The sequence below is a fragment of the Lissotriton vulgaris genome, chromosome 8 (genome assembly GCF_964263255.1).
Source record: "Lissotriton vulgaris chromosome 8, aLisVul1.2, whole genome shotgun sequence".
Taxonomy (NCBI): domain Eukaryota; kingdom Metazoa; phylum Chordata; class Amphibia; order Caudata; family Salamandridae; genus Lissotriton; species Lissotriton vulgaris.
In genome coordinates, this window is record NC_141696.1 from 1,038,517,931 (window position 1) to 1,038,662,109 (window position 144,179).

The following is a 144,179-nucleotide window of genomic DNA, read 5'->3' on the forward strand; positions in this document are numbered from 1 at the left end:
GGCTTCGATTGAGGCTCATCTTGCCGTGTCGGTCTATTGTTTCAGCCTTGCATACGTTAGGCTCGAATCCTTTGATCCTGTGATCACGCTTCCGATATTGCCCCACACTCTTTTCAATCTGTGGTCTGTCTTTGTTTTCCCTGCACCTGTTTCTGTCCCTTCTCTTAGGTCATTTACGACTAGAATGGAATGTGCCTAATGGTGGGATAGTGTGCTTTTACAGTTGGGAACCGACATGTTTCTGTAATTATGTTCCGGGCTTCTGAAAACATGAATGCAATCCTTTTGAAGTTTACTGTGGGAACTGAGTTGTAACCTTTTGTTCGTTATGTTGTGCAATGGCGAAAATGTGTATAAAAGGAGCGATCCACTTTTGCAATTTGAAGCAGACTCTCTGAACATACACTATGTTGTACTTCTAGCGATTTCTGTGTCCCTGCAGTAAATAAACGCTGATCTTTGACGCCGAAGGAAGTGTCCCGTGTCTCTATAATTTGTACACCAGAACAGGTATCCCACGAAGGTTTCAGGTGTTGTCCCCTGGCACCGCTGGGCTTCAAATCAGCCCAGCCCATCAGCATTGAAAGGAAATTATTTCCCCAACTTAAAACGCGCCACAGCGCATGTTTGCACATGTCACCTCAGGCCCCGTCCCCTCCCTTAACCACTGTGTAAACGTGCCCTGAGCCCGTTCTAGGTTCAGAGATTATGTCCCCTTGAATCCTAAGGGTTCCTAGGGTCAAATTAGCCCACTAGGTACCTCCAGTAACTGCCACCGAGCTGCGTTCCAGAGAAGTGTAAAAAGGGGCGTGGCTTCTGAACACCTGTCTGGAACGTAGCTCCCTGGCGATACCTGTTGGGCTAGTTGGCCCTCAGGGAGCCTTAGGATTGAGCAGGAATTAATTCCCCAACTCAAATCGCGCCACAGAGCTGCGTTGCAAAGTGTGTAAAAAAGGGCGTGACCTCTGAACACCTCTCTGCAACTAATGTCTATACTAGTTTAAAACATATGTAGTTACTCATAAAGATACTATTGAGACAGTCATTCACTCAGTAACACACCCATACACACACTCATCCGCCCATACAGTCCTGCACACATGCTGTCTTCAAAACACATACAAACAGTGAGTCAATCATTCATGCATCTATGCGCTAAGTAATATTCCCGACCGAACCATACAGACACTCATACTGATACTCAAAAAAACAACTAATAAACTATGTAGACACTAAAGTAGCTACTCAGCAACCCATGCAGCAAATAATACACAAAGTGAGACACTGAAAGAGATATTTACATTTTTAAACATTACTCGTTAATACACTTAATAAGTCAGTTTTACAATCAATTTTACAAAAAAAACATCCATTTAGACACTTATTTACCCATTTATTCTTCCATTGACCTTTAGATATACAGATATAAAAAATATTTATTTTTTCAGAAAGACACACATTCACTGAATGATGTCATCAATGATCTCATAAGTGATGTCATTTGAGATGTCATCAGTGATGTCATGAGTGATGTCACTGACCATGTCGTGAATGATGAAATATGTGACGTCATCAGCACGAGTTATAGTTAGCTGAACTAACTATAACGGGGGAATTTCAATGGTTTTGTATGAGTGAAATGTCCAGCTAACTCTAACATGTGTGAAACCTATGGTTTTTTCAGTGAATATATATACATATATATATATATATATATATATTCACTGAAAAAACCATAGGTTTCACACCAGTTATAGTTAGGAATTAGCATTTAAAAAACCTATTAAATTCACTGACAAAACCATAGATTTCACACCATTTATAGTTAGCTGGAAATTTTACTGACATAAAACCATTGAAATTCCCACGTTATAGTTAGTTGGACTCACTATAACTTGCGCGCCTGTAATGCACTGCTGATGACGTCACATATTACATCACTCATGACATGGTCAGTGACATCACTCATGACATCACTGATGACACCATCCAGTGAATGTGTGTCTTTCTGAAAAATAAATTTGTTTTATATATGTATTTGTAAAGGTCGATGGAAGAATAAATGTTTAAATAAGTGTGTAAATGGATGTTTTTTAAAAAAAAAATTGGTTGGGTAACTGGCTTATTACGTGTATCTTAGTGAATACATATATTAGCGAGTATTGTTTAAATATTTAAATGTTTGTATCAGTGTTTCTCTTTGTGTATAAGTGGCTGCAGGGGTTGGTGACTGACTCACTGTTTGTATGTGTTTTGAAGACAGCATATGTGCAGGACTGTATGGGTGGATGAGTCTGTATATGTGTGTGTTAGTGAGTGAATGACTGTCTCACTAGTGTCTTCATTAGTAACGACATATGTTTTAATCTAGCATATGTGAGTATTGATGTATATAAGTGAGTATAGTATATATAGTGAGAGATTGTAGGAGTTCCTGTTTAAATAAGTATGTGTTTCTATAAGTGATTGTTTAAGAGAGTAAGTATGGGTAAGTTTCCTTAGAAGTAAGGTGGTAGTGTGTGTATAAATGTATATGCAAATAAATGGATGTTCAATAGTTTATTTGCATGTGTGAGTATGTGTGTGAGTAACTTTTGGATGACTGCTGATGTGTAACAGGATGTATAGGTGTATCACTACATATGATGAGTGAGTATATATATGAGTGACTATATAGAACTGTTGGTGAATGAGTGGATGTGTATATAGATGGTGGAATTACTGAATTGGTTGTTGTTACTGGTTTGGGTATCTCCATTTTTTTGAAAATGTTTGTTTCTATTTTTGAATATGTGTTTCAAGCGTTACATTACACTGAAATTAGGTCTGTCACTCTGTCACAAGGATGGTGTCATCAGTGATGTCATGAGTGATGTCACTGACCATGTCATGAGTGATGTAATATGTGACGTCATCAGCAGTGCATTACAGGCGCGCAAGTTATAGTGAGTCCAACTAACTATAACGTGGGAATTTCAATGGTTTTATGTCAGTAAAATTTCCAGCTAACTATAAATGGTGTGAAATCTATGGTTTTGTCAGTGAATTTAATAGGTTTTTTAAATGCTAATTCCTAACTATAACTGGTGTGAAACCTATGGTTTTTTCAGTGAATTTCAAAGGTTTTTTAAATGCTAATTCCTAACTATAACTGGTGTGAAACCTATGGTTTTTTCAGTGAATTTCAAAGGTTTTTTTAATGCTAATTCCTAACTATATAAGACCTGAAAGCCCACCAGGAATCTCCAGTATGCGCCAGGGGACTGCATTGCAGAGAGGTGTAATGAAGCCACAACCCTTTTTACACCTCTCTGCAACGCAGCCCCCGTGCATGTTTGAAGAGGGGGAACTAATTCCCCTTGCATACTGGGGGCCCCTGGGGGCCAATTAGCCCACCTGGAACCTCCAGTATGCGCCAGGGGCTGCATTGCAGAGGTGTAATGAGACTATGCCCCTTGTTACACCTCTCTGCAACGCAGCCCACTGCCGCGTTTGCAGAGGGGGAACTAATTCCCCTTGCATACTGGGGGTCCCTGGGGTCAACTGGTCCACCAGGAGCCTCCAGTATGCGCGAGGGAGCTGCATTGCAGAGAAGTGTAATGAGGCCACACCCTTGTTACACCTCTCTGCAATGCAGGCCACTGGCGCGTTTGTAGAGGGGGAACTAATTCCCCTTGCATACTGGGGGTCCCTGGATCATATCTGCCCAAACACCGATATTCCGAACGATTGTAAATTACTTTTTTTGAGAAACATTTGGATTTGGATTATCATGTCCTATACTTTGGAATTTTTGAAAGACTGACTTTGAGGATGCTATAAATTACTCAAGTCTGCCCGAATTGTGTGGGTAAAATTGATACCTAGTCACTTTGAATAAGAATATACTTATGTCTCGTCTAACATTTGGAAGAAATATCTAGTTATATGACAACTGGATACCGACATAACTTGAAGGAAATAAGAACGCCCTGAAGAAGTTCTGTTGTACAGAACGAAACCTTTCGGCTGGCTGTGGTACATAAACTTAAGGAAAATAAAAGCATTTGAATATACACCAAGATTCAGCGCTTCAATAAGGACTCTAAGTGATATGATTTGATTGGACTCATTGTGAAAGTGGTGCTGTGCCAAACTTTGGAATATTCTCCACTACTCTCTACTACTTACTCTCTCCTACTCCACTACTCTCAAATACTCACTGTCTACTACTCATTCTCTACTACTCTACTACTCTCTCTCTACTACTCACTCCCTACTACTCGCTACTCACTACTCCCTACTACTCACTATCTACTACTCTCTACTACTCACTCTCTACTACTCTCTCTACTACTCACTCTTTACTACTCACTACTACTCTCTACTACTCACTCTCTACTTCTCACTCTCTACTACTGTCTACTACTCACTCTCTACTACTCTCTCTCTACTAGTCTCTACTACTCACTCTACTACTCACTCTCTACTACTCACTACTATTCTCTCTGCTACTCATTCTCTACTACTCTCTACTACTCACTCTCTACTACTCACTCTCTACTACTCACTCTTTACTACTCTCTACTACTCACTTTCTACTGCTCTCTACTACTCACTCTACTACTTACTCTCTACTACTGTCTACTACTCACTCTCTACTACTCACTCTCTACTACTCTCTACTACTCACTCTACTATTCACTCTACTACTCTCTACTACTCACTCTCTGCTACTCTCTCTACTGCTCTCTACTACTCTCTACTACTCACTCTCTACTCTCTATTACTCACTCTCTACTCTCTACCTCTCTACCTCTCTCTTCTTCTCTCTCTACTAATCTCTACCTCTCTACCGCTACCTCTCTACCTCTCTACCTCTACACCTCTACCTCTCTACCTCTCTCTACACGCACACATATACACATATATGCATATATATATATGCATATGCATTTATATATATATGTATGTGTATGTATAAAAAAAACAACAAAACATTTTTTTTTTAAACAGCTACTTTTAAAACTGTCATTCTTTTTCCCCATGGTACACTCCCCGGTACGCTTACCGGTGCGCGTACCGGTGCGCGTACCGGGCGCTCACCCCGCGAAAATCAAAATTTTTTTTTATTTTTTTTTTGCTCCGCGGGGCCCTTTTATGGCCCCCACATCAAACCTAGGGGGTCAAGGGGGGTCTACTCTGCCCCCTTATGGTCATTTCCCTCTTTGTTTTGGCCACCTCTCGTGTCTCGATCCTACCGAGACACAAGATGGCGGCCGCTCCGGACTGTTTAGAATGTTTACAGACATCCCAGAGCCAATCAGCTTTCTGCGCGCAAGTCGCGGTAAGCGCCCGGTGAGCGTACCGGTGCGCGTACCGGAGCGCGGCTATAGATATATATATTTTTTTGAACCTTAATTACTCAAAATCCACTGGAGCACATATCTTGAGACATAGCAAAGGCACATCGGGCTACCAGTCCCTACAATTTTGCCAAGTTTGGTGGAAATCCATTCAGCCGTTCGGGCTAAAAGTGAAATCGACCGCCCTATGGAAATTAACATGGGGAAAACGCGTTTTGGGACCCCCCTTTTATCTCGGCCCCCGCTTGACGAATCCCCCCCAAACTTTTAGGGAAGGACCGGAACGCCGCGAGGCCATTTTGAGGAAATTTTCAGGCAGATTCGTCAACCGGCGCCAAAGTTATTCCAAATAGAATTTTCAGATTTAACATTGAAAAAAATCCTAACTATAACTACCTACTGGCGACCGCCAGTAGGTAATATATATATATATATATATATATATATATATATATATATATATATATATATATATATATATATTCACTGAAAAAACCATAGGTTTCACACCAGTTATAGTTAGCTGGAAATTTTACTGACATGAAACCATTGAAATTCCCACGTTATAGTTAGTTGGACTCACTATAACTTGTGCGTGTAATGCACTGCTGATGAAATCAAATATTACATCACTCATGACATGGTCAGTGACATCACTCATGACATCACTGATGACACCATCCAGTGAATGTGTGTCTTTCTGAAAAATAAACATGTTTTATGTATGTATATGTAAAGGCCGATGGAAGAATAAATATTTCAATAAATGTCTTAATGGATGTTTTTTATTTTAAAAAAATGATTGGTTAACTGGCTTATTAAGTGTATCATAGTGAATACATATATTAGCAAGTTTTGTTTAAATATTTAAATGTTTGTATCAGTGTTTCACTTTGTGTATAAGTGGCTGCATGGGTTGGTGAGTAGCTACATGTGTGTGTATATGGGTTATTAGATTTTTTTTTTGTATCAGTATGAGTGTCTGTATGATTTGGTGGGGGTGTTACTTAGCACATAGATGCATCAATGACTGACTCACTGTTTGTATGTGTTTTGAAGACAGCATATGTGCCGGACTGTATGGGTGGATGAGTGTGTATATCTGTGTGTTAGTGAGTGAATGACTGTCTCACTAGTGTCATTATGAGTAACTACATATGTTTTAATCTAGTATATGTGAGTATTGATGTATATAAGTGAGTATATGCGAGAGTGAGAGATTGAAAGAGTTCTTGTTTTAATAAGTATGTGTTTCTATAAGTGATTGTTTAAGAGAATAAGTATGTGTAAGTTTCCTTGGAAGTAAGGTGGTAGTGTGTGTATAGCTGTATATGCAAATAAATGGATGTTCAGTAGTTTTTTTGCATGTGTGAGTATGTGTGTGAGCAACTTTTGGAAGACTGTCGGTGTGTTAACGGATGTATAGGTGTATCACTACATATGATGAGTGAGTATATATATGAGTAACTATATAGAACTGTTGGTGAATGAGTGGATGTGTACATACATGGTGGAATTACTGAATTTGTTGTTGTAACTGGTATAGGTATCTCCACTTTTTTGAAAATGTTAGTTTCTATTTTTGAATATGTGTTTCAAGGGTTACTTTACAGTGAAAGGAGGTCTGTCACTCTGTCACAAGGATGGTGTCATCAGTGATGTCATGAGTGATGTCACTGACCATGTCATGAGTGATGTAATATGCGATCTCATCAGCAGTGCATTACATGTGCAAGTTATAGTGAGTCCAACTAACTATAAAGTGGGAATTTCAATGGTTTTATGACAGTAAAATTTCCAGCTAACTATAACTGGTGTGAAACCTATGGTTTTTTCAGTGAATTTAATAGGTTTTTTAAATGCTAATTCCTAACTATAACTGGTGTGAAACCTATGTTTTTTTCAGTGAATTTCATAGGTTTTTTAAATGCTAATTCCTTACTATAACTGGTGTGTAACCTATGGTTTTTTCAGTAAATTTCATAGATTTTTTAACTGCTAATTCCTAACTTTATATAGGGTCTCATACCTATGTATTTTTTAGTGAATTTCTAAGGTTATTTATTAGCAAATGTCTATACCTAAGAAAGGTATTTTATTCTAAAAATGAATCCTATATTGTATATTAATATAATATATTTTTTAAAGTATATTCATTTTTTTTATGTTTCACCCTGGAGCGCTCCCGGTGCGCGTACCGGTGAGCGAACCGGTGAGCGCAGTACATCGGCACGCCCAGATGCGCGTACCGGGGCGCGTCCCGTTAGCGCACCCAAAAAGAAAATAATGAAGGAGTGAGCTTGAGCAAAGGGGACAGACACAGCGGTGTAAAGAGAAAGAGAGCTAGAGGGAAGAACACAGCGGGACTGTGTAATCGATAGTAAAACAGAGAAATGGTATAAGAGGAAGTAACTGAGAAAAGGAAAATGAATACGGGAGCAAAAGAAGAGAAGAAAGAGGAAGAAAACTAAAGCAGAGGTTCTGGGAGAATGTGAATGGGTGATGAAAGTAAAAGGAAGGAGAGTAAAGGATGGGGAATGACGGGTAGTAACGGAAACAGAGAAAAGGAACAGCGGTGACGGAGGGAAAGAAAATACTAGTGAGTGTAAGTAAAGAGGAGTGAAAGAGGGTGGATAAAAGTGGATAAGGGTAAGACATGGGGAGTGACAGAAAGAAAAAACAGAGAGAGTAAAGGAAGGAGTGTCAGAAAGGGACTAATTGAACCAGAAAAAAAAGGAAAGTGAGGGAGTGTGGGTGAGCAGGGGCACCAAAAGAAGTTGAATGTGGTAGGAAAGTAAGGAAGAGAGAAGTAAACATGGAGGATAAGATTAAGTGAGGGAAGCAGAGTAAGGAAACAGGGGTGAGGTAGGGTGAGAGAAAAGTAGTGAGGTTAAAGCAAAGGGTGATGACAAACTACATTTTGTAGTCACACTTACCATACAATTAATGAAAACTCACTTGCATGTTTAAACTACACTTTGTATCTGTGAAAAAAAGTTATAATTAGTAAAATATATATTTTAAAATAGAAGAAACAGGTCAAGATGTAAAAAAATCAAAAAAAGTGTACTAAGAAATGAAGCAAGAGTGAAGGATACAGAAACAGAAATAAAGTAATGTAGAAAGACAAAAAAGAGGGAAAAAGAAATAGAAGAAGAACAAATTACTGAAAAAAAGTAAGATACTAAAAGAATGTGAGATACCAAAACGAAATCAGGAAAGAGAAGAAAGTAAAAGGAAAATGAGTGAAAGGGAAAAGAGTCTAAATGAGGATCCATTAATAAGAAAGAGGAATGGAAGATGACTGAGAGTGAGTGAAGGGGAGTCACAGAGTGAAGGGATGAAAGGAATGAGGTTAATATAGAACGATAGAGGAAAAAGGAGTGAGGAAGTAACTCCACAGAAAGACAAAGGGAAGGACTGAGTGAACTGCAGTACAATGAGTGAAGAAAGGAAAAAGAGTAAAGGAGCAAAAGAAGGAAAGAGAGGGGAAGAGAACTAAAGCAGTGGTACTGAGAGAATGTGATAAAGCTGAAAAGTGGTGCAAGGGAGAGAGGAAATGCAGACAGTTTAAATTGGATTGAGGAGTTGTGAAAGAAGTGGAGTAAAGGAACAGCGATGAAACAAAGTGAAAGAAAGGCAGTGTAAGTGAGTAAAGAGAGCTGAATAAGGGTGGAGAAAGGAAAATGAGTGTGAGACAATGGGAATACAATATAAATTACACAATGCAAACTATAGAATGACTTATACAATATGTTACATTGATTATTTTTGCTGTTCTCAGAATATATTGAATTTCACTTAAAACAGTGAGTTCAAACTCTTCATCCTATAACAGCGGGAAAAAAAACACAATATAAAAGAGTGTGTTTAAAAAAAACATATAAACTTACAAATCATATATGTACACTAATCTTTGATTCACTTACTTTTCCTTGAGGCCAAATAGTAGATAGTGAAGGTCCTTTTGGTAGAAACAAGTCTGCTGTTCTCTAAAACTTCCATTTCATCAATATCCTATGAAAAAAGATCTAAGAACATCTGAAATAATTCTCAACGTTTTCATTTTCCTCCTTGTGTTAAGTTATGACTTTTTACTCATACCTTGAATTTTCCTTACGGCCAAATAGTGTCAGATATATGAGTATATTTTGAATTTTGTCTAATTAAACTCTGAAATTACCGTTTACCCGAAGTTTTCAAAGAAAAGCTCGTATGACATTTTCACAATGTTTTAAAATTCATATTCTCTTTTTTGATCACTCATGTTCAACATTTCCTATAAAACTGATATCACTTACTATGAGATCCACTTACAGTACCTATATGAGATAAATAATTTTAAACATTAGACTAACTAACTTTTATTAACTACTCCAGTCTTCAAAGGCCAATTACCTTTACTAAAACGTTGGTTTTAAAAACACTAGGTAAGAATTTTTAAAGTCATAAGGCAAACGTTGTTTATAAGTCAAATGAGAATCATTGCAGTAACGTCAACCTTTTTGACATTTTAAGTAGCATGTATAATGTCCTGATGTTGTCGAAGGACCGTCATGATAAATAATAGCTACAGTTGTAAAGGTTCTTCCTGAAATTATTAACTGAGAAGCCACAAAATTTTTGATACAAGTTGTCAATTTAGTTCCATCAGGTCTACATCGTTGGAAAACTAAAATGAGATATTGACCATAACTTTGTATAAATAATGTGGACATCATTGGACACTTACATTGGGTACACACCATATTATGATCTGCTGCTTTAACTAGATTATTGAATGACACTGATTTACAGTCTGGTAAAGTCAAATATATAAATCTTTCAGTGCCTATTCTAGTAGTACTTGATGAACCACAGTTGTGGCAGTCATGCTGCCATTGATAAGAAAGGCTAAAAAGATTTTCTACATCTACACCTTCATCTTCCAAAACACCAAACATATACATTAAAAATTCCTGACAATCCTGCTGAATGTTCTGTGAAAATGTATCTTGACTAGAACACATGACTAAAATATTTCGAATTTCTGTTACACTTTCTATTTTTGCTCTATCACTGCTACATTTCTCAAACACAGAATTCAATAAACCACACAATCTTTGATCCCGATTTTCAACAATCTGTTCTTGTAAAGTTTGAAGAAAAAAAACATTAACCACTACATTAGCATAGCAGTTGACACCAGAACTGTTTTCAAACTGAAATCCAACAACATTTTCATCAGAATCCTTTTTCTTTCTGTTTTGAATTACATTTTCATCTACTTTTTGTCTTTTTGCTACTACCTCACTGCAATTATTCTAATTTCTTCTTTTTCGGCCTACCACACGTTTTTCAAACAGAGGATATTGAGGCAAATGTGGAGCATACTCTCTTCTTAACCTATTGTATTATTTAACACAATCTAGATCTGCACAAATCTTTGTTTCATCACACTCAATCAAGAACAATCCTGATAAAATTCTGACTTGTGATAATGCCACATATGCCATACCCTCTTTAAACACCGATCTTCCAATGTTCACCTAAGCACTATCTACACTTAAACCTTGAGATTTATGAATTGTCACCGCATATGCCAAACAAACAGGAAACTGTTTTCGGCGAACATATAAGTCTTTTACAAGCAAAAATCTAGCAGAACAACGACTAATTTGTTGTACTTGTTCAATGCCATCAAATTTTATTTTTAAAAATTCAATTCCATCTCTATTTCTATAATTTACAAAATCAACAACATAACCCATTACTCCATTTACCAGACCTCTTTCAACATTTAAATTCCTTCTCAAAATGATACGACAATTTAAACACACATTCAGAGTCTTTTCAAAACCAGCTGTTTTAGAAATACTTTTCTCTAATGAATCCAATTTTGTTTTCACATTTTCTGACAAAACAATTGTTGCACCCATATGCGCTATTTTATCTATTGCTTCCAGTTTCACAATTTCTTCATTTCATAACTTTAACATTTTGTTGTTGAAGATGGAACATTCTTGCAGAGTTGGCATCAAACATATCCCAGATTTCTTCTCAGTCATTTTTTTAAAAATATTCTCTGGAAGAATGTTTTCATTTGGATACAAATTTGAAATTAATCGAGCATGTAAAGCTTCTTTCCCAAGCTCACTTACTTTTCCGATTCTTACATCTTGTAGAATATTTTTATAATCTTCATCTTTTGCCTGTCGCATATTTTGAAGCAGTTCAGCATATTTAAAATATTAACGTTTCCAATGCTTCCAAGGGACTTCCTGGTATCTTCATGCGTAAGCATTTTAAACACTGGTTGTCCTTTTACTGGAGTCAACTGCAGTAGATCTCCAAAAACAAAAATTTGTTTTCCTCCAAATAACACATCATACTCTGTTCTAAGAATTTCTTGCATTCTCAAATGCACAAAATCAAGCATTAGATTTGAGACCATGCTTACTTCATCAATGATAAGAAGTTTCATTTTCTTCAAGACTCTGGAAACTTCATAACACGCATCTCCAGATAGCTTGTTGTAATGCAATTTAGTATCATGCTCAACTGGCAGCATCAGTAAACGATGTAGAGTAATCCCTTTAATGTTATGTGCTGCCGTCCAGTTGGAGCGGTTACAACACAAAACAGCGGTGATTCAGTCCTTTTCTGCAAATAAGTTGCAATGGCTTTAATCAGAAAACTTTTTCCTGTTCCAGCTTCTCCACTTACGTACAGTCGAACAGGCTTAAATGATGTACATGAGCACACTTTTTTCTCATTTCTGAATCCATGTTCAATCTGTTCTGTGACTTCTTCATATATCTTTTTCTGCTCAACGTTTAGTTGCTTTACCAAATCTTTTAAGTTAACTACATCCTCTTAAACTTGTTCCATAGCTTTTTCCACCTCATCCATGGCAGTTGCAGCTTCATTTTGAGTAATTGGTCCTCCTAGTGGATCCTGACTCAATGAAGTAGAACTCTGACTGTCTTGAGAACTGTCTCTAGCACTCTCTTCAGCAACTGTGGTTTCTTGATCTATTTCTTCATTCAACATTTGCAGATAATTTGGAAAAACAGGACATTCTATGGTATCCTTGGTTGAATTAAAAGAGTCTTCATAACAGAGAAAATCTCCAAGTAGTTCCTCTTCTGTACGCCATGGCTTAAAGAGTTGCAAAAGAGCTAAATAGTAAAATTCTCTTTTGTCTGGAGCTTCGCAACTCAATTTTCGATGATTAATCAAATGGCCTTTTCTCTGCTTCACTAGACATCCTTCATACCCAATGACAGCATATTTTCCATTATTGATATCTTCTGTGATGTTCCTCTTATAACTGTAGTTTTTCAGAACTTCATACAAACAAGTGTTCTCAAGGTGAGTACTTCTATTTGGATAGTATGTATCGAACATGTTTGTCTTCAAAATATCTGTACTGTTTGGTTCTTTCTCCGCCAAATATTCAATTTCTTGTACAGATTTCAAAACTCGGTTTCGTGTTGCAGCAAGACCTAGACTCACCCAAATGATTGTTCTTGATTTGGCATAGAGACTTGCTGATGATAACCGATCAGAACATTCATATGCTCCAATTTCTCGATGCGACAACATCTTCAGACTGAAACTGTATAATTTTCTACTTATACTCTTTTCTTGTGAAATGTCTTCCCACATTTCCTTCAGTTCAGTCTTTTCTTTTTTTGTGATGTAAGATGTCACATATCGAGCCACAGCAATAGAGTTGTCAGCAACGAACTGAATATCCATGTTAGCATTCCACATGGATAAAATCACTGGGTTGTAGTCATTGATATACTTGGACTCTTCATTTCTTTTTAAATTGCATGTATTTTTGGGTGATTTCCTTGTCACAGTATGTCGCAGAGAAGACATCAAATTATTTACTCTTCCTTTAGAAATCACTGGTCGTGGAAACGCGAAACGACATTTCGTGAAGAATTTCTCCTTGTTTTTAAATTTTCGACGACAGTACTTTCCACAACGATGAGATTGAAAACGTAAAACTCGTTGCCTTAAATTGTTTTCTTCAGTAGTTTTCGGAACAGCACATGTTGAATATTCTTCAATTATACTCATCACTGTGTCATCCGAATCAGTTTCAAATTTGGGTGCATCTTTAATCCATAACAACATATGTATATGAGGAGCACCTCTCGCTTGATATTCCTTCCTCCAAAAGAAATCCAAAACCTCTCCAAGGGGAGGATTTTTTTTGTTGGTAACAAAAGACATCATAGCTTCAAATCTATGATTAAAATATCTGCAAACATTCACTGGATCCAAAGAACACAGTTCTCCAGGTGTTTTCAATTCTATATTTTGTATGTTTCCATTTGCCTCTCGTAGAAATTGAAGTAAGTCGTCCCATGCATACTCAGCACAGCTAAGAGTGAGGAACCATGTAGGAGTTCCTAAGTTTCTTAGCATACATTTCAATTCCCCATGACGATGGAACCAATACTTGTTTGTTCCACGCTGAGATGCCATGAGATTGATTAGCTGAGATTACAAAATACTGTCTTGCAGATTGACTTTCTCCATAAAGTCCCTCGCCGAAACATTTTGCAGATGAGCTCCACTTTTCAGTATATGATTAAATGCATAAGAAATCCCAGACAAATCACTTTCATACAGTAGATGAAACAAATACAGAATGCATTGACGAAACCTTGGATCTTCAGCATATAATCTTAAAGTACGGTATTCAGCTGCAGGAATTTGAACTGATCGATCGTCATATCGTCCATCTCGACCTGTTGGAAATAACTGTGGAAAACAACGAGCTTCCAAACTTTCTTCCCATACACTAATAGGACTTCCTTTTGCTGCTTTCATTTGAAACAAGTCAATTGCATTCCCCATTACTTCTTTGGAATGCAAAGGATGAACAGTATAATGTTCATATATTTCTTCACTTCTAGACACATCAACTTTTTCAATTTGGCCAACTGAACAATCACTGTATTCTTCTGTAGCTGTTTCCTCTGCTCCAACACTTACATTTTTATAGTACTCATTGTTTTTGACCAAATACAACGTTGCCTTTTTGCCTTTCCTAACATCGACTAAATCTTGCCAGATTTTCTTACTCTTTGTCGGAACCCCATTAACTAGAATACCCAGAGGATCCTCTTCTACTCTTTCTACACCAATTGTATCAATATTTTTCTTGACATCTAGAGGCAAATAAACAACTCTTCCCTTTAATCCTCTTTGTAAATCTGTAGGAGGTAATTTCCCTTTCTTAGGCTCCATGCGAACAATAGCTTGAAAAGGATGGACAAATTGAATCAAAATTGATTCATAAGTATTTAAACCCATCAATTCAGTAGGAATATCTATCAACTGACGATTATTATGAACAGCTCTAGCAGGCATTCTATTTTCATTTAATTTTTTCAAACAATATTTACAAATACATTGATCAAAACTCAAATCGAAAGAATTCTCCACCAACAAATAACTTACAAAGTCCTTGCATTCACTATTATTTTCCAATTCACATTTTGCATATAAATCAACTAACCTAGTCTGAATCTTATAATGAGTCCGTCGACAACACACACAAGTTAAATTAGGCCTTTCACTTGATTTCACCTTAAACTTGGTAATTTCGTCTTCAAACTTTTCTATACTTGAAATCTGTACATTGTCTTCCACATTACCATCCATTACTATATCCATTAGTACACTGTCCTCTTTGTTCCCAAAATAACAAAACTCAATTACTTCACAAATAGTCTTCACATCTACTTCAGATCCATGCAAAAGAGCACTGTTTAACTGTTTAAGCTTAAGTGCTGGACTTTTTGCATAATACAACCTTCTCACTAATTTCCTCACCTTATTATGATGCACTGCTAACATCCTAAAATGGTGAAAAACACTCTTACATACTTTTCTAGAAAGACAAGACAGTAAATGCCCATGCAAACCTGTGTTTTCTCTCACTCTGGAAGGATCTAACTCTTGCAAGATCTTCATTTTTTGTTTTAGACTTTTCTTACTATATGTACGTAAGAAATTTCGAAGCAAATCGATTGAATCCTGTCGCACACTACAAATACTACTGCACTTCCATGTGTACACTGGACCCTTAGTACGTCTTCCTAAAACTTCATCAGCTAACACTTCTTCTGCATCTCTAGACACAAGTTTCTCTTTTTCCATCACACAACCATCTTTCACCTCATATGCTCGACCACTGGTGTCAACTGCATGCACCAAATCATTTTCCTGAAAGTAACTCTCCTCAATAAAAAATGGCTCAGAACTTGAACTATGCATCCATTCTCCAGAAAATACTTCACAAAAATTAGTCCGATTAATTATTCTTTTCCATCTACTGTTCGATTTGAAAACATCAATTGCTTTATTGAGTATCCTAATTCTATTGATTACTAAAATAAATAATTTTTTCTTAACATCAAAAGCCTCATCAACAATCTTCTCTACACTTTTCTTTTTCTTGTAAAAAGCAGCTCTCTGTTTACCTTTCTTTTCATTTTTTAGCACATTTAAAACTACCATATTGCAAAACATTCGTCTACGAATGTCCCTAAATTGATTTAACCTTCTATTGCTATCCATATTCTTCTCTCCTGCTCCAATAGAGACATTTTTAAGGGCCTTTCCTTCCTTTTCAAATTTGCTCTCTCCTTCTGAATCTTCACATTAACGTTAACATTTGTTTTTGTTTTACATATGTTGCGAAAAAAAGACTTAGTTGTCTTACCAGGACCTTTTTGGGTCTTTTTAGAAGTACTTGTTGTAGAGGATTCCTTTACTTCCGTTGCTAATTTTGTTTTTGCCGTATGGTATTTTTTCTTCTCCTTTGCCTTGACAGCATTTTTGCTTACTTTTTAAATGTTGATTTCAATCTGTGGTAAAGAAAAAAATAGCACATCATAGACCACTATTAGCAAACAACAAAGCAATCACAATAAGCAAACGATATAAACACTAATTTGCAACATATCTAAGTTTATACCACTGCAACTATATAACTAGGAGTAAGACAAAGAAAAACAGCTAGAGGGAGTAACACAAAAACACAGAGAGACTCAGACAAAGAAACAGGTAGAGGGAGTAAAACATACAAAAGGACTAAGACAAAGAGAGTGAATAATATGTTGAAAGACAAAAAAAGGATGTAATAGTTAAAGGGAGTCAGTCAAAAAAAGGGAGCAAATCAGAAAAAGGATGTAACAGAGTATAAAACAGAGAAAGGGTGTAACAGGAACTAACACAGAGAGAGGGTGTTAGAAGAGAAAAGGTTGTAAAAGAGACTAATACAGAGAGAGCCTGTAAAGGAAGAGACAGAGAGTAAGTTTCAGAGAGGGTGTAAGAGGAAGTAAATCAGAGACAGGATGTTATAAGAAATAGGACAGACAGAGGGTGTAACAGGAAGAGAGAAAAAAAGTCAGAAAGAGAAAGAGAGACGGTATAAAACAGACAAAAGGTGTAATAGAGAGTAACTCAAGGCTAGAATATTACAAAGAAAAAGGTTGATTAGATAGTATCTGCATGATTCAAGAAATATATTAACACATTTCACAATCATGTCATCTATGTTTCCTCAGACTACTCATATTTTTGGATAATGCTTGGTTAAAACATTTTGCTGCACAGAGAAATTATCTTTTTAGAAACACAGCACAGGACCTATGTACAAGCATTCAATTTCACTACTGAAACCTCACTGTTTCACAAAATACAAATCCCCTATATTGCAAATGTTCATAGCAAGCATTATCAAAAAGCAAGACACAAACCAACAGCAAAGAAACTCAGGGCCTTATTTATGAAGGCCTTGCGCCACCGGTGCGTCACTTTTTTCCCATGTTAAAAGTGACGCACCGGCGCCACAAGGCAATCATAAATAAGGTCCAAATGTAAATACCATTGATTTGCCACCAAAATCGTTTTTGGAATAACATTTAAGAAACACACCACAGGACCTATGTACAAGCATTCAATTTCACTACTGAAACCTCACTGTTTCACAAAATACAAATCCCCTATCTTGCAAATGTTCATAGCAAGCATTATCGAAAAGCAAGACACAAACCAACAGCAAAGAAAATCAGGGCCTTATTTATGAAGGACTTGCGCCACCGGTGCGTCACTTTTTTCCCAGGTTAAAAGTGATGCACCGGCGCCACAAGGCAATCATAAATAAGGCCCAAATATAAATACCATTGATTTGCCACCAAAATCTTTTTTTGAATAACATTTTAGAACCACAGTGCAGGACCTATGTACAAGCACTCAATTTCACTACTGAAACCTCACTGTTTCACAAAATATAAATCCCCTATCTTGCAAATGTTCATAACAAGCATTATCAAAAAGCAAGACAGAAACCAACAACAAAGAAACTCAGGGCCTTATTTATGAAGGCCTTGCGCCACCCGTGCATCACTTCTTTCCCATGTTAAAAGTGACGCACCTGCGCCACAAGGCAATCATAAATAAGGCCCAAATGTAAATACTATTGATTTGCCCCCAAAATGGTTTTCGGAATAACATTTAAGAAACACAGCGCAGGACCTATGTACAAGCATTCAATTTCACTACTGAAACCTCACTGTTTCACAAAATAAAAATCCCCTATCTTGCAAATGTTCATAGCAAGCATTATCAAAAAGCAAGACACAAACCAACAGCAAAGAAGCTCAGGGCCTTATTTATGAAGGCCTTGCGCCACCAGTGCGTCACTTTTTTCCCATGTTAAAAGTGACGCACCGGCGCCACAAGGCAATCATAAATAAGACCCAAATGTAAATACCATTGATTTGCCCCCAAAATCGTTTTTGGAATAACATTTTAGAAACACAGCGCAGGACCTATGTAAAAGCATTCAATTTCTCTACTGAAACCTCACTGTTTCACAAAATACAAATCCCCTATCTTGCAAATGTTCATAGCAAGCATTATCAAAAAGCAAGACACAAACCAACAGCAACGAAACTCAGGGCCTTATTTATGAAGGCCTTGCGCCACCGGTCGTCACTTTTTCCCTATGTTAAAAGTGACGCAACGACGCCACAAGGCAATCATAAATAAGGTCCAAATGTAAATACCATTGATTTGCCGCCAAAATCGTTTTTGGAATAACATTTGAGAAACACAGCACAGGACCTATGTACAAGCATTCAATTTCACTACTGAAACCTCACTGTTTCACAAAATACAAATCCCCTATCTTGCAAATGTTCATAGCAAGCATTATCGAAAAGCAGGACACAAACCAACAGCAAAGAAAATCAGGGCCTTATTTATGAAGGCCTTGCGCCACCGGTGCGTCACTTTTTTCCCAGGTTAAAAGTGACGCACCAGCGCCACAAGGCAATCATAAATAAGGCCCAAATGTAAATACCATTGATTTGCCACCAAAATCGTTTTTTGAATAACATTTTAGAAACACAGTGCAGGACCTATGTACAAGCACTCAATTTCACTACTGAAACCTTACTGTTTCACAAAATATAAATCCCCTATCTTGCAAATGTTCATAACAAGCATTATCAAAAAGCAAGACAGAAACCAACTTCTTTCCCATGTTAAAAGTGACGCACCGGTGCCACAAGGCAATCATAAATAAGGCCCAAATGAAATTACCATTGATTTGCCCCCAAAATCGTTTTTTGAATAACATTTTAGAAATACAGCCCAGGACCTATGTACAAGCATTCAATTTCACTACTGAAACCTCCCTGTTTCACAATATACAAATCCCCTATCTTGCAAATGTTCATAGCAAGCATTATCAAAAAGCAAGACACAAACCAACAGCAAAGAAACTCAGGGCCTTATTTATGAAGGCCTTGTGCCACCGGTGCGTCACTTTTTCCCAGGTTAAAAGTGACGCACCGGCGCCACAAGGCAATCATAAATAAGGCCCAAATGTAAATACCATTGATTTGCCCCCAAAATCGTTTTTTGAATAACATTTTAGAAACACAGCCCAGGACCTATGTACAAGCATTCAATTTCACTACTGAAACCTCACTGTTTCACAAAATACAAATCCCCTATCTTGCAAATGTTCATAGCAAGCATTATCGAAAAGCAAGACACAAACCAACAGCAAAGAAAATCAGGGCCTTATTTATGAAGGACTTGCGCCACCGTGCGTCACTTTTTTCCCAGGTTAAAAGTGATGCACCGGCGCCACAAGGCAATCATAAATAAGGCCCAAATATAAATACCATTGATTTGCCACCAAAATCTTTTTTTGAATAACATTTTAGAACCACAGTGCAGGACCTATGTACAAGCACTCAATTTCACTACTGAAACCTCACTGTTTCACAAAATATAAATCCCCTATCTTGCAAATGTTCATAACAAGCATTATCAAAAAGCAAGACAGAAACCAACAACAAAGAAACTCAGGGCCTTATTTATGAAGGCCTTGCGCCACCCGTGCATCACTTCTTTCCCATGTTAAAAGTGACGCACCTGCGCCACAAGGCAATCATAAATAAGGCCCAAATGTAAATACTATTGATTTGCCCCCAAAATGGTTTTCGGAATAACATTTAAGAAACACAGCGCAGGACCTATGTACAAGCATTCAATTTCACTACTGAAACCTCACTGTTTCACAAAATAAAAATCCCCTATCTTGCAAATGTTCATAGCAAGCATTATCAAAAAGCAAGACACAAACCAACAGCAAAGAAGATCAGGGCCTTATTTATGAAGGCCTTGCGCCACCAGTGCGTCACTTTTTTCCCATGTTAAAAGTGACGCACCGCCGCCACAAGGCAATCATAAATAAGACCCAAATGTAAATACCATTGATTTGCCCCCAAAATCGTTTTTGGAATAACATTTTAGTAGCACAGCAAAGGACCTATGTACAAGCATTCAATGTCACTACTGAAACCTCACTGCTTCACAAAATACAAATCCCCTATCTTGCAAATGTTCATAGCCAGCATTATCAAAAAGCAAGACACAAACCAACAGCAAAGAAACTCAGGGCCTTATTTATGAAGGCCTTGTACCACTGGTGCATCACTTTTGTCCCATGTTAAAATTTACGTACCGGTGCCACAAGGCAATCATAAATAAGACCCAAATGTAAATACCATTGATTTGCCCCCAAAATCGTTTTTTGAATAACATTTTAGAAACACAGCGCAGGACCTATGTACAAGCATTCAATTTCTCAACTGAAACCTCACTGTTCCACAAAATACAAATCCCCAATCTTGCAAATGTTCATAGCAAGCATTTCCAAAAAACATGCCACAAACCAATAAGAAAGAATCTCAATCTGCTTCCAAATCTGAGGTAATGCAAGGGACATCATTCTAAAAGGTTCAAATATATTTATTTAATGAGGCAAACACTATTAATTTCTTCTCAAAAATATAAGCCATCCATTTACCCCAAAATCGTTTTTTAAATAACTTTTTACAAACACAGCACAAGTCCTATGTACAAGCATTCAATTTTACTACTGAAACTTCACTATCTGCTTCCAAATCTTCTCCATAGAGCAAACAAGTCTCTATCTAAATTAAATGAATCATCAATGACTTTTTCTTAACCATTCAAATTGCTTCTTTCACACAACACAACCATGCACCCTAACTTTCAATTTTCAACTATCTGAATCCACCAATCACAACTTGTGATTCAAGAGCAGAGAAACTCCACAATTATTTTTTTGTAAACTCCTACTGTTCCAACTGCCATTTCATTCCCACACTTCATCTGACTGCACCAGAACCTTCTCTCATCATGTATTCTGTGTGGATTATTGGACATAGCTACATCCACTGGGCTCAAAGGTATGCAGCTAGCAGACATTTTCACAACCTTGATTTATCAAATGTGGAAATCAAGTGGATTGGCCAGAGAGGATTGAGATGTCACCAATTGATACCATTGGTGAAAACCTTTTTGCATCTGCCAAACCCTGACCTCTTAATAGTACACTGTGGTGGAAATGACTTGGGCACTATGACTGGAGTTGGCCAGGAAAATGCTTTTAAAGGACACCTTTGATCAATTTATGACACTTTTTCCACAAACTGCCTTGGTATATTCCAATATATGCCAAAGACAGAAATGGAACTGGTCCAACCAATTTTGTCCACAATTTGAGAAAGCACAGAAACATGTGAATAAATCTGTTTCTGCTTACATGAGAGACTATGGAATGGGTTCAATATACAACAATAACTTGCGTTACAACATGCAAGACATCTACAGAGGAGATGGTGTGCACTTCTCAGATGAGGGGAATAGAATATTCCTCCTGAATTTAAGACTGTGCATTGGAACCTACTTGTAGGTACTTAAATCAGCCACAGAACCCAAAAGCTCTTTTCTGGGCTACCCTACCTCTGATCACTCATAATGATTTTCTTTTTCTAACTTTTTTCACTATTTTTCACCAGAGTACGCTCCCCGGTACGCTTCCCGGTGCGCGTACCGGACGCTCACCCCGTGAAAAATTTTAAAATGTTTTTGGAAAGGGGCGACCACTCGGTCCCCCCGAATGTATGGTTGGGTGCCTCGATCCCCCCGGGAAACCATTTTGGGCGGGAGGCGTGGCTCGGCTGGTATGCCCGAAGTGGCGTAGCCAGGGCTTGCCCTTTCCCACCCAGGAAGGGTTGTCCTAGACACCCGCACGGAAGACCATGCCCAGTAGGCGTACCGGAGGAGGGTCCCCGCCCTCCCGCAGACGGATAAATAGAGCGGGAATCCCAAGAAGCGTCCTCTTGTTCCTGTGCTCTGAAGGCTGCACCAACTCGTTGCTCGTGAGCCCTCGACGGCACAAGCGGCAATTTTGAGAACTTGTAATCTTGTTGTTTCTCTTTCAGTTATTTGGAGTACGAAGGATCCAGGACCTCGTTGATCAACTAGAGCGGAGTACACGAAGCTATGGCCGGCAAGAAAGCAGGAAAGAGCTCCGAGTTGGAGAAGGTACTGCGCACCTTGTCGAACCGAATGGCGATCATGGACCGAAAACTCGGTAAAGTTGACTCGATCGGTCGGGGTTTGACCAAAGTTAAAAAACAGTTAGCGGCCCAGAACAGCTCAGGCCGTCCTAAGAAGGTAATAGGCCCGGCCTTGCCGGGAGTCGTCCCAGAGGGTAGGGGGAAGCGGGTTAAGTGGACGGCGGTTTCTGGGGATGATCTGGTTCCTGAGGTACCCCAGTCGCCCCCATCACACCGGCGGACAGCCCAGATATAGGTTTACCAATTCTGGTTGTGATTAACCCTGTTAATGATGAGGAGATGCCCCCCGGAGCTGGCCATCCAGTTGGCGGCAGTGTTGCCCTGGCTCAAGAAGAAAGCGGGGGGGCAGTGGCCGCAGCGGACCCGGCCGAGAAGGCTAGACTAATAATCGAGCAGTTACGGCAGTCGAGAGAGGCCGGGACGGCGAATGTTCCTCTTGTTTCCCTACAGGTGGCGCCGGGAGTGCCTGCGGTTAGCCAGGAAAAGGCGGCAGACACGACGGTCGAACCTGGTAAGCACACGTTGCCAAAGGCAGGGGAGGGTTCATTACCTTCAATGCGCGAAAGGGTGGCCCAGCACATCCCTGCGGCCACGAAGGAACTGATATGGGGGGAGAAATATGTGAATATGTTTTCATTGTTGACTGACCATCGCGAGATGGAATATGCAAAATCCCAGAAGGATTTATTGCACCCCAGTGTATGGCGGGCCAAGATGGCGGAATTTAGGGTCGATGAGACCGTAGCAAATTAGGTAAAGGCTTTTTCGATATTTACGGCATTCATGGGGGAACGAAAGCCTGAAATCATGATCGAATTGACCTATTATCAGAATAGGATTATGGATTTTTATACCATGTATGAGGGGGACGAGTGGAAAGGATACGATTTGAAATTTCGGAAAGCGAAAGAGTGTGATGCAACTTTGACCTGGGATTGCCTCAACTCGGTGTCATGGCACAAGCAGCTCTTGCCTGGGGCGGCAGGTACGTCCTCGCCGGGCGGGAGCGGGTCGGGGTCAGTTCACCAAAAGCCTGCGGTGCCCTTTCGGGCGGGCGCCGGTGGGGAATATCAGCCCAAGACCGGCGGGAATGGCGGCAAGCGGGGTGTTTGTTGGGGCTTCAATAGAGGCAACTGTAGCAGGCCCCAGGGGTCATGTAGGTTCAGGCATGCGTGTGCGGGCTGTGGGAACTCCTCACACCCAGAGAGTAGCTGTAGATCTAAAAACAGCGGAACTGGAGGAAATGGGGGGTCTAAGCAAGAGTGAGATGATGGTTTGTAACCGATTACCTACACCTGTCGATATCATGGCTCTGACTCCTTGGTTGAACAAATACCCTGATCATGTATCCACCGGGCTGTTGAGGAATGGATTCCTGTATGGCTTCAACATCCCGGCGGGGGATTTTCGGGGGGACTCCTTGTGTAAAAATCAGCTGTCTGTCCAGCATAACCCAAGCGTAGCTGCAAGAAAAATTTCCAAAGAAGTTAGCTTGGGGCGGGTAGCGGGGCCTTTTCATTGCCCGCCGGTGGCGGATTTCGTGTGTTCCCCGCTAGGGGTGGTCCCAAAGAAAGACCCAGGGGAGTTTAGACTTATTCATTCACAACGTGTCTGCCCCAAGGGGTTCTTCGGTGAATGAAGCCATTGACCCAGATATTTGTTCGGTGCGGTACGCATCGTTCGACGATGCCGTTGCCATGTTAAATCACCTGGGCCCCGGAGTGCTGATGGCAAAATCGGACATCGAATCGGCATTCCGGTTGCTCCCAGTTCACCCGCGAGATCAGCGCTTGCTAGGTTTTGCATTTCAGGGGAATTATTACATGGATAAATGCATGCCTATGGGTTGCTCCATTTCTTGTGCTTATTTTGAAATGTTTAGCTGTTTTTTAGAGTGGGCATTCACCGAGGCCACAGGGCATAGGCACGTTATGCACTATCTGGATGACTTCCTGTTCTTGGGAGCAGCCGGCGATACGAAATGTGCACAGGCGCTACAGGACTTCTGCATCCTCATGCGGGAGTTCGGAGTCCCATTGACACCAGGTAAGACGGTTGGACCATCTACTTCACTGGAGTTTCTGGGAATTGAGCTTGATTCTGTGGAAAGATGTTTCCGTTTACCGTTGGAAAAAGTGGCCAAGTTTAGGGCTTCCTTGATGCAATGCCTGGGCAAGGAGAAAGTGACCCTGCACCAGTTACAGCAGACAGTAGGGCAGCTTAACTTTGCCCTAAGGGTGATCCCAATGGCCCGCCCTTTCTCACGCTCTATTGCACAATCTATGGTTGGTCTCAAGGAGGGACACCACCGTACGAGACTGTCGACAGAGGTTTGCCAGGAAATGCGCATTTGGTTGGCATTTCTGGCAGACTTCAACGGTCGAGTTGTGTGGAACAAGCCACCAGCATCTTCGGATGAACTAGGTTTGTGGACTGACTCAGCTGGGAGCGTGGGATTTGGCGCCATCTTTGGTAACCGATGGTCGGCGCAAGTATGGCCGACGTGGTGGCACTCCAGTGGTCTGACAGGTAACATTGGATTCTTGGAGCTATTCCCCATCTGGGTTGCTCTGATGGCATGGCCAAACGACTTCAGGGACCGCTCGGTGGTGTTTTGGTCAGACAATATGACTGTGGTAGAGTGCATTAACCAGCAGGCGGCCCGCTGCAAGTGGATCTTGAGATTGTTGAAAGAAATTGCCCCCTTCTACCCATTCTCAACATTGTTTGTCCTCCATCTTGTGTCTCAATTCTACAGAAACACAAAATGGCGGACTTCTGTAGCGCTTCTGGTGCACGTACCGGGGCGCGCACCGTTAAGCGCTCCCAAAAAAAATGTGGGAAAGTAATTTACATAAAAACCACTGGAGACACTTACACCAAATATAGAATAGGCCCTACTACATAGCAGTCCCTACCATTTACCCAAATTTGGGGGTATTCCATTGAGCCATTTGGGCTGTAGCCCTGTCTAAATATCCTGAGGTAAATTACGTGACAAATAAACATATGAAACTGTTTGAATTTTCAACCAATTAAAATGTTACTTTCATTTTGTACTTTTATGTGCTGACATTTGATTGGTTAAGTACATGAATATATATGAAAAATGAGAGGGAAACACAGCCATTTTGACTAAACTACCTAAGGTACATTTGGAAAGAATTTTGAAAGAAAACTTCAACTACTTTAAAATAGGTAAGTTGTTAATTTGAAAGGAGAACTATGTTATGCACTTTAAATTAATTTAGGAAAACGTTTTCAGATAGTTATATACTGTCCCTCTGTAAGAGTTAGAGATTGAGATAGGCTTCTCTGTTATAATTATGGATTGAGTTAGGCTTCTCTGGTATAATTATGAATTTACTTAGGCTTCATCACAGGCACTTTTTAATAGTTCTATTTCCTGCCTGAAACCATACACTTCCCAAAGATAACTTCACTGTTAAAAACTCACAAGTACCTGTCTGAACTTAAACCCAACAGTGCCCTATCTCTACTGATATATTTACTTTTTATGCAATTTACAGCAACAAAATGGAAGGAGAACAGAATATTTCTTTCGAAATTGTTTTGGACAACAACCCTGAAGAAAAAATTGCTGAGAATGATAACTTTGATTTTATGGATGAGCCTCTGGACCTTCAATTAGTTCAGTGTGTGGAATCAATAGAATCACAGAATGAAAATGAGGACATTCCAGACAATATATTGTTAGAAGTTTTATTAAATTTTGAAAAAGAATCAGAAAAATAAATTTATATTTAATAATCAAAAATTGTTTGAGACATTATTCATTTTTATATGTAATTCATCAAGTAGTTCCAAAATGTTTATAATATTAAATGAGACTTATAGTATGCTGTGCAACTTTTTTGTGTTACATAGTAAGTTTGCTCATAGTTACTTCCTTTCTCCCACTATATTATCTCCAATGTGTATTTAACATCTCTTTATCATCTCCTGCCTCCATGTTGTTTCTGCTTTCCTGACAGACTATGGTATGAAATCCATATACCACAATAACTTCTGTAACAACATGCAAGATATCTACAAAGGAGACGGTGTCTATTAAATTGTAGACTCTGCATTGGTACCTACATGTTGGTGCTTAATAAAAATAAAAAAATAACAACAAGAACAATTAATAAACATACCATTTTTAAAAAGTCTGTCATTCTTTTTTCCCCATGGTACGCTCCCTGGTGCGCTCCCCGGTGCACGTACCGGGCGCTCCCCCCGCGCAAAACGATTTTTTTTATAGCCCCCACATCAAACCTAGGGGGTCAGGGGGGTCTACCCTGCCCCCTTAAGGTCATTTCCCCCTTTGTTTTGGCCACCTCTTGTGTCTCGATCCTACTGAGACACAAGATGGCGGCCGCTCCGGACTGTTTCGAATGTTTACAGACACCCGAGAGCCAATCAGCTTTCCGTGCGCAAGTCGCGTGGCGCGCCCGGTGCGCTCCCCGGTGCGCGTACCGGGGCGCTGCCATAGATATATATATTTTTTTGAACCTAAATTACTCAAAATCCACTGGAGCACATATCTTGAGACATAGCAAAGACACATCGGGCTACAGGTCCCTACAATTTTGCCAAGTTTGGTGGAAATCGATTCAGCCGTTCGGGCTAAAAGTGAGGTCGAATGCCCCATGTAAATTAACATGGAGAAAACACGTTTTGGGACCCCCCTTTTATCTCGGCCCCCACTTGACGAATTTTAGGGAAGGACCGGAGCTCGACGAGGCACATTTGAGGAAATTTTCAGGCAGATTCAGCAACCAACACCAAAGTTATTCACAATAGAATTTTGAGATTTTGCATTGAAAAAAATCCTAATTATAACTACCTACTGGCGACCGCCAGTAGGTGATATATATATATATATATATATATATATATATATATATATATATATATATATATATATATATATATATATATATATATATATACAGTTTCGCCCAGCATAGAAGAATTATGCCAATGCACTCCATCCAAGCATAATTACCACTCCAATGCGCTTCTTGCAGTTCAAGGTTTATTTATTTCCTTCTTTTCCAGCATCATAAATCATGGCAATGGAAAAACAACCCAACGCGTTTCAGTGATTCACTCGCCTTGCTCACGGGTGGTTTGTGCATGGAGTTTGAAACAATAAATAAAGTTTTACAAACACATGATTCGTGAAGTTCCCAGTGTCGACATAAACATAGGACTAAATAAAAATACACCTTCTTGGCGGATATAGTTTGAAAGGGGTACGCGCTGCGAGTCTGGTAACTTTAAGCTATTCCAAATGAGTCATAACTCTGAATTTATAATTTAAAAAATGGAAAAACACATTTCATCACTTGGAAACAGTAAATATCAACGATTATATGCTCAGCATAACATGGCAGCATAATAGATCGGTCAATTTACTAGTAGCCGATCCGAGTCTACGCATATCAGTACATCAATTACTGTGCATAGTCACCCCAACATCATATATATACCAATGTAATCATCCAAGTTGTATTTCAGTGTGTACAAAAAGTACAAACCTTGATTTTAATGCTTCATGCTACATGCTTCAACACCCTCCACATACTCAGCAAGACCTTCAAATAGACCCACCACCCGAATCAAGGAAGGCCATTACACAATCACTCATCACCAGCAGTCTGGTCTACAGGAACGCCCTCAATGCCGGAATCAACAAATCTCTTCTCCACAAACTGCAGACTGTCCAGAACACTGCTGCCAGACTCATCCTCAGCATCCCATGACAAGACCACATTATCCAGCATAAACGAGCACTCAACTTGCTCCCTGTCGAAAAAAGAGTGACCTTCAAGCTGCTCACACACCTATAAAGCCCTCCACAACACCGGACTCCAAGACCTTAATCTCATTCTACACCCCCAAAAGAAACCTCCACTCCGCTGACCAGGCCTTGTCCAAAATCCTCTGTATCCACAGAACCAGACAGGACACACCCTTCACCTACATCAGGGCCAAGACCTGGAATGAACTCCCCCTCAGCATCAGATGAACCCCCACACTGAAAGCATTCAGCAAGACTCATAAGTAAGCATGGGCGAACTTTGCAAATTCGTATTTTGCGAATTTGCGTATTCACGAATTTGCAATCCGCAAAATCTGCGAACTCTCGCGAATTTGCGGATTTTTTTCTTTTTTTGTGTTCGCAAGGGTTTCTGCCAGTTTGCAAGAGTTTCAAACGCGAACTTACTTGTCGGCTCGCAACGGTCGTGACTATGTTGTTTCTAAGTCTGGTTCATCACAGCACCCTCTGTTTCACCACTGCCACCCTCTGGTTCACCCATGCCACCCTCTGGTACATCACTGCCACCCTCTGGTTCATCACTGTAGATTATGGGGGGGAAAAGCACACCTGCCCTGCTTCAACTGACATGAATTAATTTGGGGTTGATTAATGTGTTACTGAATTTGAACTTCCAGTCTGGCACCTGCTTCCTTATCTGTAATTTGCTTTCTGTTGCAGTGCAATTTTTTTCACAGGACCTTTATGTCCTACTTGTAGCTATTCTATGAGCCTGCTGTGAGGGTCAGAGCAGGGTCATAGAATAGTTGCAAGTAGGCAACTGAACTCTGGAGGGGGCCCTCAAGAAGCACTACAGGGAATGGTTACTAATGATGAGTTTGAACTTTTGCACCTGCTGAGTGCTTTCAGTTTTGCAAAAATCGTTTTTCTGCAATTTCGCGGGATTCGTGGGGCGCGAATTCGCGCGAGATCGAATTTGGAAGCCGCAAATTCGTGCGAATATGCGATTTGTTTTTTTGCGGCGTGTTAGTTCGCAAGGTTTTGCGAGCCGCTTGTAGCGCAACGGCGCGAAGTTACCCTCACGGTCGTTCATGGGCGCGGCCATCTTGTTTGCATGACGTATTTCCGTTTCCGGGCGCTATGTGTTATCTCGCAAAGTGTGCGGCTCGCTAGTACAAGTTTGCGTGTGATAGCGAGGGAAATCTCACGCCAACTTACCCACGCGGTCGTGAACGGGTGCGGCCATCTTGTTTCTCATTCATTGCTATGGTTCTGGGCATGCTTTCTGTATCCTCTGTCAATCTCTGCCATCCTTTGCTTGTTTGAAGTTTTTTTTAATCTATTTTACTTATTATCTATCCCTCTTTTTTTCTAGCTCTATATTTTTGTGTTTTTTGCTACTTTTGGTTAATTTTAAACTACTTTTGTAAACTCTTTTCTTTTCTTCTTCCCTATTCTATTTCTTATTTATTATTTACCTTCCTTTCTGCCCAGACCATGGTAAAGGGAGCCGGGAAGCAGCCTGAGAAGGGGAAGGGTCCCGCACCCCGTGCCCGGCTCGCGTGCGGGAGTTTGAGGGGGGAGACAGTCACAGCCCGGGAGATCTTTAGCACGGAGGAGGTGGCCGCACTAGTTTTTTATGTCCAGCGCCGCCTCCCCAGGACCATCATGGCAGGCGGCAAGGTTGCTAGCGGCTACGGGATCCGGGAGCGCCGGAAGTGGTAGGAGAAGGTGTGCCGGGCCATGTACCAACACTCTCGGGTCCGGCGCACCTACAACCAGGCCACCCACCGTTGGACGGATCTCCTGGACCGGAACGCGACTTGGTCGACCTGCTCGGCCTCGAGATCCCCGGGCTTGGTGAGTATTAGTAGCTATTTCATCACTACTCTGTTTTCGCCTGCTCTGTGTGTTATTATATTGCAAATTTTTGTTTTTTATAAAGAGCAATAATGCTGCAGATTACAATGTAGGTAAATTTAATTATATTTCAAAATCTTCTGGCCATTTCAGGTGCACTGCTCTCCTTCTCAGTAGCGTTGCTACTATGCTTATTTGTTTTCCATTTTGTGTTCATTTCATTGGCCTGAGAAATTATGTATGAGTGTAGTTTAAAGAACTGCGTAATGCTAGACACTAAGGGTCAGATTTTCAATTACCAGCACATTCCTGCAAAGTAGCAGGGATGCTCCAGCAATTGTGCGCCACGCCACCACCACCCATAGTGCGCCGTATTTACAATGCGGTGCACCATGGGCCCAAAACGTCACCGAAGCATTACGCATCTGTGCCGTAAAGGCGGCACATTGCTGGAGTTGCGTCGCAACTATGGCGCAGCTCCAGCAATGCTCTGGGGTGCCTTATCTCCCCAATGCTGCGTCAAGCCGTGCATCTGTTTCAAGCAGGCGCAGGGTTTGAGTCACGTATCATTGTCCTAAAAGTGACTGATTGAAATCTTGTAGATTTCCCTCAGCCACTTTTAGGATGCGTTCCTGCACAGGAACGCCCTCCCTTGCGCCGGAACGCCCCCTGATGGCGCAGGGCTTTACAACGGGATGCATCTCCCATATGCGTCACGTTGTTAATATACGCCGCACCATGGCCCTCTTTTGTTCTGCTGCTGCGTCACAAAAGTCACGCAACAATGGAGCAAAAGAGCTGCAAGGGGCTTGTAAATCTGCCCCTACAGACTCAAGTCCAGTACTTCCTTTGTTCACCTGGCAATAAGAAGAAATAGTGGTGGTGGATTGATAGTTTGAGTATGTTAATGACTGGTTAATGTAGTAGGAAACTTTTTAGTGTTGTCGCTGATCTGCAATCACAATGGAGTTTGTCTGTCACTTCGCGTGCTGCGGACTGCTGCCTGCCAGTCCTATGCGAACCTTTTTAGTAGTTTGTTTAGTGAGTTACATAACTTTCCAAGTCGGCGGTCCGCAAATCAAGCAATTCTAATATCGTTGTAGACCACATGAGATAGGTCAATATATCCCGTGGAATAGTTGTCTATTTGCTATTTCGCCAAAATATTTTGTTATTGTTCTTTTGAAATGTTTTATTTGGTTGACAACAATATTCCATGTTTTCAGGTCTTTCTTTCTTTCATGTTGTACATCAGCTCCCCCCAGGGGCAAGATGACAGAGGAGGAGGCTGCTGTGGAACTGGATGCAGGCCAGGATCGGTCAGGCGAGGGCTCCTCTGCTGGCCCCAGTAAGTTTTCATTTTAATATAGAGTACCTATTTTTTCCTAGCGTTCCTCATTCAATTTTTTCTAAATCGTCCTTGATCTTCTTGTAGACTGTATCTAAATTCTTATCCTGCCTCTACTATGACTCCCAGTGGTATTACTAGATTATTCTTATTAGTCTGTCTGTGTAGCTAACTAAGATTGCACAGTTGGCAAAAGGTGTTAAACGAAACTCCCATTCTAGTCAGCAATAGCTCTATGCACTGAGTGCAGTCCTCTGGGATTGTCCATAATGTCTTTTCAAATCTTCTAAATGTTTCTGCTTTGACAATTCCCCACAATAAAATGTGAATGACCACCAAGAAAGAATAAGATACTACTTTACTTTTGGTTTGGATAGGAGGACAATCCATACTACTACTGTTGCAGGGACAAATCTGCACAAACAGAACTATGGACACTAAATAGTGCATTGTTTCTCAATTATAATAGGCCCAGGTAGACTTTCCACATACCTCAGTGATATCAGACTTTGAAGAACCCCCAATCTTCTTACTGACTAGATAGTGTGGCAGAGTCATTTAGCTCCCGAATTCATAGATGATTGATCCCTAATGATGATTATCCAACGCAGGACACGGAGTACGGAGTGTGTCAGAGGCACGGACTCATGCTTGCAAATTACAAAGCCTTTTGCTCATTCACTCTTGACCAAAAACCACAGAGTCTATTTAAGTTTTAAAGCTTTATTAAAAGTAAAAATATTTATTAAAATCAAGCTTGTCATAAAATATAAACGGTTGATTAAAAATGGAAAAGTGCTTAGTGATGATTTCTTTCACACATTTATTGTGGCTGAGCCGAGCCCTCACCTGGTTTGAACTGTAATTTTTCTTTTTGGTGCTGAATCGTTGGTCACTCCGTCCTAGTGGTGATGATTTGTTCTTAGAAGTGAAGCTTCTGTCTGTTTTGAGAAAAATGGTGCGTGTGAAAAAGAAAGCATTCATCAGTTGTTCCAAAAAGTGCAGCAAGACAACACCCTTCCCTGGAAAAAGGGGCATTTTTACTTTAGAGTAGACAGTCAAAAATTATTAGATTGGTTTCTGTATTCACATTTCTTCATTCCTAGACAAAATACTAGTGAGTGGTGTATGTCTATGACATCTAACTAACATTCTTAAATGTACTTTGTAGGTGGAACATCTGTTGCTGGGCCCAGCGCGGAGGTGGAGGAGGAGGCTTCAGGGGAGGAGGCGGTGAAAGTGCCGGACGAAACTGCTGTGCGGGTTGCCACGGTAGTGGCGGGCAGTGGTAAGCTCTTATATTCCTTACTTATTGAGATTGCAGACTGCATTGTGTGCTCCCCGTGAGAAAATGTAAGGTTTGTCCAGATGAGAGACATGAAGAAGAATGATTGACATATAGTTTAATTGAATGGATGCCTGGATCGTGGTACTATGTGACTCTTAGATAGCATATGTGTATCTAGAGAGAGTAGACGGTCACTGGATGAACTAAGTGTTAATTTAAAGAGCATGTAACACTACACCCGCACGCCCGTCCCAGTGTAGGAAAGGCAAGGAAAAAAGGTTGTAATTTTGTCCGAATACTACCATGAATAGTAGCAGTAGTTTGTATTGCAAGCACAGCAGATATCTGGCTATTACGATGGCCACTCACTACCACTGTTAATAAGTTTAGTAGAACTCGTTCATTCATGTGTGGATGTATCACTGTTCACTCAATAAAAAGCAAAGCACCTAAAGTCATCCCATATGTAAGCAAATACATACCATGTGCAGTGATGGATAATCAGATTATTTATCTTCTTCATTTTCCTTTTCTAGTATTCATTGGCACTGTAGGGTGAAAGTTAAATTAATTAAGCATTAGGCCTTGTAACATATTATTCTCAGTGCCACCCATAATAGAAAAGTAGGAGCATCCCCACCTGCATGTACTGGACTGGTACAGTAACGCAAGTCTGTCTAACTCATCATGGCGGGCATCTATTTTTCTCAGGTGCAAGTTGACTGCGCTGGCATTATGCAGGCTTGCAGAAGTTAACGTATCAATCTTGCTAAACAAGAGAGAAGAAGAAGAATAAGACTGGTGTACTGTCATAGTCGACTCTAATGGAGTGAGTCCATAGTGCTCGTAGAATTGATTCCTTAAACTCCCACTAATGTTAGAGCAAGGATGAAGAAGTGGGAGGTTAGATGGATACTGGCCAAAATAGTTATGTACTGTGCTTGCAAGTTGCTGGTTCTACTGTGACACAACTTTCTGCTGAATCATTTTGTGTTAATCTTAAAGAGCATTGGTTACAGACTATGTCTTTCTTTCTTCATATAGATGCTCCTTCCAAACCAACACAGAAGGAGCTGGCTAAAAGGGCCCGGCAACGGAGGCTGGAGGCCACTGTCGCCGAATAACGGCGGCTGGTGGCCCAGGAGGAGGAGGACACGCAGAGTGTGTCAACAACATCCACGGTGACACCTGCATCCTCCTCCGCGCTCCCTGGGTCAGCCAATCAGCGCAGCAGGTCTCCAGCGGTACGGAGCCGGGGTACCGCAGCCACCCACCACCACCGAGCAGCAAAGAAATCAGCTGCCCCCCACAGCAGTTTCAAAAAAAGGATGCACCACCTTTCCCTGAGGATTTCCTACCTCGAGCAGGAGCTCCTCAACACCAAAACCCTGCTTGAGACCCTCCGCAAGGAGCATGCCGACCTGGCCGGAAAAGTCATCAGCAGCCAGCAGTGGGAGGAGACTGTCCCTTGCCCCTTTTTTAAAGACTTCTGGGGGGTGGGAATTGGGAGTTGGGTTTTCTACTTTTTTGGACTTAGTTTTCAGGGACATTCGTTGGGGTTCGGGAGGGGGGGTGTTTTGGGTTTCTTGTGGGAGAATATTTATGTTAGGGATATATACATATACTTTAAACATTATCTTAGCATACATGTTTTTACTGCTTGTGAGGCTGGTGGGTGGGGCTTTAACAGTCCTGAAACTTAAGTGGCATCTTGATTCAAGTTGTGTAAGTACTAATGGCCCAAATGTTTTCAAAACTAAGTGCCTCTCACAGAGTCAGTGAATTCAATCAGTCTCTCATCTCTCCTAATACTCCATTATACTACCTCCCCCACAAATGCTTATTTTACCTGTAATTTGTGTTTGGAAATAGGGCTAGGCACAGGGCTGGCTGCACGCGAAATGGCGATTAAGGTTGGCAATCCTGGGCGGATGAAATGTCCTCATTGTGGTGGTACTTGTGGTGTTACACAGTGGCAGTTGCAGCATCTGAAAAAAAAGAAAATGAAACCTTGTTTGTCCTTACCGTAGCATTAGAACGGTACAATAGAGAATATAGCAGGTGACAGTACACTAGAACAGTGCCACAATGTAGCCTAACAAATGGTAAAGTATTGAAAGAATAACTAGTACTTGTGTTGAATTTATTTGACATTGGCTACTACTACAAGAAATAGTACTGAAGGTGAAGGACACAACAGCGTAATAATTTGCCAAGTCTAGGAGGAGGATGTTCTTGATGACCAATCAAGTTGATGGTGCACATGAAAATCTGCTTTCATTTGCCAATAGTGACTGAGTGTCAAGCTGAGTAAGAATAGAATATATCCTCGGATTCCTTCACCAGCCTGTTGCTATGACCTTATCCTCCCCAGCAAGTGTGTGGGATTATTGCTGTCATTTAGTCACACATCAATCAAAACCACACAGCCCGGGGGAAGAGGGTTAGGGTTTGGAAAATTGATGGGAATGGGGTTTTTTGGGAAAGTTTTGTTGAGAGAAGAAGAAAAAAGCAGAGCATGGACAAACAATAATTGAAGATAAAGAAATCTTTGGGTACAAAGCTAACCATAAATCTTTTAAGTGACATAAAGGAAGTGCATGCACTACTGCATGCATGGTTACTGAAAAGAATGCGACAGCACAGGGCTGCAGTAATAATTATGCGTTTTCACTTGCCTATCTCTGCACTCAGAGAAACACTTTGTACATTAAATTAGGTTTGAAAAATAGCAGAAATAAAACCTATACAATGGCTGTAGGGATGAATTTAGAAGCAGAGATCAAAGAAAGGCAGAGTCACACTCATAGAAGTTCACAGCAATAACATTACTTAAAAGATAATTAGAAAAGAACGGATACTGTATCTGTATGTTGTTGTAGTTGTCCTGTTGAATTTATTATTATTATTATTTAGCGATTTGTAGAGCGCCTGGTGACCCGGAGGTATCCCCGCGCTATAGGAAGTTGTAGGATGCATCCAACCATTCCTCTTATTAACGTGACTCCTCCATTCCATCTGACGCTCCGTCCATCAATGTTGGTGACCAGAAGACACCCTATCCACTGCCTGCCTGGCAGATGCTTAATTGCGGCTCGCTAATGTGAAGCCTGACTTTATCCTTTTCCCATTGCACAGGCTGAAACCCGGCCTGTAATTATTGATGGTAAAACAGGAAGTGATATAAGAACACCACTGACAAATAAATATAAGGTATGTATGCTGTGTAGTGCAAAAAGCACACCTTGAGTTTCCTAATAGACAGTACAATATTTTTGAAAGTGCGTACTCTGTCTGAGTCTCCTTTTGAAGATAAATAATTTTGGCGAATTAATTTAGCGGAACTTTCCCCTCAAGCTAGGTGTACTGTAAACTGTGAAAATGGTGACAAAACGTACTTTGAAAGTAAAGTAGGCCCAAATCCCCCCTTACCCACCGTGGATTGTATTCAAACCACTTGCAAGCAAGCAAAAGTATCCATACCCAGCATCGCTCCAAGACTCGCAAATCTACCCATAAACAGCCCCCCACCCAAACACATGTAATACAACACTGCTAACCCTAACGAGCCCTAAGTTAAGAATAGTGGCAAACGATTTCTTTAACTAGGCCAAATCCCCCCTTTCCCACCATGGATTTTCTTCAAACCACTTGCAACCAAAATTACACATTCCCTTGAGTGCTCTAAGACCCCAGAACTCAGTTGCAAAAATCTAGAACACCCCAAAACACATGCAATCCTGCTGCTAGTGCTAAACCTAACGAGCCCTAAGTTAATGTGCCAAAACGCTTTTCAGCATGGATTTTCTCCAAACCACTTTTATCCGGTATTAGACCTTCCCAGCAATGCCCCAAGACCTGCCAACCCACCCACAAAAAAGCAGAACACCCCATACAGGCAAAAAGCAAAAATGGAAAATCTCATACTTAGAACATTTTCGGCCTTCTTTCAATTCTGTCCAAACGCGTTGTGCAGCTAGGCCCTAACTCCCCTTTTCCACCATGGATTTCCTGAAAAACAAATACAATCCACATTAGGCTGTGCCAGCAGTGCTCCCAGACCCCAAAACCCACCCACAAAAACCTAAAAGCCCGCCAAACAGCACCCCAAAGACAGGCAAGTGATCACAAGGGCAAAATCTTTTTCTGCTCCCATTTTGTCCAAACCACTTTTATCCGGTATTAGACCTTCCCAGCAATGGCCCCAGAGCCGCCAACCCAGGCGAAAACAAGTAGAAGACCCCCAAACAGCCAAAAAGCAAAACTACAAAAATGGGAACTTTTAAATTTTCATGCAAATTTCCAAAATCACTCCGCACGCGCTCTGCAGCTAGGCCCTAACTCCCCTTTGCCAGCATTGATTTGCTTAAAACCTCTTGCAATCAAAAGTATCCATACCCAGCAGTGCTCCCAGACCCCAAAACCCACCCTCAAACACCAGGAACCCCCCCAAACAGGCCGCCAAAAACATGATAGTGAGCAAAAAGGCAAAACTTTTTCAACTCTGATTTTCTCCAAACTACTTTTATCCGGTATTAGACCTTCGCAGCAATGGCCCCAGAGCCGTCAACCCAGGCAGAAACAGGTAGAAGACCCCCAATCAGCCAAAAAGCAAAACTAAAAAAATGGGGACTTAGTAATTTTCAGGCAAATTTCCAACATCACTCCACACGCGCTCTGCAGCTAGGCCCTAACTCCCCTTTGCCACCATGTATTTTCTTCAAACCACTTGCAATCAAAAGTATCCATACCCAGCAATGCTCCAAGACCCCAAAACCCACCCACAAAAAAGCACAACACCCCCAAACAGGCAAAAAGCAAAAATGGAAAATCTCATACTTACAATATTTTTCGGCCTTCTTTCAATTCTGTCCAAACGCGCTGTGCAGCTGGGTCATAACTTCACTTTTCCACCATGGATGTCCTGGAAAACAAATGCAATCAACATTAGACTGTGCCAGCAGTGCTCCCAGACCCCAAAACCCACCCCCAAACACCAGGAACTCCCCCAAACAGGCCCCAGAAAACATGATAGTGAGCAAAAAGGCAAACACTTTTTCAACTCTGATTTTCTCCAAAACACTTTTATCCTGTATTAGACCTTCCCAGCAATGGCCCCAGAGCCGTCAACCCAGGCGGAAACAGGTAGAAGACCCCCAAGCAGCCAAAAAGCAAAAGTACAAAAATGGGGACTTAGTAATTTTCAGGCAAATTTCCAGCATCACTCCACGTGCGCTCTGCAGCTAGGCCCTAACTCCCCTTTGCCACCATGGATTTTCTTCAAACCACTTGCAATCAAAAGTATCCATACCCAGCGTTGCTCCAAGACCCAAAAACCCACCCACAAACACCAGGAAGCCCCCCAAACAGGCCCACAAAAATGCTAAAGTGAGCAAAATGTCAGGAAATGCGAAAACTTTTTCCTCATGGATTTTCTCCAAACCACTTTTATTCGGTATTAGACCTTCCCAGCAATGACCCCAGAGCCGTCAACCCAGGCGGAAACAGGTAGAAGACCCCCAAGCAGCCAAAAAGCAAAAGTACAAAAATGGGGACTTAGTAATTTTCAGGCAAATTTCCAAAATCACTCCGCAAGCGCTCTGCAACTAGGCCCTAACTCCTCTTTGCCAGCATTGATTTGCTTCAAACCTCTTGCAATCAGAAGTATCTACACCCAGCAGTGCTCCCAGACCCCAAAACCCACCCCAAAGACCAGGAACCCCCCCTAACAAGCCCCCAAAATCATGATAGTGAGCAAAAAGGCAAAAACTTTTTCAACATTGATTTTCTCCAAAACACTTTTATCCGGTATTAGACCTTCCCAGCAATGGCCCCAGAGCCGTCAACCCAGGCAAAAACAAGTAGAAGACCCCCAAACAGCCAAAAGAGCAAAATTACAAAAATGGGGACTTAGTAATTTTCAGGCAAATTTCCAACATCACACGGGTGCTCTTCAGCTAGGCCCTAACTACCCTTTGCCACCATGGATTTTCTTCAAACCACTTGAAATCAAAAGTATCCATACCCAGCGTTGCTCCAAGACCCCAAATCCCACCCACAAACACCAGGAAGCCCCCCAAACAGCACCTCAAAGACAAGCAAGTCACCAAAAACGCGAAAAAATGTTCACCTCCGATTTTGTCCAAACCACTTTGATCCGGTATTAGACATTCCCCGCAATGGCCCCAGACCCCTTCAGCCACCCGCAAAAAAGCAGAACACCCCCAAACTGGCAAAAAGCAAAAATGGGCCTACTACCTGGAATTCAGTCCAAACGCGCTGTGCAGCTAGGCCCTAACTCCCCTTTTCCACCATGGATTTCCTGAAAAACAAATGCAATCCACATTAGACCATGCCAGCAGTGCTCCCAGACCCCAAAACCCACCCACAACAACCTAAAAGCCTGCCAAACAGCACCCCAAAGGCAGGCAAGTGATCAAAAGCGCAAAATCTTTTTCTGCTCCGATTTTCTCCAAACCACTTTTATCCGGTATTAGACCTTCCCAGCAATGGCCCCAGACCTGTCAACTCACCTGCAAAGAAGTAGAACACCCCAACAAGTACAGAAACATTCTTCATTGGGCGTAATCCAGCCATCTGCTTTGAGGGAAATAAGAGTCTGGAGGAGGAGGATAGAGGAGCATGTTCTTGTGAACTTGTGAACCTAAGGAATGCAGACTGCGGCACCTTCAAATCAATAAGCAAATAAGTGAAGCCAGTTCTGCTGATGGGCTTGTTTTTGTGATTAGGTGATTAAAGTTTTTTATATAGATTTTGCAAAACAAAGAAAGACAGACACACAGGAATAAAAGTGAATGAGGACGATAAAGAAAGTTATTGATTCATTGGCTTATTTTCAGGACTTGGTGTCAGGGAAGAAGAGTTTGTCCTCATACTCTGCGAATTCAGGCGGGAGTAGGTCACCTAACAGAGAAGAACTTCCCTCATCTAAGTTGGTGTCCTCCTCGTCTTCGTCCTGCGTGTATTCTCGTATTTTGTAATCTGGTGGTATGAGGTGCTGATTCTTCTTGATCATTGTTAACCTCTCCACATTTTTGGGCGAGAGGCGGGTCCTTTTGCAAGTTACTATGCCACCAGCAGCACTAAAAACACGTTCAGAAGACACGCTTCCGAGTGGGCAAGACAAGTAATTTATAGCCAGGTTGGAGATCTCTGGCCACAATTCTTTTTTCCCATGCCAATACGCCAATGGGTCATCATTAGCATAGACCTCTGTTGAGTCATTCAGATAGTCCTGCACCATCGACTCAAGGTTCTCCACGGTTCCTCCACTTTGCTTACTTTTTGCTGGGACCTTTTGAGAAGCAAACCCAAGCTGAGTTAGCCAATCTCTATTTCACACAATGTTACTGTTGTGTCTGGTACAGATGATCCGGTTGCTGGTGTCTTTAACGGCTGAGAGGGAAAATCACTCACTTCTGCCACAGCCACAGATGCAGAAGTGGATTCTTTTGACTCTGGATGGCCTGCTGATGCTGATGTACTGCCTTTTCCTTCAATTTCCTGCCGTTCTCTTTCAAACCGAGTGGCTGACACAGCTAGCCAACGTTTGTAGTTTGTAACTTCTGCGTCATCAAAAGGAAAGAATACTCTGCCTGCCAGTGCCTTTTTGTACTGTGAATCCAGAATAGTAGCACAAATGTAATGCTGTTCTGTATGGATCTTTTGAAGACGTTCATCGCAAAGTAGGCGCTCTAATAATTTCTCAGCCAAATGAAAAGCTTCTTGCTTTTTTTCATCTTTTTGAAACGTAGAAGACACCACCTTCAGTTGGTGCTCTAGCATGCGCAACAATTGGATACTTTTCCCAAATTACAGTCCTCCCTGCTGACTGCAACCGTGAAGACCTCAAAAGGATGAAGCATGTCTGTCAGGCTTTGAACTAGCTTCCATAGCTGCACCCTGTGTAAAGAAATACTGATCGACTAAAGCACACTGCTCAAACAGAAGCTCAAGCATGTAGAAGGTTGAGTTCCAACGTGTTGCCACCTCCTGGATGAGTGCTTTCACTGGCAGTTTACGTTGATGTAGCAGGCCCCTCAGATGCTTCCGGGCCTTAAAAGAATGGTTGAAATGTGTGCACATTCTTCGGCAGGTGGTCAGTAACTCGTACACTGGACATTCTTCACTCAAGAATATTTTAACAACCAGGTTTATATAGTGCGCCAAACACAGCACTCTGAAATAGTTACCCATATCCATGGCCTTAACTACATTGGCACCATTATCCGTGGAAACATAACCAATCTTGAGTTTTTTTGGGGACAGCCATTGAAAGACCTTTGTGTTAAACTTCTGCAAAATGTTTTCTCCTGTATGACTTTTCTCCATGCCAAAAATGGCTAGTGTTGCATGTTTCCGAGCAGCTTTAAAAACGTTGTCCGGGTCAACACCTGCCCTTAGCTTTGCTGTAACCCCTGAAAAAGAGACCCAGTGTGCAGTGATGCACATGTAATCAGTGGCTGCTCAACTGGTCCAAATGTCTGTTGTCAGATGTATAGTGTGAACAGCACTCTTCTGAAAAGCTGCCCCAATCACCTCCAGCACATCTTCATGTAGTGCTGGAACCGCAACTCTGGCAAAATAGAACCGGCTAGGAACCTTCCATTTAGGGCAGAGCGTTGACACTAATTCAAGAAAACCAACCCCTTCCACAAAAGAAAAAGGGAGAAGGTCCAGAGCTAGCATTTTAGCCAGCTTAGCGTTATACAGATGCGTCATTGGGTGGTTGCGTTTAAATGGCACATCTGAAAACAACAACATGCTTCTAATGGTGGGCTGGTCCATTTTACAAGATGATGATGACTTCTTCGACCCAGTTATGCTCGGTGATGATGAAATTTTTCGCATTGGTGTCTCACTCTCTCCCACACTCTTAGTGTGGCTCATATATCTTTCAGGGGGTGTGCTGCTGACAGGGGTACTGGGTGTAAGTGAAGAAATGTTTGACGCTTCTTCCTCCTCGTCATCATCAGATGAAACATCAACGGATACAGTTTCTTGACTTGCAATTCGGGCTTTCTTGATCTCTTTTAGGTGCGTATGCCATTTGACAGTGTGCTGTCTCTGTGCTGTCTCTCAAGATGACCTCTCTGGCCTCTGGTACCATAGTTGGTACCAAGCTTACCACGACTAACTCCAAGCTTACAAATGGTACAAATGGCCATGTTTTCCCTTGTTGTGCTAACACTAAAGAAGTCCTAAATTGCGGACTTCAAATGTCTGTGGGAGGCGGAGGAGGCGATACTGGTCATGCCAATGCCAGATGAAATGGAAGATGTGTGTTGCCGAACTTTACTACGATGTGCACTTGCAGCACCACTAATTGAGGAAAGGGAGGTCGAGTTGGATGGACGTCCCTTCTGGCGAGAAAATATGGAAGCGGTAGGTGGTGGTGTACTAGTTAACTGCAATGGTGGTGGTCCCATTGCCTCATCGACAACATCACGCTCAGCAGCTTTTCGGGCTAGGGTCAAAATGTCTGGTTTACTGCATGCCTGCTGGGGCTGCAGTGACGTTTATGATGACTGTGTCGTCGTCATGAGAGTCTTCATCAGCAGTAGTATACGCCACTTCTTGTTCAGCGTCATCATCACACTCCATAAGTTCGAGAGTTTCGGGGACCTTCCTTTTACGCTTAGCTACCTTTGTCAGATCATGGTGTGCCTCACTCTCAGACGGCAGTGGTGGTTCCCAATTTGGATCCATATCATCAGAAGGAAGGGGGCTTGAAGACTATGTAGACACCATCCTTGATCTTTTCCTTGCTAGGGATCTGGAAGACAATGAATGATCAGGAGGAGTGGCTTCCTCAAATGATACCTCGGCTTGAATGTCGATTTCCTGATGTGCCCCTAATTCGGGAGGAGCAACTATTATGGGCACTTGTGCCACTCCATGCACCTCTGCTTGTGCATCTCCTTGCCCTGCCTCTCCTTTCACATGTACTTGGGATTGTACTTGCACATGTGGATGTTGTTGCGGCTGTGGTTGTTGAACACTCGTCAGATGAGTTACAACAAACTGTCTTGATTGAGGGATGCTGCTACTTTCTTCTGATGAGCCAACATCACTGGTCAATGGTGATTGAACAACTATACTGGCTGCCTCGAAAGCACTCATGGGCTTGGACTCAAGTTGGCATGGTGGTGGTGGCACTGAGCCCAATGGAGCGGGGATGCTGCTCCCAGCTTGGTCCCCAGCAGATCCTGCTGCTGCTGCAGATGTACTTTTTTTCCCAAAAAATGTGGCGGGCGGCACACCAGTCTCGTTGGTAAATGGCGCCACTTGCTTCTTCTGCTCCTTACTGGCAACTTTCTTGCTAGAGGAGCTACGGGGAACTTTTTTTGGGGCCATCTTCTTCAGATGTCAGAACAGCATGCCGCAGTTGCACGAGTTGCAGAGTTGTCTTGTCTGTGGCCACACGTGACGTTGTGTGATGTTATGCTGCACACACCGCTGCAGGACTTCTTCCTGGCACTGGTGGTTCTCTTGTTCACCTAAAAGCAATGGAAGACACAGGAACATCAGTTATACACCCCAAAAAGTCAAAAAACACACAAGAATCAGCACAATCCCATGCCATCCATGCCCTCAATGATGTTTAAATTCAGACACCCCACAGAAAGACTAGGCCCATGCACCACTCACTAGTCACTACCCCTGGGCATAATGGATGAAAGGGAGGCAAAACGGGTGCAGGCCTGAGAACACTGCCCGCCTTTAAAATGGCCCCTTGTTCCCCAGCACATGGCCAGGTCCTGCCTGTACCAGCACTCAAAATGGCCCCCACCCACATGGCCAGTCCCCATCAACACCCCAAAAAATCTAAAAAACACACAAAAATCACCACAATCCAATGCCATCCATTCCCTCCATGATGTTTACATTAAAGAGACCCCACAGAAAGACTCAGTCCATGCACCACTCACAACCCCTGGGCAAAATGCCCAAACAGCAGCCAAAAAATCGAAAAACACACACAAGTCAGCACAATCCCATGCCATCCATGCCCTCAATGTTGTTTAAATTCAAGACACCCCACAGAAAGACTAGGCATATGCACCACTCACCCCCAGGACATAATGGATGAAAGCTAGGCAAAATGGGTGGAGGCCTGAGAACACTGCCTGCCTTCAAAATAGCCCCTTGCCCCCAGCACATGGCCAGGGCCTGCCTGTACCAGCACTCAAAATGGCCCCCACCCACGTGGCCAGTCCCGATCAACACCCCAAAAAAAAAAACACACAAAAATCACCACAATCCAATGCCATCCATGCCCTCCATGATGTTTACATTAAAGAGACCCCACAGAAAGACTCAGTCCATGCACCACTCACTACCCCTGGGCAAAAGGCCCCAACAGCCGCCAAAAATATCAAAAAACACACAACAATCAGCACAATCCCATTCCATCCATGCCCTCAATGATGTTTAAATTCAAGACACCCCACAGAAAGACTAGGCCCATGCACCACGCACTACCCCTGGGCATAATGGATGAAAGCTAGGCAAAATGGGTGCAGGCCTGAGAACACTGCCTGCCTTCAAAATGGCCCCTTGCCCCCAGCACATGGCCAGGGCCTGCCTGTACCACCACTCAAAATGGCCCCCACCCACATGGCCAGTCCCCATCAACACGCCAAAAAATCGAAAAACACACAAAAATCACCACAATCCAATGCCATCCATGCCCTCCATGATGTTTACATTAAAGAGACCCCACAGAAAGGCTCAGTCCATGCACCACTCACTACCCCTGGGCAAAAGGCCCCAACAGCAGCCAAAACAATCAAAAAACACTCCAAAAAAAGCACAATCCCATGCCATCCATGCCCTCAATGATGTTTAAATTCAAGACACCCCACTGAAAGACTAGGCCCATGCACCACTCACTAGACTACCCCATGGCATAATGGATGAAAGCTAGGCAAAATGGGTGCAGGCCTGAGAACACTGCCTGCCTTCAAAATGGCCCCTTGCCCCCAGCACATGGCCAGGGCCTACCTGTACCTGCACTCAAAATGGCCCCCACCCACATGGCCAGTCCCCATCAACACCCCAAAAAATCGAAAAACACACAAAAATCACCACAATCCAATGCCATCCATGCCCTCCATGATATTTACATTAAAGAGACCCCACAGAAAGACTCAGTCCATGCACCACTCACTACCCCTGGGCAAAAAGCCCCAACAGCAGCCCAAAAAATCGAAAAACACACAAAAATCAGCACAATCCCATGCCATCCATGCCCTCAATGATGTTTAAATTCAAGACACCCCACTGAAAGACTAGGCCTATGCACCACTCACTACCCCTGGGCATAATGGATGAAAGCTAGGCAAAATGCGAGTGTGAGTGCTGCCTGTACCAGCACTCAAAATGGCCCCCACCCACATGGCTAGTCCCCATTAACACCCCAAAAAATAAAAAAACACTCAAAAATCAGCACAATCCCATGCCATCCATGGCCCATGCCCTCCATGATGTTTACATTAAAGAGACCCCACGGAAAGGCCTTGAATCCAAATATCCAGCAGCATCCACAAAAAGTAATCCTTCCAGGTCAAGATCCAAATGAAAGTGACCAGCACATGAAGAAAGCTCTGGGAGGAGCCTGCTGGACAGGAACAGGAAGTTGGAGACTGTGGGGCACTTCCTCCCCCCCCCGCCCCTAAAATGGACTCCTTTAAAAAAAAAGTGCAGGCAAATGTCAACCTGAGGAGTTATTCTGATAAAAATCATCATTTTCGGAACATTTATTCTACTTGCTGGTGGATTTCTTGTGCAGAATTGCAAATTTTGCAATTTCGCGAGTGCGAGATTGTTGCTGCCCGCCGCATCTACATATTCGCAATTGCGAGCTCTCGCGATATGTGCTGTGCAAGGTGGCGAGCCGCGATGACGTAATAGCGGTCGTCAAACCCACGCGGGATTATTATTATTATTATTATTATTATTATTATTATATTCTTATATAGCGCCAGAATCGACCCCCGAAGGGGTATCTCCGCGCTTGCCTTGGGAACCCGTCCTGTTTTTTCCCTGTGAGATAGCCCCTACAGGGCATCCCCAAGGTGAAAGCCAGGCATCCCGCCGCGGGGGGCCGTTGTGGAGATTAAGCAAGCTTAATGCCCAGAGTTGCAGAGTGTGAACCCATGATTTGGTCAGGCACGGAAGCAAGAATTATCGAGTCCATGGACATTTGAGCTCAAGACCCTGCCGCGTCGGGAATTGAACCCTGGTCCCGGGTCTGACCTCTGCTTCAGGGTCTGCCTGCTCTAACCAGTGAGCAACACTTCTCCGCAGCAAGATCCAAAATGGCGCAGCACACGCAAAATATGGAAAAAAACAACTCTGCAAACACTGAATGACGGTAAGTGAACGCCGCGCGCCGCAATATTGTATCCCCAAGCAAAAAAATCCGCTGCGTGCGAATTTTCAGAAAATTTGCGAGAGTTCGCGGATTGCGAATTTGCCAAAAATCCGCAAATTCCACGAGCAGGACGGATTTTACGCCCATGCTTACCCATAAGACCTAGCTTTTCGAATCAACAAAGCTGCGCAGATCCCCCCACATACTCCGCCAGTGCCTGTGAACCCTCACAGGTGAGTACTGCACTCTATACATTCCTAATTGATTAATTGATATGCCACCACAGTGTGTGTTTGAGTGTTATCAACAGGACCTGCCATTCGTTTGGCTGTCTGTAACTCTTAAAGGTCGTGAAATGAGCAGTACTAACTTCTTTAATATACAAAGAATCTCTGAGATTGGCTTGGTTTGGCTTCACCTCTGAGAGCGACTTTCAGAGTGCTGGTGAGCTACCAGTAGCTCCCGATCTACTAGTTGCAGACCCCTGGAATGTATAGAGAGGGGTAATTGTAGTCCTGAAGCACAAATATGAAGGTTATTACACCACTACATGCATAATACATAGCACTTTGAATCACTCCATTGCCTAAAGCCTGGCTCACTGCAAAAGTACATGCTCACTGACTGAATGATTACATCATTATAAGTAAAGACACTGGGTGAATTCTTAATTGGTTGGTTTTTACTTTAGTGGATGAATTACTACATGGTACTGAAAGACTCATTTGGAAATTGCAACAGCAGTCACACTGTGTTTGCTGGAGCATATAGATAGTGACTGGAGAATTGTAGGCCTAAAGCACAAGTGTGAAGGTGGTTACACCACTACATGAATAATGCATGGTAGTTTGAAGCACTGCATACCCTAAAGCCTGGCTTACTGCAAGAGTGTTCGTACATATGTAACTGAAAACACATCAACCAACCAATCATTCTCTCTCAATTTTGCCAAACGGACACTGATTCATAGTGTGATTATAGACAAATAACAGTAACCCTTGCAGTCTATAAAGAAAGAGTACACATTTTAGATAAATAAATTATTAAAATTCGCAGTAATGAAATTAAATAAATGAATACTCAGATATAAATTAGAATACTAAAAGTTTAATAGAGAGTATCTCTGGCACGGCATGCAGGGAAAATAGGGGTTTAGGGTAATGAAGAATAATAAAAAAACTTTTACAAAAAAAGTGAAGTTACTTGAATGATAAATCGAAAAAAAAGGGGATTGAATATTAATACTCGTATTAAAAGAAAAGTAACCTATAGAAATGCTTTAATAAGAAAAACGAATTTAAATAAAGCATTTTAGAAACTATACAAAAGTTAAAACATATAAAACAAGAGGCACATTTGAATAAACAAGTGACGCACTAAACCAGTGGAAATGAGAACACCCGTCAACTGAAAAACGTGACTTAAAGGTGGGAAGAGCAATACATTGATCCCATAGACTGTTAAGTAACCGAAAAGTATATAAAATACACCTGTGGGATGATTAGTTTCGTTTCAGTGAATCAATACAAGCAAAGAAACTACAAGCAAGGTAATGATTCAGGGCTGGGGAAGCATCTTGAGAATATCTTTCAATTCCTCAGAGGGAACGTAGGGGTCCATTAGGATGTCGGGTGGTGGCACCACCGCAGTGGTGGCGGGGCGGAAAAACTGCTTTTTCCGCCCACGAGCAGCGGAACTCACGTCCGCCACATGAGGACAGGTTAAACATAGGTCATTTCCTGTCTGCCACGGAGCGACGTGCACCGCCATCAAAGTGCGCCCGCCAACGCAGCGACGGGAGCCAATCGAGACTCACCTCCATGCCGAATGACGTCCGCTCTGCTCGACAAATTAGGATGGCCCAAACAAGCAGATGCCCCACGGCGGAGACACCGCCCAGCCTGAGCAGGCGAAAACTCGACAGCGGAGCAAGATAGCCGATACCTGGTCCTGACCGCCATGAACCCAGCCCTCCATATACATCCAGTGATGTTCCTCCTACAACACTATAGTCAGATGGTCCGCTGCGGACACCGCCGCAGGTACGCTAATACACATATTCAACACACAGGCCGACACAGGGTTCAATCACCACACAGACACCCTGCTGGGGGACACAACACATCCACAAGGGCAACCACACATCACCCACCTCACAACAGGGCACCCCTCAGCATCCGGTACACACATCGACCGCCATCCAGCAGCAACATCCCGGTCACGTCACCGCTGCAGTCAACACATGCGCACTATGCAGAAGGCAGGGCCATTCCAAGGCATGGGCAGGGCATAAACACCACAGGGACACACAGCCCCCAACCACACAGCAACATACCCCATCAACCTACAGGCCAGGTGCTTATCCCGTGCGCTCCCATGCACACCAACAAGCACTGCAACAACAAGCACAATACACACTCCCTGCACCACACAACACACAACCAGGGAGACAGCCACTGCAGGAGTGGTGGACAAGGAACACACAACACCACTGCCACACACACTCAAGGCTCACAATCCTTTCCAGCACGCACACACACACACAAACAAACACACAACCTGGGTGTAGCCACAAACACAACACACACACAGGGATGCCTCAACCGATGCCTGCCCAAGAACAGCACACAAACAATACAGGAACACATACTGAACTCCAACAGAAACACACATACTCTGTCAGCCAAACTGGGGAAAATCAATGGGAGAACAGACACAACAGTAATAAACAACAACATCACTCAGGAACGAAACACACACACTATAACACAAATCACACAAGAAGTGCATCTGAACCAACACACACAGCCACATCAAACCCATCACAGATGCACATGAAAACTCAATCAACAAACACCACAAGACATCAGGGGATGCACATCAGGCAATTCCAAGGCAACATACACACAGCACTGCATGCACGACAAGAATTGTCTGCATAACAGGCATTATTGACACAACTGCATCACACACCACAAATCAGCACTGCACAAATACAACACCACACCCAGGAACTGAAGCAATGCCACACCCTACATCCACACATCCAACACAACAACTACGCATGCACCACTCTTGGATACAAGAGCCCAGCCTCCTCCACCAGAGCACTGGCCAGCACACACAGCTGAAGTGCACATGACCAATAAAGAATGACCAATAGCACAAGGACAGCACACATAAACCATTGGGGCAATGTCCAGAGTGGAACAACACTTATGGCCCAAGAACTGCACCACAAAGCACAAGTCCACATATGAAGTGATGGGGAGGTACACACATATAGAAACCAAGGGGAAAACTGACATCTAAGTTAAACAGCCTGCATGTCAGTAGCTGACATGTAAGGGGTGTACCACACACAAATAGAGGGACAGAACACCCACAATGGCCAGACACAAGTGGCACACATAGGGAATGGCCTAAAACCACACACACCATGCCATACAGGAGTGCAAAAACCACCATGTGCCTGTAATGCATGACAACACACAAACGTTATGTTATGTTATGTTATCCGCACTTGTATAGCGCACAGCTGCCCCAGCAAAGGGGCGTCCCGGCGCTTTGGACAGGTAAAAGGCACAACACAACAAACATCAGATAACCAGGTGGACAGAAGGCAGAATCCTAAGATGCAGAAGAGAAGAGATGGGTTTTTATAGCTCTCCTGAACTCCAACAGATTATCCAATGCACAAGTTTAAGATGGAAGTGAGTTCCATAACTTAGCAGCTAAAACTCAAAAAGAGAGCGTCCCCCACCACGGCAGAGCTTAAACCGCAGGACCACAACTAGATTTTGACCCAAAGACCTTAGTGACCGAGATGGTACATAAGGAATAAGAAGGCTCTCCAGTATCTGGGGGGAGGACAATTTAAGGATCTTGAAAGACAGGCAAAGAATTTTAAAATCGATCCGTTGTGCCATGGGCAACCAATGTAATGACCGTATAGTTTCCTTCACGGAACAAAACCTCGGTAAACCCACCAAGGCTCTAGCGGCAGAGTTTTGGACATGCTGCAGCCGGGTGATTTCTGCCTGATTGGCCCCCAGCAGGAGCGAACTGGCATAATCGAGCCGTGATAGGATAGTGGCCTGCAGGATCAACTGCCTGGTAGGGGCATCAAAAAATGTCAGAATAGGCCTTAGCCACTTTTTTTGTATGACTACAAAAGCTAAGGGCAGAGTCTAACCAGACACCCAGGTTTTTAACCTCCGACACCAAGGTTGGAGTAACACCTAGCTCTGGAGGCCACCATTCATCGCCCCATAGGCTGCTCTGTTTACCCACGATCAAGACCTCTGTCTTCTTAGCATTGAGCTGAAGACAGTTATCTGTCATCCAGCCCGCTACTGCCAGAAGACCAGCCCAAAACCTAGGGGCCTCAAGGTCAGCCCTCCCACTCAGTGTCACCGCCAGCTGCGTGTCGTCAGCGTAAGAGACCATATTCATGCCCCAACGCTTGGCGCCCGCAGCCAGCGGTTGCACATACAGATTAAACAAAGTGGAGCTCAGTGCCGACCCCTGAGGCACTCCCTGTTCGAGAGCATAGGATTTGGACTCAAAGGGCTGAATCGCTACCCTAAATGAACGATCAGCTAGAAATGACCGGAACCGGTCAAATGCAGCACCAGAGATACCAGCCTGCTCCAGACGTTGCAGCAAAATCGAGTGTGAGACGGTGTCGAACGCGGCACTGAGGTCAAGTATCACCAGTGCCTCAGTCTGACCGAAATCAAGCACTGACCACATATGTTCCGTCATGGAGAGCAGAGCTGTCTCGGTGCTGTGACCGGCATGAAAGCCATTATGGGTAGGATCTAAGATTTTGGCCCTGTGAAGATGTTCCGACAGCAAGCCATCGGCATGGGCCTCTGCCACCTTTACAACCCATGGCAGCAAGGAGATAGGATGATAGTTCTCCAATTTAAGGGGGTCTGACGTAGGTTTCTTTAAGATTGGGGTAACAAAAGCCTGTTTCCATTTAATTGGCACAGTGCCCGAGGAAAAGGACAGGTTGATGAGCTGACGTAGAGGGGGGAGACAAAGAATGGAAGGTTCCCTAAACTGTGCCAGTCTAAGAGGGTCCGCAGGAGAGCCTGATTTTACTTTAGTAGCCAGCCTGTTAAACCCCTCCTCCGATAAGCAGGGAAAAGTCGATAGGACTACATTCGTGGGTAAGATAGCTCTTGATGCCTCGCTCGGAAGAGTAGAGCAAGGGAAAGAACGATAAATAGTCTGAACCTTTTCCAGGAAGAAGGCCGCTAGATCGTCACAGTGAGATTCAGAACAAATTTCTGCTATAGGCGCTCTTTTCACAGTCAAGTCCTTCGAGACTTTAAAGATCAATTTCGACGCATTAGAGCTATTTTTAAACTCCTCAGAGCAATAGGCCGTACGGGCCCTACATATGGCTCTGTGATAGGTTTTAAGTTTGGCGAGGTATATGATCTTTCTCCCAGCTTCATAGGATTTCCGCCAGACCCTCTCAGCTTGTTTACATTCTTTCTTCAGCAGTGTCAAGGCATTATCGTACCATGGACTTTGTTCGGAGGAACGACATTTGCTCCAAGCTGCAGGAATCAAGATGTCTGAGGCTAATCCAGGCACAGAAGGTATCATAACCAGATTCTCCCTCATAAAAGGAACCAAGCGGATTTTCAACAAGAAGACGATGAAAATCATCAAGCTTCAATTTTTTCCAAGGACGTTTGAAAATGACTCTGTCTGAAGGTTTGAAAGGAATATCAGCGATCGTAAGATGCAATTTCACTAAAAAGTGATCAGACCAGGTGACCTGGCTTGGCTGCAGCACCTTGGCCCCCACCAGATTCGAGAATATGGGATCCAATATATGTCCACCCACATGTGTAGGGTGAGTGACCAGCTGGCTTAACTGTATTGCCTCCATATCTGCAGTGAAGCTGTGGATCGAAGAAGTGAGATGACGATCCAGATGGAGATGCTAAAATTAGCGGAGCCCATTGCAAGAGAACTAACCATTTCAGGAAAAGCTTTCCTGAAGGCAGTATCATTGCTAGGCGGGCGGTAGACCAAGACCCCCGAGAACGAAAAATGATGGCTGATCGTGACCTTGAAGTGTGCACTCTCACAGCCAACCAAATTCAGTACCTTCCAGACACAAGGATAGCAAGACTTGACTACCATAGCAATCCACCCTCCCCTCGAAGTACGATTATGGGTATAGATGGAATAACCCTGCGGGAGTGCCAGATTCACTACAGCTGTAGCCTCCTCCGATAGCCATGTTTCAGTCATGAGGAGAACATCAGGGGCCTCCTCCAGAATGAGATCGTGGATCGCAGCATGATTTTTAACCATCAATCTCACATTCAGGTGTAAAACACTGAGTTTTCGGTGGGTCCAAGACCCTGACTGTGGTAGATCAGCATTGATAAGCTCATCAAACGCTGAGATGGGAGTTGGGGACCTAAGGGAAAAGTTGCCACAAGCGCAGCTGAAAGGACCACATAACGGGTCATAAGGGCAAAGGGCACACCATGGCGACAGCTGTCTAACGTTCAACAACTCCTCCTTAGAATACGAACCTCCTGTAATTGGAGGGGCAGAGTCCCAGGCGCCTAGCACCTCCTTAGCACTGACGGGCCTGACTCTTGCTCGACTCCGGCCCGATTACGGCGCACCCGCTGCGCGTTTCCATTGGCAGGTTTAAATAGAGGTCCATGAGTGTGCCTGGAACACTAGAGCGCTGCCCAAAATGGCGCCCATCCATCGCCCAGCCTACCCCCAAAATGGCTGCAGATTCAGCAAGGGAAGCACCTAAGGACCCGCTCAAGCAGCGGTGAAGAAGCCAATTATAGTGCATGTAAGCGCTAGTGAACCGATTTTAAAATCAGGGGCTACACAGAGTAGCTAAAATGCGGCGTTATAGAGCAGTTACCTTGTCCAAGGCCGACTCACCTCAAGTGACCGTCTTAAATAGAGGTCCGTGAGTGTGCCTGGAACACTAGAGCGCTGCCCAAAATGGCGCCCATCCAATGTCCCAGCCTACCCCCAAAATGGCTGCAGATTCAGCAAGGGAAGCACCCAAGGACCCGCTCAAGCGGCGGTGAAGAAGCCAATTATAGTGCAGGTAAGCGCTAGTGAACCGATTTTAAAATCAGGGGATAATAACAAAATGTTCAAATAAAATAGTGGAATAAACGGGCAGTTTTAAAATAAGGCGCTTGCTTCCGCGAGTGAAACTCTAAAGCGCTTATAAACGCAGAGTAGCTAAAATGCGGCGTTAAAGAGCAGTGCACTACAAACAGCTCACCCAAGTGCATACAATCCTCTACCCAGGGCAAGACAAAACAAACAATAGGCATACAACTCCTGGGTGACACATGCGTGTCTCGCATACAACAGGGGCACACATACATCCTCTACAAACAGACACCCTTCACACTGCACACCTCTGCTACACCCAACACCACATATCTCATGTAGGCCATGGCACCAGGACCAAGGCCCAACACAAGATGACCATACACATACAAGGCTGGGCACACAGAAAGCAATCCACACACATACTTCATTACATATCCCAGCCAGCTTCGATACATTTGCACAGCATCACACCCTGTGCTGGCAATGTCCCCCAACCAGACATGTGAACAGTGTAGGCAACAACTGCAAATCACTAACAAGATGACTGCATTCCAGGTAAAATAGCCATCACAGATCACACAATTTGCAGGCTCAGAATTGACTTAAGACCTTGTCACCCCTGCTCAAAATTATGATGGCTGCAAAGAGCCTTGCAATGTTGAAGTGATACATGGAGCATGGTGCACAGGCAATCAAATGCGTACAGAAACAAAACTTAAATCAGCAAGGACACCGGCAAAACACACACCAGAAGTAACTGTATTTATTCACATATTGCACAGATGCAGTGGCACAACAATAGTAGACAACAGCAAGGCTCGAAATGATGCAAAAATACTATATAGCATGCACAGGTGAAACACAAACAGGAAGGCCAGTGTCCATAGCACAGGGGAGAGGTCAACACAGCAGAGCAACAGGCCCAATGTCCAAGGCACAGGTGAGAGCACGACACAGCGGAGCAACAGGCCCAGTGTCCATGGCAGGGGAGAGGCCAGCACAGCAGAGCAACAGGCCCAGTGTCAATGGCAGGTGAGCCAGCAAGTACATGAGAGGCTGCACAGGGGAGAGTACAGCACAGCAGAGCAACAGGTCCAGTGTCCAAGGCACATGTGAGAGCACAACACAGCAGAGCAACAGGCCCAGTGTCCATGGCAGGGGAGAGGCCAGCACAGCAGAGCAACAGGCCCAGTGTCCATGGCAGGTGAGCCAGAAAGTACATGAGAGGCTGCACAGAGGAGAGTACAGCACAGCAGAGCAACAGGGCCAGTGTCCAAGGCACAGGTGAGAGCACAACACAGCAGAGCAACAGGCCCAGTGTCCATGGCAGGGGAGAGGCCAGCACAGCAGAGCAACAGGCCCAGTGTCCATGGCAGGTGAGCCAGCAAGTATATGAGAGGCTGCACAGGGGAGAGTACAGCACAACAGAGCAACATGGCCACTGTCCAAGGCACAGGTGGGAGCACGACACAGCAGAGCAACAGGCCCAGTGTCCATGGCAGGTGAGCCAGGAAGTACATGAGAGGCTGCACAGGGGAGAGGCCAGCACAGCAGAGCAACAGGGTCAGTGTCCATGGCAGGTGAGCCAGCAAGTACATGAGAGGCTGCACATGGGAGAGTACAGTACAGCAGAGCCACAGGGCCAGTGTCCAAGGCACAGGTGAGAGCACGACACAGCAGAGCAACAGGCACAGTGTCCATGCTAGTAAACAATGGTCAGGACTAGCACACCTGTATGAGGCACAGGCACATGAGGGGGATGTCAACTCACTCATGGAAGTCATACAGACTTGGACCTGGCAGTGTGTCGGTGACAGCAGGCTCACTTAACTGGGGTGACAGAGCCCCAGGTGATGTGGGGCTAAAAGTGGTTTGGCAAGCTGGAGGGCTGTTTGGACCAAGTGACATAGTGGCACGTGGAGGTGAAGTCATGCTGACTTCTGACACAGTGTGGGTGGGAGAGGTTGGAGGGGTGCCCTTCTAATTTCTGGGAATATGAATTAGCATCCCTGTCTTGGGGTTGATGGGAAGTGTTGATGACCCAACAGGCACACACACCAATTGTCCCACATCAGGTGCAGACACTGGCACTACCTCTGGTGATGTGCTGGATCCTGCAGAATGCTTGGTCTGGCTACGCCTCAGGACCTCCTTTTCCTCTCTGCCTGGTGTACCCCCTACAGTGCCCTGCTTTGCCTTTGTGCCAGGGGTGGTGTCTACAGTGCCCTGCTTTGCCTTTGTGCCAGGGGTGGTGTCGACAGTGCCCTGCTTTGCCTTTGCGCCAGGGGTGATGTCTACAGTGCCCTGCTGTGCCTTTGCGCCAGGGGTGGTGTGTACAGTGCCCTGCTTTACCTTTGTGCCAGGGGTGGTGTCTACAGTGCCCTGCTTTGCCTTTTTGCCAGGGGTGGTGTCTACAGTGCGCTGCTTTGCCTTTGTGCCAGGGGTGGTGTCTACAGTGCCCTCCTTTGCCTTTTTGCCAGGGGTGGTGTCTACAGTACCCTGCTTTGACTTTGTGCCAGGGGTGGTCTCTACAGTGCCCTCCTCCACCTGCTTCAATGTACTCGGAATTGGGGTAGATGTGGTTGGTGGATGTGTCCCTGTGCTCTTCCTAGGTGAACCCTTGATATGCAACACCTCCTCAATGGACACAAACACTGCATGTGTATGTCTGTGTGAAGTTTCAGTGACAAGAGTGTATTTTGCCGGTGATGCCTCTGCGGCATGTGAGCCTGATGTCTGCCTCATTGATCGCCCAGACTTGATCTTCCCTGACTGGCTCTTGTCTGTGCATTGTGGGGTGACCCTGCTCTTCAGTGGGGTTGGTGTCTGTGGGCGGGAGTGCCTCGGTTGTGTCTGTTGTGTGCTCCTTGTGCTGTATCTTTTTGGTGATGCAGGTGAACTGTGGTCACTGTCACCTTATGTAGCCACTGACTGGGGGGGGACAAAGGCACCTGAGCTGCTATGGGTGCATGTGTCTGTTGAAGGGCTGACGTCACTGTGGATGACAACGCCCGGACTCTACGGTGTAGCCCACCCATGTCAGAGTGTATGCCCTCCATGTATGCAACCACCTGGCCAAATTTCTTGTCATGGCCACTGAAGGCATTGAGCAGGGTGGTCTGGCCCACACAGAGCTGGTGCAGGAGCTCTACACACTCTGCAGTGAGGGCAGCAGGGGGTACAGGTGCAGGGGCAGCGGTGCCAGGTGTGAATGTGACCCATCCCCTCTTAGTGACAAGGATACGGGCAGCACCAGAAGAAGTGGATGGGAGGCTGGGCACTGGCCGCTGGGTGCTAGATGATGATGCATACTCCCCATCCCCTGTGCCTGCCAGCATGGATGCATCCCTGCTGGCATCAGATGAAGTGGTACTCTGTGTCTCAGCCACGGATTCCTCCTTTATACTTCTGTCTCCCTCAGATGTGCTGGTGGGATCTGTATCACTGGCCTCCGCTACAGCTGTAGTGCTACTCTCGGCACCACTGGGTTCGGGCTCATGTTCCTCCGTGGTCTCTTGCGAATCTGCATGAGAGAGAGAAACAGGGTTGTGTAAGTGTCATCATCTAGTCACACGAGTTCAAGACAATGCACTACAGGAGAGGCCCAAATCTACATGATAGCCACCACCCCCTGCAATCACTGTGCAGCAACACACAACATACACCACAACAGTGCCTGCAACGCTGAATATCAGCCATGAGTGAGCCATGTTGATGCCACACGGCACTACACATTGCCCGTAGATGAAGTGTACCACACACAACTTGGCCTGCCCATACCTTGGGACATGATGAGGGTACAATACTTGTTACCACTAACGGACCTTCAGGGAACAGGAGGGGAAAACACCACATCTACTAGGACATCACAGTCCCCAATGCCACGTAGGCCATAGCAAGCACCATGTGGTAATCTGGGGCACATGATTTGCAGATGTTGAGGCACCAACGATCATGGTGCAGGCAAAGTCGGCATACATAAATTCACACTCAGCAAGTGGACACTGCTGTTCACCGCATAATAGATCACCCACACCATCACAACGCTGAATGACCATGTGGAGCCCAACACATCTAGCAATGGGAAAGTACAGCAGGGAGGATCTGCTCAGTAAGCCCAGGGTGGCACAATACCTGATACAAGCACACATCACATCAGCCACTCACATGACACAGCACAGCAACACACGCACATCGCATGGCTAACTTCTGCAAAAGGCCCTGTACACATGCATCCACTCAAAGTTAAAGTCCGGCTCCCCAGATACTCACCAGCCCTGCCTTGCTTGCCATGCTCCTTCAGACGTGCATCCAGGTCTGGATGAGTCACTGCCAAGATGCCTGCCATCACTGGAGTCATGCTGCGCCGTGCCAAACGCCCTGTGCGTGGTTGCATCCCCAATGTCATCTCAGCCACGGTTTTTGCAAGCCGAATTATGTCGTCCCATCTCTTGTGGCAGTGTGTGCATCGGCAGTTGGATACCCCCAGGGCTCGCACCTTTGCCGCAATGGCCCTCCACACGGCCTTACGCTGGTTTACCTTGAGCTGCATGTAGGGGAGAAAAGAAGAGTTAATGACCAGTTCCACAATGTCAGGTACCAACATCAATCAGTACAGTAGCAAGACCCAGACTCAGGACCTATTGTAACCTCCCTCCCACCCAAACTGTGGGACCCCTCACAACGGCACTTAGCATGGGCCACACAGATGTGATTGCATGCACACATTGTGGCGTAGAGGGTCCAGGATAATCTAAAAAATGCAAGATGCATTAACATAATATGCATCGACAGAAGTGTGTAAGTCTGCAATTACACAGGGCACAGATGTGGCATATGTAATATTCAGTGGGAAGGAACTGGTGCAAGGAACATGTAAGTCTGGTGGTGTTTTTTGTTTGTGTGGGCAGCCACTGGTCCGACTTTCTGGGTCCCACTGAGTCAGACAACAGGGGCACACAGAAATACTCACACAAGCAATTACTGTCCTGGCACCGACATGGCAAACATTCAGTGGCTCTGCATAGCTGACAATGTGACACTCCCCACTCACACATACAGGAGCAGGCATGGCAATGAGTGACATTGAGACACACACACTCCCTCGCCCTGGAGACAGCTTGTCTGTCAGTGTTTGACACAACCCCACACCCTCAGGCATATACTGCAGCAGCTCAACTGCACGTCTGACACCCGCCTGCTCGACAGCTACCTTCATAGTGTCTTACCACGACATTGGGACCACCAAACAGCCTTGGGTACTGTGCCAGCACCTCGTCCACAAGGACCTCTAGCTCCTCGCTGGTGAATGGACTGGTACGGATCTTCTCTGTCCTTGCCATCCCTGTGGACATGGAACACCTGTGGCGGAAGTGAATGGTGAGGGGTCCCAGGCAGCAGGCTCAGTAGTCAGCAGCAGGAGAGGGTCCCAGGCAGCAGGCTCAGGAGGCAGCAGCAGGAGAGGGTCCCAGGCAACAGGCTCAGGAGGCAGCAGCAGAAGAGGGTCCCAGGAAGCAGGCTCAGGAGGCAGCAGGAGAGGGTCCCAGGCAGCGGGCTCTGTGAGCAGTGGAAATGTGAGGCTCACTGCCACACACGTATAGCCCCCTGGGGTCGTCTGTAAGCTGCAAAGCAGCACCAATTGGTTGTCCAGGTCTGCCTCTTTCAAAATCATCCAATGGCCGCCTACGAGCTGGCGGAGCACACCTTCTGCGTTTTTCAAATGTGCATCATGCCACCGCGATCATAGCTCCCGATAGCTGTAGGCAATGCTCCATGGCGGTGATGCATCGCGGGTGCCCGGGGTGCGCTACCGCGATGGTGCATCATTCCAAATCATCCAATGACCGCCTAAACGCTGGCGGAGCACACCTTCCACGTTTTTCAAATGTGCATCATGCCACCGCGATCATCGCTCCCATTGGCTGTAGGCAATGCTCCATGGCGGTGATGCACCGCGGGTCCCCAGGGTGAGCTACTGCGATGGTGCATCATTCAAAATCATCCAATGACTGCCTACGCGCTGGCAAAGCATGCCCACCATGTACACTTGTCCATATGCCAATGGCTTCCGCACTTGTGAAGGGGTGGTGCTGGTGTCATACCGCCGGGGACAGGCGGTGTGTACCGTGATTCATGCGGCGGAGCATGTCCACCGCCTTGTACACATGTCCATATGCCAATGGCTTCCGCACTTGTGAAGGGGGTGGTGCTGTTGTCACACCACCGGGGACAGGCGGTTGGTACCGCTATTTTCATGACCGTTAATAGCTATGTCAATCGGGAACACAATATCAGTACACAGCAGCAACATGGTGAAGGGCACATCATTGTACACACAATGCCATACGGCCATGTCCTCCACAGGTGGACGCACGTTCAGTGTGACACACTTTGGTCTGTGGTCCCTGCCATGTTACTTATGCATTTCATGGCTGTTGATGTTTGACATATTTGGGCTGGTGTTCATGATGTGGTACAAATCCATTTGTTGTGGGTCAGTGATTACCTTGACAAGGCTTGTGTCACTGCATTGTATCGTATCAGACTGGTGCATTCACAACAGCTCATGCACACAACTGAACGTTTTCCTGATACTGTGATCATTGTGTTGATGGATGTGTGCAGAGTTTAGACGATGTATTGAGGTGTGACAGGTACAGCAGATGGGTGTGATACAGACATGGTAATTTCCAAAACATTGGCCGATGTTGCTGCACCTTGCCTGCACATGTGAATTGTGATCTCCAGTATGTGCGCTTTCACATTCTCCGATGTGTTTGTGGCACTTGTGTATTGACAGTGGAGAGGTGTGCCCTCTGTGTGTATCAAAAGGCCAGCCATGTAACCTGGTGTGCCTTGCATCTCTCAGGCAGTCAATGTTTTTCCATTCCATCATTGATGGTATGTGCTCTGGCCATCTCATGATGGTTGTCACTGACAAATTCAATTTTACTTCTCAGCTAGGAGGAGGCCAAATCTCGTACGTCACCTGACAGTGCTGGAGGACATGGGGAATATTGCAGTAATTAGGAAATTCCGCCTGGACAGACCAACACTGAAGATTCTGTGTGATTTATTGGAGCCCCACCTGCAGCCTCGCCGTCACTATCCTATGGCATTTACACCCACATACAAGGTGATGGCAGCACTCCACTTTATTGCAACAGGTTCCTTCCAGGAGACCGTGGCTAGCTCTGGAGGGATGTCACAGCCCATGTTCAGCATGGTGCTGAGGGATGTTCTTGCTGCCATGATGCTGTATCGGAATCGCTACATCCATTTCCCTAGGGGAGGAGAATTGGCTGCCGTGAAGGGTGACTTCTATCCCCTTGGGCGCATCCCACATGTTGTTGGTGCCATCAATTGCACCCATGTAGGTCTGGTGGCACCACAGGAGATGGAGCACATATATAGGAACTGCAAACATTATCATTCCATCAATATGCAGGTGGTGTGCCTTGCGGACATGACCATTTCTCATGTGTGTGCGAAGTATCCTGGGTCGGCGCATGATTCGTACGTCATGAGGAACAGCATGGTGCCCCGGATGATGGAGAATTTGCATCCCTAGCGTGCTTGGATTGTGATTGAGTATGCCTACTGATATGTTGTCCTGTGTGTCACCTGCTGCACTCTGGCTGTGCAACATTGGAATGGGTGTTTGTCATTCACAGGTGACTCTGCATATCCCAGTCGGCCATGGCTGTTGAGCCCCCTCAGGAATCCCAGGACCCCGGATGACATCCGCTACAATGACTCCCATGGCAGGACCCGATGGGTAATCAAACTGACTTTTGGCCTGCTGAAGTCTAGATTCCGCTGCCTTCACAGGACAGGAGGTGCACTGGCATACTCGCCTGGGAAGGTATGCAAGATCGTTTTGGCATGCTGTATGCTGCACAACCTGGCCATCCACGAGGGGTCCCCCTGCTCATGGACGATGGTGAGGAGCCAAGGCCACCACCTGCTCAAGGACCTGAATCTAGTGATTAGGACAGTGGAGAGGATGAAGGAGTAGACCTGGGCCAGCAGCTCATCGAACGCTACTTCACTTGAAGGTGGGTGACGAGGTACAATGTGTACATTGTGTGGTGTGGTTGCTGTTGTTGTGAAGGGCTACGCGGATGTAACAGACAGGCACACGTTCAGTCACCTGTGTGTGGTACAAGTGACATTGACGTTCCATATGTGAACGTATGCTGGACCCTATTTGTTCACACCTGCAGCCCATTGTCTAGTATGCCTGTAGTGTCTTGTGTATGTTTTGTGTAGTGTTCTGCCTGTGATGCCACAATGAGACCAGTGACAGTTGTTCTGTTGTGTCTCTCTAGGTGCTACAGACGAATCCTGCACTACATACTGTACATCATTTGGACACATCATGGACATTGTCTACATTGTAAATATTGCACTAAAAATGATACAGCACAAATTCTGGTGCATCAGGTATTTTATTTTGACAGTGGACATGTGATTTGTGCGGGAATATTTACATGACAGTGGGGAATGAGCAGTGAGTTGACAGTCCTGTTCGCTGAGATGCAAGAGTAGAGTCCACATGGATGTGGTGACCCAGTCCAACAGACAGGTGACATTGTCAAGGAAATGTGGGTAAAGACAGTCCAAACAGTCAATGCAGTAGGGAAGAGGGTTGTCATCACGGCTGGCTCCGTGACTGGCGTGTGGCAGGTGCTTTGCCTCCGGAGACTCCCAGGCTCTTCTTTGGACGCCCCTAGGTCTGTTTGGCAGTGGGGGGCCTGCTACATGGCCAGAGGCATCAGGGGACTCATCCCTCTCTGTTGGCGCAGGGGAGGAGGGTGCACTGTCATTGCTGGCCCATGAGGTCCATCATCTGTCCAAGGCGGTTGTCGATGGACCTTATCAGCAGGATGAGCTCCCTTAAAACGTTCATCCGACAGGCCACTTTGTCCCTGGACCTCTTGATATGCCTCCACTACTCTTGTGAAGTGGTCCAGGGATGGTGTTCACTCCTCCCGAGGTCTGGTGGTGACCCTGGCCCTCCCACCTGCTCTTCTGCCATGGACCTCTTGCCTCGCCACTGTCGGTCCACGCACTCTCTCCCTGGCCTCCACAGTAGTTGCTGTGGGCTGGTCATCCTCTGGGACAGGGAGGGTGCTGCAGGTGGTACTGGTGGTACTAGTGGTAGTGGTGGTGGCGGTGGTGACGGTGGTGGCTGCGTTGGAGGCAGAGGCCACGTCTGCTGCTTTTGTTGCAGCAGACGTGGTGGTGGAGAGGATGAGGGCCTGGGACCTCTAGGTCTGTGGCACACCAGATGGGCCGGGCTGGAGCTCATCGTCCAAACAGTCCTGGGAGTCCACATGTGAGAGTCCATGTGCCGGGGGTAGAGACTGGCTCTGCTGGTCATTGGTGTGGTCCTCAGCAGTGAGTTCTTCATCACCTGTGGAGTAGATGGGGAATGGTCATTGTTGGGCACTGTCCAAGTATTGTGTCAGCTGCATATAAACGACTGTCTGTACACTACACAAATATGAAGTCAGCAGTAGTAAAATTCATGGCAACACTGTGTGTAATTTCATAGTGCAGAGGAACATCATTTACTCATACATGTTGGATGTCAATGCATTGCATGCAATTGTTGCTGCGTTTTGGGATGCAGGTCTCCCACACACACATCAGGACGAGTTAAGATAGCTACCTACCGGTTAAGTGAGGGAGAACAGTTCAATGGCTGACACTTGCTCCTGGGTGGGGAGGCCTCTATGCTGCTGGAGTGTGGGCCAGGGGGCATGCTGGGAGTGGTGATTTAGGACCTCCCACCCCCAAACTGTGCTCCAATACAAGATGGATACCGACCTATAAGTCTGTTTGTTGAACTGTGCAATGGCTGACACATGCTCCTGGGTGGGGGAGGCCTCCATGCTGCTGGGGTATGGGACAGGGGCATGTTGGTAGTGGTAGTGCAGGCCTCCCACCCCCAAACATGTCTCCCAGTGAGGATGGCTGCCTACCTGTTAGGTGAGGGTGGACAGTGGAATGGCTGACACAAGCTCCTGGGTGGGGAAGCCTCCATGCTGCTGGAGTGTGGGCCAAGGGGCATGCTGGGAGTGGTGATTCAGGGCCTCCCACCCCCAAACTGTGCTCTAATACAAGATGGATACCGACCTGTAAGTCTGTTTGTTGACATGTGCAATGGCTGACACTTGCTCCTGGGTGGGGGAGCCTTCCATGCTGCTGGAGTGTGGGCCAGGGGACATGCTGGGAGTAGTGATTCAGGGCCTCCCACCCCCAAACATTGTTCCTATACAAGATGGATACGGACCTATAAGTCTGTTTGTTGATCTGTGCAATGGCTGACACTTGCTCCTGGGTGGGGGAGCCTTCCATGCTGCTGGAGTGTGGGCCGGGGGGCATTCTGGGAGTGGTGAATCAGGGCCTCCCACCCCCAAACTGTGCTCCAATACAAGATGGATACTGACCTGTAAGTCTGTTTGTTGAACTGTGCAATGGCTGACACTTGCTCCTGGGTGGGGGAGGCCTGTATCCTGCTCAGCAGAGGGACAGGGGGCATGTTGGGAGTGGTAGTACAGGCCTCCCTCCTCCACACAGGCCTCCTAAGCAAGATGGCTAGCTACCTGTTGTGTGAGGGTGGATAGTGTAATGGTGTTTTGGTATTGCAAGGAAGTAGTTCTCAGTGTGTTGTTTGGCATGTCTTTGTACTTACCAGCCTTCGCTCCCCCGGCTACTCCTGTGAGACTCTCAGGAAGCAGTATGGCAAGCACCTTCTCCTCCCATGGTGTGAATATTTTCTGTGGGAGGGGAGGGCCACTGCCAGTCACGTTCGCCAGCGTACAGTTCTTACTCCTCCTCTCCTTGACAACCCTCTTAAGATCATGCCACCGCTTCACGATCTCCTTCTTTGATCTTGGGATGGTCCCTACTGCATTCACCCTTTGGACTATCCTTTCCCACATGTGTATCCTCGTGGCTAATGGTGTCTGTTGGACCAGGCTACCAAACAGTTGTGGCTCTACTCTTACAATCTCATTGACCATGACTGTCAACTCACTTTCGGTGAATTTGGTAATTTTTTGTGTTGTCATGGTGTGTGGTGGTTGAGGTGTTTGTGGGTGCAGGGGTGTGGGTGCAGGGGTATGGTGTTGAGGTGTGAGGTGTGTTGTGTGCTGTGTGATTATTTGTGCTGGTGTAAAGGTGGTGGTGATGGTGGTGGTGGATGTGTGTGTGTGCTGTGCTCTTTTGCTGCTCTTGTTAGATGTGGGGTATGGCCTTCTATTCTGGAGTGTTGCAAAGGATTGTGGTTTGTGAAGGGGGTCCCTTCATACTCAGCTGTCTGGGTGTGTCCAAGTGAATTTTGGGTGTCAGGTGTGTTGTGAGAGTTGTCCAGGGTTTTCATTTACTTTTTTGCTTTATTTGTTTTATGGGTATGTGTGTTATGTATTTGGGGGGCATTACTGATTTTCGTTGTGCACTGTTTGGCATCACTGCGATGTTTTGGTATTGTCTGTGTTAGAAATTGTATTTCTGGTTGGCTAAGGCATGCGCCAAAGCCAGGCAGAAACTACCATTCCTAAGGTAGGGTAAGGAAGTCACCCACCAAGACAACCCATGCTCACCCTCTTGGTAGCTTGGCACGAGCAGTCAGGCTTATCTCAGAGGCGATGTGTAAAGCATTTGCGCACGCACCCACCAGCAACAACATCCAAGGCCCCCCACAAAAGGATCTCCACACAAGGAATCAGTAAATATAGCCTTTGTATTGAAAAACACATTAGATAGGAACACACACTTTACAATGTGCCAACAGGCACTGGCAGATTTTACAAGGGATTATATGTGCACAGGACGGGGCCACACGGGCCACTGTCAGGAATAAGCACTTGGTAAAGAAATAGCACTTTTTAGAACTTAGAATACAATACTTATAGGCCTAGAACTTAGAACATAGAGCCTATCGGACAATACCTTCCGCCCTGGTTGTGCAGGATAATGTGAGTGATCTCCTTAGTAGGGTTGAGCGGGCGGCCAGCTAGCTACAAGTGTGTGTCTGGGGCGACCAATGTGTGCGACTCAGAGGAGGAGGGGGGCAGGATGCGGGCGGCCCAGCGAAGTGGCGCGACTCAGGGGAATGCGGCACGGCTCGAGGCTTGAGCGGGCGGGCGGGCACAAGCTGCCGAGGAGAGTGAGCGAGGCACACTTCAGGCGAGGCCCCAGTGGCCCAAGGAGATCAGACAAGTCCCAGCAATTTGTCAGGGAAGGCACAATAGAGTCCACTGGTCTTGGGACTCTGGTCAGGGGGCAAGCTCAGTATCAAGCCCTTGGGGATAGTTAAACACCAAATAATCAAGTAGCACACAACCAGTAACTACTGGTACCAGGTAAGCACCACCTACGCAACCCTAACCACCTTAGGAGAGTATTACACAGGGAACCTGGGCTTTGCTAGCAACACCTGTACTAGCAAGAAAACAACCACCTAAGTATCACAATACCTGTAGGGGTATAGGCATATCACACATGATGTATCACAACACTTTCAGAGGTGTAGGGAAGGAAAACACATGATGCAGAAACTACATTCAGTGGTGTAAGAACATGGCACATGATGCATCAAAACACATTCAGAGGTGCAGGAGAAACACATGATGCATAAACACACATTCAGAGGTGTAAGGAACAAGGCACATGATGCATCTACAACACATTCAGAGGTGCAGCAAAGAACACTTCGCAGAAATCACATTAGCACAGACCTGACATCAAGTCCAGGTTGGGCCACTGCGCCAAAACCTAAACGTAGCAGCTGCCCACTATTTTCTGGGCTGCTGGAGGCAGGGACAGAATAGGGCCTAAATGCTGCAGCTGGCACTAAGTGCTGCGCAGCTGGGGAAGGCCAGGGTAGGGATGAAGGAGTGCGACTCACTCCTAAGTCCAGAACAGGTCCCTAGAAAAGAAAGACCTAAACGGTGCAGCTGCCCACTACTTGCTGGGCAGCTGGAAACAGAACTGTGACACGGCTCTCCCTCTGGGGCCAATGCTTGTCTCAATGAGTGTGGCTCAATGATTAGAGTGGCAGACCCTGATGCAGAGGTCTAGCCCGGAACCAGGGTTCAATTCCTCGCCTCGGCGGGTCTTGGGCTCATAAATTCCACGGACCTGATAATTCTCGCCTCAGTTCCTATTCCAATCATGGAGTGATTGGAATAGGCACTGATGCAACTCTGGGCAATAACTTGCTTAATCTCCACAACGGCCCCCACAACGCTAAGGATGCCTGGCCTCCACCTTGGGGGTGCCCAGGAGTGGACGCTATACAAGTATCATTTTACATTTACATTTACATGTAAAGAGGTATGGCCCGAAGCAGGAGCCCGCAGGCTCAACCAACACAGGTCCCCAAGCTCGGGATCGCAGGAGCCTCTCGGGCTCGAAACATAAATGCCCCCAAGAGCCTTGTAGGCTCGACGAAGATGCGGCCGTAATTGGAGTCCCCCCCTGGGACTCGGACAGATAGTGGCCCCTGGACATGGCAGTCCCACTCGGGGGACTCAAGATACCACTGTGCCTCTCTTAGGCACTCTCCATTGGCCCAAAGCTCCCCCCAGCCTGTGACACTCACCGGGCTGCTGTTTCTGGGGATGCCGCTTCTTGGCCGGCTGGGCTCTCTATCTCCGGGATCCCTCCTCTACATGGGAGCCCCGCAACACTGGCGCTGGTTGCTGGCGGCCCCGGGGCTCTCCCTCACTCCTGGGAGCCCCGGGCCGCAGGGATTCAGCCGGCTTTGCTTCCTTTTTCCCGGCGGCAGCGGGCAGCCAATCGGGGCACGGCGACGGGCGGGACTTCCCTCCAAAACCCTGAAGTCCCGCCCCGCGTCAGGCACCGTAGTGCCTGGCTTCCTGTTTTTGCGGCCATTTTCTTTTAACGTGGCTCGGGCTGCGGCGGTGATTCTCACTTTGGGCATAACGAGGGGTGGGCACCCTAAGTATTAAAATAAAACATAGAAGCGAGGTGGGCACTCACTAATGAACACATAAAAAGGGGTGGCACCCTTATATAAAAAAAAATAACTGCAGGGTGGCACCTGCAAGGAAACACACAAGGGCAGGAGCGCTTCCCCCCAGGAGAACACAACAGCGCTCTGCCTATAAATGCAGGATAAAGTGCACACCATGTGCTGGGGCACAGGAAGGGAGGACCCCTATAGAAGGGCCCCCTTTGCAACATCCAAGAAGGAGGAAGTGGGTCCTAGAGGTCCAGGACATAAAGGGGGAGCACAGCAGCTCCCAGAAGAGGAAAATCCAGCAACAAAGTCCTTCAGGAGTCCAGGGGCTGGGCAGGGCCCAGGGAAGCAAGCCTTCCCCTGGGCCCAAGTAGCAGCACGCCCTGGCAGATTCAAGAAGGCACACAAGAACATTTTAGAAGAGGTCACAGCCTCTTTTTATACATGAAATTCCTTTGGCTAAAGGTGCAGGGTGGGGGAAGAACCAGTCGCAGCTGGTCTGGGAGCACCCTCACTCTATTCACTGGCAGGGCTAGGGACATTAGACGCACCACAGGGGGTGGAGCCAGCATTGTGTGGGGAAATCCCAGCCCTATTCAGGACCCAGGTACACTCATCCCCAGCCATCAGCATGCTAATCTCACACTCACCACCGGGCAGACCCATCATGACTCATGGAGCCTGGCTCAACAGCCAGCTCCAGCCAATCACAAGCCAGACACAAATTACACAAACAGGCACACTTCTAGAAGTGGCACTTCCACCTTAGACACAATCATGCCGCATATATCATTGCGCAGCATTCAATCACACAAGTCTGCACATACCAAACTCGAGCTTGCACACCCCACGCATCAGGAACTACCAGGGACACAGGCATTCCCCATGCATTCCTATGGGAGGGCAGGCCAACCTCACTACACACACTCACAGTGCACACGCACTTTCCACTGGGACACAGTGAAAGTGCACAGAAACAAAGACATCACTATAAATATTTAATAACACCAGGCAAAAAGTTCAGGGGTGAACCTGCCAGAAGGGCCAAGTCTAACACTCTGCCATGTTTTTCATGTCCTGTCCACTGCGGTGTCTATGCTGCAGCTTTTCCGCAATTTTTCCCATTCACTCCTGTATGCGACCGCGGAGGTCGGTAACAGCAGTTCCGACCGCGACACCCTCGGGGTTATCATAATTTCCCGTGCAGTGTGTCCGCTGACCTTGCGGCGGCTTGTAGCTTTTCTGCAGCTTTTCCGACCACCGCGGTCGATTTTTGGCGTCACCGCCTGCGGTCTTTCGTGGCGGTTGATCCTAATGTGGTCGCCGGTGTATCCGCGGTGCAGGCGGCCGGTTGATTTCTGACTCCATGGCGGTCGGGGTGGTTTTCCGCCCGCCATCCTAATGACCCCCATATTGTTAATGTATATTTAAAAATACATAAAACATTATGTCCCCGCCAGAGGAGTTGGATGAATTTCGACGCCGGACGGAAAGAATATCGAACAGAGGTACATTATGTATATAGGTATATGTTTGATATTTTTATAAAAGAAAGCAAAAATATTTGAATGACGATAAAATGTAGTATGTTTAAGGTGAAATGGAATATAATAACAAGTTAACGGAAGAACTATTACAAGATTCATAAGTTAATTAATGAATTACTACGTGCAAGTTAATGATTAGGAACAATGTAACTATCTTCACTTTATCTTTCATTTCCACAGAAGGATCATATTGTTAATGTATACTTTATTTATATTCAACTTTATGATTCTTCAAGTATAGTTGAATGACTTTCAATAGAGGATTTTATTTTGTTTAGTATGCAAGTATTTCTTAATGATTGAAAAATGTACTATAAATAAGCTTTCGACCCAAATAGAAAATACTTTGCAATAAAGGAGAATACTCTTTATCTTCTAGAGTGAAAATGGGTTAAAAGTATTTATATTGAGTAGTGCTTTTACCAATTTTCATTCATGAACAACAGATAATATAATTGTGTCTTCAAATGTTAATGTGAATATTAATTCTTTCAATTTTTAAAAATGATTGTAAAATGTAATAATGACATGAAATGTACATAAAAAAAGAAAGATGAAGTAATGAGGGAAAGTTTGTCGTAGCATTTCTATTCTACTTCATCTGAAAGTAATAAAGCCCTAACATTAAAAAAGATGATGGGGCAACCCTCCTGTGTGGGGGGTTCGTTGCCTCCAACTTTCCCTGGGGACCGCCACCTCCACAGGGCTGTAATGTTGAATATAGGACCCTCAGCCCCGGGGACCACCACCCCCGGGGCTTTTGAATGTTGGGAGGGGGGCCACGCGGCCTCCCTCCTGGAGCCTTTTTGTGGCCCTGGGGACCGCCACCTCCCCAGGGCCGGCTCCTGCAGTGTCCCAGGGTGCCTACCCCCGGGACACTGCTGTTTGCTATGGTAGGGCGGGAGCCTCGCAGCTCCCGCCCTACCATAGCAAACTGCTTTTCGTCAGAGAGAGCAGAATGTTAGCTGCTCTCTCTGACGAAAAGCAATGCCGGCTTCCGAAGGACGCGGGGAGACGGCTAGGACCGTGGGGGCATTGGGGCTCCCCCCACAGTCCCCAATGTTGTATTTTAGCCCCGGGGGATGGGGTCCCCGGGGATTTAAAAAAATTATTAATAGACGCTATTTTTTTACGATAGATTTACTGTGCTCCTACCATGCTCGTACGAACGACGTATGGTTCAAAGTCTGTAAGTCATCCCATGAGCGTACTGGAGCAAGAAAAATTCAATTAATATATTTTACAAATATCTATCAAGTTTATGTTTTTATGTGTTGGTTAGTTGTAATTATACCTTTTCTATTTATTGGTAGTTATATGTAAGTACTTATGCATTGTCTAAACTTGTTGAGCAGCAGTGTTTTATAGAGTGCTGAACTTTTGACCTATGTTGACAGTTAACTTTTGCATGATCTGGAAAGGTATGTCAGGTGGGAAGGTTTGAAATGTTGAACCAATGGAAATGTGTCTTTGTTTTTGAATGATTGTGTGAAGGAATTTGATTTGTTATTAATGTGTATATATGTGTAAATTGAGAGGGAACATGTGCCATTTGTTTGGTTCTGCTGCAACCACTAAAGCAGAGAGATTCTGTGTAAGGCTATCTGCTGTGTGAGTGGCATTCTTCTTAATCTTCCAATCAGTTTGAAAGGTGAGACTCTTACGGTGCGCTTACAGAGCTTTTACGCTGCGCTTATGGTGCTCTTACGGTGGGAGTACGTACGACGTACCGACGCGATGTGCGTAATTGCTTAGAAAAGTAATATACGCTTATTAAAAGTTAAAATAAATTATTTTCTTGATTATCCCAATTAATGTCTACCTTTAAAATTTACAATAAATACATAGATATATCGTTTTAAACATTATAAAACTTTTGTGGGGGACGCGCACGGTGCGTCGTACAAACGTAAATGACGTCACACGGAAGCACTGATGTGCCGCGTAACGTCAAAACGTATTTGTGACGTATGCGCGCGTATGCGCTGAGTACGACTTACAGTACAAAGGACGGTGCAATTATCCCCCCGCCAAAAAAAAAATGATATAGAATAACATTTTTTTTTAAATACGTTATTAAAAAAATTGTTTAAATTTAGTTTTGTTATTAGTTTGCATTAAAATATGAAATATAAATAATAAAAAAAGTATGTAAATATTTATTATAAAAATGAAGAAAAAAAGTTTAAAAAGAAAGAAATTTAAGAATTAATACATTTTACAATTATCATTTACAAAACCTTAGAAATTCACTGAAAAAAACATAGGTTTCACACATGTTATAGTTATCTGGACATTTCACTCTTACAAAACCATTGAAATTCCTCGGTATAGTTAGTTCAGCTAACCATGCCTCACGCGCCCGCAATGCACTGCTGATGACGTCACATATTACATCACTCATGACATGGTCAGTGACATCACTCATGACATCACTGATGACATCTCAAATGACATCACTGATGACATCATCCTTGTGAAAGAGTGGCAGACCTCCTCTCAGTGCAATATAACCCTTGATACACACACTCATCCACCCATACATCAGTGATATCATCAGTGATGTCATTGGAGATGTCATCAGTGATGTCACTGACCATGTAATAAATGATGTAATATGTGACATCATCAGCAGTGGATTGCGGGCACGTGAGATGTAGTTAGTACAACTAACTATATCTGAGGAATTTGAATGGTTTTGTGTGAGTGAAATGTCCAGCTAACTATAACACCCCTAAAACCTATGATTTTTTCAGTGAATTTCTACGATTTTTTAAATGATAATTCCCAACTATATCAGGCCTGAAACCTAGGCCTTGGGGGTCCTTGTGGGACCCCCTGAACAGACCTAAGGGGTCAGGGTGTTTCTACCCTGCCCCCTTTTCACGTTATGCGCGTTTGTTTTATAGGTTTCTTGTGCCTCGGTTCTACTGAGGCACAAGATGGCTGCCAACACTTCCTGATTTGGAGTGCTGACAGCCAATTACAATACAGCTTGTGCACGGCAGGGTGCGCTTAGGCTGCGCTTAAGGTATGTGGACCCTCCGAGGCTACAGATATATACATTATTTTAACTGTCATTTTCTCAGGAACTACTGAATGGATTTACACCATTAAGGCAAAAGGCACTAGTCTTAACTAAGAACTACCTCTTTGCAAAATTTGGTGTAGTTCCATTCAGCAGTTCAGGCAGTAGCTGTGGCTAAAGGTCGTATGGGAAATTGCATGGGGAAAATGCGTTTTGGGCTCCAGCGCGGGCTCCAGCGCTTTAATGTTAAGTAGAGAGTGTGTAGTAGAGTAGTAGAGAGTGCATGGTAGAGAGTAGTAGAGAGTAGTTGAGAGTAGAAGAGAGTAAGTAGTAGAGAGTGAGTAGTAGAGAGTAATAGTAGAGAGTACTAGAGTAGTAGACAGTAGTAGAGAGTGAGTAGTTGAGAGTGAGTAGTAGCGAGTGAGTAGTAGAGATTGAGTAGTTTAATTTAAATAGAAACACAATGAGGGGATTAATTTTGCCATAGAAATTATGATTAGTGCTGAAAAAAGAAAACTTAGGGCATATTTTGAGTGACTTCTCAAACCCTCTTCTATTTCATTAAAAAATTCAGACATGCAGACTGAAAAATGCACTTTCAATACCAGCAGCAGACTTCCCAGGTGAGCAGTAGCATTACTACAGTGATCTAGTAAGCAACTGAAGTGCTAACATTCTGAATTTAAGGCAAATGTCTGACACATCTGAAGGCCTTCTTGTTGGAATCAAAGTAAAAAACTGAAAGTATTTCCTACTGAGGAGACTGTAGTAAATGAGGAAATTAGGAAACCTCAAAACAAATAAGTCCCCTAAGATGGCCACCAGAAACAAAAGAGCCCAAATGTAGCACAAATATCACCCAGATGTAACCCAAGTATAGCCCAATGACGGAATGTCCGAGAGTGTTCTAAAGAACAACTAGAGCGCTAACAGTCTTACTTATGACAAAAGTATGGCACACCTGAAGCAATCTTGATTGGAATAAAGTGGTAACACTTAAAACATTTAGTTTGCAAAAGAACAAAATGAGGGGGATCATTTTGCCATAGAAATTATGATTAGTGCTGCAGAAAGAAAATTAGGTCACATTTTGACTTCTCAAATCCTCTTCTATTTCATAAAAAAATTCTGACATGCAGACTGAAACATGCACTTTACCAGCAGCAGACTTCACTGGTGAGCAGTAGCTTTACTACAGTGATCTAATTAGCAACTAGAGTGCTAAAATTCAGAATTTATTGCAAATGTGTGACACATCTGAATGCCTTCTTGATGGAACCAAAGTAAACAAGCTTTGAAAAAGCAATAGGTCTCGTCCCCGTTTAAGTTAAAGCAATTCTGTTTGTAATTAGTTGGCTTTTTAGCTTTGCTTGTATTAGTGTTTTTCAAACCTTCATGTATATAACATGCATATGTATGTATATACGTATATGTATATGTATGCATGCATTTGTATTTGTATTTATATAGATATGCAGATTATATATATGTTTATATGTATGTTACCTACCTGTATATTACCTACTGGGGGTCGCCAGTAGGTATATATAGTTAGGATTTTTTCTCTATGGGACTTTTGAAAATTCTATGTCTAATAACTTTGGCGTTTGTGGACGGAAATGGCTGAAATTTTCAGGAAAATGGCACATTTTGTTTCTGAGCAGCCCCTGGGGGGGTTTCGTCAAGGGGGGGCCGAGAAAAAAGGGGGGTCCCAAAACGCGTTTTTCCCATTCATTTTTCCATAGTGCGTTTGGCCTCACTTTTAGCTCGAACGGCTGAATGGATTTGCACGAAACTTGGCAAAATTGTAGGGACTGTTAGCCCGATGTGCCTTTGCTAGGTCTCAATATATATGCTCCAGTGGATTTTGAGAAATTAACGTTTTAAAAACAGATATATCTGTGACAGCGTCCCGGGTAGCGCTCCGGTTCGCGTACTTTTCACGTAACGGAACTTTGCGAAGCGAAGCTGATTGGCTCTCCGGTGTCTGTTAACATTCAAACAGTCCGGAACGGCCACCATCTTGTCTCTCGGTAGGATCGAGAGACAAGAGGAGGAGAAAAACGAAGGGGGAATTTAATGAAAGGGGGCAAGGTAGACCCCTCCTGACCCCCTAGGGTTAATAAAGGGTCCCGTGGGGCAAATAAAAAAAATTGATTTTTCGCGGTAGAAGCGCTTCCCGGTTCGCGAACCGGGTCGCGAACCGGTAGCGAAACGGGAATTCGCCATTTTGTGTTTCTTTTTAATTAAATTACAAGATGGAGGAAAAACAATGTGAGAAATGGGTATAAGGCAACTGAGCGCTCCCCCCTCCTTTATTCCCAGGGACGCGGGGAGAGAGCGGGCTGCCCCCTCCCCTCACCCCTCGACGCCCGCCCCTCTGACCCGGAGGACTGCACCACGCCTCTGGATCAGGGATTGGGCGTCAGCCGACCGGTGGTGTGGCGCACACCTCCCGCGTACCATTGGGTGCCGGGAGATCATGCCCCCACACCAACGGGAGGCAAGGGGAGAGGGGACCACCGTGCCGCCATGCGGGCAGGGGGGCCAAGGGCCCCCCTTTTTCACATGGTCAGTGACGGCTACCGCCCCTCTCCCTGTATGCCCACATCAACCCAGAACACAACGAAACGGAACAGGATTTGCCTTTGGAAGGCGGGGGGTCGCAAAACCCCCCGGCCGTATTTATTAAGATACAAAATAATAAAATTGTTAAACAAAATATACAATTTTATGCAAAGCTATTCAGAAACATTTAGATACATTTATATCGACAATTGTGATCGGCTAGCCTTAACAAGATTCTAATACAGCTGGTTTCCTAATCGAATCTAACATCCTCATCTGAAAATTTTGCATACTAACATTGATGGCAATATGGCAAGGTCGCTAACCGGTGTCAGGTCTTACAAGCTGCGCCCTTACGCAGGTGCGCATGCGCAGCTGGGCCCGTTAATTACCCGGTCCACCCCTGCAGCCTAGCCCGTTAATTACTCGCTCCACCCTTGCAGCCGAGCCCGTTAATTACTCGGTCCACCCCGTGAACTTCCTTTAACCAGTAAAGGAGGGCCCTAACTTGCGTTACCAGCTGACCCTGAAGTTCTAGGAGGGGCCAGTGACCCCTCCTCCCCCTGGGCGGACACCTCCAAAGGATGATGCCACCCCCTAAGACCTTAAAATAGCTGCTCACCGGTCATGACCTTACCGCCACAGGCCAGCATTGTTACCCGACGATCTGGCCTCCCCCTTCCTACTCCTCAGAAAGGTCATGTCCCCCTCGCATACCCTTCCAGCCATGCTAAAATGTTATTCGACCACAGGACGTTCCCAGCCTCAGTCAAGTGTACCCCGTCCCGCAGGTAGAAATGCTCCCCCCAAATACACCCATGAGGAATCGTCTGCAACCGGGGGGCTCAAAACAATTTGTCCAACTGTGTGTTGATCCTCTTTACCGAGTGATTCAACGCCTTGACCGAGTCCCCCCCTTGCCACTGCCAACGAGGAATAAGTTGCGACCAGACTACTGTGTAACCCGCACAAGTCCTAGATACCCACCCCGCAGTGGATATGATTTCATCTATCAGGATGCGTCTCCCCAGTTTGGTCAAATCATTCTCCCCCAGGTGAAGTATCACCACTGAGGGGGGGGGGGGCGGGTTGCTGTGACATTAATTCCAGAAAGTAATCCCTGAACTGCCTAATACCCAAGCCTCCCCTCCCAAAGAAAGAGATGGAGAACCCCTCCCCTTCAGCCCTTCTCATCCTGTCACCTGCAAGAAATACATTTTTTGCGCGCCTAACATAAGAGTGGCCCACAATCCAAGTCACCATTGTCCGACGATCTTCCTGTTGCTTGTGTTGCAATGCTGCTGCCTTCTGCCGACATTCGGCAATTTCCTCTCCCGCGTGACAGGTTCGAGAAACTGCAAAATCAAGAGATACAAGCATGAGTCATCCGGTCATATCACATGTCTACACGTACGTAGCATTTGTAACACTCAGAAGGCCACCTCCCAATCCTTTTAACCTTTTCGGCTGGGAGTCCCCTTACCACTGCCTCAGTTGCTGCCCCGATTCTTAAAGAATGGGAGCCGAATTCCGCGGGATCCAAGCCTCCTATTGTGACCGTTAGGTCTAGGACCTTCCTAAACTGGTACCTGGTCAAAGGAGTACATCCATGTGACACAATAGTGCCCCCCCGGCGTACCTTCACGCTGCCTCCTAAAAGCCTCCTCATGTGAGACTGGGCAACAAGGGTTGGTCCGAGCACGGTGAAGCACTATCGTTTCCCCCTTCCCTCCTGGTCGGTCTTCGATCTTTGAATCGTTACCCACATGGTATCAGCATGGATCACCACGCAGCCCTGTTGCAGGCCGCCCATTTTGTCAACTTTGGATGCGGCTACTAGCTTGCCTAGTCTCAGGGCCCCATAAAACACTAGCGTGAACGCCGCTTTGAAAAGCAGCGCCTCCTAAGACGAACTACAGACATCCTGGAATGCTAACAAAAGGGCTGTAAGCCTTACCAGCCCAATAGGCTTTCTTGAATCTGTCGAGTGTCCCTGAATGCGACGCCAGCCCCTCAATGCCTTGCGCACTACAATCGTGTTCGTAGGGTCCCTCACGCCCTTGGCCTATGCAAAGAATTAAACTGCTGCCCTGTGCCTGTTTGCGGCTGCCACCGAGCGCCCTTCCTTGTGCATCAGCTCTAGGTATGCCACAAAACTGTCCTCATGTGCCCAGCTAGCCTCCCAACCATGCCCGAGGAAAGTACAGGAAGACAAGAACGCCCCTTTGTATGCTGTTTTGGTCCTGGGGGCTAAGCTAGATGCCACGAGGTACGGCAGACTGGGGGCACCAATCCGCCTGAGAGCAACCGGGAAAGGTGCTGGTGATGGGCCTTCTGCTGGAAGCTGTTCCCTGAACACCTGCATTTTGAAGCGAGAAAGGGCATCAGCTGCATTATTGAGAACACCTGGCACATGTTTGGCCCTGAAAGTCACGTTCCATTTTAAACATTGTAGCACAATCTCCTTTACCAAGCTCAGTATGAATGGACACCGCGCCGCTTGCTGGTTAATGCATTCTACCACGCTCATGTTGTCCGACCAGAAAACCACCGACTGATTGCTAAGGTGCGCCGGCCAGACCATTAATGCTACCCATATCGGGAACAGTTCCAGGAATCCGATGTTGGTGGTTAATCCCCACGACCCCCATTCCTCAGGCCACTTCTGGGCGACCCACTTGGTGCCCAGGATGGCGCCGAAGCCCACGCTACCAGCAGCGTCGGTCCATAAACCCAACTCTGCAGATGTCGTGGGGGGGGCGGCCACACTACCCTGCCATTGAAATCCTCCAGGAATGCCACCCATATCCACATATCCACAGATCCTGGCGAACCTCCGCTGACAGCCTAATGCGGTGATGTTTCTCTCTCAAACCCTTCATAGCTTGGGCAATCGATCGAGAAAAAGGGTGTGCAATGCAAAGTTCAATTGGCCCACCGTCTCCTGTAGCTGCTGCAAGATAACCTTCTCCTTCAGAAGGCACTGGCGCAATGCCACCCTCAATTTCGATACTTTGTCTTTGGGTACCTGAAGCACCCCTCCAATGAATCCATCTCGATACCCAAGAACTCCAAACAGGTGGTCGGGCCAACCGTCTTCCCGGGCGCTAACGGAACCCCGAAAGCCCGCATGAGCACGCAAAATTCCTGCAATGCCCAGGCACACTCCGAAGTCCCCGCCGCTCCCAGGAAAAGGAAGTCGTCCAAATAATGCATGACCTGTTTGTGGCCCGTGGCCTGTCTCATGACCCACTCCAGAAAGGAACTGAAAGTCTCAAAGTACGCACAAGAGATCTAGCAACCCATAGGCATACATTTGTCCATGTAAAACTTTCCCTCAAAAGCGAAACCAAGTAAGTGGTGGTCCAAAGGATGCACCGGCAACAAACGAAAGGCGGATTCAATATCTGATTTGGCCATGAGAGTGCCCCGCCCCAATCCCCGCAATAGCTCCACTACTTGGTCAATCAATCAATCAATCAATCAATCAGTGACACTTATAAAGCGCGCTACATACCCGTAGGGTCTCAAGGCGCTGGGGGGGGGGGGGGAGGGAGCCGCTACTGCTCGAACAGCCAGGTCTTCAGCTTCTTCCTGAAGGAGAGGTGGTCTTGGGTCTGGCGCAGGTCGGGAGGGAGGGAGTTCCAGGTCTTGGCGGCCAGGTAGGAGAAGGACCTTCCTCCTGTAGTCGCTCTTCGGATGCGGGGGACGGCGGCGAGGGCGTGGTTGGCTGATCGGAGGTGGCGTTTGGGAGCGTAGAAGTTGACTCGGCTGTTGAGGTAGCTCGGGCCTTGGTCGTGTAGGGCTTTGTGTGCGTGGGTGAGGAGGCGGAAGGTGATTCTTTTGTTGACGGGGAGCCAGTGAAGGTCTCTCAGATGTCCGGAGATGTGGCTGGTTCGTGGGATGTCGAGGATGAGTCTGGCTGAGGCGTTCTGGATCCGCTGGAGTCTCTTCTGGAGCTTGGCGGTGGTACCGGCGTAGAGGGCGTTGCCGTAGTCCAGTCGGCTGGTGACGAGGGCCTGGGTGACGGTCTTCCTGGTCTCGGTGGGGATCCACCAGAAGATCTTCCGTAGCATGCGTAGGATGTTGAAGCATGCCGAGGAGACGTTGTTGACTTGCCTGGTCATGGAGAGGGAGGAGTCCAGGGTGAAGCCCAGGTTTCGTGCATGGTCTGTCGGTTTGGGTGCGGTGCCCAGGGCGGGAGGCCACCAGGAGTCGTCCCAGGCGGAGGGAGAGGAGCCCAGGATGAGGACCTCTGTCTTGTCCGAGTTCAGTTTCAGGCGGCTGGTCGTCATCCACTCGGCTACCTCTTTCATCCCTTCGTGTAGGTTGGCTCTGGCGGCGGCGGGGTCGTTGGTCAGGGAGAGGATCAGCTGGGTGTCGTCGGCGTAGGAGATTATGCTGAGGTTGTGTTTGCGTACGATGGCCGCGAGGGGGCTCATGTAGACGTTCAAGAGGGTGGGGCTCAGAGATGATCCTTGGGGGACGCCGCAGATGACTTCGGTGGCCTCTGATTTGTACGGTGGTAGGCGGACTCTCTGTGTTCTTCCGTCGAGGAAGGAGATGATCCATTCCAGCGCCTTGTCCTGGATTCCGACGTTGCTGAGGCGCCGTACTAGGGTGCGGTGGCAGACCGTGTCGAATGCCACGGAGAGGTCTAGGAGGATGAGGGCCGCTGTTTCTCCGTTGTCCATCAGGGCTCGGATGTCATCGGTGGCGGCGATGAGGGCGGTCTCGGTGCTGTGGTTGGCTCGGAAGCCGGACTGTGAGGGGTCGAGGGATCCGTTCGTCTCGAGGAAGGCGGCCATCTGCTTGTTGACGGTTTTCTCGATGACTTTGGCTGGAAACGGGAGGAGCGAGATGGGGCGGTAATTCTTGAGGTCGGTGGGGTCCGCTGTTGGTTTCTTGAGTAGAGCGCTGAGTTCGGCGTGTTTCCAGCTCTCAGGGAAGGTGGCGGTGTCGAAGGATGTGTTGATGATGTCTCGCAGGTGGGGTGCGATGATAGCGTCGGCCTTGTTGAAGACGTGGTGAGGGCAGGGGTCGGTTGGTGATCCGGAGTGGATGGAGTTCATCGTGCGGATGGTGTCTTCGGTGCTGATCGGGGTCCAGGCGTGGAGGGTGGTGGTGGGGGGTGGTTGTTCGGTCATGGTGTGCGTTGGTTGGTTGTTGAAGCTGTTGTGTATGTCCGCGATCTTGTTGTGGAAGTATGAAGCGAGGGAGTTGCAGAGGTCTTGCGATGGGGTGATGTCGTTGTTTCCTGCGCTGGGGTTGGAAAGCTCTTTCACGATGTTGAAGAGTTCCTTGCAGTTGTGTGCGTTGTTGTCCAACCGGTCCTTGAATGCTGTTTTCTTGGCGGCGCGGATCAGCTGGTGGTGTTTCCGGGTGGCAAGTTTGAAGGAGGTCCTGTTGTCCGGTGTTGGTTCCCTTCTCCAGACTTTCTCGAGGGCTCAGCAGTTCTTCTTGGAGCTCTTGAGTTTGTCGGTGAACCATGGGGCTTTCTTGCTGCCGGGTCTGCTGGGCGGGGTCTTCAGTGGGGCGAGTTCGTCCGCGCAGTTGCTGATCCACTTCGTGAGCTTGTCGGCAGCCTGGCTGGGGTTCGCTGAGCTGGCAGGAGGGTGCTGGCTCAGGGAGGTGGCGAGCTGGTCTGCTGTGATCTTGTTCCAGCTTCTGCGGGCGGCCTGTTGCTGGTGGTGGTGGGTCGTTGTTTTCTTGAAGGTGAAGTGGACGCAGCTGTGGTCCGTCCATTGAAGCTCTGTGGCGTGGCTGAAGTCGATGTCCTTGCTGGATGAGAAGACAGCGTCGAGTGTGTGTCCGGCGAGGTGGGTGGGGGTGGACACCAGTTGCTTGAGTCCCAGGTTGGCGAGGTTGTCGAGCAGGGTGCTGGTGTTGCGGTCGTTGTTGTTCTCCAGATGGAAGTTGAGGTCTCCCAGGAGGATGTAGTCAGCGGAGGGGAGGGCATGTGGGCTGACGAGGTCGGCGATGTCCTCGCTGAATTGTGTGCGTGGTCCAGGGGGTCGGTGGTCAAAGGAAGCATATTATACACTACAAATTCCTTCATCTATCGCATCATTCAAGGATGCCCCTCTCGGTGCCGACAAGTTGTGGATCAGTCTAAACTCACCCTTCTCTTTCTTGGGGACTACGCCTAATGGTGAACACACAAAATCAGGCACTGGGACTTCCTGGAATGGCCCGCTATTCTGCCTAGGGACAGTTCTTTTCGGATCTTAGCCATAACTACAGCAGGATTATGTTGTGCAGATAACTGGTTCCTACAGTGCGTACTGCCGGTGTATCCCCCAGCCGGGATCCGGAAACATTGGGAGAAACCTTCCTGCAGTAACGTAGCTGCACCGTGGTCCGGGTATCTATTCAACCATGGAATCATTGCCAAGACATTAACCGGGGAGGGGCTAACCGTGCTTCCAGCGCTATTCAGGTTCATTCCCCCTCTCTGACTCTGGTTACCACTTTTCCTGCATGTTGTCTCGGGATGGGAAGTGTGACCACAGATTGCGCATGCATGTCTGAATCTACATGTGCCGGCCAGTCTTGTACAGGAACGCTTGTTAAAGTCCCAAAACACACCCTTTCTTTCCCAGCCGCCTCCCCTACTTTTCCCTGGGAACTCATTCCCCGGCGCCGCATGAAAGGGCTGCTGGATTTTTGCGGGGAACACACTGGCTACGGTCCCGGGCTGGGCAGGGGCCGTGCTCCCTGCGAACTGTTTATGCTGTGACAGTGAGTCCACCTTGTCCCATGACAACGACAAGTCGAACTCCTTCGCCTTCCTGAAATTAACATCATATTCTTTCCATGCGTCCCCGGTATACTGCTCACTCCAACCTACGATCCTGCTCTGATAGCAAGCCATTGCCGCATGCACGTTTGGAGGACATTCAACAGTGATAGCTGTAAGGATGGAGAAGGCCCTGATCCAATTGCGTAGAGTTTCCTCCACCCTAAACTTCGCACACTGTACTCTCCATTCACTAGGATGCATCCATTCCTTTAGCATTTTGGCATTTTCCATTTCCCTATTGTCTAATAGCAAAGAGAAAATATATATGTACTTTCCCGCACAAATCATCTCTTTCACCGCCGGAGAAACATGTTGCCCTAAATCTTCGCTCCTAGACGGAATCGTCCCATCTCCTAAAAGAGGCAGGGCTAACTCCTTACCATTACCGGACACCGGGGCTGGTCCTGCGTCGCTTCCATTCGGCCGAGCGGCATCCAAACCTGCAGAAGAAGGAGAAAAAGATGCCGCAGCCGCACTCATTACTGTTCCCGCCCTAATATTCTCCACCATCTTGGCCGCCTCCGCTGCATGGTCTAGTGTTGAGGGCATCATACCCCCCTTCTGCAGCCAAGGAAGTATAGTCGCTATCTGCGCCGTTAACTCAGGAGAGATCTGATTGTCGCAATCCGGTACTGCTACCGGCACCACCGGCAGTGACGGCGCCATGGGTGCCGGCATCGGAGACAATGGAAGTGGGCCAAGTGGGGCAGGTGGTGCCGGCCCGACAGGAGTGTCCCCTGCTGGCAAGGCAGGAGCTGGTGCCAAGGGAGCCGGGAGTACCGGCTCCGGGGTAGTGGGCAACGCCACCGGTGCACGAGTGGAAGCATTGCACCTTGGCCGTTTGGCCTTGCCCATTTTAGGCGAGGAACCGGAATCCCCCTCCAGTAAAGGTGCGTCAATTACCGCTTGCGCCTACCGCGCGGGCCTGCGACATCATCCATCCTTTTCATCATACGGGCCTCTAGGCAGTCAACCTTATTCAATCTTTTATCCATGGCATTCATCTTACGCATCATGGCCTGAAACATCAACTCCATTTTTGACCCCTTAGCGCCCTTGGCTCCCGGCATTTTTACTATTGATCAATTTGCTTACTGCTCGGATTCGCAACCAGTGCGCCCTGTACCTTCACGAGACGGAGGATGTGCCGGGGGCTATGAGCATCACGCCACAGCGACCGCAACACTGGCTAATCCAAATGTTAGGGGTGGCCAAACTCTAACATAGACCCACCCGGCGGCCACACGAAGCGATGAAATGCAAGCCCCCCGCTTCCTCTTACTGTCGATGACTTGCGTGTCCTGCACTCTACAGATCCACCGCCCTCGATCTATGCGGTCAACTCTCCGTCTGTCTGCTTCCAACATCACGGTACCACACACTCCAGTCAGCAATCCTTGATCTGAAAGAGAAAACAGAAAATTAGGAGGCCCCGAGCGCGGGGCACGACCAGTGTGGGGGAGCGTCAGGCGACAAGAAGGGCCAACTGAGCGCTCTCCCCTCCTTTTTTCCCAGGGACGCAGGGAGAGGGCGGGCCGCCCCCTCCCCTCACCCCTCGACGCCCGCCACTCTGACCCGGAGGAGTGCACCACGCCTCCGGATCAGGGATTCGGCGTCGGCCAACCGGGGGTGTGGCGTACACCTCCCGCGTACCATTGGGCGCCGGGAGATCACGCCCCCACACCACCGGGAGGCAAGGAGAGAGGGGACCACCATGTGGGTGGGGGGGCCAAGGGCCCCCCCTTTTCATTTGCTGTCCATTAGAAGGAAAGCGAATTTTGGCACCGCTTCTTTCTCAGGAATAGGATTTATTATTTGGCTTTCTTTAAACACATGAAGCTTTGTTTAATCAAGTGGTGGATATGTTTGAGGCACTCATACACATGCTATCAACAAAGGAATGCAATCATCACACAACGACGCCTTGTATTTTTCCCTGTGGAGCCCACATGAAGGTACATATATGCACTAACACTCATATGGATATATTCATTTGTGTTTTCTCCTTTAGTGAATTACGCAGGACTCATTTGTTGTGTGGGGGAATAGAAGTGAATATTGCAACATTCTTTGATGTTCTGGAGTCACTCATTCCATGGGGCCACTTAGTTTTTGTATAACTACATTGCACTGTGAGTATTGCAATGGCGTGGCCCGCCACCATGCTATGGTAAGGTCACGGGGCTCCTAACTGACCTTTTTTTTTTTACAAACAGATCATTAGTATGATATTATACTTTAGCACTGGCATACTTTGTACTTCTTGGTGTAACTTACGCTTTTTATTCCAATTTAAAAATAGTTTGCGCCATCCCACTCACATCATATAAAATATTGCCAGCTGTGACTGTACATATAAAGTACCAAGACACAGATTTACAATTATTTAGTGCAACACAATGCAGCAATTCAACTTGCTGCACTGCGTCAAACGGAGAGAACCTAAATGAGCTATATTTACTTATATATGGCACATTCCTCCTCTCTTCTCTGAACTAGTGCATACAGTTCAGGCTAGAATCGACTCAGATCCACTTGTGCCTGCATTACAACCAGTATTGTTTTTGCACAGGAAAGGTCCTCTTCCTGCACAAAAACAATACTCAGAGGCATGTATCTCTTTCTATGTGAGCTGTAGAAAGAGGAAATAATGAGGAGAAAGACATGTATTTCTCCTCATTACACCTCTTTTGGGAAGGCTTAGCATTTTGACACATTCCCAGATTTGCTATTCTTAGGCCATTACTGTGAGTCTGGTGGCGTACGGACGTCCAGACTCATGGTGGCAATCTCCTGACCGCCCTATTACGACTAGGGCGGTCGGGCCGCCCTGGGACCGCCACAACCGTCGCAACTGCCCGGGAACTGCCGTCCCTGGTGGTTGCGTGGTGGTCCTGAGGGCGTAATGTTCTTGGCAGTTTTATTGGTGATGAGTCAGCCATGAAAACCATGGCGGAGTGGAAACAAAGGGGGCCCCTGGTGCCTCACACCATGTGAAGGCACACAACATGTGCCACCTGTGTGCAGACACCCCAGTACCTACATGTACCTGCATGGCACAGACTGCAGAAGTCCGTGATGTGCAGGTACTGCAGTTAACATTCTCATTGTGAACTGGGAACGACAGACAACCACCTGCCAGACCTGAAGAAAGCTCCTGATCTGGTAGGCGGTTCCTACACAGGTTTGGTGATGCAGGGCGGTCCCACTCGCTCACTGTCAAACTCATAATAAATCCCTCAGTATTTTTGGGAAAGTGCAAAAGTCCTTGAGTGGAAGCATGTGAACACCCAGGCTCTACCCATGGAATGATTTTCTAAAGAAGAGTAACAAAGGGTACCAACTTGCATTGACTCGCTTTACTCTGGATTTACTACAAGGTAGCTCTTCATGGCTTGATAAATATGACTTACGCCCTTGCATTGCCTTGACAAAATGACATCGCAAGGGCTTTGCAACACTGGCTCCACGTTTCAATCAGGAAACAACATGCTAAACTTTTAAAGAGGATACAAGATTTTCTACAGCAAATCAATAAAGTAGTTTATCTATTTCTTAAAGAACAAAAAAAAACCTCAAAATGAGGAACTCATATTTTTCATTGTATCATTCCCCATTTTGAAAAATTGTCATCCGAAATGATAACTAAATTATGTTAGTTGCATTTTCTTGTAGTTTATGAACATTGAAGATAATCTAGTAATGCGTCTTTAGCAGTGGTCATTACATTCCAAGTTGAACTGTTGAACTGACAAGTCGGAACGCATTTAAAGTGAAAAAAAAACCTTCCTCATTCCACTGCGAGAAATTGAAAATTGTAGGTTGGCAGTAAATCTAAAGGAAGTCTTTAAATCTTTACAGCTGCTGTTCAAGGGCAGTGAGGTAAACATGCAGAGAGCGAGCTACGGAAATGGATGTTTCTGTTATGAGAACACATTAGACCATCAATGGTAATAAATGTACATGCTGTCTGTTCGGTAATTTGTTTTAAAGTAATTCCAGTCCACTCCTTCCTCTTTTTTTTGCTCCCCTTTTTTCTGTGGCGATGCGCATTCTTCCAGCAAGAGCACTTCATTTCGTGGCTTTCCTTTAAAAGCCTTGCGAGTCAGCTGCCCCTTCCGAGGCTGTATCACACTGCTCCTCTGAGCCGCCTGATAAGCAGTGAAGGGGACTGAATATTTGATGGCATGACAAAAGACACTGTAATGCGCAAGCTGTCAAGCCGCTGAAGATGGAGGGAATAACGCAGACTGAGATTAAAAGCATCTCTACATACGGCTGTCCCTTTGGGAGCAGGAGTGCTGAAACGACCTAAAAGAGAGTCTATACCCCAGGGTCGCAGGAGACAGAGAACATCTGACTGTCCATGAAAAGATTATCTTGGCAATCCCATCATCCTTCACACCGAGACAACAAATCGTAGCAATCTGTTATTGTATTAATTCCCCCCCATGGTTCTGGAGACCTATTGTTTAAGGGAGAGGTTTTGGAAATGTTGCATTTAGATTGACGCATGCTATTCACTGCTATTCCTTTCTAGCCACATCGCTAATGCAGGCTTGCTTTTAAAGATTGGTCAAACTTTAATTTTGCTTATATATCGGTTAAAAATCAGCAAATTATTGGTTTCTTGAAAATGTTTCACGTTTCCTCTAATATAATTACAAATCAACCGTTATCACTTCGTGTCAATGATTTATCAAATATGTTTACCAATATTAGGTATATACGATTCCAAAGTCTAAGGGGCAGCAACATAAAACACCGCAACACAATTAATTCAGCATTCACTAACTGTAGTAAGAAAATCAGACAGTCCAAATCCGCAATTAAAGATAAATTATGCCTAACATTTTCCAGCAGATAGTATGGTGAATCGTTGGTTTAAAAAATATGGAAGCATGGTCTAAATATATTGCTTTAATGTACAGGTGACATAAACGTGATTTACAAATGCCACTTTAAAAAGGAGAAACTGCGTGATAAACAAAAAACACATGCATGTCGTTACCCGAGTGATATTCAGGGCAATCAGGAACCAGTGATCGCAGTGGGAGTGATTATAAGAGCAACAAGTGAATGACAACCCGAGAACAAAAAAGGCCCCAAAGAGAATACACCACTTCATAAATCAAAAATTGAGCCAAACAGGTTCCCCTCCCAATAAAATGAAGCAGAGCTTCTGTTACGTAAACTTTTGCTTCCTTTGAGTATTGTAACATTCAGCAGGAATTCAACTTTCATAAGATTTATTCTTCACTCCATCAAGAAAGAATTGAGCTGTATCTGGGTAGGAAAACAGAAAGGTCTCACCCTCTCAGTTTAAATTGATAACACACAGTTGCTAAAGTTCCGATGGCTAGTAATTCTGTTTGTGTCCTCATCAGAAGAAGAATTTCTCCTGGGTCACCTCACTAACAGGATTCTTTTGGCTCTCATATTGCAAGTCGAGCATCACGTCTGTTGCCTTCTTCACAATGCCCTCTCGCATTTCCTGATCTGATTACACTACCATATGTGTACCCTTAGAAAGAGTTCCCAATGGCCTACTACATATTGATGTTAATCAAATGGACTTTTTCATCAAAGGTGGGTCAGAATATCATTGGTGTGTCAAGTCATTGGCAAAAAAAGACTGCTTCACTGTTGGTATCTGAATGTTTGCTCCCTGTCTCATGTTGACCTCAACCACCACTTCGTCATATAGTGAAATGAATGCTTTCACCACACTTTGCCTAAATGATGCTACTGCAAGACCCAGGTTCATGTCCTTCAGAACCGCTTCTGTAGGCTGAAATATTTTCTTAATTGAGTCCACCGCTAATTACATGCTTGTCACTTGGTTGTAAACGTTTTCCAACTCCATTGACTACCACAGTCTTTTACACTCCCTCCAACTTTTTCATACTTATCTCCAGTTTACCTTTTATGTTACTCTTTCCACCCTGTATTACTTCCTACTGATTTGTTTTATCTTTCTTCTTACCTGAGGTGCAAACATGTCTCTATTTTTTTTAGAAAGTGTCCACACCACATGGGAAGCTCCAAATGTAATACTTTACCTTCAGGAAAGCATGCAAGACCCAGCTTGAACCCCCCCAACTCATCCCCCGCCCATCACATTCTGGGCTGTTGAATCTTCTAAAGTAAGGCAGTTTCCAGTTAAGATTGCCTTCTCAACAGGTCTGAGAAGTAAGAGCAACCACACACCTATCAAGGAGGCCTTAAGGGGTCGTATTGGTCAACTACATATCTCTCACAAAAGTCAACACCTTCCTTTGGGCCTTCGCTGTATCATACCACCTTGTTGTCTCCAGAGTGGGAACCCTAGGAGCCAGAAAATGATCAGCCGTCTCCTCACCACATCAACTAAAAGTCAGGTCTCTTTTGTCAGCCTCAACGGCTTGCTGCATCAACTGATGGTGAATACTTTCCTGCATGTGAGTTTCTGAAATTATGAACTGCATTCAATAGAATGTAATGGGGAACCTTTAGTAAGATTACAGCAGTGGGACCTCCACCTATGGATGTACCAAGTCGTCCAGACTCTAAATAGGGCAATTATGATTGATATATAAAATATAAATTATACATTCTTTCTTTTATTTATGCACACATAATGATATCGTTTTTAGTGTTGTGGCAAGGTACTTTAGGGGAATTATTATTGCACTGACATCTTTACCTCACCTGTTGAATCGCAGTTTTGGGTCTCTTTTAGTCTGATGTATTCATTCAACAAGAAAAGATAATTTTATTAGTTTTGTTTGTTATTTCTCATTTTATTCTATAGAATTGTTATTTATCTACATTTATTTTTGAATGTGCTGCCTCTATAGTTTAGGGAGTTGCTTTACTTCTATTTACTTAAAGTAGTAATGCATGAAATATTAATATCTTTTGACCAAGGTGGATCTGCAAACTCGCCTGATCTCCAGTTTGATTCTGATTGGCTACCAACAGTTCCAACCTGGAAGTGTTGGCAGCCATCTTGTGACTCTGTTGAACCGCATCACAAGAAAAAAGGTAAAAACACAATAAAAAGGGACACCCCGAACCCCTATGCCAGCTCAGGGGGTCCCTCTGGGACCCCGACGGCCAAAGAGAGCATGTTTTAAAAAGATTTTGGCAGGATTTGCATAGGGCCTGCGAATCTCCGCCCAAAAAAAGAAGTGTGGTCTCCCATGTAACTAAGTCCCCAGGAATCACCACCTCCTGCAGGCTTTAAAAAAAATGCATGGGGGATCCTGCCCCCCCATGCTCCTAGGGGGACCGCCACTTCCATGGGGCAATATATCATGGTGGGCGGGGGGTCTCACAGGCCCCCTCAAGCCCCAGGGACTCCCACCTCCTGAGGCTTTGATAAATTAATTCATGTGTTGCTCGCCTCCACACCGCTCCGGGGACCATCTCCTCGTTGGGGCTATATGCTTTAAAGGCTGGGGCCACGTGGCCCTACGCAGCCCTTGGAACTGCCACCTCCACGGGGCTACCTTTAAAAACTACATTTGGGGGGACTTTTTCATCAAAGGTGGGTCAGAATATCATTGGTGTGTCAAGTCATTGGCAAAAAAAGACTGCTTCACTGTTGGTATCTGAATGTTTGCTCCCTGTCTCATGTTGACCTCAACCACCACTTCGTCATATAGTGAAATGAATGCTTTCACCACACTTTGCCTAAATGATGCTACTGCAAGACCCAGGTTCATGTCCTTCAGAACCGCTTCTGTAGGCTGAAATATTTTCTTAATTGAGTCCACCGCTAATTACATGCTTGTCACTTGGTTGTAAACGTTTTCCAACTCCATTGACTACCACAGTCTTTTACACTCCCTCCAACTTTTTCATACTTATCTCCAGTTTACCTTTTATGTTACTCTTTCCACCCTGTATTACTTCCTACTGATTTGTTTTATCTTTCTTCTTACCTGAGGTGCAAACATGTCTCTATTTTTTTTAGAAAGTGTCCACACCACATGGGAAGCTCCAAATGTAATACTTTACCTTCAGGAAAGCATGCAAGACCCAGCTTGAACCCCCCCAACTCATCCCCCGCCCATCACATTCTGGGCTGTTGAATCTTCTAAAGTAAGGCAGTTTCCAGTTAAGATTGCCTTCTCAACAGGTCTGAGAAGTAAGAGCAACCACACACCTATCAAGGAGGCCTTAAGGGGTCGTATTGGTCAACTACATATCTCTCACAAAAGTCAACACCTTCCTTTGGGCCTTCGCTGTATCATACCACCTTGTTGTCTCCAGAGTGGGAACCCTAGGAGCCAGAAAATGATCAGCCGTCTCCTCACCACATCAACTAAAAGTCAGGTCTCTTTTGTCAGCCTCAACGGCTTGCTGCATCAACTGATGGTGAAAACTTTCCTGCATGTGAGTTTCTGAAATTATGAACTGCATTCAATAGAATGTAATGGGGAACCTTTAGTAAGATTACAGCAGTGGGACCTCCACCTATGGATGTACCAAGTCGTCCAGACTCTAAATAGGGCAATTATGATTGATATATAAAATATAAATTATACATTCTTTCTTTTATTTATGCACACATAATGATATCGTTTTTAGTGTTGTGGCAAGGTACTTTAGGGGAATTATTATTGCACTGACATCTTTACCTCACCTGTTGAATCGCAGTTTTGGGTCTCTTTTAGTCTGATGTATTCATTCAACAAGAAAAGATAATTTTATTAGTTTTGTTTGTTATTTCTCATTTTATTCTATAGAATTGTTATTTATCTACATTTATTTTTGAATGTGCTGCCTCTATAGTTTAGGGAGTTGCTTTACTTCTATTTACTTAAAGTAGTAATGCATGAAATATTAATATCTTTTGACCAAGGTGGATCTGCAAACTCGCCTGATCTCCAGTTTGATTCTGATTGGCTGCCAACAGTTCCAACCTGGAAGTGTTGGCAGCCATCTTGTGACTCTGTTGAACCGCATCACAAGAAAAAAGGTAAAAACACAATAAAAAGGGACACCCCGAACCCCTAGGCCAGCTCAGGGGGTCCCTCTGGGACCCCGACGGCCAAAGAGAGCATGTTTTTAAAAGATTTTGGCAGGATTTGCATAGGGCCTGCGAATCTCCGCCCAAAAAAAGAAGTGTGGTCTCCCATGTAACTAAGTCCCCAGGGATCACCACCTCCTGCAGGCTTTAAAAAAAATGCATGGGGGATCCTGCCCCCCCATGCTCCTAGGGGGACCGCCACTTCCATGGGGCAATATATCATGGTGGGCGGGGGGCCTCACAGGCCCCCTCAAGCCCCAGGGACTCCCACCTCCTGAGGCTTTGATAAATTAATTCATGTGTTGCTCGCCTCCACACCGCTCCGGGGACCATCTCCTCGTTGGGGCTATATGCTTTAAAGGCTGGGGCCACGTGGCCCTACGCAGCCCTTGGAACTGCCACCTCCACGGGGCTACCTTTAAAAACTACATTTGGGGGGGCTCGAGCCTTCCCAGGGCACCCTAAATTCAGATATGGGGGTCCATAGCGGACCCCAGACCATGGAGACCACCACCTCCCCGGGGCTTTAAACCCATTGAAAGTGGCCGTGTACCCCCCCCCCTGGAGCCCACATTGCCCAGGGTAAACTGCCACCCTCCTGAGACGGCTCCAGCAATGTCCCGGGGTGCCCTCCCCGGGACATTGAAGTTTTCTATGACAGGGCAATAGCACTGCTCCCGCCATGCCATGGCAAACTACTGCTTTGCTTCATGGAAGCAAGAGCAGGAAAACTGCACTCGCTTCCATGAAGCGAAGCAGAACTGCTTTTGGGCAAAGGTACCTGCATGTATGCAGCTGCCTTTGTCCAAAACAATGCTGGTTCCCGCAGGAGGCGGGGAGCTGGCAGGGACCGTGGGGGCATTGAAGCTCCCCAGCCGGCCCCAGCAAAGAGGTGAAACCCAGGGTGTTGGGGTCCCCAGGGCTAAAAATGGCCTGGGAGCTTGGCTACTCGGTTCACCCCTCCTTTTCAATTTTGTTTAGAAAAATGGCTAGGACCTGGGTGATGAGATCCCCTGGGCCGAAATTGGTCAGCCCAGTTCCTTAAAATAAATATGTAAAAATTGGCCAAGCCCTGGGGGATGAGGTCCCCGGGGCCAAAAATGACCTGGGGGAAGGGGGCAGCTTGGCCCCCATCCATTGACTTTTTTTGTAAACAGTTGGCCAAGCCCCAGAGGATAGGGTCCCCGTGGAAAAAAACGGCCTGGGGAGGGCGGCCCCCCTCCCTTTTAAAAAACAAAAAAAGATAGAAAGGCAGAGCCCCGTGGGATGGGGTCCCCGGGTCATATATCGGCCTGGGGAGGGGGCCATAAATCCCCCCTCTCATTTGAATTCAATTTTTTTGGGAATTGGTCAGGCCCCAGGGGATGGGGTCCCCGGGGCCCAAAAGCACTAAGGGAAGGGGGCTATACAGCAAACGTGCCTCCTGGCGCAATCTTGGTTGGGGAATGAAGTCTCCATCACTACTGAGGGTCCTTAAGGGCCAACCAGCCTACCAGGTACCTCCAGTAAGCCCTACACATCAGGTTTGCTAAGAGGTGGTAGGAGGCCATACCCTTTTTACACTACTCTGCAAACGCGCCTCCTGGTGCACTGGTGGTGGGTGATGCATTCCCCTTGTTTCCTGAGGACTTCAGGACTAAACTGGACTTCATCCCCCAAGCAGCAGTGCACCAGGAGCTGCATTTGCAGAGTATTTTAAAAAGGGGCATGGCCTCTGACTACCTCTCAGTAATCCAGCTGGGTTTGGGCTTACTGGAGGTAAACGGAGGGCTAATTGGCAGCCAGGGACCCTCAAGACATAAGGGGACTTCATCCCCAAACCCAGAGTGCACCAGGAGGTGCGTTTGCAGAGTGATGGATAAAGGTGGTGAGGCATGCATACACCTTTCAGCAGTCCCACTGTGTGGGGCGTACTGGAGTTAACAGGGTGGCTAGTTGGCCCCTAAGGTATCCCAGCAGTGAAGGGGACTTCATTCCCCACCAAGAGCGTGCCAGGAAATGCATTTGCAGAGTGGTGGGAAAAGGGGGCATGGCCTGCTATCAGAACTTAGCAAACCTGCTCTGTGAGACTTACTGGAGGTAATGGGAGGGGTAGCTGGCCTCCAAGGATTTCCTTAGGGAAAACTACCCCATTTGTTACCTCCAGTAAGTCCCACACAGTTTTATTGCTAAGAGGTCTTTGGAGGCCACTTCTCCCTTTGTCCATCACTCTGTAAATGCACCTCCTGGCACACTACTTATTGGGGGATGAAGTACACTTTACTCCTGAGGGACTTTGGGGGCCAAGAAGTCCTACTGGTGCCTCCTAGTAAGTCCTACTCAGCAGAATTCCTGAGCACTGGTCGGAGGCCCAAGATCCTTTTTCCAGAACTCTGCCAACACAACTATTGGTTAAAGAAGCATTTGCAACGCAATATGTTTTGCATTTGTGAGAATTAGAGCTATTGGTGTTGTAAATGTGAAAGTACTTAAATAATGTTTTTGGAGTGGAGTGGATGTATGTAATATATAGTGGAAGTATGTGGTATGTTTTGTAGTGAAATTATGTTGATAGAATGAATGTGGTAGTTAGTGTATAGGAATAATGTAGAGTGGGATTTTGAATTATTGGGAGTAATTATGTGGTATGATACTCTGTGTTGTGGAGTGGTAACCTCAGGGTTAGTCTTCCTTTTTTCCAGAGAAGCTAAACTATAAACTCAATGAGGCACAAAAAAAGAAGGAACCATAGAGGAGCACATCTGGACCTAGTCAGAGGTATGAGCAGGGCCACTGGAATTATGTGACTGTTCTGCAGCAGCGATTTTTGCATAATTATACATTTTCTGCATTAGCCACATAATCCATCATCTGTCGCATAATCTGCAGATTTGAACATAAATATGGCTCAAATGTTACCAAAAATGCAGTGACAAGTATTTAAGCGTGGTGCAAGGCCATTTGCGAAGCTGGAATGGTCACCTGTTACTTATTGCTAATTGTGGTTGTTAAATTAGTACTAATGGTGTGGAAACCACTCTTGCTTCTTTCTGCACCTCTCTTGTCTCTTTCTCTACATCTCTTCCGCTTTCTGCACTTCCCTTCCTTCTGCACATTTCTTGCTTCTTTCCATACATTTCTTGTTTCTTTTTTCTGCACCTATCTTGCCTCTTTCTGCACCTCTGTTGTTTCTTTCCGCACTTCACTTGCCTCTTTCTGCATACTCTTCCCTCTTTCTGCACCTCTGTTGCCTTTTTCTGCACCTCTCTTGCCGCTTTCTGCACTACTCTTGCCTCTTTCTGCACCTCGCTTCCTTCTTTTTGAGCTTCTCTTGCTTCTTTCTGCACATTTATTGATTCTTTTTGCACCCCTCTTGCCTCTTCCTGCACCTCACTTGCCTCTTTCTGTTCCCTCTTGCTTCTTTCTTCACTTTTCTTACCTATACCTGTACTTCTGTTGCTTACTTCTGCACCTCTCTTGCTTAGTTCTACACCTTTCTTGCCTCTTTCTGCACCTCTCTTGCTTCTTTCTGCACCCCTCTTGATTCTTTCTACACCCAACTTCCCTCTTTCTGCAGCTGTCCTGCCACTTCCTGTACTTGTCTTGTATCTTTCTGCAGTTCTCTTGCTTCTTTCTGCACATCTGTTGCTTCTTTGTGCACTTCTCTTGTCTCTTTCTGCATCCCTCTTCCCTCTTTCTGCACCTCTGTCTCTCCTTTCAGCACTCCCCTTGCCTATTTCTGCACCTCTGTTGCTTCTGTATGCAGTTCTCTTGCCTCTTTCTGTACCTCTGTTGCTTCTTTCTGCATGTATCTTGCCTTTCTGCACCACACTTCCCTCTTTACGTACCTGTCTTGCCTCTTTCTGTATCTCTCTTGCCTAATTATGCAGCTCTCTTGCCCCTTTCTACACCTCTATTTCTTCTTTCTGCACTACTCATGCCTCTTTATGCACCTCATTTACTTCTTTCTGCACAACTCTTGCTTCTTCTGCACCTCTCTTGTTTCTTTCTGCAACTAGTATGTCTCTTTCAGCAGTTCTCATGCCTCTTTCTGTACCTCTCTTGCTTCATTTTCCACCCCTCTTGCCTCTTTCGGCACCCCTCTTTCTGTATCTTTCCTGCTTCTTTATGCACTTCTGTTGCCTGTTTCTTTACCTCTGTTGCTTCTTTCTACACTTATCTTGCATCTTTCTGCAGTTCTCTTCCCTCTTTCTGCATCAATTATGCCACTTCCTGCAGTTGTCTTGCATCTTTCTGCAGTTCTCTTGCCACTTTCTGCAATTCTGTTGCTTCTTTTAGCACTTATCTTGCCTCTTTCTCTACTCTTCTTCCCTCTTTCTGCATATGTGTTGCCTCTTTACACATCTCTCTGGCCTCATTCTGCAGTTCTCTTGCCTCTTCCTGCACCTATGTTGCTCCTTTCTGTACTTCGCTTGCTTATTTCTGCACCTTTGTTGCTTATTTATGCATATCTCTTGCCTCCTTCTGCACCTCTGTTGCTTCTTCCTACATGTCTCTTGCCTCTTTTCGCGCCACTATCCCCTCTTTATGCACCTGTCTTGCCTCTATCTATATCTCGCTTGCCTAATTCTGCAGCTATATTGACCCTTTCTATACCTCTATTGCTTCTTTCTTCACTTCTCATTCCTTTTTCTGCACACCACTTGCATGTTTCTGCACCTCTCTTGCTTCTTTCTGCATCTCTATTGCTTTTTGCTGTACCACTCTTGTTTCTTTATACAACTCTCATGTCTCTTTCTGTACCTCTCTTGCTTTATTCTGCACCCCTCTTTCTGCACCCCTCTTGCCTCTTTCTGCACTCCTCTTCCTACTTTCATTACCTATCCTGCCTCTTTCTGCACTTCTCTTACCTCTTTCTGCCCCTCTGTTGCTTCTTTCTACACGTCTCTTGCCTCTTTCTGCAATTCTCTTCCCTCTTTCTGTACCAATCCTGCTACTTCCCGTACCTCTCTTGCATCTTTCTGCAATTCTCTTGCCACTTTCTGCAACTCTGTTGGTTCTTTCTGCAATTATCTTGCCTCTTTCTGCACCCCTCTTCCCTCTTTCTGCACATGTGATGTTTCTTTCTACATCTCTCTTGCGTCATTCTGTACTTCTGTTGCCTCTTTCTGCACTTCTGTTGCTTCTTTCTGCAGTTCTCTTGCCTCTTTCTGCACCTCTGTTCATTCTTTCTGCACTTCTTTTGTTTCTTTTTGAACATCTCTTGCCTCTTTCTGCTTCACTCTAGCTTTCTTTTGCATTTCGCTTGTTTTTTTCTGCACATCTCTTGCTTATTTCTACATCTTGTTGCTTCTTTCTGCACCCCTCTTTCTTCTTTCTACACCCCTTCCCTCTTTCTGCACCTAACATGCCTTGTTCTGCAGTTCTCTTGCCTCATTCTGCACATCTCTTGTTTCTTTCTGCACCAATCTTGCATTTTCTGCATCACTCTTCCCTTTCTGTACCTGTCCTGCCACTTCCTGCACCTCTCCTGCATCTTTCTGCAGTTCTCTTATCTCTTTATGTGCCTCTGTTGGTTCTTTCTGCACTTCTATTGCCTCTTTATGCACACCTCTTCCCTTTTTCTGCATGTTTTGACTCTTTCTGCACCTCTCTTGGCTCATTCTGGAGCTCTCTTGACTCTTTCTAAACATCTTTTGCTTCTTTCTGCACTTCCTTTGTCTCTTTCTGCACCTCTGTTGGTTCGTCCTGCAATCATCTTGCCTCTTTCTGCATCTCTTTTGCTTTGCTTTGCACCCGTCTTGCTTCTTTCTGTACTTTTCTTGCCTCTTTCTGTAGTTCTCTTACTTCTTTCTGTACCTCTGTTGCTTCTTTCTGCACCTCTCTTGCCTCTTTCTGCAATTCTCTTACCTCTTTCTGCAACTCTCTTGCTTTCTTCTGTACCTCTCTTGCATCTATCTGCACTTCTCTTGCTTTTGTCTGCACCTCACTTGCTTCTTTCGGCTCCTCTCTTGCTTTCTGCACCATCTTCCCTTTTTCCCCATCCCTCTTCCCTCTTTCTGCACCTGCCCTTCCACTTCCTGCACCTCTCTTGTATCTTTCTGCAGTTATCTTGCCTCTTTCTGCATCCCTCTTGTCTCTTTCTGTACCCCTTCTAGCTCTTTCTTCACCTGTCCTGCCATGTAAAAATGTAATAACTTAGCACAAGAATGGCACACCACTCTCATACAAAGCAACTATGTATGGCAACCTTCTAAATGTCGCATTGCCTGATACTGCAAAATTCAGCAAATACAAACATTCCTTTCATATTTCGTTGTTGTAAATGCATTTTTGAATGGTTACTGTCTGTTAGCCCTTTCACTCCTTTTTAGAGGTAGCTCAAAATAAATGCCTTTGTGTCAATTCTTGCAACGTAATCATGATCATCGTGATAAATTTGTGAAAAAAACATCCAACTCTTCCCAAAATGAAGATTTGAAGTCAAAACCCTCCTCCAATAGACTTTGGCACTGTTTTTTGTGTCTACACAAAAAGGAGCACAGAGGGAAGAAAAGAACCAGGTCGCCCTCCACTCATTAAGCCATTCAAACTGCAATGACCTGGTTCAATAAGGCACTAATATTAATTCCTTCTATGGATGCACAATACGTTGGAAAATATTCCTTTATATATATTTTGTCCAACACTAAACACCTATCTCAAGGATTCCCGGGGTAACAAGTACATCACCATTATGCCAACATTTTTAAAGAAATTAGCCACAGTTCCTTTTCAGACAGTTGTGACACTTAAACACCACATAACCGTGTATATTAGTGAAAAAAATGTGCAAAAGCAAGGTGACCCCTCACGGGCGAAGCACCATCGGGGAACCTGGTAGGTACTCACCAGAGTTGCCCTGTTCTCATTATCGGCTGTCACCAAGCTTTAAATGAAGCGTGTCCAAATCAACATAAATGTGTATATACAAATAAAGTGCAGTGGAAAAAAGTTGTGTAAAACATACAATACAAACAGTGTAACACACACAGACAAAAGATAAACTGCACATATATGCGATTTTTATTCTGTTCTTTCGTGCAGCCTATCTCATTAAAAAACTGGGCGTGGCTATCACCTATAAAACCACGCACCACTCGCCAACATCTTTCATTGCCAGTTAGATTGATGGCAATTTCTTCAGGGCATTAATTATTTATTAAGCCACTGCTTCAAAGCTGGACACACACGTCTTCACGACTGTCAAAGAAATAAAAATAAAATTTCCTTACAACTTGCTCACCCACATTGTACACTCCACCAAGGCAGCCCAAAATGTACAGAAAAAGCCATAGCGTATAATATTTACCCCTACTTGAACAAAGCGACTCCTACCGGCCATGTGGTACAAAATGCTGCTTAGCGACCACCCCTTCTGTGGGTCGTCTTAAGTCTCCTGACGTTTTTAAGTGCAAGAGACAATATCGCATATTGCAAACATTATTCATTCCAGTCATGTCTTTACAGCGAGTCTCCCCGGACTAACTACTCCGAGAGAAACGCCCTTCGGCGTTTACCTACAACACAGACATTCGGCCCGTCTCCTTACCACTCTAGGAAACTCATCACCAGGTTAACTCGTCCCGCACGCCGGCAGAAACACTGCACTGAGGATTTAACAATAGTTCTAACCCTGTTCACGGCAGTTGACGCTACTCCTCTCGCGAGAGGACGCGTCCACCATCTTAGAGCAGGCAGCACTCATTGTGGTTACTGTAAACTCACAGGGCGGTCAGTTCTCACAAGAGGACACGACCTGAGTGAAAGAATGTCTAGGAATATTAAAATCATTCGTCCATGTGCATAATCCTGCTCAAAGTGAATCTCTTCCTACAATGAAATATCGATCTCAGATAAAAACCGCTATCACAGCGATAAGCAGCTACACTCTAGGAATAATTTAGACTGGAACTCAATTATAAATTCCAAAAGTACTGTTAACTACACGCCATCATGCAAGTATGCACAATCTATTAAACCTTCATAGGTTTATAATGTCATAGTAAGATCCAGGACATTATCGGGTTAGTTCCAATTCAAATCTAACCATTTACACTACAAGGGGCACAGTCATACATCCCAGGTTGGTCTCCAAACTAGGACAGGAATTCAAAATCAAGTAACAACACCTTCACTGATACCAATAAAAAAGGCTATTTGGATGCAATTTTCAACAAGGGCACACAGTACAAATCTCAGTTAGCCCGGAAGGAGCAAGTCACACCAAGGGCTAGTTAACACACCTTATTCAACTCCAGCAGTTTGTTGAGCCCCCCCTGTTCACTTTTCTCCTGAAAAATCCATCTAGCCTCCTTGGATATCAGCAATCTAGCCACAGTCTGGGAGTCCCCTTCCACTCTTTCAAGGACCACCCACGAAAAACTGTGTTTGGTGGTATGTCAATGTTGGACCAGTTTCGTTGTTAATTTACCCACTCTTATCGTACTGAGATGTTCCTGGATGCGGGTTTTTATTTTGCGTGTGGTAAGACCTATATTTTGCAGTCCAAACTCACATTGCAGCCTGTATATCACATTCGTGGTATTACAGTTACTAAACTGTCCTAGAAACCACTCTCTTCCTGATTTTAAAATCACAGTCAATGTTATTTTAGTCAATGGGCAAACAGAGCATGTTCCACACGGAAAATGTCCCTTTGGGATGGATTCACTTTTTAGATCTTTCATTGACGGTGCTCGAGTATGAACCAGCTTGTCCTTAAGGTTGCTCGCTCTCTTAAATGCGAACCTGGGGGGAGGCATCTTACAGTCCTTGTTGGAGAGCAGTGACCAATGTTTCCGGATTGACTGCCTAATCCTAGTTGCCAGTGGATCAAATGTCATAACGACTGGAATGCAGTCATCTTTCTTTCTGGGATTTACTTCCAAAAAGACCCTCCTGGGAGTATTCAAAGCCCTCTTTTGCGCCTGCTTAACAATTTTAGCTGGGTATTTCCTTTCTTGCAACTTTTTACTCAACACCTGTGCCTGTTCATTGTAAACCACTGCTGAGGAACAGTTCCTACGATACCTGAGGAACTGCCCCACCGGCAAGTTGTCCCTAAGAGCCCTAGGGTGGTAAGATTCATAAAGGAGCAGGGAATTCCTGTCGGTGGGTTTCTGGTAAACACGGGTCATCAAACCTCCTTCACCAGCCTCGATGTCAAGGTCCAGATATACAGCCGAGTCCCAGCTATAGGACCATGTAAACCGTAGGCTCTGGTCCTGACCATTTAACCAATTAAGAAACTCCAATAAAGTTGGTTCATCCCCGGACCAGACACAGAGCACGCCGTCAATATATCTCCTCCAAAGGAATAAATGACCCTTGAAGGATGAATAGACGACATACTCTTCGAACTGGCCCATATAGATACATGCTAGACTGGGTGCCATAGTAGCACCCATGGATGTCCCCATAGTTTGTAAAAACAGCTTGTCCTTATAGCTGGAGACATTTCTTGTTAAGCCAGCTCTACACATTGTAGGACAAAAAGATGCTTCATTTGCAGAGCCAGTGTTAGTCTGGGTAAGCTTGATACAAACCATGGTATCGGGGGACAAACAACCTATCTGAGAAAGCACCAAATGATCCAGTGGAAGGCGCAGCCAAAAAACTGAAAGTGTTCTTGGTGAAGGGGTGACAAACTGAGCAGGGAATCCAATCCCAACATGGTGGAAGGGGAAGACGAGAAAGACATTTCATTTTTGTTAACCAAGATAGCCTCTCCTTAGCAGTGCAGCAGTAACGCCCATATCAGCAACATCGCAATAGCACACGAATCAGGTTGCGATACCAACGCAAGAGAGTACAGGGATTGCCCCACTGAAATGCACATTGAGCCTACCAATGCCTCCTCTCAAGAAGTCACCTGCATCAATAGCACCAGAAAAGAAAGAAATCCAGGCTACTATTCCTTGCATGATTAGGCAGGATGGGGCGGTATGAAGCCACCACCCAACAGCACTCTTCTACAATGGGAAGCTGGCTAAAATGTTAGCACATTCTCCATTTTCTTTTGTGGAAGGAGTGGGATTTCTTGAATTTGTGACATCCCTCTGCCCGAAATGGAAGGTTTCCAGAGGTCCTATTTTGCCAGAGTTGCTGTTCCATATAAAATATAGGTACTGAGAAATTGCCAGCATGGCCATTGATGATAGGATACATTAAAGGGTTAAAGAAAAGTCTTCTGGACTGGCTTTGAAATAAGGATTGTGGGCTAGCCACAGATGCTGGGCATTGTGCCAAGACTAAACCGCACACTGCAACAGTTTTCTGTGGGTAGGAACAGAACTGGTTAATTCAAATGTATTATTCACAGTGGAGAATGGAAGGGAATGCAAAGGCTTAAATGTATATTAACAGAGTGATGGCATTCACAGGTCAATGTTTCAAGTGCTAGTCTTTAAAGTATGCATTTGAACATATTGAGGGGGGGTGATTAAATGCCCAGGATCACACAATTTGGTGAGGTTAGGTAACTGACCATCCACAAAAGCACAATGTTTGGATTCTTCTTTTGCTTTTGAAGATAATATACTTTTTAGGTTCTTTCCTTCATTCCCCTACAGAGTGTAACTCTAAAGGTTTTCACCCTTTCATATCTGGTTAGAAAGCTCCACTGGTGCAAATATGTTCTATAATTCTGACAGTTTGGCCCACACATTTCACCACTACTGATTTCTCACTGATTTCTCACCTAGCAATGGGTGATAGACAGGGAACGTTTGGTAAAGAGTAATGCATGTGTGCAAGCTACAGATAATTATGCAAATGTTCAGCATAATTTAAGAGACACACCTTTCCACGATGGAGATATAGCTCTAATTCTGGTTCATGCTTCAGCAACAGCACAGGCTCACTGAAAATTCTTAAACAATGGGCACGGCTAGAAAAGTACTGGAAGGGGGAAAGATTATAAGTGTGGTACCTAATTAAATGGCGCAAGGAGAAGTACTATTTTATGTATGCATCTAAAAGAATGTATATTAATGTTTTCATTTCTAGGTTCTTCAAAGAAATATAACCAATAACATTGTAAAGTCAATATACTAAAATGCTTTTTAAAGCAGTGTATTCGCAATTGCCCACCAAGGATTCGGACACAGAGTTGTAATATTATGTTTATTAATTGATCTTTAGTAATGAATATATGCAAATACAGAAGGATAGTGTGCATTGAATAACTGTGCTTCATATTGTGATGTTCAAGGATACAATGTGCATACATTAAATATGTCTTTTAATATATAAGTGCAGTCTTTAGGGGTGTTTGTGAATAGGTGTCCTGTAACAAAAATAAAACACTTGTCCCTTTTGTGCCATCTAATGCGGTGAGGAAGTGTGGCAGCAATATCCTTATATAAGATCTCTAAAAAAGCATTTCTGATTATGCCTGGGCTAGTTCTATAGTAGGGTTTGAATACTAACTATTACCTTATGCTGCAAAGTTCCACAGATCTACATACAGGGGCTGAAGATAATGGTAAGAAAAAGTTACAGGGCTGAAATGCCGTTTTGAGTATGTGCAAAATTACTAACTTACATGTTTTAAGGGTTTTCACCAGCTCTTCTTTAAAATTGTTCCCATGCTGAGACAGGTTGGCAGACATAATACTTCTTCGAAGGTTGGATCAAAGTGGAGGTGTAGATTTTCACATGAGCAGAACTACACCTGCATATTTGCACATGCTTAAATGCAGTTCACAAATATTTTCTAGGAATACGGTTTCTTGTCCTACTTCTGTAAAGTCTTGAGAATTAACAACAGTTGTATATCTGCACTTAATGAAAGAACGTGGGTGGACTTTATTTCATAACAGGGCACCTAATTAGGTCTGGTATGAACAATGACCTTCTGTGTTTATTAAAATGTTGTCTCTCTCCATGAGGGGATTCCTCGTATCCTTAGGACAACAAATACAACATGCACAGTTGATAAGTGACCTCCTCCAAGCATTACTGAGACCATCCAAAGTGACCATGATAGAATGTGCAGTGCACACATCATCAAAAGGTTATGCATTGAAGGGCAACGCATTTATTGATGGGGAAGAGAAGAGAGCAACTCTGACAGGCTGCCAGTTAGCAATGGTACAAATAACAAGCAGCGAGAAGAACATTAAAGATAACAGTGACTCATTACACTCTGACCCAATAAATATGCAGAGGAAGGTAGAGGAGGATGAAAAAGAGGAATGGGCCAAAGGAGGATTTGTGCAAAGAACTGAGGGGTTATGGATAGGGCCCAATGGGGAGATATGCCTACCTTCAACAATGCTTCCTTTAAGCATGATCAGACTGTTTTCCCTATGTTGGTACAACTCCAAGTTCCGACAAAATAGCAGAAAGATTTTGCAGACAATGCACTGTTTGTGCACAATACAATACTGGAAAGGGCACACCAACTGCACCTGGTCATTTCCCACTTCCCCACAGACCATTTGAAAGTCTCCAGATGGACTTCATAGACATGGCCCCCACTCACAATTACAAATATGTTTTGGTAAAAGTGTTCATGTTCAGCAAGTGGACAGAAGAGTATCCCACCAAGAACTGTGATACAGAGACTGGGCCCAAATGCCTTCTAAAAGAACTCATCCCGCAGTTTGGGATTCCATCCCTCCTGAGCTCAGAAAATTACCCTGCGTTCATCTCCCATATGAAAGGGAACTATGAAAGGAGCTTGGGGTCACACAGAAACTACAGCGGGTGCGGCGGAGAGGAAGAATGGGGTGTTGAAGAATAAGATCGGAAAAATGTGTGCATCAACTGAACTTTCATGGGTAGATGCACTACTACTAGCCCTGCTGGCAATCAGAAGAACACCAGATGGAGTAACAAAGCTCAGCCCCCACGAAACAGAATTTGCCCACCCTATGAACATTGTAGGCCATATTTCCACAAGCTCCGCTTTCAATAACAGATGACCTGCTTTTATATTTGGCAAGAAATTAACAGAGACATTGCGTTATCTTCACCACCAGGTTCTGCAGACTCTTCCAAAAGCAGCAACTCCACCGCCACATGACCTGCAGCCTGGGGACCGGATTTGGATCAAGGCCCACACCCGACGGCACTGCCTCCAGCCTAGGTGGAAGGGCCCCTACACCATCCTCCTGACAACAGTGACCGCCGTGAAGTGCGAAGGATTGACTTCGTGGATCCACAGTTCCCACACCAAGCGGACAGTGGACCAGGACGAGGGACGGCAAGCTCCAGCAGCATCACCAGCAGAACCTGAGGCGGACCATAGGTACAACCTCTGATCCACCAAGAAGGACCTACCTGACCAGCACGACAGGGGATAAGGAAGAAGAGATCTCCTGCTGGCTGCGGGCCATCCCTTCAACTGACCGACCAATGCAACTCTCTGCTGTGCCGGGCAGACACGGTCTCTGGATGACATCATAGAGACACCTGTCTCCTCCAAGTGCCTATCGTCTGTCATGTGCTAGTAACCTCTGACAGACCCAGCAAAGGCGCCAACATGTTTTATTGCAAATGGTGCTGGTGTCTGTATGCCAGTTAGACATTAAGAACTGATAGCACAACACGGAATAGTGAAGAAACAGAAGAACATTGAACTGTGGAAATAGACTATATTCAGCTACATGACTACCACCGCATCTGGACCACCTTTGATCACAACAAGGAGTGGTAGACTGATGCAAATGACAATAGAGGTGCAAGAGTCAGCATTGGTGATAGGTATGCGATTATTGTGGCCAGGAGAGGAAAAGAAGGGACAAGTACAGCTGATTGTACCAAAACCACCACTTGATAAGCAAGTTGGTGGACTTGATATTGCAACAGCTTACATTTCCCACATTTGGCAGCCAAGCACAAACCCAGAAACCTGCAAACACACGCCTTGACATCTTGGACAGTGTAATATCTGGTATACAACACATTGGCTGGGGGGCAGTAATGGATGATGTTGTAACAACAGTTTATTAATTATTAATAAAGATAAGAAATGCAGGTTGCACCACCTGCAGTACACAGGTGGATAACAATACGGGTGGTGGAAGAAAGGGTGTTATATATAACAATAAGGTCAGCAGTGGCAACGTTATCACCAGGAGTAGAGGTACCAACTGTTCAGAGAGTAGCAGTGCCAAATCTCTCAATATTGAGTGGGCTGCAGACACTTATACTGAATGACCTTTCATTCCCAATAGTTGGCTTCCTGCCATCAGCCCAGGAGCTAACAACAGCGCGTACTGAGGTTTTACAAAGTATTATAATTGCCATACAAAACAGTGGGTTACATATTGTTGCAGATGTCAATTGGGGCGAAAATAACGGCTTACTATTGGTCCCATAAACGTTTTATAATGCCTAGGCCAAGGACAAATGAGCGTAGATGGCCATATATACTGGCAGCTGTATTATCACCAGTACCTGGGATAGTTCTGACAACCATATTTATAGTGTTTGCAGAAGAGTTTGACATCCCATTTCTTCATGGCAAAGTGGGTGATGAGAATATTACAGTTATACAACATGAGGAGCGAAACATAGTTGTGCCAGACCAAATTCTGTTGGGGAAGAAGGAGGTTACAGAAGCGGATGACAGAGAATTGTGGGAGGAATATGATAACAATAAATATGTTGAAATGCTGAAATTGTATGTACAGATCATGAACATTTCAGGATGCTATGTTTGTACCCACCTACCAACAGATACACAGCACAGCATGAGCTACATTGTACTACCAGTTTCCAAATATATGGGTTGTATTCTGATGCATGTGTTACTCTCCACTGAACACAATATGTCAGTATTAGTTGCACCACCAAACACTGGCCTCACGGTAGCTCCAACACTGAATGTTTCCAATGTAGCGGGTGTCAGACAGGGTGCCAGGGAGCCTAAGAATAAATGGGCACCATGCAGGAATATGCACCCTACAAGGTCAGACACTGAGATGCTTAGCACATTTAACAGGAGGTCCAGAAACACGGCTGAGGAGAATGATAATGAGAAGAGCGGAAACAAGGAAGGTAATATACCAAGGTTTAGGGTAGAAGAGCTGTCCCTAGCCCCATCCTTCATCCTAAATGATGAAGGGATGCAGAGGGACAGAGTACCTAAATTACCTTCAGACATAGCTACAGCACATAACTGCTCAACACAGCAGTCATGCATACCCTACCCTTGTGTGTTACAGGATCTACTACAGGGACAACAAGGATTGTTGGCATGTAAGGACAGGATAACCAAGATGAGGAGGATAATGGAACATAGGAAGGTGAACCAGATTTTTGTGGGCAAAAGTAACTGCACACACATCACGAGGCTGTCACGTATCAAGGACAGCAATACTGGGTCAAAGGTGGGTGGAAGCTTCGAACACCACTTTGGCAGCCATTTTAGATTGGGCAGGCTCGCTGGAGAGCTCGGCGCCCCTCCCGCCCTCCCTGGGTATTTAACAGGATGTAAATCGGTTTCGTGTGATTAATGACTGCTGTTTCCCTCTGAGGCGGAAGCCGGAGGTCTACTGTGCTCTCTTGCACCCCTGCTTTAAAAACGATTGAATTGCTAATTGTTTATTAATAATTTTAAAAACTGTACCATATTTTATTGGGAGCGTTTTTAAATATCCCTGACACCCCCTACAGCGAGACCACTTCGCTGAGGCACCCCCTTTCCACAGCGTCGCTCTAGCGAGGCGCAGGGAAGCTTCGAACACCACTTTGGCAGCCATTTTAGATTGGGCAGGCTCGCCGGAGAGCTCGGCGCCCCTCCCACCCTCCTCCCGCCCGCCCAAAGTATGTATAAAAACAACAATATTGCCCGTCCGCGCAGCGGGCGCGCCAGAGGCAAGCCCGTCTGCGCCCGTCCGCGCTGAGGACGGGCTGGACGGGGGGATCTATAGGTCGACCACTGTGGGCCATGGAATATTGAAATATTCCTTATGGGATATGCTACGCCTTCGACCCAAAACTGCTCCTTGTTTTCACAACCTCACTCCAGATGACCTCATCGTGTCTAAGGGATGTGGGTGCTGTTTGACAGACTCGGTCGATATGATTCCTGCTTTGTCCGTCACTCCTCGGAAGTCCTGCTCACCGGTCTCTCCTAGCGATCTGGGTCTAGAATGCTTGCTCCTTAACGCACGCTCACTTATTAAAAACAATATTATTTTTAAGGAGCTGATTTTGGAGAAGAATCCGATCTGGGCTTTTATTACAGAAACGTGGGCTAAGGACTCCTCTGGTCCAGATCTTACTGAAGCAGCCCCTGATGGGTACTGTCTGACCCGGCAGGATAGAGTCGGCCGGGTCGGTGGCGGCTTAGCCATCCTGCATAGGGACAACTTTCAATGTCATACCACGCTTTTATCTGACCCCAAGGATGCTACTCAGGTGGTCTATTTCTCATTACATGATTCCCATATCTCCCCATTTAACGGGATTTTGGTCTATCGTCCGCCCGGTCCCAGAGCGAACTTTAGTCTAAAACTGCTTCAGCTCCTGGAGCCCTACTTTGGTCGGGAGAATCTGACTATTCTGGGTGATTTTAATTTCCATTTGGAATTATTGGAATCACATGACACCTCCGTGTTGCTGGAAGCCCTGACAGCATGTGGATTCACTCAACTGGTGAAAGGACCCACCCATCGAGCTGGTCACACGCTCGATGGCATTTTCTCTAATGACCAGAGACTCTCAGTTACGGTTCCTTTCTCCCTCTCCTGGTCAGATCACTTGGCCGTGCCTTTCAAAGTGGCCTTCCCTAGTCAGGAAAGTGTTAGGAAAGTCCCGAGTACCTTTGAAGTACGCAGGAACTTTAAAAATATCGGTGAACACTCTTTTGACCCTTGGACTTCAAGACTGTCTTCCATTCGGGAGATGGATCCCTCCTCAGCAGTGCCGCATTACGATAACATTCTGAAAGAGGCCTTGGACGAACTGGCACCAGCTCGGTCCTGCTATTCAGCAAGGAAAAGACCATCTGCCCCTTGGTTCTCTGAACAACTCAGACTCCTTAGGCAGGAAGTAAGGAGACAGGAGCGTCGATGGCATGCCAGTTGGGATCTCAAAGAAAGGGAAGCTCACAAAACCCTGCTCAAGAGATATAAATCGGAAGTTATCAGGACCAAGCAAGACCACTTTGTGGCCCTGACTTCCTCTCTTTCATCTCCCAAAGAGCTCTTCAGGATCGTGGACTCCCTTCCATCTCTTCAGGTCCCCGATCCAGTTGTTCCATCTCAGGAGCTCTGTAATGACATCGCTCGGTTCTTCCAGTCCAAAATATCGGACATTTACACTGCTCTGGAGTCTCAGAGGCTTTCTACGGCGGAGCCACCAGTTACTGCAGCCCCGGATGTTCCATCGGCAGAGCCTCCCGTGGCCGGTTATCTTGAATCCTTCCCTCCGCTTTCCCTACAAGATCTCGACAAGCGGCTTGATAAAACCAAGTCAGGGTCTCCACTAGATGCTTGCCCTCTTAAGATCTTGAAGCAGTGCAGGGGATCTCTTCTACCCCCTTTACTTGAGATCATGAATGGGGCCATGAGGGACGGTGTCTTCCCACAGCAGTGGAAAAAAGCTGTGGTCAAGCCCCTTCTTAAGAAACCCTCCCTTGATCCTGGGGTCCTAAAAAACTTCCGCCCCATCTCACTGCTTCCGGCCCCTACAAAGATGCTCGAATCCCATCTTAACGAGCATCTAGCTGCCTTTGTGGAGAATTCAGGCTGTCTTGACCCTTCCCAGCATGGTTTCAGGAGGGAACATAGCACCGAGTCCGCCCTCACCCTGGTTCTCGATTCCATCCGTATGAATGTGGATGAGGGCCGGACATCCCTCCTGATCCTCCTGGATCTCACAGCTGCCTTCGATACCCTATCTCCCCAGGTCTTAACATCTCGACTGGGTGAGATTGGGGTCCGGGGGGCAGCCCTGGGTCTGCTCTCTTCCTTTCTCGACCATAGGGAGCAGAGGGTAATGTTGGGAAAATTTCTATCTCCATCCCTGTCTGTGCAATGTGGGGTCCCTCAAGGGTCGGCGCTTAGTCCCACCCTTTTTAACATCTATGTGACCCCCCTTGCCAGACTTATCAGATCTTTTGGGATGGAGGTAGTCTCCTACGCTGACGACACGCAGATCCTCGTGTCTCTCTCCCAGTCAATTGAGCTGACCGCCTCCAAATTTAGATCCTGTATGGAGGCCGTCGGCCAGTGGATGATATACAACTCACTCAAATTGAATGGGGAGAAGACCGAGGTGATGGTGTTCGGCGGAAGGGAAGATATCTGGTCCACGGAGTGGTGGCCTGACTCGCTTGGTCTGTGCCCCAAACCTACTTCTTTAGCCAAAAATCTTGGGGTAATGATTGACCCTACTCTGGACATGCGCCAGCAAGTCAACAGGACGGTATCGACCTGCTGGGGCATAATTCATGTTCTCAGGAAAATAAGGAACTACCTTTCCCAGCCGGCAAGAAGACAACTTGCTGTCGCCCTTCTGGGATCGCGTCTGGACTACTGCAATGCGCTGTTTGCTGAACTGAATAAGAATCAGATGCAGCGCTTGCAGGTAGTCCAGAATGCGGCAGCTAGATTTGTCCTCGATCTTCCCCGTCGCACTTCGGCCACGCTGGCCAGGAAGCAGCTGCATTGGCTTCCGATCAAGGAGCGGATTGTTTTCAAGTCCATGTGTATGGTCTATAAAGCCTTGGCCAAAAGCAGCCCCACAGGGATCAGAGCCATCCTGACATACTACAACCCTGGTAGGAGCCTCCGCTCCTCCAATCACTCTTTTCTCCACATCCCACGTATTCGGAAAGCCAGATGGGGTGGTAAGGCTTTCTCCCTCCTGGCCCCTAAATGGTGGAATGATCTTCCACTAGAACTTAGGTTCCTCCCTTCCCTCCAAACTTTCAGAGCAGCCCTTAAAACACGCCTCTTTATCCAAGCGTACATGTAAGTGCATGACTGCCCGCTTTCTGATCTTTTTGTTAGGCGCCTTGACACCTTCGGGTTTTAGTTTGCGCGGTACAAGATGCAAAATAAATAAAATAAATAAACTGGGTCCTCACCTGGTCTTTGTCTGCGGACCATGGGCATACTTTTACCTGCCTCCAGGTTGGTACGGCCGTTGCTACCTTGCATCAATAATACCCCGTATGGTCCACTTCTCAGACATAGCACAGGTTAGAAGACCAGATGTGAGGCCTACAAGGATGAGAAGGTCAGCTGGATGGGTTGATCATTTTATGACAGCTGTTGGAGTGGATACATGAGTTAGCTAGAATGATTGAGGATCTGGCTGACTCTACTGCAGCAGGCCTGGGAAACATAACAGCAGAGCTGTCCGCCATGCGGGCGGTAGTGAACCTGAATAGGGTTGCTTTAGACATCATCCTAGCCAAAGAGGGTGGGCTTTGTCATGTCATCCATCAGAAATGCTGTTCTTATATACCTGACAATAGCCGGAACATAGATAGGGCAATCCATAACATAAAGGATATTAGGGATGAGGCGGAGGGCATACACACTGGTGAGTTTTGGGACAAACTGATGCAATGGTGTCAGGTTGGGGCTCATGGATCATAAAGGATGTTATCATAATAGCAGCTGTGTTGTTGACACTCTGCATTATGATACAGGTCTGCCCAGTTTGCTGTGCATCCCTTGTCTCCTACTGCTTACGCTCTATGCACCGTGGCCATAAGCACAGCCATGAGCCGGAGCGACAGGAGCAACAGGCAGTGGCTGAAGTGCCTGCCATGGGTATGAATCTGTTGGCAAGTAGGGTATATTGATTTGGTATCAGATTTGGAAGATGTTGAAGCCATCTTTTTATTTGATACCAAATGTAGTAGCTTCAGGCCCTATTAACTTAGCCTACATCTAAAAACCTCCATCTTTGGAAGTTTTGCCCTTTCACCGTCTGAGTAATGCTGTCCTTGCATTTCTCTACCCCCAGACGAGGTACGTGACACACTGCTTGCACAATACATTTTATTAGCAAATAACAGATTTCGCAATATTACTCATCGCCTTGCTTATGTCGCAGTCTGTATGGAAATATACTTGGCCATGGCAGCTGTCATCTTGATTGACTGTCCCCAATACTGCCCATTCTGATCACATGGTTATCTACAGTATGTGTGCAACAAATGTATCAAACCTTACAAGGAGATGTCTTGTTACAGATCTTTATCCATTGGCTGTGGGATTCATGGTGTACTGTAACTACGTATAATACTTCTTGCTACGTGTCATATGGGTGGTCTTGTAGTTTGAGTCTATAAAGTGTACCAAACTCATTAAATCTTAGGACATTCAGGCTTCTATGCTGACTGTCTCCGTGTTGCACGTTAAAATTGTTATTTGTTGTGGCTAATAAACTTACCATTTTCCAAGCTGACAAAGAGCTGTGGTTGTGTTATCTCTCTATCATTTATTATTTCTTATATTACAGATTTCACTTCTACACTACAACACAATGTGCTGGAATTGCTTGGACAAGTGCTGTTCACACTATCCATCTGATGTCATACATATGGGCTGGCTGCCATGCCACTGATTACATGTGCATCACTGCACACTAGATCTGTTGTGTGGGGGCTAGAGAAAAGATATGTGCTGGTGTTGACATTGCCAAGATTTTTTAATGTCTACAGTAGTCATGTTCGCCATGGAAAAATCCCATACTGCTGCAAACATCTTGGAAGACTTTAACAACAAAGGTTTTTGAATGGCTGTGACCAACAGGGCTTAACATTGGATTTTTTGCTGCAAACAATGGCAGTAACATAATTAAGGCCACGGCTGATGGTGGCTATATCAAGGTCCTGTGTTAGGCGTACTCCATCAACAACTTTATACAGGACTTTCTCAAAAAAGAAAACCAAGTAAGCGACTTACTGCCCACCAGCAAAAGCATCTGCATTCAATGTAGCCATTCATTTAAAACCCAGAAACAGCTAGGGGTCATTCAGTGTGATAATACAATGCCAGTTAAAGCACTCATAAAGTAGGTGCCAGCACAATGGAACTGGACGTATTGCTTGATTGAATGCCTGTTTGAGTAGTACAGATTAATCAATTATTATGTCATGCAAAGGTGAAAGGCATGATCATTGAGATGGACCAATGAGGCCTAGTGAAATGCCTGACAGAGATGCTGCTTTCCTTTGAGGCGTTCACACGGGAAGTCAGCAGGGAGGCCAGAACCATAGACCAAGGTATCCCTTTGTTCCATATGCTACAGGACCAGCTAAATGAGGTGTCTGTAAGGTACTCAGGTGTGAAAATAAAATGCGTATAAGTTGGTGGAGAGCTTAGACCTTCACCTATATTTTAATGCCAGGGTGCAAAGAGGCATTGTGTCATCTAAACATTACATATGTGCCACAATTATTGATCCATGGTACAAACCATTACTGTCCAATTTCATTCCTTTTTCAGAAATAGAATGCAAAATACAAAACATGGATAGCTGAGCAAGGCAGTGAGCTACAAAAAGGACGGCAGGGCGTTAGAGGTCCACTCCACCAGGGCAAAAGTTCTGCAAGCAGCCATCTAGTTCAAAGCTTGAGGGCAGTGCTGTTGGCTCACAGCAGCACAAACCAACTACAAGAATACCATCAACAACAAGAACAAGAGTATATTCCCAAAATCTAAAACTGAATAGTTTCTACTGCCAGCGCTTACGTCCAGTATAGAGGTGAAGGTAAAAGAGGTCGAGCAGGGTGATGCACCAATGACCATTGAGCATATGGTCCAGGCCTATCTGGGTGACACAACAGAGGTCTACCTTGATCCAAACCCATTGGTATATTGGTATGGGAAGAGGCTCTAAGGACTAGTGCTCAGCAAGCTGGCAATAAACTATCTTGCTTGCTCGGTAGCAAGTGTCTCCACTGAGCGGGTTTGCAGGGTTGCTGCTTCCTTTGTCAGTGTAAGAAGGACCAGTCTCTCACCCAAAATGTGGAGAGAATAACCATGATTAAAATTAATCAGCGCTTTATAATACAAGATTACTCCATAACTGAAGTATGATATGAATAACATGAGGGAGACTCAGGACATGGAAATAGTGTGTTAGATGACCTACTTCTGGGCGAACTGACAGAGTTTGAGGACAAGCTCTGCAGTCCTGACTACAACGACTGGGCCAACAACCATAGAACTTTCTCTGTGAGTCTCTATCAATTATATGCTTTCTTTCTTTGATGCAAAAAAAAAGATATAGCCAGGCAAACATTATTTAATTTTATTTGTTTGTCTCTGGTTGACTAATTCAGCCCCACCGTCTTACTCTTAGACACATTTTATTGCTGGATTGGAGTGGCAACAGTTGATAGTGAAGAAGTCCCCTCCCCCATCCAGTTCCCTCAAAGACATTAGATGGAGGGATACTTGTGTGCCTGCCTACACCCCAGGGCTGTGACTATCTATCCTTTCTTAGTTTATTATTAACCTAGCCAGACTGCCCCACATTATTTGATTTAGAGTGCCCAACATCTTCTTCATGAACAAGGATCTGCAATGTACACTACTTTGTTTAATTGTTTTCTGCTTTATACTCCTCAAAGAGCCAGACCCGACTAGATCCTTCAGAATAGATAACGCAAACACAAATCTAGTATACATAAAACATTACTCAATATTTCTCTTTTTGTGCAACAACAAAATTGTACCACAGGTTGACATATTACATTTGAATCAGGACACAGTTGGTACCAGGTTGGACACCTTACTCTGAGTCAGGAGGATGAGGGATATCTCCTACTAGTGGTTGCCAGTAGGTATGTATAGTTAGGACCTAATTTCCATAGGAAAATCATTTTTTGACATACCTATATTTTTGATGCCGGTTGACAAATCTCATGAAATTTTCCCCAAAAATTGTGCTGCTGATCCGAGTTGTGCACAAAACATTTCAGGGGGATTCGTCATGCAGAGGCCGAGAATAAGGGGGGTGAAAGAAAGTGTCTTCCCCATGTTAATTCCCATAGAGAATTTAGACAGAAAGCACACTTTAAGTTATTTGGTGTAAATCCATCCAGTAGTTATTAATCTAAGTTTGTATATCTAGGTGCACAAATAATTGGTGACTAATTCATTATCTTAGTGTCCTCTGCCTTTCTGTTTTCCCTGCCTCTTCAAAATATAACAATTGGGCAGGAGAAAATGAAACATAGATGCTGTGCAGCAGGACACATAGAACCTTCACCCTTCCCTCCTCCTGTAGCTCACTGTCTTTGGGGCATTAGAAGGAGGAAGGGGTGAATGATGCTCAGTCCTTGTGTCTCCCAGGCTTGACTGATCAACAGTTAACAGCTGTAGCCATATGTGCAGCTGTTAAAAGTGGAGCATTCACAGCAAGAGCTGTGAAATAAAGGTTTCGAAGCCCAAGGGAATTTCAACCCCCTCAGTCTCTGATACCTTTGTTTTCTCAAATGGGACATTCTGCCCTCATAGGATGGAATATTCTAATAGCTGTATAGCCTACTGTTGCTGAGCTATACTGGCCATTAAAGGCATGTTCCCATTAAAGGCATGTTCCCTTGTTTAATTCTGGAGCAGGGATTTAATAGGCAGTATAGTCTGGTGCAACAGTATTTAAAGCTGTAATACAAATAAAAATGTTAGTGAGGGTGAGTGCTTTTAAGTATATTCAAATGCAGGGTGAATTTATGAGGTAGTTTGTTGCACATTTCTTGTTAGTATTATTTGCTTTAAATTATTTTAGGATGAACTCAATTATTTAGATTTTGCTAAATTAATCTTCATTAAATCAGCCATTATTTTCATACAGGGAGAGTTCCAAACCAGTATCAGAGATCTCCACAAACAGGTAGAAGATACTAAACATACTTTTGAACTCCTAAAATCAGTCACAGGGGTCTCCTCATTTATGATGATGGGGACTCTTATGTCTGCAGCTAGGAGTACATTTCAACTCAGAAATAGTGCATAGCAAAAACATTTAGCTTTATATTCCGTTAAGCATATTTGGAGAGCGCAGGACTAAACCAGGAGGATATCCTGGTGCCTAGAGCAAGAATTGCATTGGCCAAGACTGGGCCATGCCCAGGTCTTCAGGTTCTTGTGAAATTCACTGGCTGAGGCAGTGACTGCGATGTGCCGGGCGGGCCATCCAGGCTTTCAGAGGAAGGTAGGAGGAGGTACATCCTCCGGCTCTGGTTCTGCAAATACTGGTGATGTGTGCAAGTAGGAATCCAGCTGAGCTGAGGTGCCTGATAGGTTTGTGGATGTTGATGTAATTGTTGAGGAACGTAGGCCAATATCAGTAGGGCTTGTATGTGTGCATGAGGAGTTTAAATATTTGGAGGTAGAGGAGGTCTCTCAGGTGCGGGGTAATGTGCTTGAGAGGTGGGGGTTGTCGTCTGAATGTGAGTCTGTCTGTTGAGGTTTGTATGGTCTAGAATTTTCTGATCAATTGTTCATTGATTTCAACATAGAGTGTTTTGCTGTAGTCCGGCAAGCTGGTGATGAAACCCATCTCTGCATGTATTCAGAGGAGACACTTGAAGATCTACTTAAGCATTTTGAGTCTGGGGAACAGAAGGTGAAGACTGCGTTCACTTGGCCGGACATGGTGAACTGGTAGTTGAATAATATTGCAAGTTTCTATGCATGGGTGCCCCTGTGGGATAGGGTGAGGTGGGACTTAGGTCCAAGTTCACCAGGCCACCAAGTGGAGATCCATAGCAAGGTGTCTTAGCAGAAGATTGCTACATCCATTTTGTGTGTATCCACCTTGAGGCAGTTAGCTTTTATCATCTTGGCTACTTCACTCAAACAAGCATATAAGTTGGTTTGGGTGTTCAGCAGTTTGTTGAAGAGGGAGAGGATGAGCAGGGTGTCATCTGCGTAGGATATTTCGCTGAATCCTTGGGCATGGATGAAGTTGATAAGCAGGGCCTTGTAGACATTGAACAGAGAAGGAATGATCCTGGTGGAACTCAGCTGAAGTCAGTGGCCGCTGATTGAGTGCAGTCCGTCAGGAAGGAGCATATTCACTGGAGCGTGGGACCTTCAATAACAGCTTTGTTGAGAAGTTGGATGAGAATGGGGTGGGGAATTGCATCAAAGGGGGTGCTTAAGTAAAGTAGGAATAGGGCACTAGTGCCTCTTCTGTCCATGATCAGTAAGATGTGGCCCATGGTGACATTGAGTGTGGATTCAGTTCTGTGGTTGGGCAGGAGTCTAGATTGAGGGTTGTCAAGGAGTTGGTTGTTGATTTAGGTAGGCAGCTAGTCTGATGTTCATGATCCTTTCCATGATGTTCACCAGGTAGGGTAGTAGGGAGTAGGGAGATAGGTTGGTAGTAGTCTAACGTCTTCAGGTCAGTGTTTTTTTTGGATGAGAATACTGAAACATATTTTCAGGCAAATTGGAAGGTGACTGCGTTGATCAAGACTTTCAGGATTGGGGCAAGGCCTACGCTGATGGGGTCCAGTCCTTTTGCAAAGATGTCATAAGGGCAGAGGTCCGAGGGTGATTCAGAGAGTATAAAATGTATAGTTGCTGCCGTTTCTTGTGTTGGTGGGCCAGGTGGTCAGGGAGGTCTACTAAGTGTTGGTTTTGCTGGGTAGGAGGGCTGCGCGGGTTGATTGGTCCAGTTGAGGCTATCATTTGTCCTAGATACTGGCCATCTTGCTGCTGAAGAAGAACAACACTAGTGTGCAGAGGTCCTGTGAGGGAAGGACACTAGCGGAGCTAGCTGCTGGAGGGGTGAAGTATATTGCTTTAAGATGACATTTGTATGTCATCACCTTGTAATTTATATTGCATTGTCATGTTCTGGAATGATAGAATTATCTTTACTGTGTATTCTTGTCTGTGTCAGTTTATGGAAAGAAGCTGTCCTTGCAGAGTCTGCTGTCCTCTTGTGTGGGGGTTGAAATAAAGGACTCTACTTTAATCTACACCTTCTGATGAATTTATTCGAAGATACTACATCAATTTGGCGACAAGGATGATCAACCCCCTAACATCCAACAAAGAAAAAGAACGTAATTAAAATTTTTACCCAGCGGGGCGATTCTACTAAGAAAGTGCTCAACCAAAATTGGGAAATCAAAGAAATTAGAAAAGAAACTTTCGCAGATTTCACCAGTTTCGGGCACTGTAATTGTGTGTCTTATTCGAACTTTGCAACGGAAGTGCAGTACCCGACAATCTTTCAAAAGGAGAGAGAAGCAGTACAACGGACAACTTCAACTACAGTGAGTTTAGTTGTACGAACTTTCCATATTTTTTTTTAACTTTTGGGGTGCATGCGTGTTGTGTTTACTCAGGAATTCGGTGAGTTGTACATCTACGCGATCGTTGTTTATTCGCGATCGTTATTCAAACGCATGCCCAGGCGCGTGGAGTGTTTATTTGTAAATCTTGCAGAGCTACCTTCCGTGAGCATTCTTTCTGACGCTCATTCTTCGTATGCATCTACGTTCTGATATCACAGCGGAAAGCACTACAAGGTCACGCAACGCGACCCCAGCAGCCTCTTTTTATTTTCTCTCGATCATTTCACCAACAGCAATCTCCTGATTTAAGCACAACGCTGGTAGTGAACAGCATGAACTCACCTCTGAAATCAAATTAAAAGACAACATTCATCATTTTTACAGTAAGATTTTCTTTATATATGCTTATTTTTACATATTTATATTATAAAATGAATGGAGAGTCAAACGCAGCTTCTACTTCGAGGAATGTTGTACAGAGCACCAGTCCTAGCATCACATTAAGTGATCCAAAAGAATTCTTGGTAAATCCTAGAGAACCTATCATCAAATGGCAAGATTGGAAAGAGTATTTTTTGAATTATATTGCCACTCTTGAAGATAATGGTACTGTAATGTCTCCAGAAAGAAAAAAAGAATTATAATGCATTGTTTAGGACCTGAAGGTCTCAGAGTATATATCCAAATGCAGAACACAGAAAGCAGTGGTGATTGGGATGTCTTTAAATGTGCAATAGCTGATTTGGATGGCCATTATTCACCAAGACCTAGATGTATCAAGCCGTTTGCGATTCGCAAAGGCCGAAATTAGCAGAATTTCGGCCTTAGCGAATCGTAAAGGGTCTATTTGCATGTTTTGGCATGCATCAAAAATTCGCAAATTAAGGAATTGCAAAAATTTGCGATTCCTTATTTTGCCATAGCATTCAAGGAATCGCAATTTTGCGATTCCTTACATGCTATGTATGTAGCATTTTTCAATTGCAAATTTTGGTTAAGAAATTGCAAATTACCACCAACTTCTACTTGATCTTAATTTGCGAAGTCTTTTAAAAATGCACAATTTAGCATTTTTGAAGGTGGCATGTGACGCACACACATGCCCATAGGGCATGTATGTGCACCATATGCACACACATGTACATTTCAGGGGTGCAGCAGGGTGTCCTTGAGACACCCCTGCACCCTTGAAATTATTCTCAATTTGCGATTAGCAAATTGCGAATCGCAAATTGAGATTAATTTCACAATCATTCCTATGGGCCTCCTGGCCCATAGGAATGAATGGGAAATTATTCCTTAATTGCGAATTCACAAAATGCGAATTCACAAATTAGGAAGATTAAGATATAGCTAAAAATAGCGATTTTTTACATACATCCCATTTTGCGATTTCTAAATAGCGATTCCTTAAAAATCGCTATTTAGAAATCGCAAAGGGGTATATTGATACAGCTACCCGCAATTGTCTGTGCTGCTGTTTCAAGACGCACGTTTTACAAGCGCAAACAAAATGCCAATGAATCCATTGAAGATTATGTGTCTGCTTTAAAGAATTTGGCTATCAAATGCAAATTTGGATCTTTACACGATGACATGATTAGGGATCGGATAGTCATGTGTACGAAAAACAAGAACATCCAGGATAAACTTTGGATTGAAGGCGATGCATGCCTTAAAGATGTCATTACATTAGTAAAGAAAGCAGAACTTTCAGAAAGATGTGCTAAAGCAGTTTCGCTTTCTAAGGATCCAGTTACAGTTAATAAAATTAGCGACAATAGAACGGATAAAACTCAAACCCATAATTCAAACTTCAAACAATCGAGAATTTATCAATCCAGTAATTGGAAACCTCAACAGAATTATAATGTCAAAAAGGAAGAGGACACTTCTCAAACCTTTGTGTGTTACAGGTGTGGGAGCACATCTCATACAGCACGATTTGATAAATGTCACGCTAGATCAACAAAGTGCTTAATTTGTGGACTTGTTGGTCATTTCTCAAAAGTTTGCATGAGGAAAAACTTCAAAAAGTCACATGTAACTTGCATAACCAGCAATGATAACGATTCTGATTTATCAGATGTCAAAGATGATGAAAATCCTTTTGAGAATTCTTGTTCTTCAAACAGTGCTACCAGACATGTTGTAGTAAATATTACTGGTGGTGATGGCGACAAACCTCAATGTATGGTTTCTTTTGGGGGTATCATTTTACAGGTGGCAGCAGATTCAGGATCTCCATTTACCCTCATTTATAGGTCAATTTGGGAGGACAAGTTTGTTAATACCATTGGTCCACATTTACAACCTACTGATGTGAATCCGGAAAGTTTCACTGGACAGAAAATTGATATGCTTGGTTTTAGATCTTTGATGTTTGAATTTAAAGGTAAAAGAGCAGTATGTAAGCTTTATGTAGCCAAAGATGGACCATCAGTGTTAGGTTGGAAGGATCCCAACGTTCTGTTGATATAATCTAAACCCTAACAGCCCTGAGCAGGTGTTAGTAATGTGTGAGCCAGAAAACACTAAGAAAAGGGTTTTAGAAGAATTTCCTAAAGTTTTTGATGGTGGCATTGGAAACTTGGAAGGGTTTTCACACAAAATTAGGCTTAAACCCAATGTGATTCCTAAAATACATAAAGTGCGGCACATACATATGATTGTTCTAGAAGAAGTAAAAATTGAACTCAAAAAGGTACTAGATGCTGAAATAACTGAGTCTATTGAAGCGTCTGATTGGATTTCTCCAATTGTAATCGCCAGGCGTTCCAATGGTAATATTCGCATGTGTATTGATTTAAGATATTTGAATGACAACATTATAGTTGACCAGTTTACTCTACCGAGGATTGACGAAATGCTCACACTTACCAAAGGTGCCAAATGGTTTTCGACCATTGATTTATCTTGTGCATATCACCAGATTTCTTTGAATGCTTTGAGTAAACATCTTACAGCTTTTTGTACCCCTTTCTGGTGTTTTCAGTTTTTGCCGCATGCCTTTCGGGTTGGCATCCGCAGATGCGGTCTTTCAGAGACTCCTGCATGAGTTATTTGGTGATATGCAAGGTGTTATATTTTTCCAAGATGCCATCCTTATTATGGGACCTAACAAGAAAATTCATGATGAACGTCTTAGTTCTCATGGTATAAACCCAAATCAAGCCTTGTGAGTGCTATTAAAGATGCACCTGCACGCAAGCCCAAAGAAGACCTTAGATCATTCTTAGGACTTGCGGAATTCTATGCTAAATTTGTTGAGAAGTTTTCCGGGAAGACTCACATCATGAAGTTTTTGTTTAAGAATAAAATGTAATTTAATTGGTGTGTTTTAGTCTGAAATCCTTTGAAGAAATTAAAAGAGCTATCACTCAAGCACCCAGTCTTCAGGGTTTCGACCCATTTGCTGTAACCATTGTTACCACGGATACTAGCAGGAAAGGCTGAGGTAGTGTTTTAACCTAATTGGATGATAACAGTGTGAGAAGTTGGCCTGGTATATGATGCTCACTAGTTCTAGTGATCACCTTGTACCATGCCAAGCAACCCTTATGATGATCGGTTGTAAGTCAACCTTATAGACCAGTTATCTTAGTGGTAACGTGGACAAAGCAGTCTTAGGCTAAACTCTGAAAGGCATGTGAAGCCAGCTGTATTACAATACACAATCCCCTTGAATACCAAATGAAAGGACACCACACAGATATATATTGAAAATATATATATATTTATTAACTACAAATATCCCCTGAACTCTTTATGAGCACAGAAGCATAAGCGTTAAACAAAACACAGTTTAAAATACACAAAAGCTGCACAATATGGATGAGCCCTAGGGACCACCTAAACCATATACTAAGAAAGTGGCATAAGAGATACCAATCGAAAAGGAAGTAGGCCTAGGGCCTTAGGAATCGCTTGAGCTGATCGGGACTAGCAGTGACTAAGTCGGGAAAAGCCCGCGGGACTCGGGTGCAGTGTTTAAAGTGCACGCACTCACCAATGCAATGTCTATGGTGTGTAAAAGTTATAAATTTAGTTATTTAGGAACCTTCCGAGTGACCTAGAGGAGTGAAACTTAAGACACAGACACTAGAGGTGTGTACCAGTGTGGGAACACCGGCGTTGCTGAGTTATCTCACCCACAGGACGCGGGTGCATAGGGTCGAAGTAGTGTCGGGTTTCGTCACACTGGTCGATGGTGCTTGGAGCTGAAGATGCTGCAGGCGGCTCGATGTGAAGAGTTCCGGTGGATCCAAGGGTGGATCTGAAGTGGTGAAGACCTGAAAGCAGAGGGGACAATGTTCAAAGTCACTAGCCAGTGACTACTGTGGAACTAGATTGGAACCAGGCAATGTTGGGTGCAAAAAGGCGATGAGGTGTAGCTTCTCTCTGCAGCCACGTGGACACAAAGAAGTCGAGGACATCCAGGAGTCAATCATAAGCTGTCTCACGCAAGCTTCTCGCTGTTGGCGGTGTTGGCAACTTGATTGGAGCAAACAGGCCTTGGCTAATGCAAGCCACGCAGAAATCGAAAAAGGCTTATCACTCGGACCAGCAAGGTCAGAGCGGGTGCTCCCTTTTACAGGAGTGAGGGCAAGTCTGGAGGAACCAGACCCGCAGTATAGTTTGTAGGTTTCATCGCCAAGATGGCCACTGACCACGTGGCAAATGGCCGGGATGGCGCATCGAGTGGCACAATGCAAAAGGGCCTCACGCAGATCGTGGAGATGCTGGGGGGCTGATCTTTGGTGCAAGGGCTGCTCGGAGGTGGGGCTTCCCAGTCCCCAAAGCACAACGTCGAGGGTGCCTCGGATGCTGCACAGTCAGATCTTTGGGGATCTTTCAAGAGGTCCGGTCCCACGTCTCTCGGTACCTCCATGGGTCCCTTCTTTGCAGGGACTGTGGATCGGGCTGTGAAAAGTCTGGGAGTCTGGGTCTTGTCAGGCTTTGGGCTCGGGCTCCGGGGGAGGCGGCAGCGAAGCAGACGTCGAGTTGCTGGATGGTGCCTGTGTTCAAAGGGTGGCCACTCCTAGGCAACAAGGGAGATACTCTTCAGTCTTCTGTGCAGCAGAATGTCGAAGTCCAATCGTCTTCTTAGTTTAAAGTTGATTTCAGGATGATCTCAGGTGCTATGGCACTGCTCCCACTCTTATTCCCAATCTGAGGGGTGGATCACCTGCTAGGTCCCTCCTCTGGGTGGGACCAGGAAGGGGGGCAGTTACACCCCCTTTCCTTTGTACAGCTCCTTGCCAGGCCTGGGTCTGAAAAGTCTCATGACCGGTTTGGACTGGCTTATGCACGAGGACACCTTGTGTGCCCTGGGCATGTCTCAATCTATTCAGCCCTGTCCTACCCAATACACAAAATCCTGTCTGGGGTGGTGCTCGCTCCCAGCAGCAGGAGGTCAGACTTGTGTCTGTGGTGGCAGCATCCATTTTGTGATGCCACCACAGACTCAGCTCTGGTTAAAGTTAACCAGAGCTGAGGCTCTGGTTAACTTTAACCGGGGTTCAGGTTATGTGCATGTCGTGTCCCTCTAGAAGGGTGGAATGCTATCCCCGTCGACAGAACTGTCGAGGGGATAGTATTCCAAATCGTATGACACCTTACTCGACATGTTTTGATAAAGCCAAACCAAAGCTAGCATATAACTGCGAGGATTATAATGCACTTAAAAGTATATGGTATGGCAATATCCCGGAACAGCTAAGGGACTTGTTCCCGACAGCTGCAGACAGGCTCAGCTCATGCTAGAGCACCCTCTCACATGAAACCACAAACCTTGCCCCCAGGATTGCAGGGGCCTTCCATAGGAATGGCTTATAGGTGAACATGTGTCCAGTTAAGGTTAGATATAGGGATACTATATCTTAGTAAGAGGTGATTACACCAACTTACCCCAGCTGAGTGATCAGCCAGTTGTGTCAAAATATGGAGGCCAGGCCAGGGTGGCACAATACATGCTGCAGCCCCTGGTAGGCCTTGGATGCACCTATGCCCTGGGTACCTATGGTACACTGGTACAGAGGCCTATAAGGTCAACCAGTTCCAATTGAGAGAGCAATCAGCCTGGGGCCCTGAATAGCAGGATCCCAGGCCAACTATGTCAAAAACCAGCTAAACACCAGGCAAAAAGTTTGGGGGTAACCATAGTCAGATATCCACCTTCCTACAAACAGCAAAGAGGTCATTATAGCCTTTGCATCCTGTTCACTTACTCCCATAGAAGAGTGTTATTCTGTTGTTGAAATAGAGACTTTAGCTGTTGTTTGGGATTTAGAGCATTTCTGGAAGTTTTTGTGGGGCAGGAAATTTACTGTTCCTTATGACCATAAGCCAGTAACTAAATTACTGACAACAGATGGTTTTACTAATGCCACTACTAGAGTAGCAAGATTGTCTTTGAGATTGCAGGATTTCATGTATGACATTCAATATGTACCTGGTACGAAAAATTTTACTGCTGATTTTTTAAGTCGCTTGTCGCAACCATTAATTGAGCTTGACAAAAGTTTCAATAAAAATGAATGGCTTGAGGCAGAGAATGCTGATCAGATTCTTCTTGTTTTGAAACAATTTATAATTAAAGGTTGGAGTGGTGTTGACAAGAAATTTGCAAATGACGAATTAAGAGGCTTTTGGAAGGTTTGTGATGAACTCAGTCTTTGTGATGAATTAGTTTTACGTGGGGACAGAATTGTTCCACCTAAAAATCAGGAATTCAGCAAAGATTTACAGCAATTTATCATCTAAGTGGCAATGGTATAGTGGAGAGGGCGAATCAAAGTATTAAAGGGATCCTTCAACTTGCTAATAAAGCTAATTTACCTTGGGATGATGAATTGAAGAAGTTACTTTGGGCTTATAGAAGCACTATTCATAGATCAAGGGGTCAAAGTACTTTCTCACTAATGAGAGGTATAATTCCTCATTCGAAAATCGACCCAGGTTGGTTGAACAAAAGTGGTATGAGCCAGTGTGATATACCATCAGTAAGAGAATATGTAAAAAATTCACAAGTTAGGAATCAAACTTATTATGATTCTAAGCATGGTACAAAGCATGTGAGTTTGTGTAAAGGTCAATGGGTTCGCATTAAAAGTGCTAAGAAGGTTTCTAAAGGCGAAAAAAAATTGTGTACCTAAATTAGTTGTCAAAGTAGTGAACAACACTGCACTATTACAGAATGGTGAAGTATGGCATTTTAGTCATCTTGCACCCGTGGCTCATGGTGAAAAAAATAAGGATGTGACTAATGAAGCAAAATTTTGGGGGTGGGATGTTTCTAATTTTCCACAAGAATCTAATGTTATTGATGATACTTCTTCTAATGTTCAAAATAGCTCTAATACATTTATCTTTAATGATGATTCTATCTCTTCTCATGAATTGGATTCACATGTGGAGGAAAATCCACAAGTATTTCCCTGTGGTTCAAATACTGCTTCTAGTGAAGAGGTTATCAAGAGGAATGATGATGTTGTCAAAACTTCAAGTGGGAGAATTGTTAGGAAACCAAGATGTTTAGAAATGTTTGATTGTAGTTAAGTACATAAATTCTTAGAGAATTTGTAGCTTTTTTGTTTAAAAAAAATGATTTTCTGTTAAGAAGGGGGATTGTGTAGTATATTGCTTTAAGATGAAATTACGATGTCATCATGTTGGAATTTATATTGCATTGTCATGTTCTGGAACAATAGAATTTTCTGTACTGTGTATTCTTGTCTGTGTCAGTGTATTGAAATGAGCTGTCCTTGCAGCGTGTGCTGTTCTCTTGTGTGGGGGGTTGAAATAAAGGACTCTACTTTAATCTACACCTTCTGATGAATTTATTCGAAGATACTACAAGGGGTCTATCACAATGGTGAATATTTTCTTGCAGCTTTTGATGTTGTTGGTGAGAGCACAACAGTTGTTTGATTTGTTGGTGTTAGAGACTGAGGGCTGATCTGTAGGTTTTCTTGCTAGTCTTGTACTCCCTTGTCTCCTTCTTTATTCTAGTTACTTGCAGTGACAGTTGGTGAGTCTGAGCGCCTCTGATCAACAGCCTGCATGCTGTGCGGTTCTGGTGGTTTTGAGTCCAGCCAGGAAGTCTGTGCAGGAGGTGATTTAACCAAGGAAGTTGGTGATGGATTAAGGGAGGTTGTTGCGGTGTTGCTGTCAGCGTTCCAGTCTTTGTCATGAAGGTTTGACAAGAACATTTCTTAAATGGTGCGGCATAGGCATGTTGAAGTGGATGAGGGTATGGTCGGACCAGATGATTGATGAGGGGTTGTCCATTGTGATTTTGGTGAAGCTGGTGAAGATGGGGTCCAGTAGGTGTCCTGCAACATGGTTTAGGCTTTCCGCTCACTGAGTGAATCTGAGATTTCTGTAGGAAGATCTGCCCCTCATCTAAGTGTAGAAGTAGGTCTGCATGTGAATATATCTATACCTGCAAGCTTGTCTTTGTGAAGCAGACCAAACCTATTGTGATGCTTAACAGTCAACACTCTCACTTACTACTGTGGAATATCCAGAGTGTATTTGCAGCATAAAAGAGGATGTGCAAATAGGAGTGCCTTAGTAAGTGGAATTGACAATATGTTTAAAATGTTTTATCTTTGTTGTTGTTTACAATCATTGACTATGCCTTTCGTCACATGCTTTTCTTATCCTAAACCCACTTCTAATAAGTGAAAATGTAGAAAGGAGATGTAATGTATGACATTTCAAGTAGTGTGACACTTATCTCAATCCCTCAGATTTCCCTAGTCAGATGTCCCTGCAAAAACCTCGTCATATTTTTTATGGAAATTTGCATGTAAAATGACAATCAACTTCGTAATTCCTTCAGGGAGATATTGATTACATGGCTTGCCTCATTCCATTAAAAGAACAGGGAGGCATTAACCACACCTCGTAAATTCACCACCATGATATATTGGTATCTGCTAGGTGCAGTAAATACCACCCCTGTTTGTCACAACTTAGAATCAGGACATAAATGCATCTTTATTCATTTTTAAAACTATGCCCTTTAAAAACTCCTCCAAGATTCGGGCTTCTTGGATGCATAGATCAATGACGCTTTGTGAGTGACGTATGGACATAGCCGTGATAACTTTACTCCACTAATAAGGTAGTTTTATTAAGAGCATTCGCACATTTATTACATGGTAAATAGATTTTCAATATATTTTGATTGTTTTGACATGAAGCAAAACTTCACAAAACAGAACACACTAGACTACACGTTTAAAAAAAAATAAAGCTTTAAATATTTAATTTGATCTTTATATTATCTTACATATTCATGAATTGCAAAGCAGATGGTCGATTTACGAAGTTGCTTTGGCCACTTTTGACAGCTGGTAATGTTCTAATAATTTGAAATACTCCCATCGATTCAAGTCCATCCTGTACTGTGTAATTACCTTAATTATGACAATCTGTTGCACTAAATTTAATTTAGAAATAAAACCACCTTGACATAAGGCATTTGCATTTGATAAGTTAAAATATAACTTGGAAACTAGTTTTGATTAAATGCGTCATTGGGAATTAATTAATGTGACAGTTTTTGCAAAAATGAAAATGATCCACAAGGAAAAAAATGATTGTTGGAAAATTAAAACCATATCATAATACATTGCTAAAGAAAGCAATATATATAATATTGTTGCCAAAGTTGCGATTTTGTGTAAACATTCATACTCACTACTACTAGGTCATAGCAAATAAAATGCTATTTTGTGATGTGTGTGGAATTTAAACTAGATTAAAGTTTTATTAAAAGTGGCAACCACATTCCAAATGTGGACATGGAGGAAAGTGAGCAAGGTAGAGGTATTTAATGAGAAACATGGAAAGAAAGAACAAACACAATAGGGAGATAAACAAAAAGGCAGAGAGGCAAAGAATGCTATTGTGTAGCGTATAACAGTAATGTTCCCTCTGTCGTTATTGGGATGTCTATACAGTAGTAATTTGAAGATGGTCATGAAACACCTACACCAACTTTGCACATTATAGATTAGCAATGTAGTTGGCTATTGGATGCGACCTCCACAGCATAATCATTTCTACCCTTTAACCTACATCAACGGTTTAGAACTAGTAGTCTGAACGCTTGTAAATGAGTTACCTTAATATCTCGACCCCAACTCGAACAAACCTTTTGCACCAAAGGCGTTTAGTTAGTTATTGATGCTTCCTACCTGACCCATATCACAATAAGTTAAGAAAGGGAAAACCTGTACCCACAGTTGAAGGAAATACATGATAAATTCATAGTGAGCGCACAACCATTCATATAGTGCTTTACACAGAACCATGACAGGATACTGGCTAGTACCCCTAATGAACATATAGAAGGTATTACAATGAGAGTATATTGGCTGTGAAACATGTACCCTACCCTAACCAAATGGTGAAAAAATGGCACACTTACCTCAAAGCAGCCATGGAGGAGACAGCAGAGCAGAGAGCCCAGAACAACATCCCCAGCAACCCAAGTCCCTGCCAGGATGTCCTGACAGAGTCACAAAGGAATAGGAAGAGGCAGTGCAGGTTTAGTGAGGAGGAGAATGAGATCCTGATTACTGAGGTGATGGAGCACCAACAACAGCTTTTAAGAAACTCCAAAATGTCATTAAGGAGAAAATAGACCATTTGGCAGACCATTGTGGACAAGGTCAACAGCATTGCAGAAGTAAAGAGGACAGTGAGTGACTGGAAAAAGCTCTGGCATGATTGCAAGTGCAGGATAATGAACAAAATGGCAAGCAACCTCAAGGCAGCCATACAGCACCCAAACTGCAGTTGTATCCCGTGGAGGAGCGGCTGTCTTTTGTTATCTAAGAGGAGTCATGGCAGCTTTTGCAGGACAGGACAGTGATGGCTATGATGAACCACAACAGTAACAGGGTAAGTTTTAACAAGGGGCAATGTGGGTAGGTAACAAGGTCATGTCGTGCAATGCAGGCAGCTATCTCACTGTACTATGTGGCACTCTCTGCCAGCCACAGGGTAGTAAGCTGGCTGGTTAAACATAACATAAATGGAAGGCCTACTACCCAGTTGCATGATGCACAGCTCAGTCCAGCTCTGTCACCTGTATCCCTTCAATTTGTAAAGTGCAGCACCAGTCTACAATTACCTTTCTCTCCATTCTTGCACTGGTAGTTGAATGTAAAACATTGGTGACTAGAACAACAAGTCCCAGAATACAAAAGAAAAAGCACTGAGGCATACTCACAAGATAAAGACACAGCGCCGCAAGTAATCTTGCTGCGCTGAGCTTTGTTATTAGGAAAGGGTAGGAATGCTTAAAATTTACAACAATACAACGCATTCCTGTGTTTCTTCTGTGATGGCACACAAAACCCTGCCTAGCACCAGCACAGGCACCCTTGCACCCTTCAATCACAAAGGACACAATTCCAGGAAGGTCTGAGGTGGATGGGCTCAGTAGTTTTAGAAAACTGGATAGGTACATGCAACCATTTCCAGCACTACTGCCACGTGGAGTGCTGTCTGACCCATATTACTCAAAAACAGCCTGCCATGTTAGTCCATTGGATATGGTCACACATAATGTAGGTGTTGTAGGCATATGAGCGTCAATGTATGACCTGGGTTCCATCATTGTGTGGTAGTAAGTCGGCTGCCAGGACCATATTGGGAACAGCCAAATGAGTCATGTGGACATACAAGTTCATGGGTTTGATTAAAGCGATGTGTGACACCCTGCTGATAACCAGAAATGGTCAAGATTAAATGTGGTGAACAACAGTGATCGTAATCTAGCTAGTATGAAAGGGCCATCACCATAGAGTAGGCACACCGTGGTAGTGAGAACAATGCTGATATCCAGCCATCTGAAATGGAAATGCAGTGTAATTTGCAATCAATGCCGATCCGGAACAGTTGTCCTACACCTCAATAAGGGACTGAAAGTGATAAATACGGAACCTTGATTGTCAACTGAAGTATTCATGTCAACCTCTAACAGAGATCACAAAAGCATTTCTCCACCTAAGTGCAGACCTTTAATTTAGTGTGAAAGTTTTTACCCCAATGTCGCTCCAAAGCATGTTGCATGAGGTACCCACTCAGAGAAATAATATGTAAATACCTGTGTTGCACTGTGTATCCATTCCCATCAGGTTGTCATTTTGTGAAATGTTTGGATGGGTTACGGGCATGTGTGTCAGCTCTATTCTTCCCTGGGACTCAATTGTATCCTCTAATAGGACATTAACACTTGTGTGGCCCACTCAGTGACACAGAAAGCACTGGTACCCAGATAATATCAGCACTATTGTCACAGCATTTGCCTAATTTGCATTGGGGATGGGTATTTTGAGCAAAAAGGGACATCAGTTATAGTTACTGTTAACACCATTCATCACTGTGTAAATGAGACACATAGGCAAAAGCACAAAACATGTACTTACCAACATGTTCTTCAACTTGGATGCCAATGTAGTCCAAGAGTTCTGAATCATGGCCAGCCACATCTACCCAGCGATGTTTCAATTGATGGACCATCAGGTTGATGCCAAACATCCACTCCATTTGCGTGCACACCTTCTCCCACCACTGCTTCTGCACTTCTGTGGGGTAGCCCAGGATTCCCCTTCTACTACTGGTCACCATGTTTGGCAGGCAGAAATCCACCAGCCACAAGAAGCTCTCAAACTCCTGGGCATCCATGGGACATGCCTTATCCTTCCCAGGCATTACATAACCCAACTGCAACTAAAAACCAATCAATATAGAACCCACCAAAAACCCACAACAAGCCCTAATACAATAATACCCCAAAAGACAAACATCCACCAAAACATAGGACAATATGCTACAATACACAACAAGAAAGCACAAAAAGTAATTTCGGGACACAACAGTAGCACTGAGAGCAGACACCACTAAACAGCTCCCGGCACACCTAAACACTCTCCAGCACAGCCGATACACAACCACTCAAAAGCACAGACCGATAAACTGTGATTGAAAATTTAAGTAACTTCACAGTTCCTGCATTGTAGCATTCATGATCCATTACATAACTTTCTGGGTGGATGCGTCACATTTTAAGCAGATATGTTTGTGTTTTTTTACACTACCAGTCATTGCATCAATTTCACATAAGGCACTTCAGACATGTCGGCTGGGAAGCGTCATTTTTGGCTGATGCAATGGCTACACAATTCACACATTAGACACATGCATTTTTTTTATGAAATAGGGCAAGTTTTTTGTTGGATTGTGATGTGCAATGCATGTAAACATTTGCAGAGATTGCTGTGTTCGGTGTAAATAGTTGAGGTGACCTGCTTACTGTCTTTGCATGTGTTTATTGTGTGTGTTGACCATGTACATATCTGTGAGTAATGCAGTTCAGGGATCATACTATGCCTAGGGCCCACTCCCTCTGGTAACGCAAGGGCACACCTTACAAGAGGTGTCTGTGTGCTAAATTAGTATTAGCACCCAATTGCATTGCTTTAGTTTCCCCCAGGGATGCAACAAAATTGCGCTGCCATTGGAACAGAGCACATAAATCTAAGAGCACACCCTTCTTCCCATCATACATTGTACCACAGTGTAGACAGCAGGCTAACTTGGGAGGGTTACATTCTTCCTTGCAGGTGAGTGCTGCAACTGGCTGCGCCCACTTGGAAGGGGTTGTATGAATGACACCATATGATTGCTGGAGTATAGGCCATTCATAGTCAAAGGTCATACCCCATAGGAAAATAAAACTTTAATCGTTTGTGGGCCAAATGATTCTTACTCATGCTAATGGTGCTACACTAGATCACAATGCATGACTTGGCATTACCTCCTACATATTGTTCAACGTAAGGCTGCATAAGTCACTCCATGACTACACTCTGCATAAAGGCAGTGTTGCTTGTGCGCAGCAGTGGGTGTTCATATGCAGCACTAATATAGACTGACACTGAAACAGGTGATGAGACTCACATGAACCTGACACAGTCCAAAATTTGACAAACATCCCCAGTGGAGCCATAACAAGATTGTTTCAATTGATGTTATGTAATGTTATATAAGGTTATACCGAGCACAGCTATTCCAAAGAGGGCCCCGGCATAAGCAATGAAATGTCAAGGAACAAAACTAAAAAAGGAAGGTGTTTAACTTTTTCTTAAAAGTCAAAGAATCAAGAATGCTGCGTAAGGCCAATGGCAGGGGATTCCACTTAACCTTGGTTAATCTGTTTCCATGTGTCCTGTATGCTGCTACTCACATTGGCCATGTAGAACTATTCCGTGAATGGTCTATATGCAGGGAAGTGTTGAGAGAACTCGCCCTATCATGTTGTGGTACACAAACATCAGCTGTAAGGCCTTGTGTCTGGAATAATATGTGTGGCCCATGCACATTGGAATTGCACACAGTGTTTACCACAAAGTGTAGCCTATGATTAGTGGATCACAATGACAGCTTGTCTGTCTACAACTAGTCAAGTGTAGTGCAATTAAATATGTTTGCCCTTGGGACCCATCACAATATGTTTCTAGGTTGTGTGGTTACTTGACCTTTTTAGATGGCTATGCATTTAGACATGAAGAACACCTGCAATTGTTTAGCCTCATTCAAACACTTTATCTTGGGATGCATCAGTGCATGGCTCCTTGCTCGGATTGCCCTGCTTTATGTGATTTCCGATGGTCAATTGTTATATATTTTGAATCTGTGTGTTGTGTCTTCACATTCACACTAACTCTGTACTGATAAGAGTGAAGCCATTGTTTGTATCTGAGTGCAACACACCAACATGGTAGGCTACTGCTTGTCCCATTGGCATCTTAGCCTAGTGGGGCTGGTGGGGCTACATTCGCACTAAAGAGAGACTGTTGCACTGGCAAAGTATAGTATGCAACATTTGTATGTGTGATATGAGATCTACTAATGGATTTCATTTGTGAATGCAGATTCTGATGTAGCATATTTAGAGTGTAGATTTGGGACTGTGTTCCCTTACACATACGATATGATTACTTCACAGTCATCATACTAGGAGTCGACTCTACTATCATCCACTAGTATGAGTGTATACAAACGTCTAGCTGTAGGACACACACACAGGCATAGCACACTATCTACTTTAGCACACTCTGTTCATTGCGGGTGGCAATGGAGGATTGTTTGATACAGGTTGATGGCATGCACACTATTTTGGTTGTAGCGATGTTGTTCAATGCTGTTTGTTACTCATAGCTGCATGCATTGCCTGTTTGACAATTACTAGCAGGTGTGATATGAATGTTTTTAAGTTAACTGTGAATATTAATTCAAAATGCTTACACACTAGTAGTGCTCATATATTTATTTACATATATATGTACACAGTTTCATGTAGTCATCATTTTGTGACTTCATAAAATTCACTCATGTATCTGTGAAAGCTTTTTGAATTATATGGTCCCTCCACCTTGTTGCTGCTACTGATGGAACAGTTTGATGTGGCTCCTCCTCTTCCTGATCCTTATCCGCATTGTGTGGCAGTTCCTGCTCCTCGTTGGCAACATCCTATGGTACATTTGTCCTCACACAACTATTGTGATATAGGCAACAAACAAAAAAACTGGTGCACACCATTGGTGGGGAGTAGAGAAATCTGCCCACAGACATATCCAGACACCTGAAGCAGGATTTAAGTATGCCATATTTCTGCTATACTATGGACAGGGTCCTGCTTAGGACACATAGACAAAAGAAAGGAAATCCCTTACTCCAACACAGTGTTTGTGCAAAGTATTTCACATAGTGTAGCATTAGTGAGGCTCTTTCAAACAATTGAATGCACACACAGGCCCTGATTTAGCAGTTGTTGCCACAGGGCAGCACTGGATGTCTCCTGGCTGTGCTGACCCACATCCAAAGGGAATGGTTAGAATGTGCCATATTCCTATATACGATTCAGAAAAGGGGGTGGTGATGGACAGAGTATCTGAATTAAACAGAACACTCATACCCAGTCAACAGATCAGGGCTTGATCCATCACCGTTTTTTTAGCTCACTGCACCATCCCAGCTCAGAACCTGGCTACATGCAAATTAGTCTGTCCCTGGCCCACCCCCTTTTCTGAATCGTTTTTGGCCACTATAGGTGTGGCATGGTATACTCAGACATGAGTCCCTTTCTCACTGCACCATCAGGATTCAAGCAAGCCGGGCCGAAGACGGCTGAAATGCCAGAAACCGGTCCCCGGTATCTTGTCTCCTTTCTGGTGAAGAATTGGCTTGGTAGTTTAGTCTGCCCTGTTCCCATGATGCACTGGGCCAGGGACAGACTGATTTGCATATAGCCAGGTTCTGAGCTGGGATGGTGCAGTGAGATAAATAACGGTGATGGATCAAGCCCTGATCCTTGGACTGGGTAAGAGTGGTCTGCCTAATTCAGACACTCGGTTCATCACCACCCCCTTTTCTGAATCGTTTTTGGCCACTATAGGTGTGGCAGGGTATACTCAGACATGAGTACCTTTCTCACTGCACCATCAGGATTCAAGCAAGCCGGGCCAATGACGGCTGAAATGCCAGAAACCGGTCCCCGGTAGCTTGTCTCCTTTCTGGTGAAGAAATGGCTTGGTAGTTTAGTCAGCCCTGTTCCCATGATGCACTGGGCCAGGGACAGACTGATTTGCATATAGCCAGGTTCTGAGCTGGGATGGTGCAGTGAAATAAATAACGGTGATGGATCAAGCCCTGATCTTTGGATTGGGTAAGAGTGGTCTGCTTAATTCAGACACTCTGTTCATCACCACCCCCTTTTCTGAATCGTTTTTGGCCACTATAGGTGTGGCAGGGTATACTCAGACATGAGTCCCTTTTTTCACGGCACCATCAGGATTCAAGCAAGCCGGGCCAAAGACGACTGAAATGCCAGAAACTGGTCCCCGGTAGCTTGTCTCCTTTCTGGTGAAGAATTGGCTTGGTAGTTTAGTCTGCCCTGTTCCCATGATGCACTGGGCCAGGGACAGACTGATTTGCATATAGCCAGGTTCTGAGCTGGGATGGTGCAGTGAGATAAATAACGGTGATGGATCAAGCCCTGATCTTTGGACTGGGTAAGAGTGGTCTGCTTAATTCAGACACTCTGTTCATCACCACCCTCTTTTCTGAATCGTTTTTGGCCACTATAGGTGTGGCAGGGTATACTCAGACATGAGTCCCTTTCTCACTGCACCATCAGGATTCAAGCAAGCCGGGCCGAAGACGGCTGAAATGCCAGAAACTGGTCCCCGGTAGCTTGTCTCCTTTCTGGTGAAGAATTGGCTTGGTAGTTTAGTCTGCCCTGTTCCCATGATGCACTGGGCCAGGGACAGACTGATTTGCATATAGCCAGGTTCTGAGCTGGGATGGTGCAGTGAGATAAATAACGGTGATGGATCAAGCCCTGATCTTTGGACTGGGTAAGAGTGGTCTGCTTAATTCAGACACTCTGTTCATCACCACCCCCTTTTCTGAATCGTTTTTGGCCACTATAGGTGTGGCAGGGTATACTCAGACATGAGTCCCTTTCTCACTGCACCATCAGGATTCAAGCAAGCCGGGCCGAAGACGGCTGAAATGCCAGAAACCGGTCCCCGGTAGCTTGTCTCCTTTCTGGTGAAGAATTGGCTTGGTAGTTTAGTCTGCCCTGTTCCCATGATGCACTGGGCCAGGGACAGACTGATTTGCATATAGCCAGGTTCTGAGCTGGGATGGTGCAGTGAGATAAATAACGGTGATGGATCAAGCCCTGATCTTTGGACTGGGTAAGAGTGGTCTGCTTAATTCAGACACTCTATTCATCACCACCCCCTTTTCTGAATCATTTTCCTATATACAGCACATCTATTGCTCGTCTGCATATGCACCATCACATATTGGTGACTGGCACCAACACACACCCTTCCTGCAGCATTGTACATGTGTGTCAGTGTTGTGTCCTCAAATAAATTAATTTTTTAAAGGACACATTATTGCACCAAAACCAAACTATACATGCAATATCTTTATTCTATGTGTCTTGCAGAATGCAGCAGACATAGAAATTGGATATGACAAAGAGACATGCCACTATGTATCCTCATTTCACCTCTTCTTGGAAGGCACACTATTAACAAACAGGCCCAGGGTCTGTGATACTTGTATATGTGGAACTACGTGAGATCTTCATTGCTGTTGCATGGGCAAAGCCACTGCAAGGCCAATGCAACATATCCTTAACATAGGGTGAGGCAATTCCGCACTTTGCTCAGGCTTGCCTTAATGCATATTCATGAGGCCATGCAAGGGCATGCAGGCTGACCTTGCATTGCCTCATCGATATGAGTGTGTGATCTGCTCCACCAGAGCATGATAAACAGTGATGATCCAGCAGCACAGTCCAGTTGTACATGTGGCCCACAGTGGTATAGGTAGTCTCAACATATATGACTTGCAGGGTTGTGTTGCACATGTGCCATATAGTATGGCACAAGTATGTAGGCCTGTACCTACTATGTATGCACCATCCCATTCAGCCTAACACTAATATAGCAATGTATTTCAACATAATTGGCTATCATGTGGTCTGTCATGTTCTTTAGAAGTACTTACCAACCAGTAGGCCATTCCCATATGTTCAATTCTTGAAGAGCTCATTGATGGTGGAATGACGGAAGATGAAGGAATCATGACCACTCCCCTGGTACTTTGCAAGGACATTGATGAAGAGGCCCAGATGGTCCATGATTGCCTGCACACTCATGGAATGCTTGTGCTTCCTATTGCAGTACAGGTGTGATGTTACTGCTATAGGCACAAGTTTCATGTTTGCTGTCCATTGTCCCCAACACATGTGCAAATCTTGCAATGGCATAAACGCCTTGCTTTTTTTCCTAATGTTTCTGTATTGTGTTGGATAAGATGAGGTACTGGGGTGTGAGGCTTATAATGGCATCCAGGATGGAGGGGTGAAATGCTGAGAAAGAGGGCTAGTTTACTCCTGCCACTCTGATTGTGGTTGGTTGGAAAGTTCCAGAAGCCAGCCTGTGTAGGGCAGCCAGTAGCTTGGTCTACGGAGCAATTCTGGTGCACCACTGTGATGTTGGCTGCAGCCTCGGTGCAATCTGGTGCAGGAGGCAGACAATGGACTCCCTCCTGAGCCTTTAATGGCAATGACAGCCTCCACCCTGAGGTCAATGAAGATAATTCTCTGTCGGTATGTCGGCTACCCACTCCTGCACTTCCTTCATGGTAATGCTGGAGATGGTCGTGGGGGATTCTTGATGCTCTAAACTGCATTAGATGTAGGTCCATGGTGGTGTTGAGTTTGCCAGAGTGATTTGTGTATGTTCTACTTTTATACCAGTGAAAATGTGTCATTCGTATGCCTGGTTTGCTGTAGCAGTACATTTTTGGTGCTATTGGAACTTTGTGCATCTTTTGCCAAAGTAGCATCATTTTCCTGTTTCATTGTAAATACAGTTTTTTGTGGCTTTTTAAGGGGGAACGCCTACCTTGCTTATCGTTATCACTATCTGCGGGATCGAGATTTGGCACAGTGTAAAATAGGCGCAAGAGCGGTAAAAGTGAAGCTAAAAGTGTCTACAGCTAGCTCCTTAAAAATATACCCCATGGTTTTAAGAAATAGTTCTCAGTAAGGACTCCACACTGTTAAATGAAGCTTTTAAGCGCTGTGAATTTTGCAGTGAGAACATGTTCACAAGGAATTTTTCTTTTATTATTTGGAGTTATGGCTACCTTCTCTGGGTGGTGGTGTTCAAAAATTGAGACAGACCTTTTGAAAGGGCAAAGGCAGAAAGCAGCTGTTCAGGTCCTGCTGCATCAGATAATATGGCAATATTCTTTAGATCAGATTTACTATGAATGCAAAGCAGAGCAGAAACTAAAGTTGCATTAAAGGAAGCGGGCAAAACAGTGCCATATCTACTAAGATGCGGCTCTCTTTTCCCTGGACTGGTGCCCTTTATTATGCCATGTGCCACTATAGTGCCTGGGTATGTGTGTTATGTCAAACAGACACTTGATATTCAAAAGGTACCCCTGCAGTGCCAAATACTATGCTTAGCCATACTTTAACACTTTTCACAGATTGTATGTAATCTGCACAGTGCAGCATACATGCCAAGTTATATATATATATATATAAATATAATCATCTTTATTCGATTTGATAAACAAACTATAAAAGCATATAAATAACCGTCATTAAAAAATGATTCACAGAAATACAGTTATGCTAAAATGGGCTAAATATAATATCATCCGTGGAAAGTCCTTAACCTACTATGCATATCCTCATAGATGTACTCAGTTCCCCCCTTGTTATTCGTAGTTTTAAAGCGGCCTTTAAAAAGTTTGTCACACAATGAAGGGTAAAAACAACAGTTGACATTTTTAAAAACAGCAAAGCTACCCGAGCCTGCCTGAAAATAGCTCGTCTTAACAGCTCTTTCAGAAACAGTTTCCTGGGGTAGGCATATTACGGGCATAATAAAACTGGATGAAGTGTATCCAGCGGAGACTTCATGTCGCATCCGTAGGGCCCTCTCTCTTTTGAATTTATAATCAAACCTGCCGGTAATGCCAATAAGTGGTGGCTATAATTTAGTCTAAAACGGGTTACCAAAAAACGATCATGGGCATTAGTCAAAATGTTAGATAAAGTTCTATGCCCTGTGACATTTTAAATAAAATATAATCTCTCACCAAGTGTTTCCCCAGTTCAACAGTTTTGCGCTGTGCCATCGCAGACATTGGGAACAGTATTTTAATATGGATTATATCTTTTAACTTTATCGTCTCAGGTTTGTCAAATAAGTCAACGCTCCCTAGGCTGACAAAGAAGTCCCTGATGTATTTCAGCCATTGCATTTTCCGCGCATGTTCCAGGGTGAGACAATCCCGTACTACCAACCTTATCAGGCCCACCTCTTTGTTGGTCCAGATCTTCAACCAACCTACTAAAAGCCTCACTCCTATAATGTCTGCGATGTAACTAACACCCAGCTCCTCATGTATACAATATGCCAAGTTGGAATTGTTTGGAGAATATAAACATTTCTCAAAGTTAACGCCAGCCTCAAAGAGGTGAGTTTTTTTGGGACAACACCCTCTCTACAAATGTTGGGAGATAGGTCTTTGTATACAGAACCTTGCGTGGTTGCAAGGGAACACTCATTGATCACTCATGATAGGACCTCTGACTCAAAGCAACACATAGCAGTGCTAACACCACGTTGCCGTACTTTAGGGCTCTTTCCCGGCACAAACAAAGGTTTGCACTTAAAAAGTAAATGACAAGTTAACAGTTTACATTGGTTTTCATCAATTTTGTGCTGCAAATCTGGTGTACATTGTCTGTAAATCTGCCTCTAGTCTTTACAATTAATATCTGTTGCAGTATTGCCAAACATTTGGCTGACAAACCCTTTTAATCTTCTGACTTTTTCATGATTAATTTGAGGTTGGCCTACTAATCTTAGTCAGTGAAGTAGACAGGTTATAATTAAGCTCTTTTATGAAGATCACTGACACCCCTCAGGCATGTAAAAAAGACCACCAATAAGTGATCCATCCCCTAAGTGTCTAGCAAAAGACTGAAACTTACTTTGGTATTATCGCTGTGGCTGTGCTTTGGCTCTGCTTTGAGTCTTAGAACAGTGTGATGAAGACTCATCAGAATTTACATTTTTAGGCACATAGAGGTACATTAGGGAGGATGTACCATCCTATGTGTAGAACCAGGCATTGACCTCTGCAGCCATATGTCAAAGCCAGAAAGATATGTCTATGGTAGGATGTGGGAGGCTTCCATCATTTGCTTTTGGATGTGAGGATACATTATCAGTAATAACATGAGTCCCTTTTCACTGTGTGTGAATGACCAGTCCTCAGTTTTTTTATCCTAAAGATAGGCAGAGAGCAGGATAGGCCAAAACATTTGCTTGATGCAAGAGATGCCCTTACAGATGAAAAGATGACAGACTCTAGGATGGGGAGAATAGAAACCACGTTGAAGTAGTTGAATACTAAAAGCAGCTACTCAGGGAAGAAGGAATCTCAAGACTGCGTATGTGTCCATAACCAAGGGCAAAGTGACGAAGGCTGACATAGGTTTGTAGAGAGGTTGCGGACTCTGAAGTCAAAGAATAAAACCTTTGGTGATTTGATTCAATCTTTATTGATACAGAGATTGCCCTGTCAATAGTACAATAGACAATATTTTTGCTACAATTTCAGTAAAGCGGACAGACCTCAAGAACTACAGACCCGGCTTCTTGCTACTCTTTCCAGCCAAAGCCATTGAGAAAGCCATCAACTCCAGTTTTCAAGTTCATTGAAAGGAACCACATCCTGGACTTCACTTAATCGGGCTTCAAAAGCAACCAAAGTACAGGGACAGCTCTCCTGACCACTACAGATGATATCTGCACCTTTCTCGGCCGAGGCGAGACTGCTGCCTGCATCCTCTTAGACCTCTAAGCAGTCTTTGACACAGTTTCCCATCACCCACTCTGTGCAAGACTCCTTCCTCACTGGCTGAACACAGAGAGTCAGACTCCCACTGTTTAACTCAGAACCCAGAAATATTGGCTGCGCAGTGCCCCAGGGATCCTTAATACCTTCCGATATGCCAACAATGAGTCCCTCCCTCACAGATGAACTCACAGCCGCCAAGAGCAACTTCCACAACAGGATAAAGACAGTCACTACCTGAATGAAGGACAGCTGCAACAAGCTCAACTCAGACAAGACTGATGTCCTCATCTTGGGCTCCACCCCCTCCACCTGGAATGATGTCTGTAAGCCCACAGTGCTCAGAACCCCACCCACTCCCACGGACCACTCACAAAACCTTGACATCGTCCTGAACTCAACAACTGAAAAGGAGCATAAATTATAATAATGAGATTTTTAACCTATTTTCCAACATAATTCAAACATTGTAATGTCCAAAACATATCAATTCAATTATTCAGGAGTCTTGCGTGTAAGTTTCAGAGTCCAACCGTATTATGTATTTCAAAACACTTTTTCTAATCAGCCCTGCCAACTCGTTTTGTCCCTTAGGACTTCATCAGGGCTGTACATCAAAAGACATATATCACCAATGTATAAGGTATATATACATATGATTTACATTGATACAGTATAAACAGGATTATTTACAAGATGCAGTGACACACAGTAAGTGTGCCCCCAAGGGTATCTCTTGGTGAGTGGGATGGGAGTCCCAAGGATCCCCAGGCTTACCCCTCTTCAAAAAGAGGTGGTCCACCTTTAGTGAAATACAGAACTGCAGTTTCATCTTAACATCATTAATTTTATTAAAGAGGACAGCATATTTTTTTGAAATATGGTGCACTATCCAGTTCTGCATTGGACATACCCAACTAACTTCTTAAGTGCTGAGACATTTCCCCAAATGAATTTTTCTTTTTTTGATTTTGGGACCAGTTTGCACCTAAACCTTTCTTTCCAATAGATACATGCTAGCTAAATTAAAGAATTTAGCAAAAACGAATGCCTAAATAATCAAAACTGCAACGTGGACATCAGGTTACACAAGACTGGGCCAAAGTAAAAAGAATATGGATGAGCGCAATGGAGCATGACTCTGCATGAAGTCAAGCAGTATTTATTTTATAATTCTTGATTAAATGACTATGCACCGGAGAGTCCTGTACAGAAAGTGTGTGTAAAATTGTGGCCATTTAATTAAAATAACTTCTACAGCATGCCATATTAATCTAACAGGGTGACATCGCCTATGCCAATGCCATTGCAGCCAATGAGAATCACAATTGCGGTAGTGAAATATAATTTTGAAACTCACGGTAGGCGTGCTCCACTACTGCGGTCCTGGTGATTGGATACACTTCAGAAATACAAACCTGGCGGACCAATTGCAGCAGCAGAGTACCACTGAAATAACCCCAGGGGCCTATAAATGTCTTTTAGAGAGCCAGACATTTCACTTGCATTCAGACACGGCTACCTGCCATTCTTCACCACCAACTGCTGCTGTTCCTGTATTCTGGACCCAGTGATGGCAAGAACTGAGAACACCAGGGCCCGACCATTCACCACAAAGGAGCTGGAGGTCCTGGTTGAGGAGGTTTTTTCACAGTATGGGAAGCTATATGGTACGCCAGATGTACTCGTAAGTGTCTGAGTAAAAGTTTGAGAGTGGTCATAATGCTCACATGATGTTGCGCTGCAGTGGTATGTGCCTGTGAGTGCAAGTCAATGTGCATGCATCCATATTTTTCCAATAGCATGCTACATACATGACCAATGAAGAATTGCAATTGAGTTTGTGGGGAGGATGGCAACATGGACACTTCTACATGTGTCCTTAAGCAAAAATAAACACACGTTGGTCTGAGACTGGGAAATGTAAATGTGTGATACACTGCCTAGCATGCTGACTTCATGTCAGTGGTGTGTGTAGCCTTGTTTCCACAGATCCATGACTAAATTGAAGAATAGGAGTGACATGCTGTGGTTTTGCTGCCATACAGTTACACTGCTGGTTTTAGACAGTCGAAGTAAAAACAACCATTGCCTGTGCTATGTTATGTCATGGTCCATTAAGGCCTTCACATGCTAATTTGTGACATTACAAATGTATTTGTCCATAGGGTACTGAATGATGTGTGTACAGTTTACAAATTGCCCCTATGGTGATGTGTGCATTATGCTCATGAGTACAATGCCTGAGTGTAAAACTCTGTGGTAATTCCCCTCTGCCACATCAGATAAAGTTGATTTGAAGATGTCATCCTTCTATAGATTTCAATATGTGTTTAGTCTATTTAGTTTAGCCACTGTTTACCCTCTCATATTGTACATGCATGTGATTTCTCGTATGGCCCACGATTAACCTCAGTTTGAGTCCCTTTGGCCTGCACAGAATGTACCCAATGTTACAAGGCCTCTTCACTAAGTGTGAACACATATGTGTAATCCACAACCATATTTCTCAATGAGCTATCTTAGGCCTAAGGATTGCACAAGACAGGACTCCACTTTGTGAGAAGAATGTGAAAATTAAGCATGGGCTGAAAATTCGTTCCGCTCAAGGAATTTGCAGATTTTCCGCGATTTTGGGATCCGCGAATCTCGCGAAATCGCGGTAAAATCTGCAAATCAGCAGGGACGAATTTTCAGCCAAGCACTTACAGGGTTACAGCAGCAGGTGTAAAAGTTGAAGCTAATTTTATGTAACCATTTACAAAAGGGTTACAAAGAAATTAACTTCAACTTGGGCACCTGCTGCTGTAAGCCTGCAAGTGCTTCCTGGCGCCTCTTTGCCTACTTGCAACTATTCTCTGACCATGCTCTGACCCTTGAAGTAGGGTCAGAGAATAGTTACAAGTAGGCAATGAGGCGCCTGTCACGAAAATTAATCCTCAACAGGCGGCACTGACAGATATAAAAACAAGCATTTGCAATGCAATAGGTCTTGCATTAGGAATGTTTGAGCCATTGGTCTTGTAAATGACAATTTTTTTTATTTATGTGTTGGTTTTGAAAATAGCTAAATTAATAGCTTTGTCATTTACAATGCCAATTGTTATAACTTTCGCAAATGTGACACCTATAGCATTTGTAATGCAACATGTTTTGTATTGACGTGACTTGTATTGATATTCCAAATTACAATGGCTTTTACGTTTTTTAAATAATTAATACTTAAATAAAAGTGATTTTAATTTATAATGGCAATAGCTTAAACTTTTGTAAATAACTTTTCTGAAGATTATGTTCATTTATTTTATTGTGGCGAAAATCGAAGAACAGAACTGAAATATTTTTTTTTTTTGGGAAAACCTTTATTGATAATTCAAAGCACACAGCTATTCAGCCTTACATCCCTGAGGCTAGGCAGCAATATAAAGAGCAGAGAAAAGGTGTGCACAAAACAATTCAAGGAGCAATCAGGTTTAATTTTATATTATAAATAAGAACCGAAGAGAACAAAAAGACAACCTTAAGGGAACAAGGAAAAGGGGGGGGGAGGAAAAGGTGGCAAGGCATAACATAGGAGCGGCAAAGCACAATTCCAGGGGTCGAGTGGGACCTTTTAGCACTCTGAACAAACCATATCGAAAGAAGCGTACAATTGTGGGGGGGAGTAGAACCAGGATTACGTTTAAGTGAAACATTGGGCGGAGGGAATGGCTAGGGAGAAAGACGGACCTCCAGTGGACCTGCGTCAGGGGGCACACAAATATCACCTCTGTATGCATTCCACGCCCCCCAGACAGTCCCCCACATTTTGGGCTTACCCCTAGCTAGGTACACAGTTTTCTCACAGAGCATGCACCAGTCCATATTAGTTTTCCACAGTCCCACGGAGGGGGGAGCTGGGGCGCCTCATTTTTTAGCAATATCTCGCTTGGCCACCATGTACCCCAGCGTGACCCAACGGGTTTGTGCATTAGTGTAGTCAGTCGGACCCCACACGTTCAACAAGCAGCGTCGAGCTTCCGCAGACAAATCAACACCAGTCACTTCACGCATAACCGCATGCACCCGTTCCCAATAGGAGGCAATGGCCTGGCATTCCCAAATGGTATGCATAAAGGTGGCCAGTGCACTGCATCCCCGCCTGCAAAGGCCATCCAGGGAAAGCCCCATATGAATCAACCTGGGGCCAGTGACATAAACCCTGTGGAGTATCTTCAGCTGAACTAAGCGCAGCCTAGCCGAAATCGCTACTTCCTTGGGGGAGGACACCGCACACTGCCAATCTTCATCATCCATCTCAATCCCATCACGCACCCACTGATCACGCACTTTCAACAACAGGTCTGTCCGAACATTTATTAGCTTTTTATAAGTCAGGGAAATGGCGCTGTCCGGCATATGGCCGTCCAGCACCCTATCCTCCAGCGGGGACGACTCAGGGACCTTCTCACCAACAGGCAGGGTAGACATAAGGGCATGCCTCAACTGTGCGTACCTAAAGTATTCCGTGGCACCCAGTTGGAATTCAGTCTGCAGAGTCTCAAAGGACTTAATTTCTCCCCTGGCCATCACATCAGCCACCTTGGAAATGCCAATGAGGTCCCACCGGTCAAACCCCTTCGAGTGCCACAACCTACCCAGCAAATCGGAGTCATAGAGGGGAGTGGCCATAGTGAGCCTACCCTTCCACCCCAGTGCTTTCGTAATGGCCCTCCATATATGCACAGCGGTCTTAGTGGGACCAGTCAATTTTCCGTCCAGAGATCTAGAGTACAACGCTCTGTAGTACATCCCGTCATTCATGAGCCAGCGATCCATGGCGTACCCCGGACTCTCCGCCGGTCCATAAAAGCCATGATTAAGAGCAGCCAGTTGGGAGGCCCAGTAGTACCGGCGGATGTCAGGCAGAGCAATACCGCCATCGTACCATGGAATAGTCAGTTTAACTACAGCTATACGCGGCCTACCCTCCCACAAGAGGGTCCGCTGTAGACCTTCAATTTCCTTGAAGTACTTAGAAGGGACGGGGTCCTGCGTATTCTGGAGCGCGTATAAGAATCTCAGCAGGGATATCATCTTGAACAATGCCGCGCGCCCCAACAGGGACAGCGGCAATCTTTTCCAACCCTCCACATCGTGCCTGAGGCGCGCAAGAGGGGGAAGCAGGTTGTTGGCGTATCGTACCCGGGCATCCGTTGATATGTAGATACCCAGGTACTTGAATCCCTGCTGCGAGACCTGTATCGCACAGCCCCTAGGGAGGCGTGGAGTGTCTCCGCTAAGCACATAGAGGTAGGACTTAGACCAGTTGATGACTAGGCCCGAGTACCCACCAAAAGTGCGCAGTACGTCAA